The sequence below is a fragment of the Trichomycterus rosablanca genome, chromosome 6, assembly GCF_030014385.1.
Source record: "Trichomycterus rosablanca isolate fTriRos1 chromosome 6, fTriRos1.hap1, whole genome shotgun sequence".
In the NCBI taxonomy this organism is placed as follows: Eukaryota; Metazoa; Chordata; class Actinopteri; order Siluriformes; family Trichomycteridae; genus Trichomycterus; species Trichomycterus rosablanca.
The window spans coordinates 31,646,594-31,768,489 of record NC_085993.1 but is presented as its reverse complement, the minus strand read 5'-3'; the positions used below and the strand labels follow the sequence as shown (position 1 = coordinate 31,768,489).

Sequence of the window (121,896 nt, the reverse complement as noted above, 5' to 3'; positions counted from 1 at the left end):
TCATAATTGGTGCCTGATCGGTGTACAGACCATTTAGTTAGTTACTGTCATATCTGCTTAAAGGTAAGGAACGTTATAAAAAGGCAATCACTTTTTCAAAAGGGTGATAAGCATTTTATAATTTTATTTATTAAAAAGACAAAGTTATGCTCTACAAAAGTTCCTAGTGTAATGTTTTGTGTAATAATTATTAAAAAAAAAAAGTAACAATAATACAATAACTGAGGCAGTCAGAGTCAGAGAGTCAGAGAGGGCAATACCTTTTCCAGTGCATTGTAGTACAATTAGCTCTGTGGTTACTGTATTCAGCACATAAGACATTTAGCACATGCGATTTTTAATATTTTCCTCTACCTGTAACACATGTTTTAAAAATTGGAGCAGGGCAAATTAATATAAGGAACAATATGAAATGTGAAACAAACAGGTCATGCTGTCATGACTGAGTATAAACAGAGCATTATTGAATTACATACAATCATGTCTCAAAGTTTGCCACTTTATGGACTATATGCCATCTACAATACATAATATTATTAAAATTTGTACTAATTCCTAAATTATTACAAATGTACCATCTACAATACATAACATTATTAAAAGGTTAAAATAGAGAAAACAAGAAAATAAGACAAAAAAAACAATAAAGAATTCCTATGATCTTTGCTTCAACTGAATGTGCAGCCATCAAACAAAAGACAAATTACACAATTAAAATAACAAAGTTGACTAGTTTTCATACTGTTTCAATGTTCCAATGTAATTGAGGTTGTAAATTTATGAAGTGTGCTGTCTTCATGACAAATAATGATGACTGCCAAAATGTCACCACACTCAAACTGTTGTGCTTTATGTTTATGGCATTATTTTCCGCTTTAATACCCTAGACTAAAGCACAAACAAAAGGAAAACAAGTTCTACCAAAACCACGGTAAGCAAATTACTGCTAAAAAACAACACAATGCTGAGAACCAGTGAGAACTAACCTTGGCAGTGCATGAACTTTGAATACATTGAGTTGTTTGCTTAAGTAACTGTTAACTTAGTTCTGAGAAGTAATCAGATACTGCTGCAGAAAAATAATAACAACAAATTATCTTTATTGAGGAAGAAATAAAACTGCACATTTAATCAATTATGAACCAGTTATGTTTATGATGCTCTGAAAATGCCAGGATCAAAGGCCAGAATCTTCTATTCTAATGCATCACCACTGTGGTGGAGAAACATTAGTGCAGCATCATTGAATTAAGAGAAAGCCTAGCTCTTTTAAAAAACAAACACAATTAGATGATAAAAAGCATCATTTGCACTGGTGTGGTTTCACCCGGAACAAAATGATCAGTTTAGTTCATTTAGACAGAAGCTGTTATGTGCACTATATGGCCAAAAGTATGTGAACACTTGACCATAAGCATGGTGGACATACAGTATCATTCCAAAAGCAATGGTAAATACAGTGGTACCTTGTAACCCAACATCCCCTAAACTCAAAATCTTTGAAACTCAGCGCCCTTCATCATTTGTACCCTTAAACTCAACGTTTCGCTTAAACTCAACGTGTTCAGTTTGTTTTTAAAAAATGTATTTATTTAATTGTAAATTAACAATGAACAGTCGCTTTGTTCAGTGCTTGGCTTGAGCGGTGCGGTAATGCGTTATCAAAGTGTGCATATGAGACGAAACTGCTCAACGTCAATTTGTGTGGAATAACCATCAGATTCACTCTGAAAGCATCCACATGTATCTGTGTTTAGCTGGATTTTCCTCCCGTTTCACTTTTAAACTTGTGTTACAACTCGGGGTGCTGAGACATTGTAAGAATCAGCTTTTTATTTCAGTGTTTTTATATTATATTTGTGTTATTTTCAGTATATGAATGTCAAAAACAACCCCCTAATTTTACATAAGCCTAAAATATATGCAATTCCACGGGACCATGACACACATTAACAGGTTTTCCATACATCCTTATAGGAAGAAATACCTTGAAACTCAACGCCTTTTAAACTCAACGCCACTCCCAGAAGGTACCACTGTATTGGAGTTTTATATAATTCAGTATGTATGACTGAAATGTCTATAATTCATGTTAGAAGAGGTGTCAATGTATTCTTGGCCATACATAGCATCAGGTTTCCCTTTACTCTACCACCCATTTGTACCTTTGTTTTTAATAATGATATAAAAAAGAAAATATTATTTGAGGGATCTTCAAAAAGTTTCCGCACTTTTATATTTTCGTTGGAAACAGTGAGTGTGGGAGGAGTAGTAATTTGTCGTGTCCGAGAGACTGAGAGAGAGCTTATAGTCCAGATTTAGCGCCATCTGATTTCCACCTTTTTGGACTGCTCAAAGAAGCTTTAAGAGGAAGAAGATTTTCATGTGATGATGATGTGAAAGCAGCAGTTTATCAGTGACTACATGCTCAACCAAAAAAATTTTTTGCTGATGGCATTAAAAAGTTGGTATGATGAGGCGGCAGGATATTCCGCTAGCACACCAGTGCCAAGATTCTGAACTCCTCGGTTCAAAACTCGGCGTTGCCACCAGCCACACGGTTCTGCTAGGGAGGAATGACCGGACTATGTGGGTGGGGTTGTGTAAGAACCCTGACTGGCAGATAGAGAGGTGCCTGTGCAGAGTGCATGGGTGAAAGGGGTTCCGCTAAGGGCTGCGTGCGGGTCGGAGGAGGCGTGAGCAGCAATATACCCACCTCGACTGCCATTAGGGATCCCCCAGCAGCGGAAGACAAATTGACTATGCTAAATTGGGAGAAAATGCATAAATAAAATAGAAAAAAAAGTGACGCTGGGAAAAATGCTTTGAAAAGTGACGTAATTTGTTTTTGAAATTCTTAATAAATACTGTTAATAAAAGTGCAGAAACTTTTGAAAAACCCTCATAATATTAATATTCTGTAAAACTACCCAAAAGCAGCTAATCTGCTGTGTGGGCTTTGCTTTAGAACATGTTACATTTACATGAACACATACTACAATAATACGAGTGTATATAACTTCCATCTGATTTAATTATCCATACAAGTCTGGGGATCATGGCAGTGATGAGGTGAGAATGGTGCCCGGGGCTGCATATGCATAGATACGTTCATATGGATTTTAGCTAAGACACCAGATGACAGCGAGTGCAGCCACAATGCCGTTGAGTATAGCCATGCTGTAGCCCAGATGAAAGGAGTGGCCTGTCTTTTGCCTGCAAACCACACACACACACACACACACACACACACAGGATTAATCTAGCACTACACAATAACCTTGCACTTGTGCATTTGTGTACATGCTTTAACCATATAGAAAACCAACCAAACTCATTATAGGAATCATGACTCTTTACGTAGACTGATGAATTGAGCGCATCAGTGAGCGCATAAGTGCTCCATAGTCTCATGAGTAGAAGCCCATAAAAACCATTACAGGCCATCCTGGTGTCTTATGATACCACAGCGAGGCTCAATAATGGACAATTTGTCTAATGTTTTACAGGGATCAGCCTTCTCTCTCAGGAGCAGTCTATAAGATCTTTAAACTTCTAAAGCTTTTGATAAGGATCTTTTTTTGGCCCCTATTAAGCTGATTACATTTTCCAACCATATGGGAGGGATGAAAAGGCACAAAACATTTGATCAATAACCTTCTGACATTTTTAGCCATTTAACCCAATTAAAGGGAAGAAAGGTTTTGCAAGCCATACACTTTTTCTTCCTGTGGGTTAAATTTCCTATGCACTATGATCAGTGTATACACCGATCAGCCATAACATTACAACCACCTCTGTGTTTCTACACTCACTGTCCATTTTATCAGCTCCACTTACCATAGAAGCACTTTGTAGTTCTACATTTACTGACTGTAGTCCATCTGTTTCTTGACATACTTTTTTTACCCTGCTTTCACCCTGTTCTTCAATGGTCAGGACCCCCACAGGACCACCACAGAGTAGGTATTATTTAGGTGGTGGATCATTCTCAGCACTGCAGTGACAATGACATGGTGGTAATGTGTTAGTGTGTGTTGTGCTGGTATTAATGGATCAGACACAGCAGCACTGCTAGAGTTTTTAAATACCGTGTCCACTCACTGTCTACTCTACCTAGTTGGTCCACCTTGTAGATTTAAAGTCAGAGACGATCACTCAGCTATTGCGGTTGTTTGAGTTGGTCATCTTCTAGACCTTCATCAGTGGTCACAGGACGCTGCTTATGGGGTGCTGTTGGCTGTATATATTTTTGATTGGTGGACTATTCTCAGTCCAGCAGTGACAGTGAGGTGTTTAAAAACTCCATCAGCGCTGCTGTGTCTGATCCACTCATACCAGCACAACACACACTAACACACCACCACCATGTCAGTGTCACTGCAGTGCTGAGAATGATCCACCACCCAAATAATACCTACTCTGTAGTGGTCCTGGGAGAGTCCTGACCATTGAAGAACAGCATGAAACAGGGCTAACAAAGCATGCAGAGAAACAGATGGACTACGGTCAGTAATTGTAGAACTACAAAGTGCTTCTATATGGTAAGTGGAGCTGATAAAATGGACAGTGAGTGTAGAAACCAGTAGGTGGTTTTAATGTTATGGCTGATTGGCGTAAATTGCTGCTATAACAACAACACTAGCACAGATATATTTATAAACACAGTGTAGCATTTGCAGTCTGTACACAAAAGTTTCCTGTTTATACTAAATTGTAAAAAGCTCCATGGCAGGGCTCCTAAGGGTTAAAAAAAACACAATGGCTAATGGCCAGTCGCTTTTGGCAAGGCATTTGTGGCAATGTATGTCGATGGCATGCAGCATGGGGTCTGCTGATCAATATGTTTTGTGGTATTGCTTGTAGGTTATGTAAAGGCTGAATGTACAGCCGTGTGAGAGAGGATACAGACATGGTAACCTCTGTGTTAATCCATGCCCAAGGTCAATCAATAGAGAGCCAGTGGTCATTGGATTGTTACTGGAGCGAGCTATTTCTGTGGGCTCGTCTGGGCCAGATATGGGTGGAGCAGTGGTGTGTGATTAGGTAACTCTCTCACATTTAACCCTGCAGATTGTCACCATACACAGACATGATCGTGCTGTATCCCACTAACCAATCACATGCTTAAAGCAAAGCATTGTACAGAACACATTTCACCTCACATTGAGCACAGGTTCATTTTTGTTTGTACTACTGTATAGCCACTAGCCACAAGGCATGATGATGCCATGCTGACTAACATGCACATTTATTAATCAGTAGAAGAACTAGTCGATAAATCCTTTACCACATGTATTTACAAATGCAATCAGGAATAGCAGCAATCTGCAATACCAGCCTCCACTCCTCTGGAAAGGTGTCCATTAAGCCCATTTAGTAAAAAATGCATGTGTGAGGTCAGGCACTGATGTTCCACAAGAAGGCCTGGTAGGTGCAGTCATCATTCCAACTCATGTCAAATGTGTTCAGTTGGGTTGGGGCTGAATTTTGTCCACATTAAACTTGTCAAACCATGTGTTAATGGACCACTATAAAAGTTGGATGAATATACTTCATTCTATACAACCAATTGTTTACACTTGTTAGTACTACATATATTTGGTCATATAGTACCTAAAATAACTATAGTCACATCAAGCCACACTTTTTTTTTCCCCTCATGTGCTGTTTGGTATTTGAATCCTGGCCACTTGTGGTGTTTTTTACACCACTAAAAATATTTAATTTATTTAACAAGACACCCGGACTGTGCGTGGCATCTTTACCAGACACAGACGTTTCCAAGGCCACTAAATGAGAAACAAACGTTTTAGTTGTGTGACTGAGGCGTGAGGGGGAACAGAAGGCCTCATTTAACATGCATTAAGCATCACGCCTGACTAAGCTCCAGCCTTGCCATTCAACAGCTTCATCAAACCCACGACATCCGAACAGAAACTGATATGTGTTTCTGTTTACTGGCTAAATGATTAATGAAGAGGGCTGGGATTGAATGGGACAGGGTTGGAAAACTATGGAAGAAAAGACTGCAAACTGCATGGCTGGATTAGGACAGAGAATGGCAGTGGGTACACCATGTCCTGTATCACTATTACAATCCCTATTTCAGAAAATACTGGAACACTGCATTAAAAACCGAAATCTGTAATCTGTTAATTCACTTGAAGCTTTATTTAACAGAAAAAAAGTAAAAAAAAAAAAAAAAAAAAGGTTTCAGTTGTTAATAAACTCTTTTATTATAAAATTCTTTTCATAATGCACCATACACTGATCAGCCATAACATTAAAACCACCTCCTTGTTTCTACACTCACTGTTCTTTTTATCAGCTCTACTAACCATATAGAAGCACTTTGTAATTCTACAATTACTGACTGTAGTCCATCTGTTTCTCTACATACTTTTTTAGCCTGCTCTCACCCTGTTCTTCAATGGTCAGGACCACCACCCTGTTCTTCAATGGTCAGGACCACCACAGAGCAGGTATTATTTAGGTGGTGGATCATTCTCAGCACTGCAGTGACACTGACATGGTGGTGGTGTGTTAGTGTGTGTTGTGCTGGTATGAGTGGATCGGACACAGCAGCACGTCCACTCTATTAGACACTCCTACCTAGTTGGTCCACCTTGTAGATGTAAAGTCAGAGACGATCACTCATCTATTGCTGCTGTTTGAGTTGGTCATCTTCTAGACCTTCATCAGTGGTCACAGGAAACTGCCCACGGGGCGCTGTTGGCTGGATATATTTTTGGTTGGTGGACTATTGTCAATCCAGCAGTGACAGTGAGGTGTTTAAAAACTCCAGCAGTGATGCTGTGTCTTATCCACTCAAACCAGCACAACACACACTAACACACCACCACCATGTCAGTGTCACTGCAGTGCTGAGAATGATCCACCACCCAAATAATACCTGCTCTGTGGTGGTACTGGGAGAGTCCTGACCATTGAAGAACAGCATGAAAGGAGGCTAACAATGCATGCAGAGAAACAGATGGACTACAGTCAGTAATTGTAGAACTACAAAGTGCTTTTATATGGTAAGTGGAGCTGATAAAATGGACAGTAAGTGTAGAAATGTTTAATGTTATGGCTGAGCGGTGTAAATTGTCAATAGGAGACAGATCTGTACTACAGACTGACCGGTCAAACACACGCACTCTATGCCTACAAAGTCACGCTGTTGTAACTCATGCAAAATGAAGCCTGGCATTGTCCTGTTAAAATAGACATGGAGTTCCAGGTAGAAGTCGTCTTAATGGCAGCATATGTTTCTCTAAAATACCAGTTTAAGCCTCCGCTTTAATGGTACCTTTACATATATGCAGATCACCCATACCGTGGGCACTGATGCACCCTTATGCCATCACAGATGCTGGTTTTTGCACCTTTCATTGCTAACAGTTTGAATGTTTTTATATATTTGGCTCATAGTATATGCAAAATTAACATATGGCATATAGTTTCAGGTTGCTTTTTTTGATGCAGCGGTGGACTGTGTTAAATGACAATGATTTTGCAAAGTACTCTTGAGCCCATGTGGCTATGTCCATTACAAGAGCGTAATAGCAGCCGTTTCTGCCCTTGGCCTCCTGACTCCTTGGATCTTTTTATGATATTATGAACTGTATTGTGAAAGACCTAAAATGCACTCTTGCACTGAGAAACATTGTGCCAAACTTTGTAAGAGAATTTTCAGTCAGTTCAAAGACAAAGTGATGAACCACAACCCATCCTCTCTTGCAAAGACTAAGCCTTTGGTGGGCTTGTTACCAGTTAAACTTCTAATTTTGTAACCTTCCAGGTTTTTAGTCTGATTTTGCCTTTATCCCAGAGGTCATTTTTTGAGTGTGTTGCTGGTGTCACATTATAATTTTTTTATATTTACAAAATACAATTAGGTTTGTCAGTAAAAGCACTGAAAATTTGACATTACATTTACATTCTCAGCATTTAGCAGACGCTCTTATCCAAAGCGTCTTACAGTAGCGTGACAGTATATATTATCCAAGCAACTGAAGGTTAAAGGCCTTGCTGAAGGGCCCAACAGTGGCAACCTGGGAGTGGTGGGGCTTGAACCAGCGACCTTTCGATTAATAGTCCGACCGATACCTTAACCCCTAGGCTACAACTGCCCTATGTTCTCTTTGTAGTTTTTATTGTATTTTTAGAAAGTGTTCCAACTTTTCTGTAAATGGGATTTGTACTATACTCTAATACTTTAACTTACATAATTATGTCCTACTCACATTAAAGGTCAGGCATTAAAAAAGGCCACAATAACACAAACTAGAGTCTGCACATGATAAGAGATATGCACTTGGTTCACCGCAAGGCTGGGCGCATATTGCCTCTTACCACAACGTTTAGGCCTTTCACATAATATGTAGCAAAACCACTTTCAGCTGGCTGTACCACTGAGCAGTGAGCTTAAAAGCAATCCACAATATTGCCTGACAGTATAGACAGTTTATTTACATGGAGTTAGTATGACATGTTTTGTCTGTTTGAGTTTAAAGCCATCTTTGCATATATTTGTGATTCATGGCAGGACATGTGTTTTAGATCGCTGTTCTTGTTAGTAGTTCTTTTCTGGTGTTAGTCTTACATATATGTAAGGTTTTTTTGTTTGTTTGTTTATTAGGATTTTAACATCATGTTTTACACTTTGGTTACATTCATGACAGGAAGGGTAGTTACTCATTACACAAGATTAATCACTTCACAAGGTTATATCGAACAGTCATGGATAATTTTGTATCTCCAATAAACCTCACTTGGATGTCTTTGGACTGTGGGAGGAAATCGGAGCACCCGGAGTAAACCCACGCAGGAACGGGGAGAACATGCAAACTCCACACAGAAAGGACCCGGACCGCCCAACCTGGGGATCGAACCCAGGACCTTCTTGCTATATGTAAGGTACTTAAGGACTGTCGCTGTACTGTCTAGTGAGAGGATTTATTTTATTGTCTTTGGTAAGCATAGTCGGTACCACTAGACAAGCTGTAGCGTAGTGGTTAAGGTACTGGACTAGTAATCAGAAAATCGCTGGTTCAAGCCCCACCACTGCCAGATTGCTGCTGGGCCCTTGAGCAAGGACCTTAATCCTTAATTGCTCAGACTGTATACTGTAATGTAAGTCGCTTTGGATAAAGGCGTCTACTAAATGTTATCATTTCTTTTTGTATTTAGGACATTCAATCAGGATATATTTTACTGTGATAGATGTTTGGCAAGTTTCGCAAGTTGGGGAATTCTCTACTCTTATTAAGTGCTGGTGTGTTATCCTTATGAGGATTACTTGATCTATAAGTTTTATAGTTCTAGTTGTATCTATGGTTTGCTGTTTACTTTAGGGTGTATTTGTTGTTGATTTGTGTGCTTCATTCAGTTTGCAATTTATTTTTGATACAGGTGTTCACCGTTGGTGGAGTTTTAAAGTTTATGATCCATTTTACCCCTTGCCAGTTGGTCTACTCTTTCGTTTCCCACTGTTCCACTTTTATTTAGTAAAAGTTCTTGGATTTCCCTTTGTGTTAGAACATCAAGAGATCTTAAAGAAATCTTGATGCTCAGATCTTCTACTCTAGTATAATTTGCTGAGTCTGAGAGAGAAAGCCCTGCAAAACCTTGAGTGTGCACGAGACACTCCAAGTCACCAAGTTAATGGTTAGGGGTGTTGGGGTTGTTAACATTCGTAGTGGGAATAAAACCTGTTTAAACAGGTACTGTTGTTAGCTGTTGCTGAAATGAGCACCTCTGTTGAAACACAGAGGCCAGGGGAGAGGGACAAGTCATTGTCAGTGTGAGCATTTCTAGTGCTTGAAGACAGGACTTGGAATCCGTGCATATTGTTTTGTGTGGATTCAGTAAAGTTCAGGGCCATAAATAATACATGAAATTCTGCTGTATAAATAAAGCTTTTACTTTACTTTTAGTTATTATTGCTGGAGTTAATTGATTTGTTGTTTTAGTTCTATCTGTGTATATGGGTGAGTGGGAGGGTTTTTTGAGAAAACTGGTATCTGGTCTTCTAAGTTCCAAGGGTGGTCTGGTGTTGAGTGGCGTTTGAACTATTGCATTTACATCCATTTACATATAGAGCTTTTAGAGAGACAACAGTACTCAATAACAAATCATCAGAAATGTTAGTAGAAGGTTCTATTCTATTGTCCAATTAATCAAACACAATCTTGAATCCATACATTTGATCACAATCAATCACAAACAGTATTTAGGAAAAATAACATTGACATGGCAGGATTTTTAGGCATTTTGAAACAATCCTTGTAATTAATGTTAGTGTTTGGCTGACTGACATTACCTGAACCTGGCTGGAGAAAGTGGGGTGGGGGGGAACATGCCAGGTTCAAATGAGTCGAAGTATGTTAAAGTCCAGGAGAAACTGCAACACAGCACTCCAGCCACGGAGGAAAGGACCAGCATAGTCCAAAAACCTGCACATAAACAAAAAGGTTGATATGTTAATACGTGCTAATAAGTTACTATTACATAATTAGCTAAACATGCTGGTTAATTACACTACATCTGAACAACCATACTAATCACTGAGTTCAGGTGTTTAAGCCACCTCCACTAGTAACAGATGAATGAAATTTATTATATAAAATAAAAAATATGCTTTCAACGTTGAGGCAACAGTTTGGGGAGATCCCTTAACTGTTTCACCAGGTTTGTGCTATACATCTCACTTAAAGACACACATTAATAGCCTTGTCTAAAGCAAAGTAAAAAAAAAAAAAATAGAGAATAATAATAATAATAATTAAATAAACTTGTATGTGAATGCTCCCCTTGTGGAGGTTTTATGTTACATCTTGTAAATCACAGTGAGACCAGATTTTACAGAGAGAGTAAATGCATTGTTTGTGTTGCCTGGGTCACATAAAAAATCATGGGTCGCTTGAAAAAAAGTTTGAAATCCTTGATCTAAAGTGAACGTATGCCACTTTCCCCCTGGTACTAGCTAAATGCTTTCATAAGTGATCCCTGAAGAAATCCTAATGTAAGTGAAAAGGGTCATTTTTCACTTGGGAGTTTTACTTGTGTTCAGATCACCTGAGACACATCTTTTGGCCAGGTGTATACAAGACCTCACATATGCACACTTGACAATAAATGTTTAGTGCTAAATATTTGGCATTATGCGTTGTGATACTGTTAAGTCAGAATTTAGCACAACACCGTTTTTATGTTGCTGAGTTTGATATCTGCAGTCTGAACATCACTCTTTACAAAAAGTCAACTGTTAGTTGTTGGAAATGCAATGACCATTTATAAATGACAGCACTGATCAATTTATGTATTTGTTGAATATCATTTAATCAGTAATGCATAAAAATCCCTAGGATTCTGCTTCCGTAAAACATGTAATTTGGACCTACCTAGAAGTCCTACTTCTGCTCCATCATCTGTGGTAATTCTCTCAGCTCTAAGATCTAAAGGAGAAAAATAATCAAATTTAATCTTGTGCATATTCTTTAAAGTATCACAAAATATAAATATACTTTAGTAAGGACAAAACAGCATGTTTGTAGATACAGTCAGTGAGACATCATGCAGTGAATTAAAACACACTGTCTAACCCCTGCTTAATTAAACGTATAAAAGCATTACATTGCACGAGCAATTTAAAGTACACAGGTAAAGAAACATTTACACAGTCTGCATTTGAAGTTGGCCATAGTTTATGCATGTCTAACCTCCTTTATGAGTGTGTTTCAACTGAGGGCAACATAGTACCTAAGGACCATGCTTCACCATGCTCTAAATTTGGGTACTACTAGCTAACCAGACTTTTTAGTACAGTGGTACCTTAAAACTTTATGTCAACTGGTTCTGGGACTGGCATTGAGTTTTAAAGGCATTTTTTTTCTCATAAGGATGTATGGGAAACCTGTTACTGCATTCCGTGGTCCTGTGGAACTGTATACATTTTAGGCTAATGTAAAATAATAGGGTTGTTTTTGACACTTATACACTGGAAATAACAAAAATATAGTATAAAATACACTGAAATACCATTGAAAAACCAATCAATATCAAAATAGATGATACTGATACAAAAATCAATATAAAAATACAATAAAACCTACACTTTACCTTTACTTCTTTATTGTTTGTTTATGCTTCTTAATCGTGGAGATACCGTATTCCGTAATACTGCATTCTTTAGCAAGCTCAGTAATTTACATGAGAAGCGGTTAAACTGTTATTGCGCTGGCTGTGGCGTTATTTCCTATATAGTATGCCGGTGCACAAAACTTAACGTGACTTATTGTACTAAAACAATGAGCAAGAAATTTCATTAGTGGAGAGAACTTATGAGCAGTAATAATTAAGAGAGGTTTAGTGTTTCTATGTTGTTCTTTAAATACATTAAGTCACATTAAGCATTTTTTCCTATAAACGTTAAGACTCTCTTGGAAAAGCTGATTCTTACAATTTCAAGTTTAAAAGTGAAACAGGAGGAAAATCCAGCTAAACACAGATACATGTGGACGCTTTCAGAGTGGATTTGACGGTTATTCCACACAAATGCAGATTTGTCTCATATTCGTACTTTGATGATGTTTTACCGCACCGTTTAAGCCGAGCGCTGAACAAAGCGGCTATTCTTTGTTAATTTGGAATTGCGTTGAAAACGTCGAGTTTAGGGGAAATGTCTAGTTTAAGGGTACAAAGGGGACTTTGAGTTACAAGGTACCACTGTATCTCCAAATAACCTGATAGCATGTCTTTGGACTGTGGGAGGAAACCGGAGCACCCAGAGGAAACCCACGCAAACACGGGGAGAACATGCAAACTCCACACAAAAAGTACCCTGAACGCTTCACCTGGGAATATAACCCAGAACCTTCTTGCTGTGAGGCAACAGTGCTACCCACCGAGCCACCGGGAATGCTCCACCTGGGAATCGAACCCAGAACCTTCGTGGTGTGAGGCAACAGTGCTACCCACCGAGCCACCGGGAATGCTCCACCTGGGAATCGAACCCAGGATCTTCTTGCTGTGAGGCAACTGTGCTACCCACCGAGCCAACATGTTAATTATCTTATTTAATTTTTACGAATTTCATATATTGTCAATAAAAAACAAGAAATTTTACATCTGTTGCAATTGAGATTTAGTTGCTTTAAAGTCAAGCTCCTTTATCATGTGCTTTTATTCTTAAATAACAGTTTATAGTGTAATACACGTGTGTGTGTGTGTGTGTGTGTGTGTAAATGAGTTCCTACCTTTTAGGATCATGTAAAGTAAGGAGACGAGTACAGCAATAACTGACAGGATTATTAAACAGCAGAGCATGGAACAGATCTGCGCTACCCACTGCCTCCTCTGCACACATCTGGCCTGCTGTGGTGTGGATATAACCCGGTTTAAACTGCTCTCATCTGCACCAGGGTTTAATCTGGATTTATTTACTCCATCATTCGTATCATTCAGGTCCTCTTCATCTTCTGAAAACAGGTCCACAGGCATTGTTACTATAGTTACTGTACCTCTAACCTGCGTTTATCCTCTTCTAGTTTTCATTACGAGCACTTGAGCTTCTCGTTTAAATGTTTTCAATCAATGAAATAAGTTTAGTCGAAATAAATAAACAATATCGCTCTTAAATCTGTCCAAGATGAAAAAGAGTCGAACTTTCGCAGCGTTCAAAACATCGCGGTTTATACTTCCGCATTCGTAAAGTTACTGAAGTCCCGCCTATTTCCAAATCAGGCCAATCCACACGTGGCGTCTTCGCTCTTTCATAGTATGACTGGATAAACGGAATGTCAATCAAACTGGTTACGAAACTGAAGCTCATCTCGTTAGAGTGTTGCGTGATGAACACAGACGCACGTTCAGACTTGTTTGTTCCTGTTTGATGAATGTATCCAGGATGTGATAAACACAGTTCTTAGTAATGATCTAAACTAGTCTTTTACTTAGGATCATGCTCACCGGGAGTGCCGGGTACATCTTTGTTAAGTAGAGCCAATTAAACATAAAATAACTATTTATTTTAATTCAAGGCACAACAACTTACTATTTACTAGTCAATATTTTGTGTGGCCACCATTATTTCCCAGAACTGCCTTAACTCTCCTGGGCATGGAGTTTACCAGAGCTTCACAGGTTGCCACTGGAATGCTTTTCCAGTCCTCCATGACGACATCACGGAGCTGGCGGATATTCGAGACTTTGCGCTCCTCCACCTTCCGCTTGAGGATGCCCCAAAGATGTTCTATTGGGTTTAGGTCTGGAGACATGCTTGGCCAGTCCATCACCTTTACCCTCAGCCTATTCAATAAAGCAGTGGTCGTCTTAGAGGTGTGTTTGGGGTCATTATCATGCTGGAACACTGCCCTGCGACCCAGTTTCCGGAGGGAGGGGATCATGCTCTGCTTCAGTATTTCACAGTACATATTGGAGTTCATGTGTTCCTTAATGAAATGTAACTCCCCAACACCTGCTGCACTCATGCAGCCCCAGACCATGGCATTCCCACCATAATGCTTGACTGTAGGCATGACACACTTATCTTTGTACTCCTCACCTGATTGCCGCCACACATGCTTGATACCATCTGAACCAAACAAATTAATCTTGGTCTCATCAGACCATAGGACATGGTTCCAGTAATCCATGTCCTTTGTTGACATGTCTTCAGCAAACTGTTTGCGGGCTTTCTTGTGTAGAGACTTCAGAAGAAGCTTCCTTCTGGGGTGACAGCCATGCAGACCAATTTGATGTAGTGTGCGGCGTATGGTCTGAGCACTGACAGGCTGACCCCCCACCTTTTCAATCTCTGCAGCAATGCTGACAGCACTCCTGCGCCTATCTTTCAAAGACAGCAGTTGGATGTGACGCTGAGCACGTGCACTCAGCTTCTTTGGACGACCAACGCGAGGTCTGTTCTGAGTGGACCCTGCTCTTTTAAAACGCTGGATGATCTTGGCCACTGTGCTGCAGCTCAGTTTCAGGGTGTTGGCAATCTTCTTGTAGCCTTGGCCATCTTCATGTAGCGCAACAATTCGTCTTTTAAGATCCTCAGAGAGTTCTTTGCCATGAGGTGCCATGTTGGAACTTTCAGTGACCAGTATGAGAGAGTGTGAGAGCTGTACAACTAAATTGAACACACCTGCTCCCTATGCACACCTGAGACCTAGTAACACTAACAAATCACATGACATTTTGGAGGGAAAATGACAAGAAGTGCTCAATTTGGACATTTAGGGGTGTAGTCTCTTAGGGGTGTACTCACTTTTTTTGCCGGTGGTTTAGACATTAATGGCTGTATATTGAGTTATTTTGAGGGAAGAATAAATTTACACTGTTATATAAGCTGCACACAGACTACTTTTCATTGTGTCAAAGTGTCATTTTGTCAGTGTTGTCCCATGAAAAGATATACTTAAATATCTGCAGAAATGTGAGGGGTGTACTCACTTTTGTGATACACTGTAACTTACAATTTATTGCTGTTTTATTTTGTAGAAACGAGTAAAATGTAGTGGAGTAAAAGTAAAAGTTGATGGAAATTTAAATACTCAAGTAAAGTACAGATTCTCCCAAAAAATACTTAAGTACTGTAACAAAGTATTATTACATCGTTACTATACACCACTGCATGACAGTGGGTAGTCAAGATAGTGGATAGTGTCTACATCACATAAAATTTAAACCTTAATTGATATAATTGTGATGCAACCAAATAAATTTGAAAATGGTCACATTAATGAATGTTCTCCTCACCACATTTACAGTCTGCTTGTGATACTTTAGTACAAGGGTGGTACGGTGGCTCATTGGGTAACAGCAAGAAGGCCCTGGGTTTGATTCTCAGGTGGAGCGGTTTGGCTCCTTTCTGTGTGGAGTTTGCATGTTCTCCCCGTCTGTATGGGTTTTCTCAGGGAGCTCTGGTTTCCTCCCACAGTCCAAAAACATGCAAGTGCGGTAAATTGGAGATACAAAATTATCCATGACTGTGTGTGTTTGACATTAAAAACTTAAACTGATAAATCTTATGTAACCAGTAAATACCTGTCCTGTCATGAATGTAAACAAAGTATGTTAAACATGATGTTATAATCACAATAAATAAACTTTAGTACAACAACTCAGAGCTGTACAGGCATTGCACCGGACTGTGAACAGGTAGATGAAAAACCAGTCCGTCCACCCTAAAACCGGATGTATGGACACCCTAGGTTTAAGTGATGTAAGTGAATGTGTGTTACCCTTTGATGGAATGATGACCTGTTCTGCCTTGGGCCCGGTGTTACTGAGTGCACCATCTGACCATGATGAAGTTTTTATAACCAAAAACACAAAAAAGCACTGACCTGGTGATTTGCCAAGGTCTACTTGTCTCACTAAGTAAATATTTTAGCATTTTCTGTTTGTTCAGCTCCCAAACTGTACAAAACTGGCACTCCATATAGTGTATCTGCCAAAAGGTGTATCAGATTGAGTAAATAAGTGTGTTGCCCTTTGATGGATTGGTGCCCACTGGCACAGGGCCTACCGCAGCCCTGACCAGAACGACATGCATAGCAAAAATGAACGTAAATGAATAAACCTTTTTTATTAATTTGTATGCAAAGGTCAACATGTCTCTACTGTCTAACTAAAAATGCTACACATTTATCTCGAAGTATGATCCTAGAAGAAATGTTTGCCTCTCTTTACATAGTCCTCACCCTTATGGATTGCACAGTGGCTTAGCTGGTGGAGAGTGCCACGACATTTTTCCTGACCTTGCTGTGTTTGTGGGGGTTATTAGGTACACCGTTATCCTCCCATCTCCTAAAACATGTAGAAGGTGGACTGTCTACTCCTAATTGTCTTCATGAGTAAGTGAGTGTGAGTCAGTAAATGTGTGTGTTGTAATGTTTGTGTTTTCTCTGTTTGGACAGCGATAGCTCAGCAGTAAAAATACTGGACTAGTAATCAGAAGGTTGCCGGTTTAAGCCTTACCATTACCAAGCTGCCACTGTAGGGCCTTTGTGCAAGGCCCTTAACTATCAATTGCTTTAAATAAAAAGCATCTGGTAAATGACACAAATGTAGATGTAAATTATGCTATGGACTAGCATCATGTCCAGGGTCTGTTCCGGCCTTGTGCCCAGTGACTCCTGGTGAAACGGGACCCATCGCGACCTTGAACAGTATAAAGCAGTTGGTTGAAATAATTTACTTCAATATTACTTTACACCATATTTGAATGTCATAATTCTGTGATTTTCGGTTTGTTACTTACTAAAAAAAAATAAAAAAAATAAAAATAAATAAAATATACAGTATATATACATATATATATATATACCGTATATATATATATATATATATATATATATAAATATTTACTTATTTTTAAAGAATGTATGCGCTTCTTTCTCGTTACGTTGCTGCCATCTTGTGGTAAAGCTTTGTTACTGCTACTAATTTTTACCTACAATATACTGTACATACTTAAGACTAACATGTAAATGAAATCACTTATATTAAATTATATACTATATTATTATATTTATATTATAAATTATTATTCTTTGACCTCACTTTCATTAAGCCTCTCTAGACTCTAGAAAGAGCAAAAATCCCAACAGACACACCCCAAAATCTTAGGAAAGACCATTGTTAAAATAATTTCCAGTAAAGTAGGGGCTGTTATAGTCACAATAAGAGGGCTAGATCAATATTAACATCAATAGTTTTTGAATGGGTTGTCCAACGAGCTCATGTCAGATGTTCAAATACATGGACAAAAAATCTATTTATAGGCCAGTGCAATCCTTAGTTTTTATTCATTCTTTGTTACTAAAATTACAAATGAGACTGAACTGAGGAACCTCTAAATCAGATATTTCTTTTCCATGGTCTTACCCTGCTCAGCTGTGATGTTCTTCATATGAGATTTGTTCTTTCTGATGTCCCCAGGCTCTCATATGGCTGTACTTGTAAGTCGCTTCACAATTCATCAGGTATCTAGGATACACATCTGCTGAGGGTATGTGTATAGAGTGTATGTGATGCTGTGATATTTCTACTTTGTACAGAACCACATCAGGTATAAATATACATTAGGACCTTGGGTTTCTGCAGGCTGGATATAATATAGGCTGCAGACTCAGAAACGTTGTCATTTGTTTTTCTGCATCTGTGAGGTTAACAGGCACACAGTGCACTAAAAGTAAAAAATGGATTCACAACATGCTGGGAATAAGAATAAAATTTGCTGCTGTAATAATAATAAATGAAAGTGTTTCATTTACTTGTTTAATGATCATACTTGTTGCAGCACTGATGACTTTCATTAAAAGAAAGTGTATTTATGTTTTATTTAATATATTTGTGTTATTTTTAGTGTATAAATGTCAAAAACAACCCTATTATTTCACATAAGCCTTAAATATATGCAATTCCACAGGACCATGGAACGCATTAACAGGTTTCCCATACATTCCTATACCTTGAAACTCAATGCCTTTTAAACTCAATGCCACTCCCAGAACCAATTGACGTCGAATTTCAAGGTACCACTGTATTAAAAAAGGGAATAAATAGACATAGAACAGCCTATTTTAAATAACTCTGATCGGGACTGGGGCGGCACGAAGGCTAAGTGGGTAGCACTCTCGCCTCAAAGCAAGAAGGTCCTGGGTTCGATCCCCAGATGGGGCGTTCCGGGTCCTTTCTGTGCAGAGTTTGCATGTTGTCCCTGTGTCTACGTGGGTTTCCTCCGGTTTCCTCCCACAGTCCAAATACATGCTGTGAGGTTAATTGGAGACACTGAATTGCCCTATAGGTGAATCTGTGTGTATCCAAGGTGTTACTGTGTGCCTTGCACCCATTGAAAAGCTGGGATAGGCTCCACACCCAAAGTTAACCCTGATTGGATAAGCGGTTAAGAATAAGTAAGTGATCAGGACTGCACAGACAACAAGAGATGCACGTTCCATTTTCTGGCGTTGCTTTATTTGCATACAACCATTGACTCCAGTTTTTTTTTTTTAAGAACAAAAAACTGTCATATGTGTCACTAACATCTGTCCAAGCTTTCGAGTGTAATGTGCAACCACAGACTATAACTGTTACAGAGTAAATGTGAAAAGTGAGAGCTATTAAGAACAGAGTGACCTGTTCCCCTGACCTTCTTTACCACTGATCATAACATTAAAACAATATCAGAACAAGTAACAATATATACAGTATCACAATGGACAGGTAATGTAAAAAATAAGGGGTTCAACTTTGTAGCAAAATATCTGTACATTTAAAAAGGTTTTATCCCAATGCAGTGTTTTTTTTTTTTCTTTAAAAAATGAGAAAATTCCTTTCCACAGTTCACAAACATCGTAAGAGAAGCTGAGCGGGAGAAAAAGTGTGTTCACATACATTTTTAAACTGAGCCTGGTGAATTATAAAGTGAATCATTAAGAAGGAGATTGTCCTCCATAGCACCAGTTGTCTCCGTCTCCAGTTTACCCAGTTCTCTTTGCATGAAAATTCAAAGAGATTAAAATGACAATGTTAAAAAGCAAAGTGCACTATGGGTTGTGTCCCATATCAGACAAACACTGCTTAGAGTCCGAACAATAAAACTGCTATTAATCAATGTGCCAACCATTGTAGTCTACACTGTCACGATCGCCATCTGCTAATCATTTAAATAGCTCTTAAAACCGCCAAGTGACGGACAATCCAACCAAGCATGTTCTCTCTTCTGTGTAGTCTGCTCTAGGTCGAATTTTCCAGTTCCAGTTTTGTTTTGGGCACTGATCTTCATAGCACCGTGCGTCAAAGGTAAGTCCATTACAAGTGCAAATCATTTAAAATCACGGAATGGTGATTCACCTCCTGTATAAATTTGAGGCTCCACATGACCTTATTATGATTGGAGATGCTCTTTTAGCACATGGTAGCCTCTACTTGGATCAAATGAAGGTGCTGTAGGTCGAAACTTTGCCTTCCACTTCTTCTGCTGGCATCCACCCGGCGGAAAGGATGACTGCGCAGGCCTATTAAAGAAAAAGTTAGTTAGAATTTAATAAGAACAGGTTCAGTGGGTACAGACTATTGTTAGACCAAACAAGTATTCAACCACTTTTGTTTTGTTATTTAATATACACTATATGGCCGAAAGTATGAGGACACCCCTTAAAATGATTTAGTTCAGGTATTTTATTTATTATTATTATTACTTTTTAAAATATTTTTTTCCCCTATTTTTTCCCCCAGTCTAGTCGTGTCCAATTACCCTGATTGCATCCTCTATACTGATTCGACCCTTCACCGCTGACTGAGAACGCCTCTCAACTGACATACGCCCCCTCCGGTACGTACAGTCAGTACAGACTGCATTTTTCACCTGCACGAGTCAAGTTCATACACTTGACGGGCACTGTGTATGGAGGGCCACACCCCCATCAGCATTATTCCTCAGCCCTGTTCAGGCGCCATCAGTCAGCCAGCAGGGCCGCAGTCGCACCAGTTATGAGGACCTATGATCCGACTTTCTTACCCTCTAACCCTGAACAACAGCCAATCGTTGTTCATGCAGCCGCCCAGCCTAGTCGGAAAGGCAGAGCTGATATTCGATACGATGTATTCGAAACCCCAACTCTGGTGAGCTAGCGTACTTTACCGCTGCGCCACCTGAGCGGCGTTTTATTTATTATTATTTTTGTTTATGCATTTTCTCCCATTTTTCCTCCCGACTGAGTGTGTCCAATTGCCTGATTGCATCATGCTTCCTCTTTGCTAATACCGACCCAAACTCTGATTGAGGAGAACGAAGCTAACCCACACCCCCTCCGACACGTGGGTAGCAGCCGTATGCATTTTTTTCACCTGCACTTTGGCGAGTGCGCATGCAAATCAGCACTGTGTATGGAGAGACACACCCTGATCAATGCATTTTTTTCCTCATCTCTGTACAGGCGCCATCAATCAGCCAGCAGAGGTCGTAACTGCATTAGTTATGAGAGAGAGACCCTGTCCGGCTTCAATCCCGCCCCTATATGAACAACAGGACAATCGCCGTTCATGTGGCCGCTCAGCCAAGCCAGCAGGCGGAGCTGAGACTCGATACGATGTATTCGAGATCCCAGCTCTGGTGTTCAGCGTGTGTTTTACCGCTGCGCCACATTAGTTCAGTTGTTTTACCCACATCCTTCACTTACAGACGTATACAATTTTTTGCTGTCAATGTGGTGGAAAAAGTTTTGGCTGTTTTAGCATGAATATGCCCTGTGCTCAAAGCGAGGTGTGTAAATACATGGTTTGACAAGTTTGTTGTGAACTGTTAGACCTGTCCAACAGTTTCTGACCTCACAAATGCCCTTTTGTCTGAACTAGTTCAGGCTGTTATGGCTGTAAAAATGTTGTGCAACTTCATATTAATGTCTCTGCTTTTGAAATGGGATGTACAGTCAGTGTTTGCTCATGGTTAGGTCTTCACATACTTCACTTGGCCATATAGTGTATAAATATAAAAAGGTATATAATAAAAAGTTCGTACATGATGGCATAAGTAACTTGTTGCAAGCAAAAACAAGACAATATAAAACAGACAAAATGAACACTGAATGCATGAAAGGGAACATTTCAAAACAAGCTGATCTCCAGACCTTCTTAGGATAATGTTCTTTGTACAGGCTAATCAAATGTTTGAAGAGTTTCATTACATATTAATTAAGCAAATACAATGCTCTACCAGCAGAACAGAGGACCTTTTTATTCATCTTTCTGGTAAGGGATCTTTTTATGTAAGGACTAAGAAAACTTGTAATTATTATGGACTTGTTTTATTTAAAAATCTAAAGTAAAATATGCAATAACAGATTTTAAATTCTCAACAGGCCCGGGTGTCGCGGCGGGATATTCCGCTAGCACATCAGCGCCGAGATTCTGAACTTCACTGTTTGAAACTCGGCTCTGCTACCGGTTGTCTGGGCGCCATCTAGCGGGCACAATTGGCAGTGCCTACAGCAGACAAAAATTGGCCACCGTGTCTGCTGAGTGGGAAAATGACTGGACTAGGGAGGTTCAAACGCTGTGCAAGGAACCGGGTTAGCAGACCGAGGCGCCTATGCCTGTAAAAGTGGATAAGCCTCATGTGCGAATTCATTGAAGCACGGGCATAAAAAAAAGAGGTCCGCAAGGAATGTGCACGAATCGAAGGGGGGCGTGAGCAAGCAAATATACCCTCCTCAAACACAATTGGGTTCCCCAGCAGCGGAAGACAAATTGACTATGCTAAATTGGGGAAAAAAGGAAAAAAAATGCATTAATAAATACAAAAAACGTGTACGTCTTTACATGAGAAAACCACACAACTCTGTGGAGTCCTTTGTGGAGTCCATACCAGCCCGGGTGTATGCTGTCATTACAGCAAAAGAAAAAAATACCAAATAATAAAATCTGAGATTCCTGTAAATTTGTCCACTGATATTATGTTGATATGATTTGTAATATAACACTGTATTGGTGCAGAGGTGGCGCAGTGGTCTATTACTCTAGCCCACCACTATTGGCTGGCCTGGCGTCTACACAGATGGATTGCTGCCTTGTCCAGGGTAATCCTGTCTTGTGCCAAGTGTTTTCTGGGAGAAACCAATAAAGACCCTGTTCAACCCTCCCCACATCAAACACAGCCAGGTGGGTTTGTGTAGTCCAGGATATTCTATTCATGACAGAAACAGTAGTTACTCGTTACACAAGATTAATCAGTTCACAAGTTTCATATCAAACACAGTCATGGACAATTTTGTATCTCCAATTCACCTCGCTTGCATGTTTTTGGTCTGTGGGAGGAAATTCCTGGGGGAAACCCACGCAGACACGGGGAGAACATGCAAACTCCACAAAGAAAGGACCCGGGCCCCTGGGAATCAAACCCAGGACCTTCTTGCTGTGAGGTGACAGTGCTACCCACCGAGCCACCATGCTGCCCTGTATAACCAGTAAAACCTGTCCTGTCATGAATATAATCAAAGTATGTACAACATGACATTAAAATCCTAAGTAATAAATAAATAAATAAATATAAATAAAAAATGTTGGCTGTCGGTTATTATTTAAACATCAACATCCCTTGCTTGCTCCACATTTAATTATGCAAAAACATACTGTACATTAAGCACTTTTTCAGTTATAAATATATCTGGTTTATAATAACTCCTGAGATCTATACAATTCATGTTACCTGTCAGATTCAGAAGCCTCCTGTACATAAAAAATATTCAATTGTACAATTCAACAACTTGCAATCAATTCATGCATTATGTGATGATAAGTAATAAAACATTTGGTGCAATGTGAATAAATGGTGCAGTAACATAAACCCGTTACCACTGTATGTTCTTGTTCATGCAGATGGAGTGCATGCACATGAAGAAAACATGCCCAAAAAAAAAAAGAGTGAAGATGAGTGGAGGCATGAACAAAAGAACGGCGAGACATGCAACAAAGAGACAGACGTAAAGCCACCTTTCTGAAGAAGGGAACAGAATTTAGTAATGGAAGTCCTCGGAGTGGGTGGGATCACAGAAGAACCGTGAGCCACGTTTGGCTGATCGCGCGGTAAAGGGGACGGTCTTCAGAACTGTGGCAAAACAACAGCCAATCACAACACAGGAATACTAGCCTCGGTCATCAATGCTAGAAAACATGTCTAGGTAGAGGTTTGCTGGAACCTTGCCTATGTTATCTCACGCTATGCGCCAAAAGTATGTGGACACCTGATTTTGAGCCTGTTGGCAGAAGTATGAAGTTGTTCACCCCCCTCCCAAATATAACAGTACAATTCTCAGAACTGTCTATTCTCAGCTGTTGTCAGAAAGGTAAAGATATTTCATTTATTTTATAGAGTTGCAATCACTTAAACACCTGACTCAATACATAAAGGGGGTATCCACATACTTTTGGCCAGAAAGCATAACACTATGCATTTTCTATAGGTAAAAGCAGAGACAAAAGCAGGACAGATCCACTTCACACAATCTCTGGTCTGACTTTGACATACCTGTAATAATGTCCTCAATGGCACCGTCTTTGCCCTCGTAGACAAGGCGGCTGTCTTTAACCTGCCTCTTCCTCAGCTCGGAGATCAGCTCCTGCTGCTGCCTCTTACCCTTATGTGATGGGGACTAAGATATAGACAGAAATAAAAAATATAGAGACCTTCATTTACTCACACTCAAAATACTTTCAAACTTCACTGAATCAGTGTCCTGCATATTGATCTATTTGCAAATTTAGGATATACTGTATAATTTCAAGCGTTAATAAAAACTCTCTATAACACTAAAAAATAGTATTTTTTCATGTCCCCACTCTCTATAATAAGTAAAATCTTTCAGAAATACTTTTTTCCTTGCATTGTTTGTTGATATTACCACGGCGTATTAGCGCTAGTGCTGGGCGATTTTCACGATTAATTCGGTTAATTCGCATGAACGTTTTCACCCGATGTTAGAAATGTGACAATCGCGATTGTTTACATACTTTATATTTTAATTAAAATACCAACATGTCAGAAACTGACCACACGCTCGCGGAATATAAATCAGGGAAAGTTTAATATAAAAAGGGCGAAAACAGAGTACAAAATCAGGTAGAGTCCAAAACCAGCGAAACCCAAAACAGTAAACGGAAGACAACAAGGATTATACACGGTAACGGTTCGATTCAGTAATAAGGAGCGCAAACACGATCGGCAAAACGAGACACAAACAGAAGAGTTTAATTAAGATTCACTGAATCAAACACCGCTGAACTGAATCAAAATACGGAGCCGATGACCGCGATCAGGATTGGCTGGAAGGTAACGAATTACATTTACTCGCGTTACTGTAATTGAGTCGTTTTTTTGTGAACTTGTACTTTTTAAAGTAGATTTTACAGCCTGTAATTTTACTTTTACTTAAGTAAGTTTTGTACTAAGAATTGTAATTCGCTACATTTTAAATCACATCCGTTACTGAGTAAAAAAATCGCGTCTGGGAAACTGCTGCAGTGAATTCTGCGATAGGGGGTCGGATCTTTTGTCTCGGTTCCTTTTAAAGAGCCATATGTATGTAACGACTCCCAAATGCGCGAATCGGTTCCTTTATTTTGGCTTAAAGGGCCATTCAATAGAATCGAATCATTCTACGACACATAATAGTGGTTAATACAGTTTGAAAGTTTTATGGGACTAAAATGACACATTACACATCCGTAAATGTTTAAAATGTTGTACCCACCCCCCAAATCACAAGAGGACAAAATCAAAGCTGAGCTGAGTGATCACTTGATGCCACCCCCCAGTGTAGATACTGATACAGACTCACTCAGTGGTGGAAACAGCACAGTACAGGCTCGTGTTCCTTTTAAGAAACCTGTAAAGAACTTTTTGTAGTTTTTTTCCTAATGTAAGGAGATTCTGCTGAACATTATTTAAAATAAAAGTTGTTTGTGAGCTATTCTTAGATATAGATAAGGATATAGATAATTTAGATCTATATTGTTTTAATTATTGTTAATTATTGTGATATCGTTATTGTTATAACGTTTGAGTCCCTTAAAAGGATAATTATAGGTGGTGCTGTTACTATTTTTGCACTTCTGCAGCCTGTAATTACAATGCAAAAAAAAAAAAAATTTGAGTCTTATTTTAATTGCATTATACAAGAACAAAAAAAAAAAAATCGAAATCGTAATCGACAATCGGGTATAATTTTTAAATAATCGAGATTTTTTTTTTTTTTGCTAAAATCGCCCAGCTTTAATTAGCGCCACTGTAAAAAAAAATATTTGTAAGTTTTGATTTCGAGAATAAAGTCATATAAGTTTCGATTTCAAGATTAAAAAAAAAAATATTATGAGAATAAAGTCGAAATATTATGAGAATAAAGTAGAAATATTATGAGAATAAAGTCGAAATATTATGAGAATAAAGTCGAAATATTATGGCCAAAGAGTGTGCAGCCATCGGAGGCTTGTCAGTTCAGAGAAGCACGGGTCTCAGTACCTGGATCGGCATGCATACGCCGAGGGCAGCTTATAACGATTGTTATTGTGGTTATCCAATAACCCGCGATTATTTTTGGGTGGCTGTTTGTATTGTACGCTTCCATCCACATGACATGACGACTATACTTGTAAATGCAACCATTTATAGCGATGCCATACGGCTTTAGTTTAACGTACGAGTCCATAAGGCTCGGTTGAAGTACTGGCGACGGCGCAGACGCAGAGCACACCGGTGGCGCACGTTCTTCTAAATAAACCCAGTTTATTGCAAAGCCATTTCACTGTCCTTATACTAATAACAAACTGGTGCTGATGTGCAGGAGCTTGGGGATTTCGATGCCATATGGCTTTAGTTTATCGTACAAGTCCATAAGGCTCGATTGAAGTACTGGCGACGACGCAGACGCCAAGCGCACCGATTGCGCATGTTCTTCTAAATAAACCCAGTTTATTGCAAAGCCGTTTCAGCGTCCTTATACTAATAACACGCTGGTGCTGATGTGCAGGAGATTGGGGATTTCTTTATTTGTGAAACCGATATAAAAGTATAACAAATCATGAACATCCCTCATTTTAACACGAGGAGGTTGCTATGGCCATAATATTTCTTTAATCTCGTAATTATTTTGACTTTAATCTTGTAATTATTTCGACTTTAATCTCGTAATTATTTCGACTTTAATCTCGTAATTATTTTGACTTTAATCTCGTAATTATTTCAACTTTAATCTCGTAATATTTTGACTTTAATCTTGAAATCGAAACTTAAAAAAATATTTTTCTTTAAAGCGGCACTAATACGCCATCGTATCATATCCCATCTATGTTTTTATTATTTATTTTCCATAAGAAATATATAATAATGTGGTTAAAATACATGTTTTAGTGTAGTCCCCAGGTTTTCACTCAGTCCTGTTACCCTAATATCATCCTTTAGAAAAATATGGAAATATTCACATTAAGTCACATTTGTTCTATGTATTATTTATGCATTTTCTCTCCATTTGTCTCCTGATTTAGCGTAGTTAATTTTTCCTCCTGGGGATGCTGCTGGGGATCCCTGATTGCATTCTGCTCATGCGTTCTCCGACTCATGTGCAGTCCTTAGTGGATTCCTTGCAGCACAGGCGCCTCTATCTGATAATCAGGGTCCTTGCACAGCGTTTAAAGACCCCACCCACAAAGTCCGGTCAACCCGCCCTAGCAGACACGGTGGCCAGTTAGTGTCTGCTGCAGGCACTGCCTATTGTGCCAGCTAGATGGTGCCCAGCCGACCGGTGGCAAGGGCGAGTTTCGAACCGAGGAGTTCAGAATCTTGGCACTGGTGTGCCAGCGGAATATCCCTAATACTATGTTAAAAACTCAGTCCTGTTACTCATATACAGCCATCTTCCACTTAGATACCTTGTTAAGAGATTGACCAATACACATTCTAAGTAGTTGAGTATGTGTTACTAGATTCAGTGTTAAACAAAGATAAAAAAAATTTAGTTTAATTTCATCGCGTTACTATACGCAAATGGCACCCATTTGGTGGAATGGCCCATATATTGTATATTTTGCCACATACCTGCTGACTCTGCTGCTCCTCCATCATGGCCTCTTGTTCCAACAGTTTTTCCATCATCAGCTGTTCCTGCCTCTTTTTCTGCTCGTTCTCCTCATCTGCTTGCTGAAAATAATATACAGATAACAATACAGACACGAACAGGGAATATATACCAGAACTGAACTGTCACGTTGGATTGGAATAGCAGGAAGTCCAGCTTACCCTGTAGGATTTGACAAAGCGCACAAACACCGGGAAGAAGACAGAAGGTGGCATGGTTTTGGGGCTTTCTCCAAAATACTTCACAACTTCATCATAAGCATCCTGTGAAAACACATAGGAGAGCTTTATGAATGCTTTTCCATATCCTTGACCCTGGATCAGACGTGTCCACTGAAAGATTTCAAGTGTCCTGCTGATTCTCTCGAATTGGGCATCAGTAGTATTTTTTTGCACATCTCTGATAAATAGAGTGTAATTTTTCAAACAAGACATAATAAGTATGAGTAAGATGCTTGATTGGCTATACAAACCCTATATCCAGAAAAGTTGGGCTGTTAACGTTATAAATGTTATAAAATGAATATTTGATTTGTTAATTCTCTTGAATCTTTATTCAACTAATGAAATTAGAAAGAAATTATTTCCATGTTTTCACTGATACATTGTATTTTGTAAATATAAAGACATTTAAAATTTGTTTTCTGCAACAAACTCAAAAAAGTTGGGGCAGAGGTGTGTTTACCCGTGTCCCATCACCTTTCAAAAAATGTGTCAACACACTGGTTGCATTCATGGCAGGATCATTAAATATTTTCTAGCTTTATTTTAAAGATCAAGTCATAGCCTTTCTTGTTCTGTTTTTTTTGTCTATCTTTATATGACTTTTCCTATAAATAAGACTTTTTAATGGTTTGGGAACTGAGGACACTAACTGTGGCAGTTTTAAAACTGGATTTTTTGCCTATTCTTGCTTCAGTTACTCAACAGTATGTGGTCACTGTCATCTGATTCTTTTCTTTATGTTGCACCATTAGGGATGTAACGATACACTCTACCCACGATGCGATACGATTCACAATACTGGGTTCACGATACGAATTTTTTCTGATTTTTTAAACAAAATGAAATTGAAGACAAATGATGACAAAGTTTCCTCTAATTATTTATCTTTAAAATCAAATAAAATACTGTATTTGTGCTTATCTTTTATTTATCTAAATAATGAATGCCCTTTTATTTCTGAGGTAGGTGCAAACTACGCAAAACAATGCTGGTTTCACGCTTTGTGTAAAAAAAAAATAGAGCCAGTGCCCTCTGATGTTTAAAGTGAATATCGATTCATGTTAATTAAATAACCGATTCAAATCGTGGTACATTTGCACCGATTTTTTACTGTCTTTTGGTGCATCGTTACATCCCTATGCACCATACATATATGCACTGCAAAGAGACCAGTCAAGCACACATGTTTTAACCCCATCTAATTACTGAGTTAAGGTATTCCAGCCACACCCAAAGCATACAATTAATAAAGAGAAACAAATTATGTGTTTACAACTTTGTGCACAGGTGCATAGTCATGCTAGAGGGTCTGCACTGACATGAGTTCGTGAAGGTCCGTACTGTTTTATGACAGGACAGTAGTTACTTGTTACACAAAATTCATCAGTTCTAATTTTTAATGTCAAACACAGTCAGGAATCTCCAATTCACCTCACTTGCATGTCTTCGGACAGTGGGAGGAAACCGGAGCTCCCGAAGGAAACCCACGCAGACACTGGAAGAACATGCAAACTCCTCACAAAAAGGACCCAGACCGCTCCACCTGGGAACCGAACACAGGACCTTCTTGCTTTGAGGCGACAGTGCTACCCACCGAGTCACCGTGCCACCCGAATTTAGCTGGATAAAACACCTGACTAAAGAGTGAGACATAGGTTCCGAACCAGGCCGTCATATTCATGATCAGTGCCCAACCATCCAAACAGATCGAATGAGTAAATTAGAGGGAACCAACTTTATAATAATGTCCATGGTTTTGACCTAAGAGGTCCTTCAAGCTCATAGAAAAGTGGCCGCATACCTTTGGCCATATAATGTAAAACAAAAAAACTGATAATGCAAAAAGTTTGAATGCCCCAGTCGCAGATTATACTTGAGCTCAGTCTGTACCAGAAATGTTTACAAGTCACAAAATACGAGTCCGAGTCGAGTCACGAGTCATTAGGCTAGAGTCCGAGTCAAGTCACGAGTCATTAGACTAGAGTCCGAGTCAAGTCACGAGTCAATATAATAAACACAAAACATATATTGGAAATGTAGCGTAGAAACAAATAATATGTACATTCAGATAATAAAAAGCAACAGATTAGCGACTGTATTTTGCCATTTTACTTCGTGACTTTACTTTCCTAGGTACCAGTTAAAAGCTTAGACTGACATTTTGTTTTCATTGCAAATTAAGGCACAGCGGCCAAAATCCCAAACACAGCAAAAAATCCATAACCACTGCTTACCTTAGCTTATGTTGTTCCAGATGCTATTAAATTTATAACCGTGTGTCCCATTAGGAATATAATCCGTTATTTTGTAAATGTGCTTATAATTAAAAACCTCCAAACTTTTCCCGGTTGTGAAATAAAACACTAACTTGTTAGAAAGCCAATCAAGTGTTTCACTGACAATCATCTGTGAGACCCTGCAAATTACAGCATTTCTTACTAAAAATTACAATCAGAAGGTCTGATTGGTTCAGAAAGCAGTTCTTACAGTCATTAGCTCGAATTCTGTAGGAGCGTTTCATTCACATTATTTGTTACTGTGAAGTGCACCATTCCACTATTTTAAGTAGGGAGTGACGCTTCATCACTAAGCCGGAAGCTGAAACCGCTCAAAGGTTTGGGATCACTGTGAAATTTTCTTGTTTCAATGAAAACACACATGAGATTAGGAAATATAGCTAATAAACAGGACATGCAGACATTGTCTGAGTTAAAAAAAATTATTTTGATGGAAATGATGACTGTGTACTTCAAATTTAGCCTTTATCAACAAAAGCCACCTTTTGCAGCAATTACAGCCTGGCAGACCTTAGGCATTCTAGCTGTCAATTTTCGAGGTAATCTGATGTGATTTCACCCCATACTTCCTGGTGCATCTCCCATGACATGGATTGGCTTGATGCAGTCTTCCTCCGTACCATACAGTCCAGCTGCTCCCACAACAGCTCAATAGGGTTCAGATCCGGAGACTGTGCTGGCCACTCCATTACAGTCAAAATTCTGGCTGACTTCTTATTTCTTAAATATTGCTGACACATTTTGGAGGTGTGTTTGGGGTAATTATCCTGTTGTAGGATGAAATTGGCCCCAATCAAGTGCTGTCCACAGGGTATGGCATGGCGTTGCAATGTCTTGTGGTAGCCTTCCTTCTTCAAAATCCCATTCACTCTATATAAATCTCCTATTTTACCACCTTCAAAGCATCCCCAGACCATCACGCTGCCTCCACCATGCTTGACAGCTGGCATTAAGCATTGGTCTTGCATCTTTTCATTGTTCCTGTGCCTCACAAATGTTATTCTGTTTGATCCAAAGACCTCAAACTTGGACTCATCTGTCCACAACACCTTCTTCCAATCTTCCAGTGTCCAATGTCTTTTCTCTTTGGCCCATCGCAGTCTTTTCTTTTTATTGGCCAGTGTAAGGTATGGCTTTTTCTTGCCAATTCTGCCATGAAGTCCAGCATCCTGAAGTCACCTCTTCACCGTTGATGCTGACACTGGTGTTTGACGGGCTCCATTTAGTGCAGCTGTCAGTTGACAACCTGTGAGGCGTCTTTGTCTCAAACTGCACAGTCTAAGACGTTTATTTTCTTGTACAGCTGTGCATCGGAGCCTCCCACTCTTTTTTCTGTCCTTATTAGAGCCAGTTTGTGCTACTCTCTGAAGGGAGTAGTTAACAGCATGGTAAGATATTTTAAGTTTCTTTGCAATATCTCGCATTGAGTAGCCTTCCATTCTTAACACAACAATAGACTGACGAGTCTCTAAAGAAAATTGTTTCTTTCTGGCCATTTTGAGCCAGTAAGCAAGCCAACAACTGCTGATGCTTCAGATACTAAACTAACCTAGAATGTTGTGCTCCCTTTTATGCTCCCTTATTAGTATAATGTTTTTCAGCTGTGCAACAAAATTAAAAAAGGGTTTCCTAACAATCAATTAGCCTAATAACATTCTTAACTTGGATTGGCAGCCAAACCAGGAGATTGAGGCAGAGGACTAAGAATGGCTGATAATAGGACTATATGCAAAATAGGCCTCTATACAAAAATAGGCTTTAATGCAAACATTTTCATTCTTCAAAAATCATCTGATACATTTAAAATAATTGTGTAATGGACTAAATTGTTTGTGAATTGCATGAAAATGTGTTTTTCTTTGGAAAAGAGGGAAATTTGCAAGTGATCCCAAACTTTTGAGCGGTAGTGTATATATATACACAGTAATCCCTCGCTATATCGCGCTTCGACTTTCGCGGCTTCACTCTATCGCGGATTTTATATGCGAGCATATCTAAATATAAATCGCGGATTTCTGCGGACAAGGAGTCTTTTTATTTCTGATACATGCTTCCTCAGTTGGTTTGCCCAGTTGATTTCATACACGGGACGCTATTGGCGGATGGCTGAGAAGCTACCCAATCAGAGCACGCGGTTAAGTGTCCTGGGTGCTGATTGGCGCAGCGAAGGAGAGAAGCATTAGATTCCGCTCTATGCTGTATAACTGTGCGGGAAATGTTTATAAGACTGTGGGAGGGTTTATAAGGGCTTAAAATATATAAAAATAACTATATAAACACATGGTTTTTACTTTGCGGATTTAGTTACGACATTAGTTACGTGTGACAATTATATATATATATATATACATATAATTGTCACACGTAACTAATGTTGCTGACTTTTGTTGTCCACAAGTCATTTTTTGCGAGTCACGAGTCATTTGAATCATTTGAAACGAGTCCAAGTCGAGTCTGAAGTCGCTGTCTGTACCCAACAATAGACACACTCATTTATTTTTTCTGGTACCTGTGAGATCCTGGCATCGTCCTGCAGCTTTTTCAGCCTGGTTTCGTTGTGATGAATAAAATCCTTGAGCAGCGAGTTGTGACCGTGCATGCTGTACTCACGGCGGGTCAGATCCATTCCCCTCTGCAGCTCCTTCACATCTAGCAGAACATTCTCCAGAGACACTACAAAGCCAAAATTCCAAAATCAGCACATTCTACATTCATTTACTTATTCTTTTCACTGTCTGCTTCATCATGGTCAAGGTCACATTGGCTTTCATGCCACCCAGGAACACCAGGCTCAAGGCAAGAACACACCTGGACAGAGCATCAATCCATCACAAGGCTATTAAACTCTCATTCACTTACACCTAGGAGACATTCAGACAAGCCAATTTACCCTCTAAAGAGTACCTTTTACAGAGGCTAGCATCGAACCCAAGTTGCTGTGCTGTTCGCACTGCATGTTCTATTTTCATTACTGTTCTACAACCAGTAGGTGGGAGCAGATGCAAGCATTTATAAACTCACTGAGCACTTTATTAGGTACACCTATCTGATCCGCATTCATTGACAATCTCAGAAGCTACACCTACCATAGAGATAAAGTGTGTATGCAAGTACTGACTGTAGCCCAGCTATTGCCACTTTGTGCCAAACATCGCAAGAGATTTGTCAGTCAGTTCAATAAACGTACTGAATGGAGCTTTAGAGCTCAATCACGTGATTTCAGCAACGTGATACCAGCAAATGTGGACCACTTCAAAAACAAGCTTCCATCAATAATAAATTTCCCCAATGTCTAAGTGAGGGGGTGAGTAAACAGATAAGTACTAGCTGTGTTTCCCTGTGATGAACAGGTACCCAGTCCAGGGTGTATTTCAGCCTGGCAACTGATGTTGCCAAGGCCAGCATAACCCAGATCAGGATGAAGCTGCTGGTGAAAATGACTGAATGAATAATAGAGTCCTACCAGCAGCAGCCTTTTCAATGTAATGGAGTTCATTGTGGAACGTGGTCACAACGGGGTATTTCTCCCTCACCACATTAGCAATGTAGTGCAGAAGGGTCTGCTTTCTGTCTGTGGACTTGGTTTCCAGCAGCTGCAATCAAAAAGCATGATTAAATATGACTGAAGAGAGAAGATAACATACAAAACACAACATATTTGGAGATCTAGTAAACTTTTATAAATGTGCATTAAAAGTAAATAACATACCTGTATTATGTAATAAAATATAAAAATAAATAATAGCTAGATATTAATGCTGCAACAAAAAAATCTAATATTTCCACTGAAATATTGCAATATCGCAACAAGTAGCAAGGTGAACAGAAGAGAAGGTGAACTTAAGAGCAAAACTATTTGCAGGATTACCTGAAAACAGCAGGAACAGCTACACCTAACAATAAGCAATAAACTGCTCAGCAATTATCTTGTCCCCCCCCCCCCCCCCCCCCCAAAAAAAAAGAAGATCTGCCTGTAAGCATTTAGATACATAAAAAAATAATGAAATCAATGCTACAGTGTTTAGACAAAATACAAAATAGAAGTCACCTGAATTCTATTCATATTTGGAGAAAGGGGAAAAATGCTTTTGTGAATCATCTCAAAACACTATACCAACAGTAAAGTATGAAGGTAGGACATGCTGTGATGTTATGCAAGTTTTGAGTTCCAGAGTTTGGAAGCCATAACCACAAAAGGACCTACACCCGGCTGATGAAAGGTAACATTTTGTTAAAAACTGAAGGCCATGGCTTGAGAAAAAGAGTACGTCCAGGAGCGTAGGGATGAAGTCATTCAGACAAGTTTGTTTGTTTGTTAGGATTTTAATGTCATGTTTTACACCTTGGCCACATTCATGACAGGAACGGTAGATACTCATTACACAAGGTTCATCAGTTCACAAGGTTATATCGCACACAGTCATGATCAATTTTGTATCTCCAATTGACCTCACTAGCATGTCTGTGGACTGTGGGAGGAAACTTGAGCACCAGGAGGAAACCCACGCGGACACAGGGAGAACATGCAAACTCCACACAGAAAGGACCCGGACCGCCCCACCTGGGGATTGAACCCAGGACCTTCTTGCTGTGAGACGACAGTGCTACCCACTTAGCCGCCGTGCCGCCCCCTTCAGACAAGTAATGAGAGGCAACATTACGACGAGCTTTGTAGAGAAGTGAGAAGTAGAATTTTGTATTGAATGCAGGCTGTGATGAATACTCAATAAATCGTAATGATGATAGGAACATTATAGTACTCTAGCTCCTGAGGTTTGAATGTACTGTAGTCTAGCAGTGATTTTTCATAAAAGACCAATGAACAGGGCAGTGCAATAGTCCAGATTTCAAGTTATAAAGGCATAAATTCCAGTCTCTGCATCTTTTATGCAGAGATATGTAGATAAAAAAGGCAGTTTTAATAAGAGCTATTGATATGGACTCCCAAACTAAACAGTGGGTCTAGTAGCATTCCATTAATATCAATATTAAACTCTGACAAAACAGAGATCCTATTAGTCAGCTGTAAAAGTCAAATACAGATGTGCTCAGAGTTTGGCTTAAGCATCTCAGTCCAATCAAAATGTCATGCTTAAGTACCTTTAAAGAAGTGTATGTACACAAGTTACTGTATACTTACCAGATCTAAACTCTGGAGCTTAAAGCCATACACAGCTCCTCTCTTACTGCTGTTCATATAGTTCCCCAGTGCCAAAATGATCTAGGAAATAAGATAGAGAACTATACAGCAACTCAGAAATGGTAATAATGTGTAATAGTGCTGTAAACACAGAAGTCAACTTACTTCCAGAATCTTTTTCAACTTCTGTGATGATTTAATGGACACTGATGCTGCAATGATGGCATGAAGTTGCTGGAAAAAAATATAGACAGTGATTTATATTAATTCTCATTTTTCTATTCATCCAGTCCTTCCCTGTTTTTGTACTATACACCGACCAGGCATAACATTATGACCACTGACAGGTGAAGTGAATAACACTGATTAATCTCATCATCATGGCACCTGTTAGTGGGTGGGATATATTAGGCAGCAAGTGAACATTTTATCCACAAAGTTGATGTGTTAGAAGCAGGAAAAATGGGCAAGTGTGAGGATTTGAGCGAGTTTGACAAGGGCCAAATTCTAATGGCTAGATGACTGGGTCAGAGCATCTCCAAAACTGCAGCTCTTGTGGGGTGTTCCTGGTCTGCAGTGGTCAGTATTTATCAAAAGTGGTCCAAGGAAAAAACAGTGGTAAACCGGCGACAGGGTCATGGGTGGCCAAGGCTCATTGACACACGTGGGGAGTGTAGGCTTTTCTTTATATGCATGTCAAAATGATATTAGTCTTATTCATAATTTAAACTTCTTTCCTCCCCATTTCCTAACCACCCTATTTCACACCAACGTTTCTCACCGGTGTGAGCATCTGGAGGCTGTCAGTGATGTTGCCCATAAAGGCCATGATGGTCATCCTCTGAGGCAGTCGCTCGATCTTGCTAAACATCATCATGAAGCGATCCTCGTCCGTGAGTTCAGCCACGGGCCGCCGCTCTCTCTCGTACTGACGAAGAGTCTTTACCTCTGCTTCAGTGGGTAAGAAGCGCATCAGACATTCGGCAAAGTCCACAGGCACCGTGCGCAGGTCAAACCTGAGGGGCAGAAAGTATCAATTAATTAGGTTCTGAACTGTTACCTTTTCTAAAGCCTGAGCCTGGTAAAAAGAAATAATAAAGAATACACATAATGGATCTTCAAAGGCAATTCTTTTTTGAGCCGCATGCATGAGGACGCTCTTAGCCCCCATGCTAATCCCAAATCAGAAAAAGTTGGGACAGTACAGAAAATGCAAATAAAATAAAAATGCAGTGTTCCTCACATTTACTCTGACTTTTATTTGATTGCAGACAGTTTGAACCCGAGATATTTCATGTTTTGTCTGCTCAACTTCATTTCATTTATTAATAAACATCCATTCCTGTATTTCAGGCCTGCAACACATTCCAAAAAAAGTTGGGACGGGGGCAATTTAGGGCTATTAATGAGGTGAAAAAACTAAATAACAATGTGATTCCAAACAGGTGATGTCAACAGGTGATTGTAATCATGGTTTGGTACAAAAGCAGGAAAGGCTGAGTGTTTGATGAGCAAAGATGATCAGAGGATCTCCAGTTTGTCAACAAATGCGAGAGAAGATTATTGAAATGTTTAAAAACAAAGAAAGATTGGAAGGAATTTGCATATTTCTCCCTCTACAGTGCATAATATCCTTGTAGTGACAGATTAAAATGCTTGGTGATGCAACCTGTGTTAATTTGAGGTACATTAGCCCTTAGTCCAACTCAGAACCATCACTTTTGGAACTACTGCATTTCAATATGAAAATCAGCACAGCAATAAAATACTACTATGTCATCAATGATGCAAATTTGTTTGTTTAAATAAAAGTAAACCATCTTGGAGGTAACTTGCAGTGAAAACAGTATACGTACGTCTGAATGGCTTTGCAGATCTCCTCTGGGCTCTTTCCTGCTTTACGAAGTGTGATGGCCAGGTTTTTAGCTCGATTTGCTTCCAGTAGTGACACCTTACTGGGACCCTTCTGTGGGGCCTTCTGCTTGCTCATTGTCATATCCACTGAGGGACCCTGTGCCTTGGTCTTAAACATGTCCTCAAACGCATCCACATTTATATCCTGCATTGACGAACAAAGCAAAACATAAAAAATCTTATATAATATGATCCACTCTGCATATTAATGACCACTGTTTTGAAATGGAATGTGTGAACATGTAAAATTGTGGGATGGTATGATAGAATGCAAATTCATGTTGGGGGTGTTTTCGATTAGCTTTCAGTAAATGTATGTTAATTGTTTGGGTTTAATTTAAAAGTCTGAAACTATATACCACTTGTAAACTTCACTCCTTTATTTGACAGCTTTTAAATGTACAGTGGTACGTTAAAACTCAACGTCAATTAGTTCTAGGAGTGGCGTCAGGTTTCAAGGTATTTTTTCCCATAAGGATGTATAACCTGTTAATGTGTCCCATGGTCCTGTAGAACTGCATATATTTTAGGCTAAAGTAAAATAATGGGGTTGTTTTTGACACTTATACACTGAAAATGACACAAATATAAAATATTTATTGTTAAGTGTTGCGGGGCACAAAGCTTAACATGACTTATTGTACTAAAACAACGAACGAGGAATTTCATTAGTGGAGAGAACTTATGAGAAAGCATTTTAGACCCTCTCAGAAAAGCTGATTGCTAAAATTTTCCGATTCTCACCTTTTCTTAGAACCCTGAGCTATAACACAAGTTTAAAAGTGAAACAGGAGGAAAATCCAGCTAAACACAGACACATGTGGAGCTTTCAGAGTGAATTTGATGGTTGTTCCACACAGATTCAGATTAGTCTCGTATGCACACTTGGATGACGTTTTACTGCACCGCTCAAGCCAAACGCTGAACAAAGTGGCAGTCGCACACACATCGAGTTTAAGAGAAAAAACTCAAAGGGCGTCGAGTTTCAAAGATTTTGAAATTAGGGGACGTCAAATTACAAGGTACCACTGTATTATTACATATTACACATTATTTGGTAAATTTCCTACAATCCTGAATATCCTGGTTAAATTTATCTGCAAATATATGTTAACTTCTTTAAGTAATTTAAATGCTTGCTGCCTAAACTCACAACTGTTTCAGACAGGATGCAATGTAAAACCAAGGTACTTCCATGATTTTAACAATTAGTATAGCTTCTAGTTTTTTGCTGCTGTTTTCATTTTTTTTTTTTTTTAATTATGTAAAAATGATGGGTGGATGTTAAAACAAAATACACTGGTGCCTATTTCAGTTTTTTGGGGTTTTCTTTAAAAACAGGAAAATACATCTTTACTACTATTAAAAGTAAAAGTGAAGTATAGTGAAAAATACACCAAATATGGTTTGTTTGCTTAATTATTTTTTTCTCCTAATCTAGTCGTCTCCAATTACCTGATTGCATTACGCTTCCTCTACTGATACTGATCTCCACTTCTGATTGAGGAAAGCGAGACTGACATGTGTAGCAGCCGACTGTATCTTTTCACCTGCACAAAGTGAGTTCTTGTGCGGATCAGCGTTATGTACAGAGAGCCTCACCCTGATCAACGCATTATACCTTGACTCTGTGCAGGTGGCATTAATCAGCCAGCAGAGGTTGTAATTGCATCAGTTATGAGCTCCCGATCTGGCTCCCCCACCCTGTATGAACAACAAGCCAAACGTTGTTCATGTAGCCGCCCAGCCCAGCTGGATGGCAGAGCTGAGTTTTGAACCGATGGGTTCGAAATGTCAGCTCTGGTTTGCTAGCGTGCTTTACCACTGCGTCACATGAGCGGCTGCTGAATTCCTAACACCCTGTAACTTTATAAAGTCGAAGTGGGGGTCAATAAGTGTCATTATAGGAAATCATAAAAAGACTTTAGGGCCGCTCAAGTGGTACAGCGGTAAAAACACACGCTGGGACACCAGAGCTGGGATCTCGAATACATCGTATCGAGTCTCAGCTCTACCTGCCAGCTGGGCTGAGCAGCCACATTAACAACAATTGGCCTGTTGTTCAGATAGGGGTGGGATATTAAAAACCAGATAGGGACTGTCTCATAACTAACGCAATTACGACCTCTACTGGCTGATTGATGGATCCTGCACAGAGAAGGGAAAAGAGTGCTGTCAGGGTGTGTCTCTCCGTACACAGTGCTGATCCACTCTGCACTCGCCAAAGTGTAGGTAAAGACTTTAGAGATTAGGGTGGTTGAGTAACTGTGAGGGTGTAGAATTTAATTATTTTGTTTATTTCTTATGTGGAGTTTTTAAGTCTTTTATTGCTTTTAAAAATTTTAGCAGTCTTTTTTTTGGGGGGGCGAGGTAAAGATTTCATTGTAGATGTTTGTATGGTAAAATTTTGTTTTAGTGTTATTCATCTTTTAGATTCATGTTTAACAGAAGATTGAAGGGGCAAGTGGGGCCTGGTCTCGCTTTAGCAGGTAGTTATGAGTGAGTTTGGTGTGTACCAGAGGTGGTATTTATCAGAATGTGAGTGGGGGTAAAATGCTAACTCAAAAAAACACGCTAACAATTTAAACCCTGACAACCAACTCCGACCAACTAGCTTTTTTATGTACTGTGCAGGTAGATGGAACAGAGTAATCACCTCCAGAATCTTTTCATCATCAATCTCATTAAAGACAGTGCCATTAATCTGATTAGGCTTCAGAGCCACCCAGTTGAAGACTGGCATCCTGAATTTGGTCTTGATTGGCTTTTTAATCTTCACAGCTGGAAAGGACAAAGGCACAGTTTCAGTATCATGACAAATTTGATTAAAATAAAATGAATGAATTATAATCAGTGTGACACACTGCAGGGTTTATTAAGCAGCACAAACTGACAAATATATTACGTTCATGCCAATAAATTATTTATCCCCAAAAAAAGCACAGCACAGCAGAAAGAGGAAACCTACAGAAGAGCTTGATTGGTCCGTCTTGGAGGGCAGGAAGAAAAAGAAAGTGGAAAAAAAGCAAAAAGATTTAGAGAGTAAAACAAACATAATATCAGCAAACAAAAAGAGAAAAAAGTTCTAACCTGCAGTAATAAAGCAGTAACAGAAATAAGCCAAAGATTAGAACCAAGTCAGCAGGAATAGATAAAGCTTGGACATTTACAGACACATACAAAAATAGATGCATACATACCTGTCAGACCAGAGTTGAATATGACTGTGGGTATGCCACAGCCAGGGAGGGGAGGGGCTACAGGAGGAGGAGGTGGGGGGAGTGGGGTGGACATATCATTGGACCGCCCGAGAGTTAGGGGTGGAGGAGGAGGGGGAGGAGGAGGAGGAGGGGCTGGAGCATCCGACAGTTCGCTGGGTTCTGTATGAAAAAGCAAAAAATGATATTAGTGACAATAAATTATTACATTATTGTACATTAGTATTACCAGTCAGGTGTGATTTGCAAATAAAGCAGTGGAATTGCATGTCCTTCACTGACAAACACTGGTTTGAATATTTAACACATTTCAGTCTGCTTCCAATTCCAACAGTTAATAGTTAAAAATAATAATAAAAAATAGAAAAGGACATTCCGGGCATGCACGATGTGTGTCTGACATAACTTTTGCAATTTATTTATTTTGATGCTACAGTATTGTGAAGTAAGCCACATGCCAAATGGTTTAGACCCTACAAAAGTATCTTATGACTAAGGCCCTACCTAATTCCCAGCTGAGAAAACCGCATTACGGACCATGAAATGAGCCTTTTCCTGTGCAATATGCAATTTGCTGTGAACTTTAAACTTTAAAGGTTTGTGTTTAGCGATTTAACGTTTTTCATTCGCGTAGCGTTAAAGTGTCTCACATTTACTGGTTATTTTGCAGTATGGGGCGGTCCTAGCAATCCTACGGCAATTCAGTTAACAATCGGTTAGTCAAAATGCCCAAGATCTGGAGGTGTAAAGCAGCTAAAAACACTACTCAGTTTGGAAAACTCTCAACCAATTCTCTGGACGTGGGGGTCGGAGGGGTGAAACATGGATGAGTATATTCGTATATATACAGTGGGGCCAAAAAGTATTTAGTCAGCCACTGATTGTGCAGGTTCTCCTACTTAGAAAGATGAGAGAGGTCTGTAATTTTCATCATAGGTACACTTCAACTATGAGAGACAAAATGAGAAAAAACCAGGAAATCACATTGTAGGATTTTTAAAGAATTTATTTGTAAATTATGGTGGAAAATAAGTATTTGGTCAATAACAAAAGTTCAACTCAATACTTTGTAACATAACATAAGCTTTGTTGGCAATGACAGAGGTCAAACGTTTTCTGTAAGTCTTCACCAGGTTTACACACACTGTAGCTGGTATTTTGGCCCATTCCTCCATGCAGATCTCCTCTAGAGCAGTGATGTTTTGGGGCTGTCGCTGGGCAACACGGACTTTCAACTCCCTCCACACATTTTCTATGGGGTTGAGGCCTGGAGACTGGCTAGGCCACTCCAGGACCTTGAAATGCTTTTTACGGAGCCACTCCTTCGTTGCCCGAACGGTGTGTTTGGGATCATTGTCATGCTGGAAGACCCAGCCACGTTTCATCTTCAATGCTCTCACTGCTGGAAGGAGGTTTTGGCTTAAAATCTCACGATACATGGCCCCGTTCATTCTTCCCTTAACACGGATCAGTCGTCCTGTCCCCTTTGCAGAAAAACAGCCCCACAGCATGATGTTTCCACCCCCATGCTTCACAGTAGGTATGGTGTTCTTGGGATGCAACTCAGCATTCTTCTCCCTCCAAACACGACAAGTTGAGTTTTTACCAAAAAGTTCCATTTTGGTTTCATCTGACCACATGATATTCTCCCAATCCTCTTCTGGATCATCCATATGCTCTCTGGCAAACTTCAGATGGGCCTGGACATGTACTGGCTTAAGCAGGGGGACACGCCTGGCACTGCAGCCTTTGTTACTTTGGTCCCAGCTCTCTGCAGGTCATTCATCAGGTCCCTCCGTGTAGTTCTGGGATTTTTGCTCACCGTTCTCATGATCATTTTGACCCCACGGGATGAGATCTTGACCCCAAGGGAGATTATCAATGGTCTTGTATGTCTTCCATTTTCTTACAATTGTCTTCCAATTTCTTACAATTCTTGCCTATTGTAGATTCACTCTTCCCAGCCTGGTGCAGGTCTACAATTTTCTTCCTGGTGTCCTTCGACAGCTCTTTGGTCTTGGCCATGGTTGAGTTTGGAGTCTGACTGTTTGAGGCTGTGGACAGGTGTCTTTTATACAGATAACGAGGACAAACAGGTGCCATTAATACAGGTAACGAGTGGAGGACAGAAGAGCTTCTTAAAGAAGAAGTTACAGGTCTGTGAGAGCCAGAAATCTTGCTTGTTTGTGGGTGACCAAATACTTATTTTCCACCATAATTTACAAATAAATGTAAAAATCCTACAATCTCATAGTTGAAGTGTACCTATGATGAAAATTACAGACCTCTCTCATCTTTTTAAGTAGGAGAACCTGCACAATCAGTGGTTGACTAAATACTTTTTGGCCCCACTGTATATATATATATATATATATATATATATATATATATATATATATATATATATATATAAATTTTTTTAAAAATATTTTTTCCCCAATTACCCTGATTGCATCCTCTATACTGATTCGACCCTTCACCGCTGACTGAGGACGCCTCTCAACTGACATACGCCCCTCAGCTGACGCACGGTCAGTACAGATAGTGCATTTTTCACCTGCACGAGTCGAGTTCATACACTTGATGGGCACTGTGTACGGAGGGTCAGACCCCCATCAGCATTATTCCTCAGCCCTGTGCAGGCGCCATCAGTCAGCCAGCAGGGGCCGCAGTCGCACCAGTTATGAGGACCTATGATCCGACTTTCTTACCCTCTAACCCTGAACAACAGCCAATCGTTGTTCATGCAGCCGGCCAGAGCTGAGATTTGATACGATGTATTCAAAACCCCAACTCTGGTGAGCTAGCGTACTTTACTGCTGTACCACCTGAGCGGCCCAAGTATATTCGTATTTAAGACAGAACTGACTGTTGCTGGATGTACTAGATTTACATTGGACTGTTAAGGTATTAAGGCTGTGCTGTGTATTAAGGTTTCCATTCATTCTATTATTCAATTTATTAAAAACGTAGTAGGGGACTATAGCAGTGAAGTAAAGACACAGCTATAGTAAGTGGATATGACTAGATAAGGAGTTGTTTTAAGAATGCATTTTCAATTTTATCTTTGAGATTGTAGACTAGACCTTAGTCCTTGGTCTGTGAATTAAAAAAAATATACATTAATTGAAATAATATTTTAGCTATAATGACCATTATCGCATTTTGATATATAGGAATTTAAAGCAACATTAAAACTCTGTTTGTTGTTTTAAGAGGCGGGTTTGTTAGTCCTGGTCAGGGTTGCAGTGGATGCGGTATACCCAAAATAACTAGATGCAATGCTGTATCGCACCCAGAAGAGGATGCAATTTATTTTGGGGTCTTGGACATCCGCCCTCAAACACAACCAATCATGTCTGTATGTAGACGGCAGACTGACTGATAGCACCAGTGGTGATTTGACCCCTGGATTCCAGCAGTTTACTGCTGTGCCACACAAGTGCAGGTCTAAAAAATGAATGAAAATAAAATAAAAATGCTTTTTTTTTTTCAGGCAACACCTGCCTGTTCCAGCATGACAGTGCCTCTTTGCACATAGTAAGATTTGACGAGCTTGGTGTGGACAAAATGTGAAGTGGTCAGCACCCTGACATCTACCCTACTGAAGTAGTTAATTAAAATGACGATTGTGAGCTAGATAACCTTGTCCAAAATCAGTGCCTGATCTCACAATATCAATCCTCTTTTAATAGAATGGGACCACATGTTCACAATCCAAAATCTTGTGGAAAGCCCTCCTTGAAGAGTGGAGGCTGTTATAGTGACAAATCTGGGGTAAAACTATACCAATGACCATGGCTTTCAAATGGGTAGCCAAACAAGCTCATAGTCGAGAGTCCACATACTTGTGTCCATAGAGTAAGAGTTAAAGAACCAAATGTACTAAGTTAATTAGTAGTGTTTCTCACCTGAGGAGCCTTGCATGGGTGGTGGTGGTGGTGGAGGAGGTGGAGGAGGGGGAGGAGGCGGCGTACCAATCCTTCTCAGAGTTCCAGTTTGTGAGGTGGCGGGATACGAGCTGCTTGGTCCAGCCTGAGCCAAGGCATCCGGGCATGGAGAGAGGGGCATGGGCTCGGGAGGAGAGGGCAGCGGGGAGGTTTCTCCCTCGCCATCTCCCTCTCCCCGTACCTGGATGTGCAGGCTACCACGCCGCTCAAGCTCGTGGATCTTCTTCTCTAGCTTGCAGTGCCTCTGGATGGTCTCGTCCTTTTCCCGCACTATACGACGGAGTGAGTGCACCTGTGAGCTGGCATCCCTGTATATAGCCTGTATCACAACCATACACAAGCATGTTGTATTATCATTATATAGACACGTGTCAGTTCACAAGGCTGTGGCTGGTCACAAGTTAGTGTGGCTAGTTGATTTAAACAATTTGTTTAACTTGTTAATTCCAACAATCTGACATGCCAGAATACAACAGTATAATAACAGTATAACATTTTGCATATGTAACAGACGATAATTCATTTAGTTTAACCCTCACCCGTATTGAGTCCAGTTCCTTGTTCTTCTGCATCAGCTGCTTCTCCAGCTCTACGAGCTTGGACATGGCCTCGTTCTCCGTGTCCAGCAGCTTATCTGTCATCTAGCATAAGAGAGGAAACAGATAATAATAACAGGGTCAGTTCAGAAACGTCTGTTATCAATGTGAGATTTCATTTAGATATAAATGACTAATACTATTATATTTCCAGATCATATGGCACTCGTAATGCCATCTGGTATAATGGTCTAATCTAAATGTTATCTTAATAATTATCTGACAATGTTCTGTTCAATACGAGCAGTCATTATATTCAATATTCCAATATACAGTGGATTCAGAGAGCATTCGGACCCCTTGACATTTTTATTGCATTGTGGATTTGAATTTCCTACATTTAATCATCCACAATGACAAAATCAAAACAAAAAACCTAGTACTCTTGTTTCACAGCAAGAAGGTCCTGGGTTTGATTCCCAGGTAAAGCAGTGCAGTTCTATTCTGTGTGGAGTTTGCACATTCTACCCATATCTATGTTTGCTTGTTTGTTCTTAACGGCTGTTGTTCAAGGGCAGGGTGCTGGAAAGGAAACCTCATAACTGATGCAATTACGACCTCTGCTGGCTGATTGATGGCACCTGCACAGAGACGAGAGATAATGTGTTGATCAGGGTGTGTCTCTCTGTACACAAAGCTGGTCCACATGTGAACTCGCATTGTGCAGGTGAAAAGATGCAGTCGGCTACTGCACGTGTCGGAGGGGGCATGTTTCAGTCTCGGCTCTCCTCAACCAGGGTGGAGATCAACATCAGTAGAGAGGAAGCGTAATGCAACTGGGTGATTGGATATGACTCGATTGGGAGGAAAATTGGGGGAAATGCAAAAAAAGTCAAAGTGGGGGGTTGATTTGTTTCTTTACTTGTGTACATAGGAAATAGGGAGTTTGTGTGACCTTGAGGGTGTAGAAATTAAGTGGTTTTTTCATATCTTATAAGAAGATATCCCTTATTTGTCATATATACATACACAGCTGTACAGTACAATGAAATTCTTTCTTCGTATATCCCAGCTTGTTTGAAAGCTGGGGTCAGAGCACAGGGTCAGCCATCTTACGGCGCCCCTGGAGCAGACAGGGTTAAGGGTCTTGCTCAAGGACCCAACAGTGGCTGCATAGCAGAGCCTGGTTTTGAACCGCCAATCTTCTGGTTGATAGCCCAAAGCTCTACCCACTAGGCCACCACTGTCACTGTTATATGGCACCCTGTGTCCGTGTGGTAGTTCCGGTTTCTTCCCACACTCCCAAGACATGCCGTCAGGTTAACTGGAGCTACTAAATTTGCTCTAGGTGTAAATGTGTATGTGTGTTTTCCCTGTGTTGGTCTGGCAACCTGTCCAGAGTGTTTTCTATCTTTTGCCAGGGAAATTGTACCCACTGCGACCCTGAATAGGATAAAGCGATGGCAAAATAGACAATAAATGAATGAATGAAAACAAAAAACCCTTCTAAAAACGTATTCACAAAAGTATTCTAAGCCGCTTGGCAGCAGTTACAGCTGCATGCCTTTGCATATACATACACCTGGATTTGAGCAGTTTATGCCATACTTCATGGCAGAAGCTCTGTCAGACTGGTTGATGAGGGTCTGTGAACTGCCGTCTTAAGGATCCAGTAAAGAGGTAAGACGGGTTTTAAGTCTGGGCCAGTCAAGGACATTCAAATTCAAACTCAAATTCACTCCAGTGTTGTTGTGTCTGTTTAAATGTGAACTGTTTGCATGCACTCTGAAAATGGTTTTATTAAAGGATTATCCTGTATTTGGCTGCACGCATCCATTATTCAATGCTGGTGCTGAGAAATAGTGGTCGGCTATGGCAACTTTGAAATCGGATGCTATCCAGCACCCGTCTCATCTCAGAACTAGCAAAATTGAACTGCATTCAAAATGAATGCCCCCCTCACAGCTGAGAAGTACAGGGTTCTTATCTATCATCTATCAGTTCCATTATGGATAAGACTGATTGGTCCCAGTGTCATTCTAAAGCATGACAACAAGCCCAAGCACTTTATACGTGCATCATTTAGCAATTTATATACAATTATGACTGCACTTGATTTGCACACCCGAAAAGTAAGGGTCTTTCTCAGGTCCCCAACAGTGGCAACTGTGTGTGTGTGTGTGTGTGTGCATGCATGTAATTATAAGCCCTGTGTAATCTGTATCTCTTCAAAATGAATGGGATGTGAAATGAGGACTGTAAAATAATGTGAGTTCTTTATACATGGGACAGACTCTCCTCCAGCTCCTCCACACGTTCCAGTGCAGCATTTTTGGTCTCAGCATCCTCCAAAAGTGTTCCTACGTCAAACAGGTTATCCAGGTAAGCCTGGATCTGCACCTGCAGCTTATCACTCTCTGTGTGCTTTAGTCTCTGCGCACATACAGGAAAGAGAAAATGAGTATAAATGTGTGGCTGTGTGTACAGTTGCAAAAAAGTGAGTGAACCCTTTGGACCAGTAAATCAAATATGAGACCTAGTAAAAATTAGAGATGTAATGATACACTCTACCCGCGATGCGATTCACGATACTGGGTTCTCGATACATTTTTTTCCCGATTTTTTTAAGAAGACAAATTATGACAAGGTTTCCTTTTATTATTTCTCTTAAAAATTAAGTAAAATATTGTATTTGTGCTTATCTTTTATTTATCTAAATTATCAATGTCCTTTAATTTCTGAAGTAGGTAAAGAAAGTATCCTCACATAAATAAATTTGGCTGGAAAATTCCAAACCTGGCAACACTGTAGTGACGTCAACCAGGTGAGGTGAATAGCGCCAAGGCCCTCCACTGTTTAAAGTGAATATCGATTCATTATACATGTAAACCGATTTGAATAGTTACACATGTGAATCGATTTTTAATTGTCTTGTGGTGCATCGTTACATCCCTAGTAAAAATACATCAATTGATAAACACTGTATGCCTGAACTAATACCACTATCAGATTAATACCACTATCAGGCCACATGGGATCCTTCTGGACCAAATATCTTATTTGGCTCAGTTTTTATGCTGGATGTCCTTCTTGATGGAACCTCATTTTACACTGACAAGTGCACCTTTCAATGGCTAAGCTGTCTGACCAGTATAACAACATGGCTAATCATGTCTGTGTGGATGCATGTCCGGCTGATAGTGGCTGATATTTGGAGATAAAAATGACTGTCTATAGCAAATAAAACAATTGCTGACACATATTTCCAAAGGGTTCACAAACATATTCTTTCAACTGTATGTACTTTGTTAGAAGTAATTAATTCTAAAATAAATATTAACATTTTACCTCCAGATACTCATCCAGTGCAAGCTTGGTAAAGTCGTACTGTAGGTGAACTCGGAAATTCATGTCTTCCACTGAGTGCACCACGATGTTAATGAACTGCATGCAAGCCACCTACAGCACAAATCCCCAGAAACGGTAAGAAAAATGGTTTTTAGCAGCACAAATGCACACAGGAAGCTATTAGGATGAGTGCGCTCTCACATTAACCCACCATAAAATCAATATTGCTGTCCTCATTTTTAAAATCTTCCATTAGTTTCTCAAACCTCTGGGACTCGGCGCAGACCTGCAAGAACAAAAACGAGCTCATGTTATAGCAACAACGTTATGCAGCTCCTTTATTTACACAGAATACTGTCATTATCACAAGCAGTTTGCTAAACTGACGGCAAATTACAAACAAAGGCTGCATAATCATACATCTCTCACAATTATAAGTAATGATTATTTAAAAACTAAACATTTATGTATTTTATAAATGTTAATTTTCACTTGTTATTATTGCAAGCTTACAGTTTAAACCAAATGTGCACTTGAACGTGACAAGTTCAATTTCTATTCTTTCTACCTGACTAAATAATTAAAAATAATTGGTTTCCTTTGTGACCTTGGCAAAAGACCACTGTTTCATGTACTTCTCAACTGGTAGAGTCAAACTAACCCTATTTATATGACACAAAGAACTATAGTAAATCGACTATAGTAAGTCACAATAACAAGAAATTAGGGGGCCATAATTAATAGACAGCTACACCACTCACATGCCAAGTAAGTCCCTGTTATTTAGGATTCACTTCTCAAATTTAGATGCACTCCAAAAAATGGCCAATGGGCAGTGGCCATGCCACTTTTAAAACCCTGCCTCAGTCCTGGTACTGGGGGGTATTACTGCCAATGGCATCGAAAACTTGAGAATCTGGTAGAGTCAAAGTATCTTTTTACAGGTATCTTTTTTTCTATTTCATTTTATGCATTTTCTCCCAATTTAGTGTAGTCAGTTTGTCTTCCGCTGCTGGGGGATCCCTGATTGCAGTCGAGGTGGGTATATTGCTGCTCACTCTTCCTCCAATCAACGCGCAGCTCTTAGCGGAACCCTTTTTCACCCATGCATTCTGCACAGGCGCCTCAAACTCAACTCAAACTCAAAAGAAGCTTTATTGGCATGACAAATAAGGACATTCGTATTGCCAAAGCGAGTTACAGAGAAATAATAAAAATAACAATAAGAAAGAACAAATATATACAAAACAGTTACATGTGCAAAAATATAAAATAGAATAAAATATTAATAAAAACAGTGCAAAATAATAACAATAAAAATTATAATATTTACAGTAACGAGGTAATAATAACGATCAGTTTGTGTGTGTGTGTGTGTGTGTGTGTGTGTGTGTGTGTGTGTGTATGGGACATGGTCACCCGCTGTCCCTCACCTGGTGGCAGGTGTGTGTATAGAGTGCTGCTAGTGTGCAGCTCTCTCTGTGCTCCCCCAGTAGGTGGGGCAGTTTTTCGGGGTCTGGGAGGGAGGTAAAGTTGTGGATGACGGTGTTAAATTTAGGGAAGAATTGGGAGTGGATGTGGTGGTACTTGGTACACTGGGTGAGGAAGTGCAGCTCCGTCTCTACTGTACTGAGAGTGCAGTGCTGGCACCTCTCCTCCCGGGGCAGCCAGGACCGAGTGTGTCGCCCCGTCTCCACGACCAGGTCGTGTGCACTCAGTCTGTACCTCGTCAAGGTGTTTCTTAATTTAGGGTCGGATACTTTGCTCAGATAATCTGCTGTACTGTAGTGTCTGTTTAGGGCCAAATAACACTGCATTTTACTCTGAGCTTTAGTTTCAGTTTCCCAATAATTTAGATATTTAATTCTGAGTTTTTGTGTAATTTGGTTTATTCTAATTGGGTTTGCAGATTTCTCCTGTTCCTGAGTCTTTATTGTGTTAGTGTGTGTTAGTGGTGTATCTGTTTATGTTATTAGAGTGTCTGTGTGTGTTAGTGGTGTATCGGTGCAGTGACTCAGGACCAGTTGGATGAGGGGACTGGTATGTTTGCTCAGCTCTTGGTGTTTCAGGGCTTTATAATGATAAGATTGGGGGTCGCTCTCGTTTAGATCACCTCTCTATCTGTTAATCAGGGTCATTATACAGCGTTTGAAGACCCCACCCACATAGTCCGGTCATCCCGCCCTAGCAGAAACGTGTCTGCTGCAGGCACTGCCAATTATGCCGGCTAGTTGGCGCCCAGCATACTGGTGGCAACGTATCTTTAAATCAGAAATTTCTTGGACCAGAAAGTGAAGCGGGGATATGGGGATAAGCACATTAAACTACTAATTAAAGCATATTCATCTAATGATAAAACCCTTATTACCATGAATATACACACTCAACAGATGATGTCAAACAAAAATGGGAAAGGGAAGGAGCAATGATAATTAGACAGGGAATGGACAAACATTTGGATATTTCAATGGAAAAGCCTATTAAATAAGGAATTTTGCTAGAAAAATATCAAAGGCTACTCTACAGAGATGGACAACCATCTCTGTAGCACCTCACAAATCAGAACTACATGAAAGAGTTGCCAGATAGTCTGACAACATGAGGAAAAAGATACAGTATGTGTGCATGGATGAGTAGATGGATGGGTGGATGGATAGATAAACAAACAGTACTGTTCTTTACCTCTTTAAAATGGTCGAAGGCTGCCAAGATGATCTCATGCCCTCCTCTCACAAGACAAACAGCTGCCAGCAGCTCCAGTACCAAAGCTTTAGTCCTGATACACATAAGAAAAAAGAGACGATGAACACCAATCTCTGGTGATCTTGCTGTTGTCTGTTTTTAACCAATTAAACAGCCTCGTTCTTCATAGCAGATATAATTATTGGCTGTTTCACAGACTGTTGATGACCTGCCTACATTGGCATCCATTGGTCCATCCATCCTAAAGATTTCACACTACCAGGGTAAATGCATTATTGTTTTTTCACCTCGGAGGCTTAGTAAGCAGAAGAAGCCTTCAGTCACTGATTTCATCAGCAGGATTATAATATTCAACTACTCAGAGCTGTGAGTGTATTAACGGCAGAGGCCATCAATGAGGGTTTTGATCAATGATGAGAGCTAAAAGCAAATTGAAAGCTCAGAATGATACTCATCCACCAAGACAAAGAGTCAATTAGAAAAGCCATTTTTAAAAGCCACGAGCAGAGGAAGTTAGACATTTGCATTTATAATCCTCTTTCATCAACTTGGTGCCAGTAATTGTATTGGAGAAGTAATGGTTTTGTTTAGGGTAAATGTGAATTGTAGAAATCATTTCCACTGGCAGGCCAAACTAAATAAAATCATTCTAATTTTTACACTGTGTAAATACTTAGGATACTGAAGCCAGGAGAGCTTGAGAGCCAAAAATATGGGTCACAGAGAAAAATAGTATTTAAAAAAAAAAACTTTTCCACGTACACCCCCATGTGAAGGCTTTACATTACATCTTGTAAACCATAGTGGGACCAGATTACCACCATTTTCATTCATTAACTATATTTAATTTTGTGTTTCGTTTTGATGCATTGTTTGTAATGCCTGGGTCGTGGTAAAAATCATGAATAAAATGTGGGTAGCTTAGAAAAAGTTAAAAAAACCCTGAAACAGACATTGCAAAGTAATTATCATCATTAATGTTGCTGTTGTTAATTTAATCAACACAGCGCATATTTTATTAGGGCCTAATGGCTTGCACATGATGAACTGTTCAGGTGAAGCCAAAGCTGTGCTCTTACATCCAAAAATACTATGTAACAGTCAGGTGGTTCAGCAGTCTAATATGCTAGTCCAAGCCCCTGGAGTTCAAGCTCAAGAGTCAATGGTGCTACCAGCCTGGTAGAGGTGCTGGCTCAATTAGTGGAGGATGCACACGGGTCAGAGAGTGACTCCTCATGGTACAGATTGATAAAATACACTGCTGGCGACTTTACACATGTCCGAGGAGACGGGTGTTCATCTGTGACCCTCCTCTGTCAGAGTGGGGATGATGCCAGGAGTAGAGGAATTGTAACAGAAATTTGGAAATAGCCAAAAAAGGGAGAACAAGATGTACATTATATCTTTTTTAAGCTCCTGAGACCCGAGCTTTGATTTTTTTCAATGCATTTTTAACCTTATTAGTTGGGTTGCACGGTGGCTCAGTGGGTAGCACTGTCGTACACTGTCACAGCAAGAAGGTCCTGGGTTCGATTCCCAGATGGGGCGGTCCGCGTCCTTTCTCTGTGGAGTTTGCATGTTGTCGTGTGGGTTTCCCCCGGGTGCTCTGGTTTCCTCCCACAGTCCAAAGACATGCAAGTGAGGTAAAATGGAGACACTGAATTGTCCATGACTGTGTTTGATATAACCTGAACCTTGTGTAATGAGTAACTACCGTTTCTGTCATGAATGTAACCAAAGTGTAAAACATAATGTTAAAATCTTAATAAAGAAACAAACAAACTTTATTAGTTTTCTAGTACTTTTGCTACCACTAGATGTCAGACAAAAGTGTCCACTAATGGGGACAATCGGTCTAAGTTTAGCAGGTCAAGGAATTAGGCATAACAAAGCCAAAATGTTATGTCCTCATATGTGACCGCAGGGTCTCAAGAGGTTAAGTTGGATACTGACTGCATCTCTGCTGTAATTAGCATGTTTAGATTTATTGGGTGGCATGGTGGCTTGGTAGGTAGCACTGTCGTCTCACAGCAACAATGCAACCACTGTTGGGCCTTTGAGCAAGGCCTTTTACCCTCTCTGCTCCAGGGGCACCGTACAATGGCTGACCCTGCGCTCTGACCTGAGCTTCCAAACAAACTGGGCAGGGGCGGCTCGTTCATTAGGGTGATCGGGTGACGCACCACCAAAGGGCGAAAGGGAAGGAATTTTTCTATCACATTCAACCAGTGTTAAACTAGCTGTGACTGTTCTGGAGTCCGGTCTTGCCTCGGAATATCGTAGTCCAATCAGCGTCGAGCTGTGTTCCGTACAGTACCGCCCCTTTTGGGGCGATCAGGCTCTGATTCAGAATCGCCCCAGATTGCTCTCATAGACTCTCATGTTAAAGCTCTTTTTTTCGTATTGCACGAGCTGTAATGCATTTTGAACGACTTCCGGGGGGGCACGCACTTACGTGCCTGCGTCACATGTAATCGTTCCTTATTTGGAAACTAAACATGGTGCTCCGCATTTTTATCAATGGGAGAGAAACGCTGCAGATTAGACTGAGACGGGGCGATATGTATGAAACAGAAGGAAACTGCTGCTACCGTGGGAATTAAAAGGGGTTCGGTTATTATTTTAAGTAGTATTCACTTTTAGTCTTAGTAACACCGTGTGTAGGGAGAAAGTAAAGTAACACAAGCAGGGCCGGCACTTCTCTCACTGCCCCCTAAGCAACGCAGTCCAGAACCGGGGCTGAATGTGTGAAGATGGATTATGTAAAAATATTGTTTACACTATTAAGAAAAAATGTTACATGATGTTCTTTATGTTGTTTTGCCTAAAATATGGTTCTGATTTATTATTATAAAGAATGAAAATAATAAATGTTAAACAGCCTAAATAAAACTGTGTATGACCCGTTATATCGTTTATAGATGCAACCCTAACCGCCTACCCCTTGGCCATCATCGCAACAATTGCCCCCCCGTGAGATTTGGCAGGAGCCGCCACTGAAACTGGGATACGTGAAGAAAGAATTTTGTTGTACTCTACACCTGTATACATGACAAATAAAGGAGTTCTTCTTCTTCCTCTAAGAAGGTCCTGGGTTTCATTCCCAGGTGAAGCGGTCTGGGTCCTTTTTGTGTAAAATTTGCATGTTCTCCCCGTGTCTGTGTGGGTTTCCTCTGGGAGTTCTGGTTTCCTCCCACAATCCAAAGACATGCAGTCAGGTAAATTGGAGATACTAAAATTGCCCTTGTGTGTATGTGTGCGTGTGTGTTAAGGTGCCAATGTGTTTCTGTGTCTGCCCTGCGATGGACTGGCGCCCTTTCCAGGGTGTTTCTGTATCGAGCTGGGATAAACTCCAACACCCCCCCCCACCACCACCACCACCACCCTGATTAAAATAAGCGGCTTATAAATGAATTGAGTGAGTGTTCAGATTTTAAGCTACTGCTTTTAATTACCTGTTTACTGCCAACTTTGTTTAAATCTATATTCTGAATGCTGAACTAATTGTCCTCCTGGTGCTTACTTTTGATTGTTAGTGCCAAGCTCACTACATTATGCTGTTTTTTTTATCAATAAAGCAAGAAGGACCCAGCCAATTTGTAAATTAGGCATCAGCTTTGGAAGTGTAACTGGCACCGTGGTGAAAGTGATGAGAACAAAGGGAGTTAGAATGAAAATGTGATTACTTACCTGGGGTTTTTAATGTTGAGACTCAGGGCAATTTCATTCACAGCATGTGGATGAGACATGACCATGTTGAAGCCATACTACATGTGGAGAGAATGAATTGAAATAAGTTTTAATACTGGCTGTTCATACCATGTATCCAAAAATTACACAGTATTTCCAAAAATATGTGGACACCCCTATTAATGAGTGAGTTGCAGCCACACCCATTGCTAACAGAAGTATGAACTCACTTATAAATCCACTATATAAACTCTATACAGAGTTTGTAAAATGTACTTTCTGGTTCCAGCATGACTGGACCCTGTAAACACAAGTCAAAGTCCATGAAGACATGGCTTTAAGAGTTTGGTTGAGGAACAGCTTCTTCCCCAGAGCTGTGACCTCCATCACTCCCTCTGTACACCCCTGCCCAAACCCTTAAGAACTCACACATTTTTGCACCTTATTTTTGCCACTTGGCACCTCAAATCTTATCTTGACTGCATGTTTTATGTCTGCGTGTTGTCGTATGTTTTTTTTTGCTGTTGTTTTTTTTGTTGCTTTTTTTTTAAATATGATTCATTTATGTTGAGAAGTACCACACAGTATTTTGTTGTACTGTGTACAATGGCAAAAAAAGTTTCTATTCTATTTTATTCCATTCCATTATATTCTATTGGTGTGGAGAAACTCCAAAGGCTTGCAAGCTTAAAGCACAATAAACACCTTTGGGATAAAAAAAAGGCCTGGCTGTTGATTTACATTTTTAAAGTAACATTATTACCTGACCTCACAAATGCTTTTTTTGGTGGAATGGGTTCAAATTCACATAGACAAACTTGTGGAAAATCTTGTGGAAACCGTTTCCAGAGGAGTGGAGGCTGCTATAGTTGCAAAGTTGGGGCTTCATATTAATTCCCATGGATTTGAAAGAACTCAAATAAGTTGTTGTTCAGGTGCCTATATACTTTTAGCCATACAGTATATCAAGTTAAAAAACAACAACTAAAAAAACACTAAAAAAAATGTGAATTTACCTGATAGTTCATGATGGCTCGAAGACACATGACGCACACATGCACGTCATCCTTCTTACACACCAAGCGTGAGTTCTTCAGGGTCCTACGGCTGGGAAGAGTATTGGACCTACAAAAACATACCACAACATATTTATTTATTAGGATTTCAATGTCATGTTTTACACTCTTTGTTTACATTCATGAGATGACAGGTAGTTACTGGTTACACAAGATTCATCAGTTCAAGTTTAATGTCAAACACAGTCATGGACAATTTAGTATCTCCAATTCACTTCACTTGCATGTCTTTGGACTGCGGGAGGAAACCGGGGCTCCCGGAGAACCCAGGGCATTCTAGCTATGAGGCGACAGTGCTACCCACTGAGCCACCGTGCCACCCAACCACAACATATAGAAACTAGCCATTGGGAGCGGGACAGTTTGCCCTCTTAGGTGTGTTTAAAGTCTAAAAAGCTATGTATAGACTTCAAACAGCAGATTTTTTTTTTATATTAGGAAGTCTGAATGTCATTTGGAACCAACCAATTGGCTGATACTCTACAAGTACATGAAACAGTGCTCTATTTGAAAGGAAAAAGAAAATTAACAGACGAGTTGTCAAGCTTCGTCTGGAAACAATTAATGCCTTAGACATTGTGCCTTGATCTGTTTTTGGCCACAATTTGATCAGTTTCTTGGACCTTTGGTATTTTTAGGCAATAATGGATTGTATTGGATGAAAGATTCAGTGTTTGGCTCAATACAAAGTGGTGATATCATGCAATTTCCTCTGATTTTGTTGTAAACAAAGGTCTGGTGCCTTTTGAGAGAAGAATGTAGATCAGCGTACATACAAGCTCCACTCTTAATTTAGAGCTCTATAAATATGTGGACACCAAATTAAGAGGTTGTTGAACTTCTTTCTATTAAAAACGTTCTATTCAAAAACATTATTATGACGATGATCCTCACTGCTATAACATATTTTGTAGAATGTCTGTGTGGATTCTTGCTTGTTCAGTATTTGTTTATTTGTTTATTAGGATTTTAACTTCATGTTTTACACTTTGGTTACATTCATGACAGGAACGGTAGTTATTACACAAGGTTTTTCAGTTCACAAGGTTATATCGAACACAGTCCTGGACAATTTCTGTATCTCCAATTCACCTCACTTGCATGTCTTTGGACTGTGGAAGGTAACCGGAGCCCCCGGAGGAAACCCACACAGACACTGGGAGAACATGCAAACTCCACACAGAAAGGACCCGGACCGTCCCACCTGAGGATCGAACCCAGGACCTTCTTGCTGTGAGGCAACAGTGCTACCCACCGAGCCATTGTGCCGCCCCTGCTTGTTCAGTAAAAAGGACATTTGTGGGGTCTCAAAGTTGTTCAAAAGGCTTGAGATCAGCACCCACTGGATTTCTTTCACATCAACCTTGTCAAACCATGTTTTAATAGAACTGGCTTTGTACTTAAGGGCGTGACATCTTCCCTAATAATTAGAAGGGTGTTTCAAACAGTGCCAACAGGCTTAGCATTTTAGGGGTGTTCGCATACTTTGGGCCAGTGTATTTCTCAGCAATTTACTACACATTTCGTTTTAACAGTGTAAACTGCGTGAACATTTACACAGACTTGTTTACCTTATGGAATGTCGGGTGGAGCGCTGAATACTGCTACTGCTGACCGGTGACGGCAGATTGCTTTCGCCATGTAGATCCTCAATGGATCTGCTCCACGGAGTCTCCACAGACGTCTCTCCACTAGCATTCTCCGCTGCATCTCCATCAAAACTGTGCACAATCGAGACAGAAAGAAATAGGAACAAGTGGCTATGCATTCAGAATAAACCAAAGCAACAAATCAACTCAAATGATTGTAGGTACAGCATGATAGACGAGTCTGAAAGATAGAAGATCGACACTTACGTGACAGCATATTGGGCGAAGGACAGGTACTCAACCAGTACATCCAAACCCTGGTTCTCTTCATTCAGAAACTCTCTCACCCACCTAAGAATAATAAGAATGAATAAGAATAAGTTTCATTAGCATGTTAATTAATTGCAGGTGAAGTTTACATACACTCACTCAACTGTCATCACTTGCTTTAATCACATTGATTATACAACTGTTTTACTGTGCTCTTTCAATATTTCGACTTTATTTGTGATTGTACAGACAAGGAATATTGGCCCGTGCCCTTTTAATAGACCACAATACACTGAAATACTGTACTGATGAGCAAGGTAATTCTATGCATATTTTAAAAAGGAACTGTAAGTCCTATCTAAGCTGACTAATTAAAGCTGTAACTCACCCAATGTGATTGGTCCGAAGTGAAATTTCCAGCTCACGGAGTATCTGGGTGGACTCCTGCACTCGCCTCCTAAATTTCTGCAGGAAAAAGATCAATACTTGCAGGATTAAAATATGCAGACCAACACATATTTAATTTAAAGATAGGATAATGAGGTTAAGGCCACATTTCCACTTCTATTGGTAGTGCAAGTTAAATTAACTGAACAATGTAGGGCAGGGATGTCCAAACTTTTCCTGTTGGGGGCCAGATGTAGTAAAAATATGCAAACACGGACCACAGACTCTTTGTAATAAAACAAAACAGTTCAAGTAGTTTTTAAAAAACTGCCTTTCTAAAATACCTGCTGTTTCAAAAATGGTCCGCAGGTTGTAGTTTGGACGCCACTTACGTAGGAAATGAGTTTTTTTTCCTGGCACTCTGCCCTATGCAGTTGCTTCTCCACCAAGGATGTTTCCATACATAACCATGTCATATTTACTATATAACAAAAAGTTCTTCTGAACTCAGAACTCAGGCAAACGCATCAATCACTATGATGAATAATGTCCCATTCAAGCATGTCTGGTTCCTGTTTTTTAATAAATAAGGCTCAGGACAGTTCAGTTTCTAATATTCTGCCAAATTCTTTTAATCAATCTAAAATTATTTAAATTGTTTATACACTGATCAGCCATAACATTAAAACCACCTCCTTGTTTCTACACTCACTGTCCATATTATCAGCTCCACTCACTTTTCTAATTAATTACACTTTTTAATATTTTGAGTGAGGATACTAATTTTTAATAATGGGTACAGTGTAAGTCTTGCTGGGTACAAAACTTTAGCTGCTCAACAGTCCGTGGCCGGCTTTATCTGATTCTTGTCTTCATGATGCACCATACATTTTCGATAAAAGACTTATCTGGACTGCAGAGAGGCCATTCTAACACAAGCATTCTGTCTATACCATGCTGTAGCACATGCAGAATGAGGCCTGCTATTGTCTTGCTAAAATTACTGTGGACTACTGTGGAGATGTTGTCTTGATAGCACCAAATGTTTCTCTAATTTCCCAATATATACCTCTGTGTCGATGGAACCATCAAACATATGCAAATCATCCATACCATGATAGATGTTGGTTTTTAATAAAACTTTAATAAAAGCCTGGATTGTCATTTTCATATTCATCTGGCCATCTAAAAAAAAAAAGCTAAAACGTAGACTCATCTGACCACAGCACATGTTTCCACTGTCATTTAGTTTATCTAAGATTGGACCCATTCTGGAGTTCTTTACAGAATGAATGAATGGCTTTCTCTTGGTATAATGGAGTTGGCGTTATTGATCAGGTTTCATTTCCTGAGGCAATGGCAAATTGTGATAAGTGACAACACTTTTTCAAAGTATTCCCAAGCCCTTGTTGCCATATTTATTACAGTAGCATGGTAGTTACTTATGCAGTGCTGCATAAAGGCACGAAGGTCCTGCATATTTAAAAGTATTACCCAGACTATTGAGGCATTGAGTAACGTTTTATTCAATGTGTTTGGCAATTCTCTCATGAAGTTTGGCACAAAGTGGTGAGACATGACCCATCACTGCTTGAGAAGGCTGAGCCTTTGGTGGATCCTCCTTTCATACCCAATTATAATACCCTACCTGTTAACATTTACATTTTCAGCATTTGGCAGACGCTTTTCTCCAAAGCGACTTACAGTACTGACAGTTTATTGTCTAAGCAATTGAGGGTTAAGTGCCTTGCTTAAGGGCCCAACAGTGGCAACCTGGCAGAGGTGGGGCTTGAACCAGTGACCTTTTGGTTACTAGTCCAGTACCTTAACCACTAGGCTACAACTGCCCTGTTAACAATTCACCTGTTGATTGTGCAGTGTTTTAAAATGGTGTAACTTAAATGTTTTATGAACTTTTACTCTTATTTTGCCCTGTCCCAACTTTTTTCCATTGTGTTGTAAACATTGATTTTCTAAAACCTTTATTTAGCACAAAGAATTTACAGATTTGTTGTTTTTATTGCATTTCACAAAATGCCTTAGCTTTTCCAGATATGGGGTATGTACCTGCTAAGATTCATCCTTTAGTGTAGTAAGACTCTTTAGCACAAGACCATGACAAGAAGAAAAAAAGAAACAAAAGTGCACCTCAGAAAATGTTAAATAAAATGCATCATATTTTTCCCCCATTTGACTTAACTGATTTAAAACACTGTTCTGAAAGGCAGGGGTGCAGAGTGGGGCACAACACCAGTGAAGTTGTAAACATGTATTGTCATAGTCAGATTACACAATACAGGCTTTCTCTACATGGCCCTGATGTGTGTTGTAACTTAGCTCTTGATACAACTATCAACCATCAGTGATTTCAGCATTTACTGGCTTATCTGTCAGTTTGAAACAATAATAAAACCCACCTTTCTTGTGACTGCTGGGTCCAGGTATCCTCTTAGCTTTTGGATGTATGTGTGCGGTGGGTTCTTCACCTGGAAACGTTCCTGTTAAATATACACGGAGATCAATTTTACAAACGTCACATATTACAATACTAATCAATTATCATGGATCATAATCATTGGATTCAAATCTAAACCATGATATGTCCAGCCCGCAAAATGAATGACCCTAACGATTATAATTTGTAACTTAGACAGCACTGTAATGCAGCAGGTAGAGTAGGAGGCAGATAGATCTTTTGCTTACTGTCTCTTAAGAATTTCTCTAAGCAGTTCACTTTTCCCCTACTTTCCAAAAACAAGCACAAATGTGCTGGCTACTCTGAACTGCTGCCTCGATATGAGTAATACAAGATATCTGAGGGTGTGTCCCCCTCAATATATCTGCCTTGGGCCTAGTGTTATGTTAAATGTTAACAGTTTATAATAAATCAAAATTATTTATTGATGCATTTGTTTATTTTCAATAACTCCATAAACCTGATTAGTGCCAAGGTGGAACTTATCTATGGAAAAACAGCCACAGGCAGATAGGGCAACTATTACACAGTTACAATTATTTTTAATTAAACATCAGTTCCACAACAATTTCATAGATTAGTATTAATCTAATATACACCAGGTTTATCATCATTAATGATTAAAAATTGAAATAACTCAGGATATTTAATAATTATTAATCACAACTTAAAACTATAAACAATATATAAGTGAACTATATGTACTTTAATGTTAATTGAAGTGCATATATACGTTGTTTATGTGTGTTTATGTATGTGTTTTTGCAATATGAATATAATATAATGTAGGCACTCTGATGGCACAGTGATAAATTGTGCTACCCTGCTATTGCTGGGATCCATGGTTTGAATCCACAGCAGTGCTATCGACGATCAAGCGTCTGCCTACAGACATGACCGGCAATGTCTGAGAGAAGAAACGGTGGGGGATAGTCGAGGCCCCCCGTAATGGATTGCCATCCTGTCCAAGATGTGTTACTGTACTGCGCCCAGTGATTCCGGGAAAACCAGACCACAACGACGGTGGAAAAAATGAAAATGAAATAAATATGAGTGATATAGTCATAGTCTTTTACAGTGAAGGGTTAATGGAAATGGACAGCTACATTATATTGAATAGTAAAAGAACAGCTACATCATCTGCTAAAGTTTCAGACTTGTCACAAGACTAGAAGGGACATTGATTCATTGGTGCATTAGGCTTGACAATCATTTATTCATGCTGATGTTGGAGGGGTGAATTAGATTTGATGTTTGGTGACTGGAGTACCAGAAGAAAACCCACACTACTGTAAGAGCATAGCAAAAATCCACACAGACAGTAACCAGAGCTCAGAACCAAACAGCTGATGAGATAAAAACAGAACAATTCCACAATTCTTTATTGATGTAATATATATATATATATATACACTGTGTATATATTTAACTGAATTCAGAAGCAATAATAAAGCATAATATATCAATTCATCTGGACACAAGTTTGTTGCTTCAGACTGAAGAAGTCATTCGGATTGAGTGACGAAACGTATCTCTACAACAAACTTGTGTCCAGATGAACTGATTCAACTTTGTGGATTTGTGTACCTGGATTATTGAGCATGCATCAACAGACATAATATATCAAGTACCAAACTAACTACATTAACAGGGTGCTAAGACTTTGGAAGATACAGCGCTTTGTTGAAGGCCATTAAAGTATTTTCATATAAATTAATAAATTTTACAAAATCTTCTCATCTGCTTTATCCTGGTCATGGTCACGGTGCATGCAGTTGCCCAGGAATCACTGGACAGGATGACAATCCGTCGTGGGGCCTCATCCATCCCCTACCGCACCCAGAGACAGCCAATTATGTCTGTATGTAGACACCCTAATGGCCAATAGTACTGTTGGGGATTCGAACTCTGATTCCAAGCTGTAGCGGGCTTGGATCATAATTTACCTCTGCGCCACCTGAGTGCTTGCACAATCTTTTGAAATAAGAATGTCTAGGGACAACAACAGCTCAGTGACAGAGCAGTGGATTAAGAGTATGACATTTTTACAGCATGATAGCATTACCAATAACAGTATAGAGCAAGGGTCTTTCAGCCACATCTATTGCTAACAGGTGTATAAAAGCAATATATTGTTCTAACTTTGTGGAAACCCTTTTAAACCCTTTTAGGTTTCCTGTTCCAGCCTGACTGTGGCCAGTGCACAAAGCAAGGTCCAAAAAAAGCCTGGTTTGACAAGCTTGGTGTGGAGGAACACCACTGGGATCATTTTAAATGTTTATCAGTGTTATCAGCACATACAAATCAAATCAAAGTTTATTTGTCACACAAGGGTCTTACATGGTATATTTATTCATTAAGATTTTAACATCGTGTTCTACACACTTTGGTTACATTCATGACAGAACTTAATGTCAAACTTTAATCTTTAATGTTAAACACAGTCATGGACAATTTTGTATCTCAAATTCACCTCACTTGCATGTCTTTGTACAGTTGGAGGAAACTGGAGCTCCCGCAGGAAACCCACACAGACACGGGGAGAACATGCGACCTCCTCACAGAAAGGACCCAGACCGATCCACCCGGGAATCGAACCCAGGACGTTCTTGCTGTGAGGCAACAGTGCTACCCACTGATCCACCAGCCGGGAATAACTAGCAGTAAAATGCTTTTTTATAAAACGGGTAGTTCCGGTCCTAAAATCTGATTGGATGAGCCGCGTTCGAAGCCGTTGTAAAATCCCCGATAAACGCACACCTATGACCACCTCACATCATTCCATATTAATACACCACTGAAAAGAAAAAGTGAATGTTATGTTCGCCCTCATGTTGCCTAGCAACGCTGTTAACGGACTACGTGATTTCGCGGAAGAATGCTTTTTGTAAGTGTTTTTGTAAATAAAAACATTTATTTATTGAATGTTGTATTTTATTATATTTTATGTTGACCGCCGTTTTATAAAAGCAATAAGCCACTCGAGACCGTGCGTTACTGCTATGATTTTATCACGGGGAAAGACGTTTTGGGGAAAACGACCTTCCCCGTGATAAAATCGCAGTAACGCACGGCCTCTCGTGGCTTATTGCTTTATTATAACATTTATTTATTTATTAGGATTTTAACGTCATGTTTTACACTTTTTGGTTTCTTTAAGTCTTTAATGTCAAACACAGTCATGGACAATTTTGTACCTCCAATTCACCTCACTTGCATGTTTCTGAACTGTGGGGGGAAACTGGAGCTCCCGGAGGAAACCCACACAGACACGGGAATCAAACCCAGGACCTTCTTGCTGTGATGTGACAGTGCTACCCACCGAGCCACCAGTCGCCCCCATACATGGTATAATTAGCAGTAAAATGCTTTTTTATAACTGCCTGGTCACATAAGTACTAAATAACAAAAGAAAAACCTTCAAAAATGCTCTTTTGTCTAAATGGGCACAAACGACCAGACGTAGATGCTGTTAAAGCTGCAAAAAAAGTGGGGGTGTATATCTATATCAATTGCCATATTTTTGGAATTGACTATACAACAAGCTCACGATCAAGTGTCCACATACTCTTGGCCGTGTAATATTTACACCTCTTGTGCAGCTGAAATTGATTTGCCTCCGTTTTCAGATGTATTGAGAAAGATCAGGTATCATTAGAACACAAGTTAGATTAGATTTGATAGTAGGAGAAACAGTTCTTGCTGGTGTACTCAGATTGTCGGATCCTGCCGGGCATTACTCGCCCATCTCACCGTCTAATCTCATTACAGACATCAACCGTCAGCCAGCGTGTGCCTCCTGAGAGAAATCTGATCATTTATTATTAATACCTCATTCACTCAGTCACCTCACCAAACGCATCCACCAAAGTCGACCGTGCTCTCCACGGCGCACGTCAGCGTAACCATGGCAACACGGTTAGGGACGTATTACCATTAAAATCTATGTTTACTTAGCAATGGAAGTTAGTGTGAGGAAGTGTAAAGACTTATAGGGAAGTGCAAACACAAAGAGACAATTAAAACATATTATAAAGATTTTATACTTCCTACTGCAAATTATTAGGCACTTCCCTAAAATCACAAATCTGAGTTGAAATTACCTAACAATTTCAGTAGATTACTATACATGAAATACTGCAGGATCAACCAATCATTAAATCCACCTGCAGTCAACGTTTATATACACTTTCAAAATACTTGTACACTATATGACCAAATGTATGTGGACACTTAACCATAAGCTTGTTGCACATCTCATTGCAATACCATAGTAAATCATTTGGGCATTAAAATACAACACCAAATCAGAAAAAGTTGGGACAGTATGGAAAATGTAAATAAAATAAAAATGCAGTGTTCCTTACATTTACTTTGACTTTTATTTGGTTACAGACAGTTTGAACACAAGATATTTCATGTTTTGTCTGTTTAACTTCACTTCATTTATTAAAAAACATCTATTCCTGCATTTCAGGCCTGCAACACATTCCAAAAAAAGTTGGCACGAAGGCAGTTTAGGGCTAGTAATGAGGTGAAAAAACTTATTAATGATGTGATTCTAAACAGGTGATGTCAACAGGTGATTCATAGTTTGGTACAAAAGCAGCATCCAGGAAAGGCTGAGTCTTTGATGAGCAAAGATGATCAGAGGATCTCCAGTTGTATCTCCAATGAACCTCAAAGAAAGATTGGAAGGGATTTGCATATTTCTCCCTCTACAGTGCATAATATCATTAAACGATTCAAGGAATCAGGAAGAATTTCAGTGTGTAAAGGCCAAGGGTGCAAGCTTAAGCTGAACGCCTGTGATCTTCGATCCCTCAGACGGCACCGCATCAAGAACCGCCACTCAACAATAGCTGATATAACCACATGGGTGAGGGATTACTTTGGCAAACCTTTGTCAAGCTCTACAATACAGAGTTACATGCACAAATGCCACTTAAAACTTTACTGTGCAAAAAAGAAGCCTTATGTTAACCATGTCAAAAAGTGGCGTCGACTTCTCTGGGTTTGGAGGCATCTAGGATGGACCATCACACAGTGGAAACGTGTATTGTGGTCAGATGAATCAGCATTCCAGGTCTTTTTTGAGAAAAAATGGAAGCCGTGTCCAGACCAAAGACGAAAAGAACCATCCAGACTGTTATCAGCAACAAGTCCAAAAGCCAGGGTCTGTCATGGTATGGGGCTGTGTCAGTGCCCTTGGCAAAGGTCATTAACACTTCTGTGATGGCAGCATTAATGCAGAAAAGTTCATTGAGATCTTAGAGCAACAAATGCTGCCTTCAAGACGTCATCTTTTCCAGGGACGTCCAGCATTTTTCAACAAGGCAATGCAAAACCACATGCTGCACATATTACAAAGGCATGGCTGCAGAAGAAGAGGGTACGGGTACTGGACCGGCCTGCCTGCAGTCCTGACCTGTCCCCAATAGAGAATGTGTGGAGAATTTTGAAACAAAAAATGTAACAACGACAACCCCGTACTGTTGTACATCTTAAGACGTGTTTGTTTGTATCCTCGGTGCCAAAACGTCTAGTGTGGCGAAAAGGAATGACAACATTACAAAGTGGTAAATGCTGTACTGTCCCAAATTTTTTTGGAATGTGTTGCAGGCCTGAAATGCAGGAATGGATGTTTATTAATAAATGAAATTAAGTTGAGCAGATAAAACCTGAAATATCTCAGGTTCAAACTGTCTGCAATCAAATAAAAGTCAAATGTAAGAAACTCTGTGTTTTATTATTTGCTTTTTCCATACAGTCTCAACTTTTTCTGATTTGGGGTTGTACGAAGGCGTTAATAAATTTAGCAGTTAATAAGAAAGGGGTTTCACATGTGTCTGTGTGAATTAGTGCCCATTTAGTAAACTTCTGTAAAACAATCAACAAGGTCACTAGAGTTCCAACCACACCAAGCACATCAAACCCTATCATGATAGACCTTGCTTGGTGCACATGGGTCAGTCATGCCATTAAAATAATAGCCATTCCCTAAGCTGTCACCTTAAAATTTCAGATTTTTTCAGATCAATTGCAGATTCGGAAACACTGGGTGCAAGGTAGGAATACCCAAGACATGATGGCAGTCCCATCACAGGGGTTAAACCAACCCCCTTCTTCAGGCGTAGTCATTCATAAGTGCAAAAGTTTTCAGCTCATTGAGGTTTGATGGCTTTCATGCTGCAACTGCTTTCTTTCAATCCCACCAAAAATTGTCTATGGGATTTAAATCTGGAGACTGAAAAAGTCACTACAGGATATTCCAGGATTGAATCCACAACCATCAAGCAGCTGAGCAGTTCCCTTTTTGATTTGTCACCCTATAGAACTGTGTTCCAGCACTCAGCAGGCCTATCCAAATTCCTCCTAGTGTATTCCAGTCAACCATTCCTGTGCTTTTTGGTCAAGAAGGCGTGCACTATGGAGTCCAACCACAAAGTCCTTGGTTGTTAGGTGATACTCTAATGGTTGCCACTGACATCTGTCCCAGTCTTCATCAGGTCATTGTACAAGTCTTCTGCAGTAACACTGTTTTTTTCTTTGTTTGTCCTTACAGAATTGCTAAGGCCCCTGGGTGGAATGTTGCAGTTTTTCCCACGGCCAGAAAGTTTTGCTGCTGTACTATAAATTTGGAACTTCTAAACAATACTCCCAATGGTGTCTCTAGGAATGTTCAAGGTCTTGGAAATCTTCTCATACCCATTGCCCTTTTGGTGCAGTGACATGAACTCCTCTCTGAGCTTTTGTGACTATTTCTTAGTTTTTTACCATGGTCAGAAAACACTATCAAAGCAAATTAAGTCTCAATGGTTTAATCATGTTGTAACCCAACTTTAGATCATACAGACTAGCAGTAGGTTTAAGATTTTTAAGGTTTTTAACAAAATATTCTGCTACTTTAAAATACCACATCAATTATTGTTTATTATAAAAAATTGTTAATTGTTAATTTGCAGCATTATTTAACTGATGAAGATTTCATTTAAAGCAAAATCTAGCTTTTAAGCTTAATAGGGTTCACAACTCTAAAATAGTTGAACATTTCAGGATTTATTTTATTATTTCCAATTTCAGTTGTGTGAGTTGAGCAGCTTTTTAAAAAATTCCATTTTTGCATTTCTCCCTGGATACTTTCTAGTCTGGGGAACTGGATACTTCCTTTCTCCCTGGATACTTCCTAGTCGTATCCAGTTCCCCAACTGTGACTTCAGACACCCACTCTGACTGAGGAGAGCCACAGACTATCACGACATACACACAGTTGCCAACTGCTACGCATATAGAGAGTCATAAATGCATATAGAGAGTCACACACTGCTATCTGTGAAATTTCCCACCTCTCTTGCAAGCACCTTAACTGGCCATCAAAGACTGCAACTGCAAAAGCAATGAGGAACCCTTCAACCCCCACCACCCCACTTTATCATACAAGGCCAATTGTGTTTCGTGTAGGCAACCAGTCTTGTGTTTGAGCAGCTTTTTCAGGCCTGATTCCAGTAATTAATAAGTAATAAAAAAATACATCTCCCATTTAGCCAAATGTCTCCTCAGCATAAGGTGACAGTTTGGGTTTTCTTTCCAACTTTGGCAAACAGACTTCTGTTCAAAGTACTTTCTACTAAACATTTACATTCGCAGCATTTAGCAGACACTTTTATCCAAAGCTGCTTACAATTATCACTGAATACAATTTAAGCAATTCAGGGTTAAGGGGCTCAGGGGCCCAACAGTGGCAACTTGGTGATGGTGCGGCTTAAACCAGCAACCTTCTCATTACTAGTCCAGTACCTTAACCGCATAGCTACCACTAAAGGTCAACTGTTTGCACAGATAATTTCCTGATGACATTTTAAGTCGAGATTTTAAGTTGATGGAGCCACAGGTAACCACAGGTAAAAATTCTTAGATTTTGTATGTTTTTTCTAATTGATTACAATGTTTAATTACAAATCATATAAACAGCAAAATAATTTGAGGGAAAACTTACATTCTTAACTATTTTCATGAATTCCAGATTTTTGTAGTATGTATGTCTCCCTTTTGTTGCAATGAAAGCATTCACTCGAGCTGGAATGTAATCCAATTTGTGCAAAATCTCACAATCCATGTTATCCCAGCATAAATTTACAATATTCCACAGAGCATCTTGAGATGTTACTAAATTCCTGACTTTTTCTGACTTTAAGTAGCCAGAGAAATGCCCAGATGACATTTCTTTGTCTTCTTTGGTTTTCAAGTTGCTGTTGCTTTAAGGTCTAAACTATGTAATGAATACTATTTTTGTTAGTCTAAGACTTTTGGACCCTCATAATGACTACAAGTGTAATAGAGTTATTTAACCACTGAAAAACAGTTGCAAAAGCCATTAAAAACACAAGATTACCATGATCTGCATGTCTCTAAAAGTGTATGTACTATAACTGTAAGCCATCAGTTGTATAACAAATTAATTAATTTATTTTATCTTGTGAAAACCACAAGCCTAGTTATATGATGCTTCTAATGCTTTTCCTGTAGAGCCTAATGCAGCATTTCAAACAAGCCTGATGATTAGTTATTAGTGGTTTAGCAGTAGTGTTAGCGGATTTCAGATTACAGGAAATCCATGACACTTACCTGATCACAGATGAGCTCCCACTTCTTCTCATTGTCGTACTGGCGCAGAAGCCTCACTTTATCCGGAGGAAGGTTCATAGAGTTCTGCAAGATACAGAGAGCATCACCCATTAATCCACATATTCTATATAAAGGCACAATTTGGACCAGAGTTTTATTGTGAATATTACAAATCACAACTTCTGTGCAGCTTATAAATGCATTGAAAAGCTTAATGTTAGATCTCATGTGTACACTGAAAACTGTATGTTCAGATATTTAAAAAAAGTGTATCCCAATGTTATTGTACGGCAACATTGATAGATTGTCATGTTGCCAAACCATTTAACCAGTTAATTGATAATTGACCAAAAAAGTCAATATTCTTGTCATGCTGCCGGTTAAAAATCATTTAAATTCATTTCCAACAGCTGATGATTGATTAAAACTGAGATTCTCACACAGCACAGAGTTCAGACTGCTGATTTAAGACGCACCCTCACCCACCCTCAGAGTGCATGTACCAGTACTGTGTACAAACTTATTCTAAGAAACAGCGCTGCAGTTCTAATTCAAACCATAAATCCATCCATAGAAAATCTGTACATTTTCATATAACTTATAATAAATATAGAAATTTCGTTTCATTTTCATGTTTTACCACTGCTTTATCTTGATCAGGGTCACATTAGGTCCAGTTTTCCCTGACACACTGAGTGCAATGCACTTACGCACCCTGGACAGGACTCCCTCAGACATAGCCAATCATGTCTGTATGTAGACGCCCGACCAGCCAATAGCACCACTGTGGATTCAAAGCCTGGATACCAGTGGTAGTGGGCTACCATAATTTACCACTGTGTGACCTGAGCACCCCAAATATCTATTTATATTATGTAATTATTGTACGACAGAACCATCACACATCAAAATCACAAACAGCTGTTTTGCTTTAGCATTGATTCTGCATTCAGTATTAACTGCATGTGGACCCATGTCTATTTGTTTTTTTTTTTTACTAAAATGATATGGATATTTGGCATCATGTTATCTGTGTAAAGGTAAAACTTGGCTTATCTCTCTGCAGTAATGATGTTGGGAGGAGCTTTAACATACCAACTGCATCTCTGTTGTTTGAATAGCATGTTTAGTTAACACTTGTTGAACCACAATTAACCATTGGCTACTAGCTTTAAAATCTACATTCAAAGTGTTGAACTAGTAGAACAGTGTTTATGTACATCTAACTGTTCTACATTACTGCAGCACTCACTGTTATAATGAATAAAGTATAAGGTCTTGTTATTATGAAACTTGTTGGTGTGTTTTAGATTGTAATGAGAAGCTGGACGCTTGTTGCCTAATGACATTAAATCCAGTTAAAAGAAACTGGCACAATTTCCAGAGATTTGCTATATGGCCAAAGGTATGTGAACTACTTATTGAGTTTAGGGTCTCTGCTGCACCCACTGCTAACAGGTGAATAAAATACAACTATAAATTATGCTTCCAACTTTGTGGCAACAGTTTGGGAAGGGTATTTTCCTGTATTTTTGTCTGATCTATCATGACTATACCCCTGTGCACAAAGCAAATGCCACACACAGAGCTTACTAAGCTTACTTCCCTGCTGAACATCATTGGTATGAATCAGGACACTGGTTGAAATAATTGCTGACCTTAGAAATGCTCTTTTGACAACTTCCTATTATTGCCCATGGTTTGGAACTGAACTTCCAACAAGCCTGTAATCAGGTTTCTACACTAACTATGTAGACATGAAGAACTGGACATATGACCATAAGCTTGTTGGACATACCATTTCAAAAACAAACGGTATTAAAATTAAATTTGAGAGAGCTTCTTACAAGACTTTTATATATGTCTGTGGGAATTTGTGCCTATTCAGTCAAATGACTGTTATAAGACTGGGCAATGATGTTGGTCAGGAAAGCCTCAACTGATGTTCCTATTCATTACAAAGCTGTTCAGTCAGGGTTCTGTGCAGATCTTCTTTAAACCAGGCTTTTTATGTCTTTATGGACCTTGCTTTGTGCACTTCTTTAAACTGTTGCTGCAAATTAAGAAGCAAAGATGTGACTAAAACACATAAATTCAAGAATTAGAATGGGTCTCCCAATATTTCTCTCTATATATAGTGTACTTTCGGCCGTATAGTGTCCTGAAGCAGAGTTTAGATCACAACTGCCTTTCATATATTGGGTGTACAGCTAAATCAAAAGTAGCTTTGTCTCTGGACACTCAAAATGACCCTAAAGTTGATCAACAAATGTTAAGTTTAGGGGCAGTGGATTTCCTCATTTGGTGATTGTGCCTTTATGAGCCTCCCAAAGAGCACAGCGGCACAGTCATAGTGGGAACAGTAACGAGCCTTTTGTGAAATTTGCCACAAATCTTAACATCATTGTTTTTAATTTAACTGATAGTGTATTAATCTAACTGATTATTGTATTAATCTAACTGATTATTGTATTAATCTAACTGATACAGTTACCAAGGTAAGCTAAGGAATTGAAATAGTAGTCAGAAGGTTTCTGGTTCAAGCACCACCACTGCCAGGTTTCTGCTGTTGGACCCTTGAGCAAGGCCCTTAACCCTCAATTGCTCAGACTCTATACTGTCATAGTACTGTAAGTCACTTTGGATAAAGGTGTCTGCTAAATGCCAAAAATGTAAATGATATTATACACCTGTTAGCAATGTGTATCACCAAAACACCTGGGTTGCATAATTAGAAAGAGGTGTCCACAAACTTTTAGCCATATATTTGGCCATGTTGTCCAAAAGAACAGACACAATTTACTACAGAATGTAGAACTTTGCTGTGTTGAAAAATATACAAATAATTTGATTAAATGTCCCTTTGTTTGCCAAGATTCTGTAACAACTCTACCTACGTTGTTTGAATTCAATCTGACAAATATTAGATTTGTTCCAAGCCCTTAAAAAGACCGTTCTAAAAATAATCATGATTTCACTATTCCAAAACCAGTTTGGTGCATGTTCTGTATAATTCTACAGCTGGAAAATCCAGCTTAGGCCAGGTTTCAAGAATTTTCCGCTCTCTGCAATACACCAGTTTCACTAATCCACAAAATCAATACTCACTGTACTTGTACGTACAAGGATGAGCCAATATGCTGTCAGAACAGCTCTGACCCACTAAGACAGTGGTCATCGAACTACGGCCCGATGCTTTCATTTGACCGGCCCCTTTAACTACAGCAGCAATACATGTTGTCTGGCCACTGTTCATCTTCAAGCTCACAGTATTATAGCGGAAATAAATAGCAGTGAACAAAAATTGAGCCAGGCTCACATTTCACACTGATAATGGATAATGGAAATTATTAAAATAAATAACAGGTCCGCCATATCACTATGATTATATACTACAATTATAAATAGCACAGACAATACATCTATTATAAATTGTAAATAGTGTTTGTGTGTGTGTGTGTGTGTGTGTGTTTACTATTCCACCTGCGGTCTGGCCCCCCTAAAGACTGAAGAACAGTAATCTGGCCCTTTGGTTAAAAAGTTTGAGGACCTCTGCACTAAGACATGGACATCAAAGAGAGTCCTGTGGTATATGGTACTAGGATATTACCAGCAGGTCATTTAAACTTTGCACACTGTGAGATGGATGGTCCTACTGTGCATCCTGGTGCCATTTCTACCAAGGGTATACAATGCACACCTATCCTTGCTCAGATGTCCAGTTCATATGCCTGTGAAGGTTGACATTATCACACAAGTCTCATAAGTGTAACCATTACTGATGCTTCTTCAACCATTGAGTTGTGCTACAGACTGTACGGACAATACAAACAACAGTAGCCACGCATGGCAAACCTATTGTACAGCACTGGGGTTACAGATTGGTTTTGATTGTGCTATAAACGAGACAGGGATACGCTAAATGAACACACGTTGGCTGGATCAATGATTGAGTAGCAGGCACGATGCCAAAACAGACAGTGTAATAGGCGATCGAGGAGATAATTAGCTGCTATCAGTATCAGTAGCCACATACATCACACGGTCAGCCAGCAAAACTACTGCACACAATAGACGCGTGTGTGCGATCTCGCTATCAAAGGGATCTACTACATCTACAGATCCAGATCGTACAAATGTGTAAATGTAAATTACCAGAGCGATGGAGAACCTCTCTTCGAGCTCGACCGGGTCGGGCATGGGTAGTTTGGGCGGCTTGTTTCTCGCCCTGAAGTCGGTGAGCTGCGCGTCCACGCTCTCTGCGTTACCCATGTTTTTGTTTGGACTGCCTGGGTGACGATGAGGATGGTGATGCCTCTCGACGATGTTAAACCTTTAGTCTTAAACCAGACGTTTTCCCACTCGGTACTGATCCAGAGCCCCGGGGATCGGTGCTGGGAACGATGCTGAAGATGCGACGCAGATTTATAAACGCAGAACTACACATACATTTCCACGGCTGGATCAGACAGGCGCTGCGCCCGCTACATCGTTAATCCCGTGTGCTCTGTGTATTAGCGCTGTATCACAGCTCGGCCTGGCAGCGCATCTTCAGCATTAGAGCATCGTTTACAGGCGACAGCAGCTGGTCAGCATGGTATCAGTAACCGTACCCAGCACCAGTCCTGTACCAGTCTCAGTTAAACCCTCTAACGCGCGCATGGCCCTGCCTCCATGTAACTTATCGCCCGTTAATCCTGCCGTGCGCCCAAAACACATACAGTCCGAATTCAGATCCCGACACAATGAACCCTTTCAGCAGAAGAAACCCCGCTGGGGCGTGACGAGAGCTGAGGGGGGGGTGAAAGGGGGAGAGATAATGTTTTGTTCCGTTGCATCCTGGGAAATGGAGTTTACTGAAGAATCGCTAGGCGCACTCAGCATCAGCAAATACAATGACTGGCCAAAAAAAAAAAGGTCACCACCTGGATTTAACTAAGCAAATAGGTAAGAGCCTCCCATTGGATAAGTACTGCATGGGTGATTATGTTTCAGCTGGCAACAAGTTATTTAACCCTAACTGATGCAGTGAGTAGCTTCTCATTTGTTAAACAACCGTGTCGAAAGACACATCCTGTGGTCGTGGAAAAGATGTTAATCTGTTTCAGAAGGGTCAAATTATTGGCATGCATTAAGCCACAAAAAAAATCTAAGGAAATTGCTGAAACTACTAAAATCGGGTTAAGAACTGTCCAGCTCATTATTAAAAAGTGGAAGGACAGTGGGGAAACATCATCTTCGAGGAAGGAATGTGGTCGGAAAAAAATCTTGAATGATCGTGATCGGCGATCACTTAAACGTTTGGTGAAATCAGATCGTAGAAAAACTACAGTAGAACTCAGGGATATGTTTAATAGTGAAAGTAAGAGCATTTCCACACGCACAATGCGAAGGGAACTCAAGGGATTGGGACTAAACAGCTGTGTAGCCTTAAGAAAACCACTTGTCAGTGAGGCTAATCGGCTTCAATTTGCTAGAGAGCATAAAGATTGTACTCTGGAGCAATGGAAGAAGGTCATGTGGTCTGATGAGTCCAGATTTACCCTGTTTCAGAGTGATGGGCGCATCAGGGTAAGAAGAGAGGCGACTGAAGTGATGCACCCATCATGCCTAGTGCCTACCGAACAAGCGTGTGGGGGCAGTGCTATGATCTGGGGTTGCTGCAGTTGGTCAGGTCTAGGTTCAGCAACGTTATGTGCCCAAAGAATGAGGTCAGCTACCTGAATATACTGAACGACCAGGTTATTCCATCAATGGATTTTTTCTTCACTGATGGCACGGACATATTCCAAGATGACAATGCCAGGATTCATCTGGCTCAAATTGTGAAAGAGTGGTTTAGGGAGCATGAGACATCATTTTCACACATGGATTGGCCACCACAGAGTCCAGACCTGAACCCCATTGAGAATCTTTGGGATGTGCTGGAGAAGACTTTGCGCAGTGGTCCAAATCTCCCATCATCAATACAAGATCTTGGGGAAAAATTAATGCAACTCTGGACAGAATTAAATGTTGTGACATTGCAGAAGCTTGTGGAAACGATGCCCCAGCGAATGCGTGCCGTAATAAATATTAGAGTGTGTGACCTTTTTTTTGGCCAGGCAGTGTATAACTAGACTACATGGTGATGGCGTTGTTACAGCTACTGATTTAGTACTTTATTCAGTGGCTTCTGTTAATACTGCAATTAATATGTACCATATACAATTAAAGGACGTCTAGTACAGTTAAAACCATAGAACTTTTTCCAAACATTTATACCTTTTATCTATGTAACACAAGATTTTTGTAAGGAAATTTGCAGGCCTATAATGCAGGTCAGAGCAAACAAACTACAGATGTTAAAATGCCCTTCGAATAGGGTGTCCATATGTCCGGTTTTATTGTGTAACAGCTAATAGAGGTGGCCTGCAAAAAGTATATTATTAAATATAAAATACAGGCCGCTTAGATGGAGCAGCGGTAAAAACACACGCTGTTCACCAGAGCTGAGATCTCGAATACATCGTATCGAATCTCGGCTCTGCCTGCCGGCTGAGACTGAGCGACCACATGAAAAACTATTGGCCTGTTGTTCAGATAGGGGTGGGATTAAGCCGGATGGGGACTCTCTCTCAGACTAGTGTGATTATGACCTCTGCTGGCTGGTTGGTGGCGCCTGCACGGAGATGGGAAAGGAGTGTGGTAGAGGGTGTAGCTGTCCTTACACAGCGCTGCACTTCACTGCACTGGTCAAGAGTAGGTGATAAGATGTTCGATTGCTGTGCGCGTGTCGGAGGGGGCGTGGAGCAGCCTCGTCCTCCCCAATCAGGAGCAGGGACCAGCATTAGTGAGAGGATGATTGACGGGCAGAAATTGGATGCGCTAAAGTGGGAGAAAAAGGGGAATATATATACAGTGTATCACAAAAGTGAGTACACCCTTCACATTTCTGCAAATATTTTATTATATCTTTTCATGGGACAACACTATAGAACTAAAACTTGGATATAACTTAGAGTAGTCAGTGTACAACTTGTATAGCAGTGTAGATTTACTGTCTTCTGAAAATAACTCAACACACAGCCATTAATGTCTAAATGGCTAGCAACATAAGTGAGTACACCCCACAGTGAACATGTCCAAATTGTGCCCAAAGTGTCAATATTTTGTGTGACCACCATTATTATCCAGCACTGCCTTAACCCTCCTGGGCATGGAATTCACCAGAGCTGCACAGGTTGCTACTGGAATCCTCTTCCACTCCTCCATGATGACATCACGGAGCTGGTGGATGTTAGACACCTTGAACTCCTCCACCTTCCACTTGAGGATGCGCCACAGGTGCTCAATTGGGTTTAGTCCATCACCTTTACCTTCAGCTTCCTCAGCAAGGCAGTTGTCATCTTGGAGGTTGTGTTTGGGGTCGTTATCCTGTTGGAAAACTGCCATGAGGCCCAGTTTTAGAAGGGAGGGGATCATGCTCTGTTTCAGAATGTCACAGTACATGTTGGAATTCATGTTTCCCTCAATGAACTGCAGCTCCCCAGTGCCAGCAACACTCATGCAGCCCAAGACCATGATGCTACCACCACCATGCTTGACTGTAGGCAAGATACAGTTGTCTTGGTACTTCTCACCAGGGCGCCGCCACACATGCTGGACACCATCTGAGCCAAACAAGTTTATCTTGGTCTCGTCAGACCACAGGGCATTCCAGTAATCCATGTTCTTGGACTGCTTGTCTTCAGCAAACTGTTTGCGGGCTTTCTTATGCGTCAGCTTCCTTCTGGGATGACGACCATGCAGACCGAGTTGATGCAGTGTGCGGCGTATGGTCTGAGCACTGACAGGCTGACCTCCCACGTCTTCAACCTCTGCAGCAATGCTGGCAGCACTCATGTGTCTATTTTTTAAAGCCAACCTCTGGATATGACGCCGAACACGTGGACTCAACTTCTTTGGTCGACCCTGGCGAAGCCTGTTCCGAGTGGAACCTGTCCTGGAAAACCGCTGTATGACCTTGGCCACCATGCTGTAGCTCAGTTTCAGGGTGTTAGCAATCTTCTTATAGCCTAGGCCATCTTTGTGGAGAGCAACAATTCTATTTCTCACATCCTCAGAGAGTTATTTGCCATGAGGTGCCATGTTGAATATCCAGTGGCCAGTATGAGAGAATTGTACCCAAAACACCAAATTTAACAGCCCTGCTCCCCATTTACACCTGGGACCTTGACACATGACACCAGGGAGGGACAACGACACATTTGGGCACAATTTGGACATGTTCACTGTGGGGTGTACTCACTTATGTTGCCAGCCATTTAGACATTAATGGCTGTGTGTTGAGTTATTTTCAGAAGACAGTAAATCTACACTGCTATACAAGCTGTACACTGACTACTCTAAGTTATATCCAAGTTTCATGTCTATAGTGTTGTCCCATGAAAAGATATAATGAAATATTTGCAGAAATGTGAGGGGTGTACTCACTTTTGTGATACACTGTATATACAGTATATACATATATATATACGGTATATATATATACAGTGTATCACAAAAGTGAGTACACCCCTCACATTTCTGCAGATATTTAAGTTTATCTTTTCATGGGACAACACTGACAAAATGACACTTTGACACAATGAAAAGTAGTCTGTGTGCAGCTTATATAACAGTGTAAATTTATTCTTCCCTCAAAATAACTCAATATACAGCCATTAATGTCTAAACCACCGGCAACAAAAGTGAGTACACCCCTTAGTGAAAGTTCCTGAAGTGTCAATATTTTGTGTGGCCACCATTATTTTCCAGAACTGCCTTAACTCTCCTGGGCATGGAGTTTACCAGAGCTTCACAGGTTGCCACTGGAATGCTTTTCCACTCCTCCATGATGACATCACGGAGCTGGCGGATATTCGAGACTTTGCGCTCCTCCACCTTCCGCTTGAGGATGCCCCAAAGATGTTCTATTGGGTTTAGGTCTGGAGACATGCTTGGCCAGTCCATCACCTTTACCCTCAGCCTCTTCAATAAAGCAGTGGTCGTCTTAGAGGTGTGTTTGGGGTCATTATCATGCTGGAACACTGCCCTGCGACCCAGTTTCCGGAGGGAGGGGATCATGCTCTGCTTCAGTATTTCACAGTACATATTGGAGTTCATGTGTCCCTCAATGAAATGTAACTCCCCAACACCTGCTGCACTCATGCAGCCCCAGACCATGGCATTCCCACCACCATGCTTGACTGTAGGCATGACACACTTATCTTTGTACTCCTCACCTGATTGCCGCCACACATGCTTGAGACCATCTGAACCAAACAAATTAAACTTGGTCTCATCAGACCATAGGACATGGTTCCAGTAACCCATGTCTTCAGCAAACTGTTTGCGGGCTTTCTTGTGTAGAGACTTCAGAAGAGGCTTCCTTCTGGGGTGACAGCCATGCAGACCAATTTGATGTAGTGTGCGGCGTATGGTCTGAGCACTGACAGGCTGACCCCCCACCTTTTCAATCTCTGCAGCAATGCTGACAGCACTCCTGCGCCTATCTTTCAAAGACAGCGGTTGGATGTGATGCTGAGCACGTGCACTCAGCTTCTTTGGACGACCAACGCGAGGTCTGTTCTGAGTGGACCCTGCTCTTTTAAAACGCTGGATGATCTTGGCCACTGTGCTGCAGCTCAGTTTCAGGGTGTTGGCAATCTTCTTGTAGCCTTGGCCATCTTCATATAGCGCAACAATTCGTCTTTTAAGATCCTCAGAGAGTTCTTTGCCATGAGGTGCCATGTTGGAACTTTCAGTGACCAGTATGAGAGAGTGTGAGAGCTGTACTACTAAATTGAACACACCTGCTCCCTATGCACACCTGAGACCTAGTAACACTAACAAATCACATGACATTTTGGAGGGAAAATGACAAGCAGTGCTCAATTTGGACATTTAGGGGTGTAGTCTCTTAGGGGTGTACTCACTTTTGTTGCCGGTTGTTTAGACATTAATGGCTGTATATTGAGTTATTTTGAGGGAAGAATAAATTTACGCTGTTATATAAGCTGCACACAGACTACTTTTCATTGTGTCAAAGTGTCATTTTGTCAGTGTTGTCCCATGAAAAGATATACTTAAATATCTGCAGAAATGTGAGGGGTGTACTCACTTTTGTGATACACTGTATATATATATATATATATATATATATATATATATATATATACATATATATATATATATATATATATATATATATATATATATATATATATATATATATATATATATATATATATATATATATATATATATACACACAGTATATACAGTATATATTATATATATATACAGTGTATCACAAAAGTGAGTACACCCCTCACATTTCTGCAAATATTTCATTATATCTTTTCATGGGACAACACTATAGACATGAAACTTGGATATAACTTAGAGTAGTCAGTGTACAGCTTGTATAGCAGTGTAGATTTACTGTCTTCTGAAAATAACTCAACACAGAGCCATTAATGTCTAAATAGCTGGCAACATAAGTGAGTACACCCCACAGTCAACATGTCCAAATTGTGCCCAAATGTGTCGTTGTCCCTCCCTGGTGTCATGTGTCAAGGTCCCAGGTGTGAATGGGGAGCAGGGCTGTTAAATTTTGTGTTTTGGGTACAATTCTCTCATACTGGCCACTGGATATTCAACATGGCACCTCATGGCAAAGAACCCTCTGAGGATGTGAGAAATAGAATTGTTGCTCTCCACAAAGATGGCCTGGGCTATAAGAAGATTGCTAACACCCTGAAACTGAGCAACAGCATGGTGGCCAAGGTCATACAGCGGTTTTCCAGGACAGGTTCCACTCGGAACAGGCTTCGCCAGGGTCGACCAAAGAAGTTAAGTCCACGTGTTCGGCGTCATATCCAGAGGTTGGCTTTAAAAAATAGACACATGAGTGCTGCCAGCATTGCTGCAGAGGTTGAAGACGTGGGAGGTCAGCCTGTCAGTGCTCAGACCATACGCCGCACACTGCATCAACTCGGTCTGCATGGTCGTCATCCCAGAAGGAAGCTGACGCACAAGAAAGCCCGCAAACAGTTTGCTGAAAACAAGCAGTCCAAGAACATGGATTACTGGAATGCCCTGTGGTCTGACGAGACCAAGATAAACTTGTTTGGCTCAGATGGTGTCCAGCATGTGTGGTGGCGCCCTGGTGAGAAGTACCAAGACAACTGTATCTTGCCTACAGTCAAGCATGGTGGTGGTAGCATCATGGTCTTGGGCTGCATGAGTGTTGCTGGCACTGGGGAGCTGCAGTTCATTGAGGGAAACATGAATTTCAACATGTACTGTGACATTCTGAAACAGAGCATGATCCCCTCCCTTCGAAAACTGGGCCTCATGGCAGTTTTCCAACAGGATAACGACCCCAAACACAACCTCCAAGATGACAACTGCCTTGCTGAGGAAGCTGAAGGTAAAGGTGATGGACTAAACCAAATTGAGCACCTGTGGCGCATCCTCAAGTGGAAGGTGGAGGAGTTCAAGGTGTCTAACATCCACCAGCTCCGTGATGTCATCATGGAGGAGTGGAAGAGGATTCCAGTAGCAACCTGTGCAGCTCTGGTGAACTCCATGCCCAGGAGGGTTAAGGCAGTGCTGGATAATAATGGTGGTCACACAAAATATTGACACTTTGGGCACAATTTGGACATGTTCACTGTGGGGTGTACTCACTTATGTTGCCAGCCATTTAGACATTAATGGCTGTGTGTTGAGTTATTTTCAGAAGACAGTAAATCTACACTGCTATACAAGTTGTACACTGACTACTCTAAGTTATATCCAAGTTTCATGTCTATAGTGTTGTCCCATGAAAAGATATAATGAAATATTTGCAGAAATGTGAGGGGTGTACTCACTTTTGTGATACACTGTATATATACTGTATATATATATAATATATTATAAATATAATATACATGGTGTCCATAAATAAAGAATTCAGTGCTAAGATTAATATGCTAAAACTACAAAATTACAACCGAAAACTATGGGAATTAATAAAGGAGTTTGATTGGCTTGATTGGCTGTGCAACAATGTTAGGCCTATTTATGAGCTCCATGAGCTTCTCAATAAACCAATTAAACAGACAATGTTTGTTCACAGAGATTTCATGGTTGTATTGTCTTTTTGTATCTGTAAGCAATAAGGGTGGCAGAACAGAGCTGAATTTACTAGGTAAAAAGTATTTTAAGCCATGTTATTTCTGTGTGAAAATTGTATGGTACAATGTGTACTAAAATAATGTAAAACAAAACAGGGTTTTAAAAATACCAACAACATTCTAAACATTAAACTTTGTCATAGAAATTTAGATCCAGGGAACCTTGATTTAAAATTAATTTATTAAAAATAAATCTTCCAAATCACCATACAAATGCTAGCAATCAAGAAATGAATGTACATATTAATTATTAAAAACGATTAAAAACGAATTATGTCTGTTTATAATTAATTTAAAATGTTAAAATACAGTACTTCATAATTATTATAATTCATACAACATATAATAATATAAATTCCTCATGGTCCAAACAAACAACACCCACACTGACACAAGAAAATGTTTAATATTCTGATCTGATTTTAATGAAGCTGAACAAGAAAATAAAGCAAAAAAGGTTAGTGGTTGTTAAATAGGTAATATAATAATGTTATATTTACCTTTGAGAAGATTGGGGCGGCACGGTGGCTAAGTGGGTAGCACTGTCGCCTCACAGCAAGAAGGTCCTGGGTCCTTTCTGTGTTGAGTTTGCATGTTCTCCCCGTGTCTGCGTGGGTTTCCTCCGGGTGCTCCGGTTTCCTCCCACAGTCCAAAGACATGCAAGTGAGGTGAATTGGAGATACTAAATTGTCCATGACTGTGTTTGACCATGACCTTGTGAACTGATGAATCTTGTGTAATGAGAAACTACCGTTCCTGTCATGAATGTAACCAAAGTGTAAAACATGACGTTAAAATCCTAATAAACAAACAATCGATTGAGAAGATTGAGCAACACAAGGGAAAAAGAGAAAAAGTCTGAGGGAAGTGGTACAATGAGGACATTTATTAGAGTAAAGGTCATGTGTAATAATAACCAATACTAAAATGAAAGGAGAGGCATTGTAAAAGACTACGTCTGTTTATGCTGGTAAGATTTAAACTGATTTTACACATACAGTTTCCTTATAACGTTCTACTATAATTGGGTCTATGGGTAATAATCTCGTTTTACATATTAGGAATTTTTATTACCTTTTGGTGGCACGGTGGCTTGGTTGGTAGCACTGCCACCTCACAAGCAAGGTCCTGGGTTTGATTCCCAAGTGGAGCAGTCCGGGTTCTTTCTGTGTGGAGTTTGCATGTTCTCCCAGTGTGTGCGTGAGTTTCCTCTGGGAGTTCTGGTTTCTTCTAACAGTCCAAGGACATGCAAGTGAGGTGAATTCGAGAGACAGAACGGTGTTTGACATTTAACATAAATGAATAATTCATGTGTAACCTGTAAATACGGGTCCTGCCATGAATGTAACCAAAGTGTAAAACATGGTGTTAATATCCTAATAAACCAACAACTTACCATTTAATTCATTTTCAATGATATTAGCATACACCAATATGTTAGTAAAATAATTATAAAGAAATGAATTAGAAAATTGACTTAATACTTAAACCCACTTTTTTCTTAGAAGCTTTTTTAAATGTGCTTCAGTTGCCTATATTAATATTCAACTTTACAGGCCAAGCGACTGAAAAGTCTCACTAACCTTATTCTGATGATTTGCACTGAATGGTGTCAGCCAGGTTTGTGTAGTCTGTAGCTGCTGATGCTAATTCTCAAGCGGGCTTCCAAGTGTTCAGTAAGTGTGGACCGATATTTAGACTTAATTATTTTCATGTGGGAGAAGGCTGTTTCACACAAGTAGGTTGATCCAGAAATGCTGTCAAAAATGTGACACATTTTCTTTTGTTTGGATATTTTTCCTCTGCCAACAAGTTCCAAAATTATCCAGCAGAGGCCCTTGACTTCATATGAATGTCAGATTGTAGGGTTAAAATTTCGTCGTCAGTGTATTACACGCATGAACAAAAAGGCCAGCTCCATAGTGGGGTTTGAACAGGACCCAGTTCAGCAGGTAGCAGAGTTAAGAATGCTCACAAAGCTTAACTCAATAATCAAAAACAATTCACACCCACTTCACGCCCAGGAGGCGTTTCGACAGAGCACCTTCAGTCACAGACTGATTCCTCCCAAATGCAGGACTGAACGCTACAGGAAATCTTTCCTTACAACTGCAATCAGACTGTTCAACAACTCATAATAATTTAAAATAATTAATAATAATTTATAATAAATACCTACTTTTTGTACGCTATGCATGCACCATAAGATCAGTCTTTACATACCTAATAAATACCTATATTGCATGCACCATAAAAGTGTTTACATGTATATAGAATCATACTGTAAAGTTTTATTTTTATTGTTTGTTTTTATACTGCTAGTGAATGTTGTATGTATGCAAGAAACAAAGAAATTTCCTGCAAAGGATCAATAAAGTATCTATCTATCTAAAACAGCCTCTTTGCAGTGGTCTTGCCCGAATAAAAACGTTTTTGGTTTCTTTGTGCTTGGTTGCGCACAGATCTTCACAAACAGTGTAGGTTACAAAAGGAAAATAGCAAAAATTGGCTACTTATTAATGAAAACTTTCTAGATTGGCGGTGCTTTAGGCGGGCTGAGGCATAGCTATGGTAACAAACAGCAAATTAAAGAAACAGTGGCCACATTTCATGTCAATCACAGTGACCTGTTTAAATGAGGCGCGATCTACCAGCGTGCACTGTGTGATTGACGTATTGGGCACCCCTGATCTAGGACAGCAGTCCCCAATCTTTTTTGCACCACAGACCGGTTTCATATAAGATATAATTTCACGGACCGGTGGGGGCTGAGGATTTAAAATAGAATAACTATAGAATGGAAAATCACTGTGAATCCTGAGCTTTTTTCACTGCAACGAGACACTGCTCCCACCTAGTGGTGATTGGGGACAATAACACCCGAAGAGTTTTGGAAATGTAATTGCTCTTGTAGCGATCTCTAATTATTTATTTTTTCTGTGCGGCCCAGTAATAATTGAGTCCGCGGCTCAGTGGTTTGGGACCACTGATCTAGGAGATCCATAAGCATTTAATAAAATGAGAATTCATATATTTTATTTTCATTAAAGTTATTAAATTGCATTTAATACATTCTTTAAAAGTAGATGTCAGCGCCCAGGTGGCGCAGTGAGATATTTTGCTAACACACCAGCGCAAAGATTCTGAACTCCTCGGTTCGAAACTCGGCATTGCCACCGGTCGGCTGGGTGCCATATAGCGGGCATAATTGGCAGTGCCTGCATGCAGGGATGAACGGAATATGTGGGCGGGGTCTTCAAACGCTGTGTAAAGACCCTGATTGGCGGATAGAGGCGCCTGTGCAGAGTGCATGGGTGGAAAAGGGTTCCGTTGAGGGCTCAGTTCATTTCTAAGCAGTTTTGCATTTTCTCTCTCTCCATGTCCCCATCATCTGGGCAATTCTGGGTACTCCACTTTCCTTCTTCCTCCCAAAAACATGCAGAAGATGGACTGGATACATTTTCCAGGTGTAAGTGAATGTGTCAAAGTGTAAAAAAAATGTTTTGCATATACATTTGCTTCAGGATTTGTACAAAGACTTCCATTAAAACCCATTTTAAAAATGCACACATGTAAATGAAAGCCAATACATTACTGGCACAATCTGAGTACAGCTGATTTTAAGAATAAGTAGCATAAAAACACATGCTAAGAGAGGGAAACACTTTATTTCTGTTGCTACAAATAAATTTGAAGTTAAATCAGTAAAAACAAAACAACACAAATAGTATATAAAACATATTTTGCTCACCCAATTAATAGTTTCCTTTATGTCACTTGAGTCAAATTGACAGTCAACTACATGTGGACTCAAATATAAAAGACTGTTTAACATGTTGTACTATGTAAAATGTTACACTAATCAAAACCATGTTCACTTTCTATTAGGTTTAAATATTTCATTCCCAGCGATGACTTAAACACCCCTAACACGACGATAAAAGCCTGTACAAAGACATAAATAAGGGATGAGAATGAGTGCGGTGGAATCTTCTGTGCCATAGTTCACCCATATATGCCAGGCTGCTTTTTCATGTGCTGGCTAAATAACAGGCAGGAATTTGGTTGTTTGGGACATAGAGCACATGTGCTCTAATAATTTAGTCACAGAAAAAGAACTGTTGCAAAAATCAATACACTTCCTTGACATACACTGATCAGCCTTAACATTAAAACCACCTCCTTGTTTCTACACTCACTGTCCATTTTATCAGCTCCACTTACCATATAGAAGCACTTTGTAGTTCTACTGACTGTAGTCCATCTGTTTCTCTACATTCTTTTTTAGCCTGTGTTCACCCTGTTCTTCAATGCTTAGGACCACTACAGAGCAGGTATTATTTGGGTGTTGGATCATTCTCAGCACTGCAGTGACACTGACATGGTGGTGGTGTGTTAGTGTTTGTTGTGCTGGTATGAGTGGATCAGACGCAGCAGCGCTGCTGGAGTCTTTATATACCGTGTCCACACACTGTCCACTCTATTAGACACTCCTACCTAGTTAGTCCTCCTTGTTAATGTAAAGTCAGAGACGATCGCTCATCTATTGCTGCTGTTTAAGTTGGTCATCTTCTAGACCTTCATCAGTGGTCACAGGACACTGCCCACAGCGCTGTTGGCTGGATATATTTTTGGTTGGTGGACTATTCTCAGTCCAGCAGTGACAGTCAGGTGTTTAAAAACTCCATGAGCGCTGATGTGTCTTATTCACCATGTCATTGTCACTGCAGTGCTGAGAATGACCCACCACCACCACCTTAATAATACCTGCTCTGTGGTGGTCCTGGGCGAGTCCTGACCATTGAAGAACAGCATGAAATAAGGGCTAACAAAGCATGCAGAGAAACAGATGGACTACAGTCAGTAATTGTAGAACTACAAAGTGTTCCTATATGGTAAGTGGATGTTGTAAGTTTTAATGTTATGGCTGATCGGTGTATGCTTAATACAATAAGTGTTTAATCTCTTGACATCAGCTGTAGGTCTTTAAAAGCTTTAAATCACTCCAAATAAATTTAAATCACATATTTAAAAATCTGCTGATGTGTCTGATTATCACTACATTTTTACAGTTAGGTCTCCAACAGTGTGTGTCATGCCACATGCAAGAATAATACCTCATGGACATCTACATCTAATATTTTCACCACTTGAGTGTGCTAGAGAGAAAGCAAAACCAGTGAAACATGCACATAAAACATTTTAAGGCTCTGCATGATAACAGGCGATGCTGCTTTGGATAAGATGTTGTTTGGAAGTCCAAATGTGGGCACCCAAGGCACGCAGTTCTGACACAGTCGAGAAGTCCATTTTTAGCCAGCTGAGTAGTTGATGTTTCTCTGAAACCTAACAGATGCTGAAACGTCTTTGGTCTTTGCGAGCACTTATATGAACACTGTTTCACCCTTACACTGTAAAGACAACTGCTAGATATTTGCACTGGTGTAAGAAATGCAGCAGAAAGAATCAAAGCTTTAATGGATTTAAATCTCCTATAATCCACCTGTCTTTAACTTGTCCCTTCTGCTCAGGGTACCTCCTCTACCCACTCACCCCTACTCCTCTTCCTCTTCTTCTTCTTCCTCACCATCTCCTTCTTCCTCCTGCATGAACTCCACCATCAGTTCGGCCGTGCAGCTTGCTTCCCCCAGGCCGTTCACTGCCTTGCAGGTATACTTGGCATCGTCATCTGGGCAAACCTCAGAGATCACTAGACTGCAGTGGCCGTCCTCCTCATAGTCGATCTGGAAGTGACGGGTCTCTTTAATGGGCAGGTCGTCCTTGTACCATATCACCTCGGGATCCGGGTAACCTGAAAAAAATTGTAGCTTATAAACTGAGGAGCCAAAACATTAGGTCCTCCCGTTATTCATTTATTAGGATTTTAACATCATATTTTACACACGTTGGTCACATTCATACAGGTTACACAAGTTTTTAATGTCAAACACAGTCATGGACAGTTTTGTATCTCCAATTCACCTCACTTACATGTTTTTGGACTGTGGGAGAAAACCCATGCAGACGGGGAGAACATGCAAACTCCACATAGAAAGGACCCGAACCATTCCACCCTGTGATCGAACACAGGACCTTCTTGCTGTAAGGCAACAGTGCTATCCACTGAGACACCGTGTCGCCCATGTCTTCTTGCCAAAAAAGTGCATGGCAATGTCTACTTCATAACAATTGTGAATGCCATGGTCAGGGAGATATTAGATATATACTGTGGTTACTGGTTGTTATTGGTGGTTAATGGTGGTCAGGTGGGAAATATCACAGATCATTTAGACATCATACTGCACCCTGTGTGACCTTTTTTCTGGCAGGAAAAAAAAAAAAGCACTTGACGACCTTTGAAGATCATATGATAGCCAGGCAAGTTTATCGTTTACCTGCTGAAGAGATAGCACCAGGATGCACTGTAGGACAAACCACCTTGTAATGTACAAACGTTTAAGGACCTACTAGTAATTTCCTGGTACCAGATACTATAGAACTCCAACACATGTCTTGTGTAGTTCATGTCTCAGAAGGTCAGAGCTGTTTTGAAGGCATATTAGCTGGGTGGTCCTGATGTTTTGGCTTATTTGTGTATTGTATGGTTAAAGACCAAGCACATGACAAAAGTCCATTTTTATGCTGGAGAAAATGTTACTATTAGTAGCCTGGTCCCCTAGTCTATATAGAAGTATGATCTTACCAGTATGATCTTAGATTGTATTAGATTTTACCAACGTTTGACATGGCCATTTAAAATTTTTCCTGTCTTTCAATAAGAAATATGGATTATCTGTCTGGAGGATGAGTTATTAAAAACAGGACTGATTTATTAAATGAATCACTTAGTATTTCCTTAGTATGTACAGTGGTGCAGCTGAAGTGCCAGAGAAAGTTTTCTCCCACCATCCAAAAACAGTAGCTGGGTTGGCTGTACAGCACTGATTCTAAATATACACCGATCAGGCATAACATTATGACCACCTCTCTGTTTCTACACTCATTGTCAATTTTTTCAGCTCCACTTACCATATAGAAGCACTTTGTAGTTCTACAATTACTGAGTGTAGTCCATCTATTTCTCTACATATTTTTTTTAGCCTGCTTTCACCCTGTTCTTCAATGGTCAGGACCCCCACAGGACCACTACAGAGCAGGTATTTGGGTGGTGGATAATTCTCAGCACGGCAATGAAACTGACATGGTGGTGGTGTGTTAGTGTGTGTTGTGCTAGTATGAGTGGATCAGACACAGCAATGCTGATGGAGTTTTAAACACGTCACTGCTGGACTGAGAATAGTCCACCAACCAAAAATATCCAGCTAACAGCGCCCCGTGGGCAGCGTCCTGTGACCACTGATGAAGGTCTAGAAGATGACCAACTCAAACAGCAGCAATAGATGAGCGACCGTCTTTGACTTTACATCTACAAGGTGGATCAACTAGGTAGGAGTGTCTAATAGAGTGGACACAGCATTTAAAAACTCCAGCAGCGCTGCTGTGTCTACTCATACCAGCACAACACACACTAACACACCACCACCATGTCAGTGTCACTGCAGTGCTGAGAATGACCCACCACCTAAATAATACCTGCTCTGTGGGGGTGCTGTGGTGGTCCTGACTATTGAAGGCTAAAAAAGTATTTAGAGAAACAGATGGACTACAGTCAGTAATTGTAGAACTACAAAGTGCTTCTATATGGTAAGTGGAGCTGATAAAATGAACAGTGTGTGTAGAAACCAGAAGATGGTTTTAATGTTATGGCTGATCGGTGTAAGTGGGTGGGTAATTGATGAATTGGTGTCCTATGCAGGGTAATCAAAAATCAGATGCTTTGTTGAACTGGGCTTTACTTTTTTGCTGTTGCACTAGCAACTTCAACTGTTGGCACGAGGCGCCACTTAATGGTGCAAAAAAAGCAGCTGCACATCTGCTGCCAGCGTGAGTGTTGAGCATATGGCAGGAGTTGCAAGATCAGTGAAATTGGATTTTAGGAGCCAAAAGACAGAAACTAAAAAGTCAATTGTTTTGGTACTTGATGCCTTAAATGTTATTGTTTAAACCAATGTTGATACTTTCAGTCAGAGATTTTGGGATGGGTCCTAGTTACCTTCAATCTTGCAGTCAAAGCGGGCAGCACTGCCCTCCACCACCTCTACATCCTGGATGACTAAGGTGAAGGTCGGAGGAGCAGGGGTGTGGTTTTCTTCTTCTGTAGTCTCAAGGAATGGTGCAGGTGGTGCTTCTGTTTCACATGTTCAGACACATATATGCAAGGCTGATGTCAGATACTTAAACATACTTATTACAATAATATTCTACAAACCCCATTTTCAGAAAAGTTGGGGTGTTTTGTAAAACAGTAAAAAGAAGAATCTATGATTTGTTAATGTTCTTGAATCTTTGTTTAACTGATAAAAGTAGAAATAAAAGATTTCCAATGTTTTCATTGATGAACATTGTATTTTGTAAATACAAACACATTTAGAAGTTGATGCCTGTAACACACTTAAAAAAGGGACAGCTGTAGCCTAGTGGTTAAGGTACAGGACTAGTAATCAGAGGGTTGCCGGTTCAAGCCCCACCTCTGCCAGGTTGTCACTGTTGGGCCCTTGAGCAAGGCCCTTAACCCTCAATTGCTTAGACTGTATACTGTCACAAATGTAAGTCGCTCTGTATAAAAGCATCTGCTAAATGCCGAAAATGTAAATGTAAAAACACTTGGGACAGGGGCATGTTTAACCATGTGTACCTTTACTATTAATAAGACTTTTAATGGTTTGGAAACTGAGGACACTAACAGTTGCACAAACATTCTGTGACTATAAAGCCACACTGTTGTAGTGGGTACAGAATGAGGTCTGGCATTGTCTTGCTGCAATACTCATGAACCGGAAAAGACATTGCCTGATGACGTTATGTGACTCCAAAATCCCAACATACGCCACTGAGTACTTTCACAATTATAAAAGTGACCCATGCCATGGAAACTGATGCACCATCATACAATGACTTTGATTTTGACTTCTCCACCTTTCAGCTTGCACTCTGGATGGTCAACTTTGGATGGTCAGAGAACATGACATCAATTTGTTTTCCCAAGAACAAGCTGAACTGTGGACTCATCTGACCACAGCACATGTTTCCACTGTCTTTCAGACCATTTGAGATTAGCTTGGGCCCAGAGAACTCTGGAGGCATTTTTTGCATAAAATGAACGTATGCTTTTCTCTTTGAGGTTCAGGTTGTATTTCTTGATGTAGTGAGAGATTGTGTTAAGTGGCCAAGGTTTTTTGAAGTACTCCGTAGCCCATGTGGCTATATTTATCCCGGCAGGATGATGGTTTTTCACACAGAGCTGAAAGGTCACACACATTTAACAGTAATTTCTGGCTTTGCTCTACACAAACTGAGATCTCTCCATATTCACTGAATCTTTTCACAATATTATGAACAGAAGATGGTGAAAAACTAAATTATTTGCAATCTTGCAATCTTTGCAATCAGCCATGACACATTATTGCTTGTAAAGACTAATCCTTCTTTTATACCCAATCATGATTCCCTCACCTGTTACCAAATCACCTGCTTATTGTGAAACAGTGTAACTTGAATATTCTATAAACTTTTTATTCCTATTTTGCCTCGGTCCCAACTTTTTTCGAGTGTAATATATTTTATAAATATATAAAATATTTTAATAGAAATCTTTTCTTTCATCTTTTTTCAGTCAAATAAGAATTCAAGATGGTCAACAAATCACAGCTTCTACTTTTTACTGCTTTGTACATAATGCTCCAACTTGTTTGGAATTTTCTGGGCATCTTTCCTTACTTAGAATCTATTGCTACAGACAGCTTTAACATATGGGGAAATATGCTATGCTCTCTTTACTCATCAACCAAGACGGATGTGAACCCCCCTTCCTTCAGACATGGCTAATTGTGTTTTCTGAAGCCAGTGGAACACCTCAGATTTGAACTTGCATCTTCATGGTTGTGAACCAGCGTATAAGAATTCTGTTCCACCTGAGCACCCTTTGATTAGTCTATTTTAATAATTACATTTACAGTGTATAAATAAATAGCAAGATTACTATTAGCTGTACTATCTCGGTCTGTTACCTTCTGTGGGTGAGCTTTTCTTTAGACCAATCCCTCCTAACATTCCCATGGAGCTGAATCTGGAGATGGCTCGCACTGCGTTCCCTGTTTTCTAAGATAAAATACACAAAAAGACACAATCAACAAATTATAAACAAAGTGTCTATCCTACTTGATTAAGTGGTGTCCTGATTTGTATTTTTGTATACCACCATGATACCTAGATATCACAGACAGTGTTAATTCTGTCGTATACTTCTTTCTATATACTTGCAAATGATGTTTTTTAAACAAATGCTAGAATTGATCATATTTAATAAGAAATGAAGTTGATCAGGTGAAATGTGGACAGGCAAGTTATACATCAATATTAGAACAGATGCCAATACATAAAAGCATAAAATATAACAAAGTGTACAAAATCAATTCCAGCAAAGTTTGGACATGCTTAAATGCAGGGGCGGCTCGTTCATTAGGGTGATCGGGTGACGCACCACCAAAGGGCGAAAGGGAAGACATTTTTCTATCACATTCAACCAGTGTTAAACTAGCTGTGACTGTTCTGGAGTCTGTCTTGTCTCGGAATATCGTAGTCCAATCAGTGTCGAGTTGTGCTCCGTACAGTACCGCCCCTTTTGGGGCGAATTCACTCTAACTGAAATTCGCCCCAGATCGCTCTCATAGACTCTCATATTAAAGCTCTTTTTTTCAAACTGCAGGCACTGCAATGCATTTTGAATGAGTTCCGGGAGGGCTCGCACTTACGTGCTTGCATCACACGTAATCGTTCCTTATTTGGAAACTAAATGTGGTGTTCCGTATTTTTATTAATGGGAGAGAAATGCTGCAGATTAGACTGAGACCGGGCGATATGTATGAAACAGAAGGAAACTGCTGCTACCGTGGGAATTAGAAAGTGTTTGGTTATTATTTTAAATAGTATTCACTTTTAGTCTTAGTAACGCCATGTGTGTGCAGGCATATCAGCATAACAACCTGCTATTACTTCAATGTTCGAGTAGCGCAGTGGGCAGAGCGCGTCGCGCATATTTTTCTGCCCTAGGTTCGAATCCGGCTTAGGGCGAAAATAAAGTAACACAAGCAGGGCCGGCACTTTTCTCACTGCCCCCTAAGCAACGCAGTCCATCACCGGGGCTGCATGTCAGTGTGAAGATGGATTATGTAAAAATATTGTTTGCACTATTGAGAAAAAATGTTACATGATGTTCTTTATGTTGTTTTATCTAAAATATGGTTCTGATTTATTATAATAAAGAATGAAAATAATAAATGTTAAACAGCCTAAATAAAACATTTTGATAATGTTCCTATGACTGTGTAAGACCCGTTATATTTTTTATAGGTGCAACTCTAACCTACCCCCCTAGGGGTGCCTACCCCCCGCTCCCGCTCAGGTAAACACCCACCATACCACCCCCCACCCTATGCCTTCCGCCAACCCGTCAGCCCAGGGTGTTCCTTATTTCCAGTTCTGAAAGTTGGCAACCCTAATTGGAGGGAATTAAATTGTTAGTGTGAAGGTTTTACTTAATTTTATGATTAATGGTAAAGCTGGTCTCTCTCCATGTTCAAAGTTATTTGTGAGGGCAAACTGACAGATGACTTAAGATGTTAATTATTTAAGCTTTAATTTACCCATTGAACGGGTCACCTTGGCCATCATCGCAACAATTGCCCCCCCTGAGAGGTTTGGCAGGAGCCGCCACTGCTCCAAAGCACACTAGCAGTCCACCTTTGAATGGTTCAAAAGCAAACAGAATTAATGTTTTGGTGTGACTCAAAGTCCTGATATGATTGATCCTGTGAGATGCTGTAACAACACCTTAAATAGGCAGTTCATGTTTGGAAACTCTTGAATATAGCTAAATGAACCAGTTATTAGGTTTAGGTGGCAATTACTTTTTCACATGGGTTCTATAGGTTTTGAATAAATCCATGATCATTTAAAGCTGCATTTTGTGTTAACATATGCTGTCTTCATTAAAATTAGTTGGTATATCTGAAGCATTTACACATGACAAAAATAGAAGAAATCGGGGGAGGGGCAAATAATTTTTTACAGTACTGTATATTAAGATTCCAGAGAGAGACATATGCTGCCATCAAGGTGATATCTTTTTCCAGTAATTACTTTAGCAAGACAATGGCAGGCCTTATTCTTCATGTGCTAAAACAGGATGGCCTAAAAGGCAATGGGTGCTTGACTGGCCTGCCTGCAGTCTAGATCTGTTTCCTAATGTACGGCTGTTGCAAGTGTAGAATGACAACGACAGACTGTTGTGCAACAAGTCTTGTATCAAACAAGAATGGGCAAAAATTCCACTTGCAAACATGTAGTGTCCCTGGGTTCCAAACCATTAAATTAATAAATAGGAAACATGTTGAAGCATGAAACCTGTCTCAACTGTGTGTTGCATAGAATTCTAAATTTGTTTATATTTGTAAAATACAATTAAGTTGGTCAGTGAAAACATTGGGAATCTTTTTGTTTTACTTTTGTCAGTTAAAAAAGGTTAAAAAAAGAATTAACAACTTACTGATCTGCAGTTAGTAAGTTTTAAAACTGTATGGTGGATGTTTGTGCTGCATTAAAACTAACCTGCCATCGACGTCTGAGGATGTACTTCTTCATGCGTTCCTTGGAGAGCTGCTTGGCCTCCATGTTTTTGGTGTCTTGCTTAAGCCATTCGTGCTCCAGGCACAGTGCACAGGTCAGTCTAGTCCTGCAGCACAAAATACACAGCACATTGAGCTGCCTTCTTTTATGTCTGCATTTGCCTTTCAAAAAAAGGCAAAGGATATTTTTTGAAGATATTTGGTTTTTGTCAGTATACCAGTTATACTTGGTGTGACCTTCTGATCTCACTACAATAATCTTATCCAGAATATGTACCAATTTAAATCATGTCAGATTCCTACCCACCTTATTCTATTCAAATACCATGGGCATTACTTTGGGGTTCTCGTCAATTTGTGGCTACTACACCCACTACTCTTATGTGAATTTAAATGTGCCCATTTAGTCAAAAGAGAATTTGTGAGGTCAGATATTAAAATCATATTATTTATTAATAATAAATTGATTTTATCCATCTTTTTTCAGTAAGTGTGGCTGAAACAACTGAACTCTAATAACTGGGTGTCCACATACCTTTGGTCATGTAGTGTTTGGTCATTTTAGGACAGTTAATTAGGTACAATGGTAAGGGGTGCCATGCCAGCCACAGCCTCTTTCTAAACTGCAACTCATGCAGCATCATTCTGAAGATCTCCTCAAATGACCAAAGGAATTCTGATCAAAGGCATACACTAATCAGCCATACCATTATGACCACCTCCTTGTTTCTACACTCACTGTCCATTTTATCAGCTCCACTTACCATATAGAAGCACTTTGTAGTTCTACAATTACTGACTGTAGTCCATCTGTTTCTCTACATACTTTTTAGCCTGCTTTCAACCTGTTCTTCAATGGTCAGGACCACCACAGAACAGGTATTATTTATGTGGTGAATCATTATCAGCACTGCAGTTACAATGACATGGTGGTGGTGTGTTAGTGTGTGTTGTGCTGGTATGAGTGGATCAGACACAGCAGCGCTGATGGAGTTTTTAAATACCGTGTCCACTCACTGTCCACTCTATTAGACACTCCTACCTAGTTGGTCCACCTTGTAGATGTAAAGTTTCACAGCATGAAAGGGGGCCAACAAAGCATGCAAAGAAACAGATTCTATATGGTCAGTGAAGCCGATAAAATGGACAATGTGTGTAGAAACGAGGTGGTTTTAATGTTAAGGCTGATCGGTAAATAGAACTATTATATAATTATCCAAAGACCTTTAAACTCACTTCTTGTTTTTCTTCAGCAGGTTACTGATAAAGTCCTTGGCCTGCTCAGAGATCTCATCAAAAGCCTCATCCTCAAAGTCCCAGGTTGCTGAGGTAACATTAGCAAGAGTTTCATTGTCGTTGTCCCCCATGAATGGAGAAAGACCACTCAGGCTTAAGATGAAAAACAAAAAAAAATATATAAGTACACATGGAATAATCTAAACCATAATAAACAGTACAGAATCTCTGAAACCACAGCAAAGTCAAGGTTATATACTCTAAACATTTTAATGAGGTCAAAGACTTGTGAAAGTGCTGTAAGAAAAGTAATTGCCACCTTTCTGATTTCCTCTGTTATTGAATATTTGTCACACCGAATGGTTTCACATCATTAAATAAAACATATATGAAAAAACTTGAGTAAAAACACAGCATGTTTTGTAAAATATAAGTTCACTTATTAAGGGGACAAAGTGGACAAAGGAGACAAATCAAACAATCATATCCCCCAAGTAATTGCCCTGAACTAAATCCTTTAATTTAATAATGGGTTACAGTGATTTAAGTATCAATTACTGCAGTTAAACTGTGTATAACATGATTTTAGTTTTTCACAGCAGAATTTATCCCACTCCTGCAGACACACTGTTAGGTTTTTGAGAAGGAATTCTCATTTGTCAGGTTTTGCAAATACCAAATCACTCCAAATGTGTAGCTTTGTTTGGCTTAATTAATTAATAAACCAAGAGAAAAATTACATTTCCACAAGTATGATACCATATTGATTTGTAAATATATTATTTCACAATTTTCTAAACCTGTGGGGCGGCACAGTGGCTCAGTGGGTAGCACTGTCTCACAGAAACAAGGTCCTGGGTTTGACCCCCAGGTGGGGCGGTCTGGGTCCTTTCTGTGTAGAGTTTGCATGTTCTCCCCATGTCTGCATGGGTTTCCCCTGGGAGCTCCGGTTTCCTCCCACAGTAAAAAAGACATGCAAGTGAGGTGAATCGGAGATACAAAATTGTCAATGACTGTGTTTGACATTGAACTTGTGAACTTATGAATCTTGTGTAACGAGTGTAACCAAAGTGTGTAAAACATGACGTTAAAATTCTAATAAATTAATAAATAAACCTATGTGTTTTAATCTACCTATATATGTTAGCATTGAAATAATTAAAACTTGAAATAAAAAGTTTGTGTTCAGAGGAAAGGTTTATAACATACAGGATATAGCAGATCACACCAATGCTCCACATATCAGTTGCATAGCCAATCTCCTCATAGTTGATCACCTCAGGAGCCACAAACTCAGGTGTTCCAAAGAGAACCTTCAGAGAACCAGAATCTACTAAAAAAGAATAAAAAACCATGAGGTGTCTTTTCACATTAGTACTGCATATTTATCTCAATTATTTTTGATCATTAAACAAAACATTATATTACACAGTAGGAACGTAAGTACTACTTAACTACAATGTAAACCCACAAACTGTTTGTTACATAAAATGTCACTTATTTAAGAAACAAAGTTATTTATCACGTATATCACACTAATGATGAAGTAATTAAATCAGCCATTAAACAAAATTCAATTGATAAGCCAGTGTATCTAATTGTACACAGCCAGACTTAATTCCAGAAACAACCTTAAACTGTACATTTTACTCATCTTACTTTATATTACGTTCTAAACCTTACTATTAATCTGAGTCCACTAAACCACACTAAGAGCCATTATCCCCAAATGAAGTACAATTAGAAGAGTCTAACAGAAGTGGGCATCCTGTTAAAGTTGGATTAGTGGGTTGAAATTTCTTCACAGCAATGTGATTGACTAGTAGTAAAGTATAGAGAGTGTTTGGTTGCATTAAGTTGCAATCATGGCTGTTAATAGGTGGCATAGGTGTTGGATAACTTACACACTGACACACGCCCCCTCCGACACGTGTGCAGTACCGACTGCATCTTTTCACCTGCACGAGACGAGTTTATATGCGGATCAGCTTTGTGTATGGAGAGCCACACCCTGATCAACGCATTATTCCCTGACTCTGTGCAGACGCCATCAATCAGCCAGTAGAGGTCATAATTGCATCAGTTATGAGGAGTCCCTGGTCTAGCTTTCCACCCTGCATGAATATGTTATTCAAATGTGTTTTATATGCTGACTAAAAAACAAATCCTGCTTATTATATTCATGGATATTTCATTTGATAATGAAACAAAGTTAGTTTTGTAATGGTTAAACTTTTTGAGTTTTTAAGGTCTTTAAGTACCTAGTCTTCGTGCAAGGCCAAAGTCAATGAGTTTAATCTTGCTGCCCATTTTGTTGACGCACATGATGTTCTCCGGCTTAAGGTCTAGGTGCACGATTCCCTGTTTATGGATGAAGTGAACGCCATCAATAATCTGGAGCATATATTTGATGACCTCACGTTCAGACAGCTCGAAATCTTCATCAACAATCCGCTCAAACAACTCGCCGCCAGAGATCCTGCAACAAGTAAAAAAAGATTGCGAAACTTTAAAAATTTAACCTACTTAAAAAAAAAAACTCCTAAATTAGCACCTTAAAGTTTGTTGCCGGTCACACAGACAATTTATTTATTAGGATTTTTTAATGCATTTTCTCCCGATTTTAACGTGTCCAATCTTTACCCAATTGCGTTATGCTTCATCTCTGCGAGTCACACGCCCCCTCCGACACGTGCACAGTAGCCGACTGCATCTTTTTACCTGCACGAGGCGAGTTCATATGCCGATCAGCTTCCTCGACTCTGTGCAGGCGCCATCAACCAGCCAGCAGAGGTCGTAATTCGCTCAGTCATGAGGAGTCCCTATCTGGCTCATCCTACCCTATGAACAACAGCCAATTGTTGTTCATGCAGCTGCCCAGTCCAGCCGGATGTCAGAGCTGAGATTCAATATGATGTATTCGAAATCCCGGCTCTGGTGTGCTAGCGTGTTTTTACTGCTGCACCACCTGAGCGGCATTTATTAGGATTTTAACGTCATGTTTTACACACTTTGGTTACATTCATGACAGGAACGGTAGTTACTCATTACACAAGATTCATCAGTTCACAAGTTTAATGTAATACACAGTCATGGACAATTTTGTATCTCCAGTTGCACAACTTGCACGACTGTGAGAGGAAACCTGGAGGAAACCCACACAGACATTGTGTACTTGCACCCCTGCACTGTGTATACTGTATTGTCTTGCACTTTTTATTTTCTATGTTGCACCCTGGTCCTGGAGAAACGTTGTTTCATTTCAATATGTACTTGTATATAGCTGAAATGACAATAAAGCCTCTTTTGAACTCTTGAACTCTCTATAATGAGTGTAGTGAAACAGAGAAGTAATCACCCTAAGTATTATTATAGAATTATTAAAGAATTATAGAGCAACCCTATCAAATGAATAATCAAAGCTGACATATGTACTGTATATTATTGAGACTTTCGATAACTTAATATATAATATAAAAAGTAATACATTTATAAAGATAATACAAATATTTAAAAAAATAAGAACTTTGTGTGAAATTTATATATATATATATATATATATATATATTTGACCAAGACATGTCCCTTGTAGGTGTATGTAAACTTTTGATTTGTATGCCTTCTGTGAAATGTGCTCATACTGTAACATGTATTGTTGAAAGAAGGTACAGTTTTACAGGGGTGTATAGAAATTTGTCTTTGAAGCTCTGCGAATACCTCTGGTGTAATTTGACTACAGTGGGTTTTGAACACAGTGGCCAGTAATAAAAAGTCCTGGGACAGAAAGTGCGAGAGACAGGACTTAATCAACGTAATGCATTTTATCAGCATTTTCCATTAAACAATCAAGACGTGTTCCTGCTTCTGGTACAGTAAACAAATCTCATACTAGATTCAAATCTGCACCTTTTTCCATCATGGCTGCCAAGCTAAGTTTGAGCAATCTCGCTTTCGCTCCTTCCTCTCTCTTGTTCACTAACACCATATAAGGACAAGTGACAAGCGCTTCTCCGCTCATACATCACTGTCTCTGCACACTGCTCTCACCATAAAAAGCCATAAAAGGTTTCGACCCTTCGATATATCAAGCATCTTAATGTGTTTAGAGGAAATGAGAACACAGATAGAGAACATCTCACAAATGAGTATACAGTTTCATTCATCATTTTTTTTTTAATTAAATGTACTAAATTAAGAAATATTTACATGTACAGCAATTAGCAGGTGCTTTTATCCAAGTCACTTAAAATTGTGACAGTATACATTTTAAGCAATTGAGGGTTAAGGGCCTTGCTCAAGGGCTCAATATTGGCAACTGTATTTGGCAGGCTTGAACCAGAGATCCTCCCATTACTAGTCCATTACCTTAACCAGTAGCCTACCACTGCCCTAGTGGTAAAATTCCCCCAAAAAATGTATACAAAGGAGTATTACATGACGAGAGCATGCCGGTTCCTCCTCCACAACATCAGGAAGATTTGGCCATTTCTCTCCATGGAAGCCCATCAGATTCTTGTCCAGTCACTTGTAATCTCACGACTGGACTACTGCAACTCCCTCCTGGCAGGTGCTCCTATGTCCAAAATGCAGCTGCTCGCCTGGTTTTTAACCAGTCTAAACACTGCCACATCACTCCACTGCTGCGTTCTCTTCACTGGCTTCCTGTAGCTGCACTCATTCAGTTTAAAACACTCGCCTACAAAGCCAAAAATGGACCAGCCCCAAGCTACCTTGAGGTCTAATCAAAGCCCGCTCTGTACCACGCAACCTCTGTGCCACTAGTCTCGCTTGACTTGATCCTCCACCCAGGACTCAAGGTAGACACGCATCAAAGTTTTTCTCTGTACTGTAGTGGAACGAACTTCCCTTGTCTGTCCAAACATCTGAGTCTCTCTCTGTCTTTAAAATACGATTAAAAACCCACCTCTTTACTAATCATTTAAGCTGACATGTACTTACTTACTAACACTCATTCATTTCCTGCAAAAAAAAAAAAAAAAAAAAAAAAAAAAAAATATATATATATATATATATATATACAGTATATATATATATATATATATATATAGCAGATGTGTACTCTTGAACTATTGTCTACTTAAACTAAAGTAAGGTAATGTTCACTATGGAAGCACTTCTGTAAGTCACACTGGATAAGGGCGTCTGCCAAATGCAGAAAATGTAAATGTATTAATTTTTTCAATCATTGGTCCAAATAAAAAAAGGAATTAAAAGACCATTTTTAATCTCATGCAAAACCCTGTTAGTGACCCTGTATGTGAGAATTTGTGAACCAGCTGCTTTTAATAACTTTAAAAGTATAATAATACTGTCTTTTCTGAGGTCTATCAGAGACTGTCCAAAGATCAAAATAACTGATGTCAAAGGAGCAGCTGAAACGATGCAGGGACCCAATTTTCATTAATCAAGAGTCTGGGTCGCCCAGTTCCAATAGTAAACATTGGGCGCAAGGCAGGAAAAACCAGGACAGGGTGCCAGTCCAGTGGAAAAACACTCAACCCTTTATGAGTTTGAATCTTAGCTCTGCTATCGGCTGGGCGCCTACACAGACGTCATAGGATATATCTGAGGGAGGATGTATCAAAGTGATTCCACATTGCTGCTGCAGTTGCGGCTTCTGCTGGCTGGTCGATGACGCCTGCATGGAGATGGAGATTAATGGAGACTTTCCGTCTCCATTGCGTGGCTCTAGAATAATGTAGACTGTCCATATGTGATCCCTGTGTGAACCCTCCTTGTGCAGGTGAAAACAGCGGTTGGCTACTGCACACGTCAGACGAGGTTTTATGACCCTAATCAGTGTGTTATGCCAAAAGCGAGACCTTAAGAGACCTTAATATTAATGTACACCACCAAGCCCCAGGGTGTTTGATTTTATTGTATCCATTTTTGTTCAAACATGAGTAGACCCAGTATTTAGACTGGAATTGTACTATGTCTATAAGAATTGTACTAGAAAATGAGGCACTCAGGTGGCAACACGTGTTTGAATCTCAGCTCTGCTACCGGCAGGCTGGGCGCCTACATGAACAATGATTGGCTCTTTGCTCGGGGAGAGTGGGTGCCTGAGGAAGGGGGGATTCCTGCTAACTGATTCAATTACAACCTCTGCTGGCTGACTGATGGCGCCTGCATAGGGACAAGGGATAATGTGCGATCAGGGTGTGTCTCTCCGTACACAAGGCTGATCCACATATGAACTCGCCTTGTGCAGGTGAAAAGATGCAGTCAGCTACTGCACACGTTTCGAAGGGGACGTGAGTTAGTCATTGCTGTCACGGTCAGGAGTGGAAGTCAGTGTTAGTAGAGAGAAAGCATAATGCAATCGGGTAATTGGATATGACTAGATTTGGAGGAAAATTGGGTCTGCTTGGCATTTTGACTCAGGTGCAAAAAACAGGGATTGAGTTTTAGTTAACTCCTATTTAATCACCCTGCCTCACTCACCTGCTGCTCCTTGTTCAACATACTTTATGTTTTCTCTAAATCAACATACCTGCAAACCTGTAATCATAAATGTGGTGGACTTACATTTCCAGGACCATCACTATGTCTGATTTGCCCTCAAAGGCATCCACACACTGCACAAGTTTAGGGTGGTGGAGGCTGTTCATGGTACCAATCTCCTGTCGCACGTTCTCCTTCTCCTTCTGTGAGAAAGCTTTGATGAACTTTCCCGCCCACACCTTTCCGTTTGACTTTTCAACCAGTTTGAAGACCTGGCCAAATTTGCCTCTATAAGACACGGGTTAAAAGAAACAATTAAACTTTGTACTGTACATTGTACTCTATATTTATCTTTACCCTAAGTATTTAACGCCTTTTGGTATTGTCTACTGTTCCAGTGCATATAGTCATACATTTACACACAATGTCTTAAGGCTTTTTACTTACAAACTGCCTGTCAGTAATTGTATACCTGTAAATTCATCTATATCAGGGGTGTCAAACTCATTTTCACCAAGGGCCATATCTGCATTATGGTGGCCCTCAAAGGGCAGATTGTAAGGTATCCTGCTGTGATTGCAGTCTGCCTTTTAAGTCTTGGACAATTTGTTGTTTTTCTTGAAGGCTAAATTCTGTGTTTGGTGTCAAAATGCCAAATTTATTCTGTATATTTATAATGTATATCTAAATTTATATTGTACTACTTTACCACAGACACGGCCTCATAACACAAGCGATGCACCGGTTTTTCTTTTTTAAAGCACAAACTTGTATTCTGTATTCACTTTCCCATCTTTCATTAAATTTCCTCTTTCTGCTTTAATTTTCTCTTCTTGTACATTTTGGGATTATTTGTGAATATTTCAATACATCACTTGTTGGAAAACCGCCTCAGTTAAATGCTGATGTGGAAACACTGCCATCTAGTGGCGGTCACTTTGCGGGTCACAAAATCGGCACGCATTGTGGGAGATGCAGTTTATGTACGATTTTACAGTGTATTTTAAAGACAATCATACGTCTTTTAAGCTCTCACCGCATAAAATGACGTGGCGGGCCGGATTTGGCCCGTGGGCCTTGAGTTTGACACGTGATCTATATGGTAAGAATAGCTTATAAAATAATCAATGAATGTGTTTAATGGACAAGTGTACCTAATAAACTGCTCAGTTAGTGCATATACATTTAATATATTGGTAATACTCCTCCTCTCCCACCCCCCTTCTATTAATTTTATTATATCCAAATACATAGGGTGTTTAGATTTGAAGTGGACAGATGCACTGGAAAAATATATCCTAAATGGCCAAAAATATGTGGACAACCCTCCAGCACCATCACCTACACTGCCGCTATACACCAATCAGCCATAACATTAAAACCAGCTCCACTTACCATATAGGAGCACTTTGTAGTTCTACAATTACTGACTGTAGTCCATCTGTTTCTCTGCATGCTTTGTTAGCCCCCGTTCATGCTGTTCTTCAATGGTCAGGACTCAGGCCCAGTACCACTACAGAGCAGGTATCATTTGGGTGGTGGATCATTCTCAGCACTGCAGTGACACTGACATGGTGGTGGTGTGTTAGTGTGTGTTATATTGGTATGAGTGGATAAGACACAGTAGCACTGATGGAGTTTTTTAACACCTCACTGTCACTGCTGGATTGAGAATAGTCCACCAACCAAAAACATCCAGCCAACAGCTAAAGAGTCTAGTTTCCAGTTTTATGTATTTCTGCAGTAATCCTTGAGAGTTCTTTCTGGCTTTTCATTTGTTTGTTGTAAATTAACGGGATACTATTCAAGATATTTCACAATTTATGAAGGAAATTGTTGAATAAAGTCTTTTTTTCTTATACAGAAAAAAAAGAAGAGGAAACTGAGGCTGCAGCTTCTGACGATGGTGCGTTTTATTTATTTTTACATTTTTAATTTCTTTTCCATTGTCTGCATGGATCCGTTTGTGCTACTTCAACATGCTGAAGGTGGATTGTCTGCTTTCACCCTGTTCTTCAATGGTCAGGACCCCCACAGGACCACCACAGAGTAGGTATTATTTAGGTGTTGGATCATTCTCAGCACTGCAGTGACACTGACATGGTGGTGGTGTGTTAGTGTGTGTTATACTGGTATGAGTGGATAAGACACAGTAGCACTGATGGAGTTTTTTAACACCTCACTGTCACTGCTGGATTGAGAATAGTCCACCAACCAAAAACATCCAGCCAACAGCGCCCTGTGGGCGGCATCCTGTGACCACTGATGAAGGTCTAGAAGATGACAGCAACAATAGATGAGCGATCGTCTCTGACTTTACATCTACAAGGTGGACCAACTAGGTAGGAGAGTCTAATAGAGTGGACAGTGAGTGGACACGGTATTTAAAAACTCCAGCAGCCCTGCTGTGTCCGATCCACTCATACCAGCACAACACACACTAACACACCACCACCATGCCAGTGTCACTGCAGTGCTGAGAATGATCCAACACCTAAATAATACCTACTCTGTGGTGGTCCTGTGGGGGTCCTGACCATTGAAGAACAGGGTGAAAGCAGGCTAAAACGTATTTAGAGAAATATATGCACTACAGTCAGTAATTGTAGAACTACAAAGTGCTTCTATATGGTAAGTGGAGCTGATAAAGTGGACAGTGAGTGTAGAAACAAGGAGGTGGTTTTAATGTTATGGCTGATCGGGGAACAGCCTACATAATTTTGAAGTGTGTATGTGGAACATTGTGCCCATTCAATCGATGTTACAATTTTTCCCAACTGTGTTCACTGGGGGGTGACGTCACAGCTCTGTGTACACTGTGTAAGTTTCTTTACACCAAATCCCTCAAACTATTTCTTTATGAACTCGCACAAGGAGTTAACACTGAGCAAGGCTAAAACACCTGGGTTTAATAATAAGAGGGGTGTCCATGTACTTTTGGCCATATAGTATATTACATAACAGAAACAAAAGTGATTTAACACATAATTCCTTCTTTGTATGTCTTACGTGCCCAAGCGATCCTCCACATTATAGAAATCCTTCACAGTGCAGTCTTTCTTTATGGCCACGTCTCTGTACTCAGGCTCTTTATCGGAATCTAAACAGATGTTGACAAAAAGAGAAATAAAAGCTTTGTTAAGTGTCCAAATTAAATATATAAATTTTTTCATTTATCCTTTTTTGTCACCAGTCAGTTTGTCCCAGGTCCCCAGGATCATGTTGTTATGTGACAATCAATCTAACAGCGGCACCACCATGACATTCTACAGTAGTAAAACATACAGTAGTATTCATTCATGTATTTTTACTAATTGTTTGATCTTGGTAAGGGTCACAGTGTGCATTCCTGCATTACACCCAGTGTTACTGCGTAGAACTGGGCAGCTCTGGACATGACAGCTCTGGACATGACACCAATCCATTATAGAGCAACAAACTTGCTTTATGCCTAGTTCACACTACACGATTTTTGTGGCACCTCGGGAGCAACTCGGCGTTCGCTCGGCGATCGAATCTCGCTCTCAATCGCTATGTGTGAACTACTCAACAACTCGATCCGAGCGACTGAAGGGAGATATCTAGCATGTTGAATATCTGGATCAGTCGGTTGCGACTGGCAATGAGTGTGGTGAGGGGGATAATTTAGTTTCTATCAGAATACATCGGCACACACATAAGCTTACAGTATTCGTGAAATTATCGTCCACTCCAAACCATAATATCAACACTGCATTACAAAAAAAATATTTATTAACCTCCAGCTCACTACAGAACAAAACAATCCCTGCTGGTCACATTGCCAAATCCACTCGGATTCATTTATTTTTTCTCTTTGATTTTACACTGCACATCAGCGCACAAACAACGGCATTTGTTTCGCCGATCAGTCGTGTGGTGTAAAAGCCACACCGTCTTTAAAGACTCCCGATTACTAGAGATCCGGTTGTGTAGCGTGAACTGTACACCGACCTGACGACTTGGAAAGTCGTGTAGTGTGAACTTGGCATTACTCATTCTCATCTTAATATGATTTAAAGCAGACAATCCACCTTCAGCATGTTGAAGTAGCACAAACGGATCCATGCAGACAATGGAAAAGAAATTAAAAATGTAAAAATAAATAAAACGCACCATCGTCAGAAGCTGCAGCCTCAGTTTCCTCTTCTTTTTTTTCTGTATAAGAAAAAAAGACTTTATTCAACAATTTCCTTCATAAATTGTGAAATATCTTGAATAGTATCCCGTTAATTTACAACAAACAAATGAAAAGCCAGAAAGAACTCTCAAGGATTAGTGCAGAAATACATAAAACTGGAAACTAGACTCTTTAGCATTAAGACAGTTTGGAAAACATCATTATCATTCTTTCATTTTTACTAACCACTTCATTTTGGTCAGGGTGGGACTGGTGCCTAAAAAAGTAAAGACACTGGGCCAAAGGGAGAAATACACTCAGGATATTGTGCAAGTTAGTGCATATAGTCTACATTCTTTATATTTTTGGGAGAAGGGAGCAAAATAGCGTACCACACTAAAAAAGTGAGAACAAATTAAAACTTCACACTGCCAGTTTTTTGGACAGCATCTGTGGGAATTTGTGTTCTTTTCCCCGACACACCCCCCCCCCCCCCCAATTTTCTTCCCTAATCTAGTGATATTCAATTACCGTTATGATTCACCTCTACCGATATAACCCTCCACTTCTGACTGAGGAGCTTTGCAACTGACACACGCCCCCTCCGACACGTGCAGTACCGACTGCCTCTTTTCACCTGCACGAGGCGAGTTCATATGCAGACCAGCCTTGTGCATGGAGAGCCACACCCTGATCATCATTATTCAGCCAGCAGAGGTCGTAATTGCACCAGTTATGAGAAACCCTGGTCCGGCTTTTCCATCCCTGAACAACAGCCAATCGTTGTTCATGTGGCCCAGCCCAGCTGGATGGCAGAGCTGAGATTTGATACAATGTATTCGAGATCCCAGCTCTGGTGCGCTAGCGTATTTTACCGCTGCACCACCTGAGCAGCCCTGTGTTCTTTTTCTGATGTTATATAAAAAGGCCTGAAGAGCAATCTGTCTTTCAATCTGTCCCAAAAGTGTTCCGTAGGCATCTGGAGTTCATCCATACCAAACTGGTAAAACTGGTTAAAGTCTACATAGACCTGATTTTGTTCATGGGTCACAGTCCTGCTGGAACAGTAAATGGTTTTACACAAAGTGGTAAGTTTATCATTTTATATAATTAAATTTATAATTATAATTTTATATCTATAATTAAGACGGGTGTCCCTATACTTTTAGCCATATTGTGTATGTAGAACATTTTTGACCCAGCCCTTAAGCTGGTGAGCTGGTGAACAACAGAATGCCTTGTGTTTGCGTGGCTGTGCTAATAAATGCTAACAGCTATCAGGAGCCTGGTTGATTTACAAAGCTTAACAGCTTAACATTTGTATTAAGTCAGTGTTTCTTTTTATCAGTGACACTACTGTTATGATGCAATATTTTATGGTGTGGAGATTTTTTTTTATATATAAGATGAAGCAGCTTTAGCATTAATACCAACAGTTATAATAATACATTAACAAAGCTTGACTCAAACTGACCCCTTGACACAAACTGAACTGGTATTAAATAATCCTTAATTAGCAGGCCATGCTGTTGTCCATAAACAATGACAGTAATTTCTGTTGTACATGATCAAATTTTAATCAAAACTATGTGGACTCATCTCACAAAATCACTATTACACTATTTGTGTTCAATAATTTAGTATCTATCTGTCTGTCTGTCCGTCCGTCCGTCCGTCCATAATGTGAACAAACTCCAATAACTAAGATTGAATTCTGATCCTCAGAGATTTCTAGCTGACGCACACCTATCTCATCATTACCAACAAAATGATCTGCTCATTATAGCAGTGTTCTCACACTTCTCCCAAAACAGTCCCTGGATTCCATCGAAAATATGATTACCACTTAAAAGACGCGAAGCCACTGCATCAGATACCATTGAGAGACTTGGATTAAAAACAAACATCTGTAAAGATTCAAAGATATGACATTTATGAAGGAATGTTATAATACTAGCCTATTCTAAACCGTTTATTATAATTGTTAAAAATTCTCATGTAATTTATCTAAATTATCATGGCATATTAATGTTATTTATTTGGGCAAGAGTTTAACTTCTTGGATTGTGTTTAAAAGTGCTCACATAAGCAGTAGCCTCAACAAATCACTCACATAAATGTTTAAATATTTCAAAATTTTCTTAACATTCTTGTTTGCATGCTTTGTATAAATGGTTGGAGGCTTTAAGTTTTTTTTCCATCTATGCTCTTAAAAGTGGTGGCAATGCCGAGTTTTGAACCAAGGAGTTCAGAAACTCGGCACTGGTGTGCTAGCGGAATATCCCGCTGCGCCACCTGGGCACCATATTGTTTTATATTATATTATAAACTTCACTCTGTTACCTTATTTGTCTTTGCTTCATTCTCTGTGTCTATCCTTGAAACCCAACACTTAAATCTCAATCAATTTGTCTCAGTGATGCTTTTTCATTGTTGGTAAATTTTCTTTCTGTCATTTGTGGTGTCCATGTTACTTGCTTGGACTGGGGTGTTTCCAGCCATTCACTCAGTAAATCGAACCCACCGCAAGCCTAACAAGGGTAAAACGTAGTAAAACAGACAATAAATAAATGTTCCTCGCTCTTACCTTGCACTTCTGGTTTTCCCACAGTGACGGGTTCTGACTCGGCGCTAGGTTCTCCAATGCCATACATGTTAACTGCACGCACACGGAACTTGTACTGGCGGTCGGGAAGCAGCTGCTGGACATAATACGATGTACTGTTACAGGAAGCAAGCTCACTCCACTTGTCATCGATGGAATTCCAGATCTCCAAATTATATGACTTGACGATGCTACCACCATCATAGGTTGGTCCATACCAGGACAGGGTAAGTGAGGCAAGGCGGATATCTGAGGCAGCAGGGATGCCCGCTGGTGGATCAGGCTTGTCTAGGGCGCAAATATGCATTGTTAAAGCACACTAGAAAAACTTAATTGTTATTCAATTACAATTGTGTTTAAAGCTATGAAATGTATTTTTTTCTGGAGAAATATCACACAGGTTACCAAATAGTGTTGGAAATAACAATACTGTGACAAAAATCTATTTAGTAAACAAGCCAATAGACAAATAGCCACTACTGTGTATTTATGTTTTAGTTATGCACAAGGTCCATAAAAATGGTTTGCTAAGATGGTTGAGAAAGACCTTTACCAGCCCAAAGCTCACATTTTATAAACATGGTATATTTTAAACATGGTATATTCAAAATAAAACATAACTGTGGTAAATAGTAAAAAATCTAGTCAAAGCCATTTTTACATACTGTATTTATGTGACGTTCATGTTCAAATCCCTACATTTGGCTTTGTATTGTTGGCTATTTGCCACACTGAATGGTTTCTGATCTTGAAACAAAACATGGTATTACACAAAGTAAACGTGAGGTCAAATATGACACATTTAGTAAAAAAAAAATGCTTTACAAATTCTTCTTTACATGGAATGGCCTAAAGTATGTAGACACTTATCCAATCAACTGAGTTCTGGAAGAACATGTAACTCACAAAGATTGACCTATGGAACAAGATTAACCCCCAGGTCTTTAGGTCCCTCATTGCTCTTCATATAGACTCTACCAGCTGACCCATTATTCCGTCTATTATCCTGATTAGCCTACCAACTACAGTATATTTGGTTGGACTGTAACTATTCCAGTTTTATTTATTTAATATCATGTTCTCTTTAATAACATGCATTAACAGTGGCAATCATCAAATAGGGGCAATTACAATATTTACATCCATGTGTATGGACTATAAATCCAAATGACCATGCTGTTACTGTATACTGTATTTTAAATGATTTAAAACACATTGAAACGGCATATTTAGTGCACTATACAGGTCAGAGGGGATATAATTTTTTTCTCTTTCCTTTATCCTCTACCTTCTGTTTGACTAACTTTTTCTCACTCATTAACTAAATATATTGGCCAAATTATGGTTTAAATTTCCGATGTTACGCAGACAACACTTTGATCTAAGTCAGCATTAGCCCTACCCTGCCTCCTCTTTATCTGATTGAGCTTCTTCATCAGTATGTCCCATCTAGTACCTTACCAACCCAAATCTTAGGCTACCACTATGGTTTTTGTTTGTTTATTAGGATTTTAACATCATGTTTTACACTTTGGTTACATTTATGACAGGAACGGTGGTTACTCATTACACAAGGTTCATCAGTTCACAAGGTTATATCAAACTCAGTCTTGGACAATTCAGTGTCTCCAATTTACCTGACTGCATGTCTTTGGACTGAGGGAGGAAACCGGAGCACCCGGAGGAAACCCATGATCGTTTAGAGTGGTAGCTCCCAAATTGTGGAATACTTTTCCCAAATTTATCCATGATGCCTCTTTTTGTGCGTCATTAAAATCTCGGTTAAAGACTTACTTTTCACTATGTTTTCATGGTTCCAATAGTACTTAAATGTATTACCTGTGATGTACTTGTTTTACTGTACTTGTTGATGTACCTGTTGTTCTTTTGTTTCATATGTTCATGTTGGAGCGTTCTTGAGCTTGGGAAAGGCACTATATAAATAAAAGTCCCCTGTATAGATGAAGTGTCATACCTACAACAGTAAGGTTGAGTGAGACCTGCTTGGTGCCATATTTATTCTGCAGCTCCAGTGTGTAGCAACCACAATGATCCTGATCACTTGCTGCAATAGTTAACTGACTGCTGTTTTCTGTGGTCTCTATGGTAATGCCTCCACTTCCTGTCTGGATCTAGAGTGGAGAAAATGTAGCCAGATGTCAGAATGTCATGTACCGAGGGATTAAACAACATTGCACAAGAGTATGTTTGAACTCTCTGTAGGTCACCACAGTCACCACAGTATAACTGGTTGTACAATATAACAGTATACAAAGGGGATGTCAAACTCCTTTATCCTGACAGGCTGCATTACTAAATTGAAAATCTGCTGGAGCCGAGGCATAAAATAACTTTATATTTACAGACCTGCATTAAACCGACCAACTAACAATACAACTACAACAATTATATAACAGAAGTGCAGTAATCAAGCTAAACAACAAATGCAAGGGAATTTTCTAAAATTTGAGGTGTGCATTAAGCAGAAAGATTTCCATTCTAAAACAAATTTATTCATCCAGTTTACTTTAAATATCTTACAGTCTTCATCAACTTTTTATACTTTCATGTATCAAACAAGAGTAAATGCCTGGAGCAGAGTTGCCACTTGCAACAAACAGCTGATGGAGACTATTCGACACACTGCTAGACGTACAAACTGCATTTCATTTTCCATCAATTTTTATATACAGCATATAGATGGAGTCTCTAATAAGGATATTATGAAAAAAAAACATGCTATTTATATTAGCAGTGGAGATCAATCAAATATCAGCAAAATTGTTTTTTGATGAATGCCTAAAATAACATAGGTAATTATGCTATCCTTGTCCTCCCTGTCTTCCTAATTAGAGCACAGCTATCCAAAAATGAGAATTAATGCTCTCCTCCAAGTATGTTTAGCTCTTATGAACAATATTTAAAAAATATATACTGAGTGCCTTCATATGGCTTAAATGAGGGGTCACTCATCACTACAGTGCTTTATTCAAAGAAACAAAAAACAGTGCAGAATGAGTCTAAAGATTAGTTGTTTTAATATTTTGTGAAGATTTATAGTGGGTAAATAATTGTTTATTAACAAAATAAACACATAATAAACATACAGTATATTTGCACTGTTGCCAGTCATACAAATGTAAAATCATTGATTCTCCCACACCTTAAATATGCATAGACCCAAAAATGTAACCCTTGTGTAGTCTTAAAATTCTGTACACGCCCCTTTTTGATCCATAAGATAACACAGGGGTTAAGATATCGACCCTAGAGTTTCAAGAGCTATGTCTGATTATTTTAGGATATGTCACAAAATAGCAAACAGAAAATGGCTAGTGTCCAAGGCATTTAATTCTAAGAAGAAAAAGATAATGGGCAAAATATAAGTCTTTACACGCTTAAAGTTCTTACTGGTTTTTTAAACTTGAGCCAGTTGCAGGTAATAGGTGCAGTTCCTCCAAAGTTACACAACAGCTCCACCTTCTCTCCAGCTCTGATCTTGAGGTCTCCAGGAAACTGCTGAATTTGGGGTGGAGAACCTGCACAACGGGTGGGGGAGGGGGGGGGGGGGGGGGATGAAATATGCTATGAATATAATCAGCCTCTGCACTTTAAGCCAGACAGTAGGTGTCAACTATACAGCAGCAATAAGGTGACTCTCAATCCAACCATTTATTACCCTCCATTGACTTTAAATAAAAATATACTATATGTCATGAAATGAATAGACATTTTTACCTTGTTTGACAGGGGACTTTGGTGCTGGTTTTTTCTTTATTCTGGCTTCATCTAGATAACACACATATCATCAAAGGATTAATCTGATACAAACGATCTCTTGTTTTATTTTTAAGTCTGTCACAAGTTGAATTCGCAGACATAAAAATAATTCATTAGTAGATGGCAAAATCCCAACATACAAACATTAAAACATCCAAAAGAAACACCTGAGGCTTGCTTTTGAATATTTAATAGACAACACCTTTAATGTTCTTTGTCATATTATTTAATTTGACGTTTTTAGAATAAAATTATACAGTGCTTTAAAGCAGTCCTTACATCTATATTTTATATGTTCTACAAACATATATTTATTCTCTTTATGCATTTTTCCATTTTTTCCAAGACTTCACAGCAAAGTAGCAGATGGCTTGGATTCTAAGCAGTACATGTGTCTTAAATCTAACAATTCAAATAAGCCAGGAAACACCATCAACTTAAGCACCATATCAATTTATGGTGGTAAGAAGCATTTTAGCATCATAAATTAGCAGTCTGGTCAGGATTAACAAAGGACCCAGGCACATTTGTTGCAAAGATTTGTAGCATGACCTTAAAAATGCTTCATACCACTGCTACACTGTATAAGAACTTAACTATAAGAAGAAATGGTCCTAAATTAATGGGATGTCACTTTGATGGTAAGATTTATCCTTTTAAAATCCCTATATACACCTTTGCATCAATGGTAGCTTCACACATATGCAAGTTACCCATAGACACCACCATACCAAAACTGATGTTTTTTTTTTTTTCATTGATAACAGTCTGGATGGTCATTTTCATCCTCGGCACACAGAACACAATGTCCATTTTTCCCAAAAAACAAGCTAAACTGTGGACTCATCTGACCACAGCACGTTTCCACAGTCTCAAACCATTAAACATGAGCTCTGAAAATGCCCAAAGAACTCTGAGAGCTCAAAAGTCAGACACATATAACAAGTTTGTCCAGTTTTGCCCTATATGAACCGAGATTTTCTAAATCTTTTCACAATATTGTGAACAATAGCTGGTGAAAGACAAAAAAAAATTGCAATCTTGCATTAAAAAATTGTTTTTAAACCGAGTGTCAATTCGCTCCTGAAGTTTGGCACAAAGAGATGAGCCATGACCCATTATTGCTTGTAAAGACTTATCTTTGTTACCAAATCATCTGCTTATTGTGAAATGCTGTAACTTGAATATATATTAACTATAACTTTTGCTTCTCTCCCAACTTTCTTTGGAATGTGTTGCAGGCATCAAATTTTCAATGTGTTTCTATTAACAAAATACAATAAAGTTGTCAATAAAAACATTGGAAATCTGTTCCTGCCTTTTTTGTCAGTTAAATAAAGATTTAAGGGAATTAACAAATCAGATTCGTTTTACTGCATTTTACACACTATCCCAATGTTTCAGAAATAGGGTTAGTAATAAAAAAAATACTAGGTTGTGACAAAAATGTTGAAGGGTAAATACTTTTTAATGCACATTTATGTATTGAGATTTCAAAGAAGATTTGCCTCTCTGGCTCAGCATCTAAGGTAGAAAGCCTTGCCTTGAGAATACCGCCAGATGGAATTCTCCTTTTAAGGACATGCTAAAAATAGGAGCCCAATGATCCAGGAAATTGTGTTGGCTTATTTTCCAATATTTCTTCTTGCTTTGATAGCAGTCAAGAATCAATTTAACATACAAACCTTGCTAATGTTTAGGCCCTGCTTACAGACAGCACTTAAAAAGCAGTAAAAAAAAAGAAAGCTAATTTATTTCAGGTGATTTTTTAGCCTGTGCATTTATTTCCATGTGATCAGGTTTTTTGTTGTGACAGACAGTGCAAGCTCAGCTTGTGAAATTCTAGATTTCTATGGGGCACCTTTGTAAAGCATAGTCCAAACTTCCAATATCATATAGCTCTGAGGTCCTGAACTAAAAATGCAAATAGTTTATTTAAATTTTTAAGATAATAGCTTTACTATTGTGTATTAAAATGAGTCACAAAGATCAAATCACCTCAATATCTCCAGCCTTTAAACAATTTAAAATATTTACCAACAGGTGAAGCAGACTATCCTTTAATTCACCCTATAACACTAGACATGTACAGTATATTGGCCTGCACTGACAATCTATGTTTAAAGTTTTTAAATAACAAATTTTTAAAAGAGTAAATTATCATTCTATTCACTTCCATTCTGCTTTAGATTCCATTCTGCCATTTGGTTTCAAAGTATGTAAAGCCAAAGAAGGCAGTGACATTGTGATCATGGAATTGATGAACTTTCCATGTTTGGATCTAAATTCAGACTAATACTTGACTAAATAATAAGATAGAAAATAAAAATAAATAATCTTAAAAACTTACTCTCTGTTGTAGGTGTTGAAGATAAACTTTTCTTGTCTTTTTTTCCCACTGACGGATCTGAATTATCTGTAAAATAAACACATTTACCATCCACCAATAGTTCATCATACTAGAAATAACAATTGTCCAGATTGCTATTTAATTTGACTAATGGTTGTCTAAATTACTGATTGAAAGCAGAGGTTGTTAAGATGATGGATTGCGACACTGACCATCCACAAGGACCATACAGGAGCATTCGGCTTTTCCATCTGCATTCTCCGCTTTGCAGGTGTAGCGCCCCTCGTCCTCTGGAAGGGCCTTATCTATGGTGAGCGAGCACTTGCCCCCTGAGTTCAAAGACACATGAAGCAATAGCATTAGAACAGATTGGAGTGTGAGGTAGGTCTGTATCAGCTATGGAAAAACTGTATATATTCTACTACCACTTCTTACTGGTAAGTCTAGCCAAACATGTTATCTGTTCAATAAACATTATATCCAGCCAAAGCTTTAGCAAAATGCAGGGTTGCCTCAAAAGTGGTGCTGTGACCCAGAGGAAATCCAGAACTTTCCAGAATTCCATCAGTAACTAAACACATAGACAGTTCTCATATTGGATTACTTAAAAAAAGTCCATCCTTTTTAGATAATCCAATATGAGAACTGTTCAAAAATATGGCAGTAAGCCCTGAAATAACTTACTAGGAAGTGCAGTGATCCATGTAAACGCTAGGCTTTACTTTATGAGCTTTAGCTTTGCTCAGTGATCAATGGCCTGTTAAGAGCAGTGAAGTGAGGTGTGTTTGAAAGGACAGTTTAAGCTTGACAGACCTACTCTGTGACTTCTCAGATCTTTAAACAGGAGGTGGAAATGTAGAATGCATATGTGGGCAGCAAGGAGACAGCTTAGATTGCTTAGAAAGTGTAGAAGATTACAAAAAGCATTTTTGTGCAAAAAATAATGATAAAATTTGACTTGCAATTAATGGAATTAATAATTAAGTACTGTACACAAACAAAAAAATTGTCTAACCTTCCTGGGATAAGACAATAAACTTGGATGACTTTATAACTTTCCCATCGAGTGTCCAGGTGATGAGAGTCTGAGGGTCATAGGTCACTATGCACTCCAACCTCAACCTTTCCCCATCCAGAACAGTAACATCACTTAGAGTCTGAGTGAAAACCGGTGCCTTGCCAGTGTCCTTCTTCCTTTCGTCATGTCCATCCGTTGAATTGGGTATGATCTCCTTTTCGTTTGAATTCCTGACCACTTCTGTACCATTTTTCTGATTGACACTACCATGTTTGTTTTTTGGTTCTACTATCTCACCATCAGTCTTTTTCTCAGGTCTCAGAATGCTCTTCTTCTCCATCAGCGCATTATTCTTTTGCTCAATCCCAGCTTTCTCCTCTAAGCTGTTATTTTTATTACCTGTATCTACAGTCACACCATTTATGCCACGCTGTTTCTCTTTGGCAGTTGGAGTTGGAGCTGGATCATTTGTTGTTGTCTTCTCTGATTCTGCATTATTTTTCTTATTAAGGACGGTCCTGAAGTCTGCAGTTGTGCTGCTGGCATTCGGCTCTGATGAAGGAACTTTCGGTGAGCCTCCTTCCTTTTTCCCCAAAACTGACCTGAAGTCCACCTTGGTTGGGGTGTTTGTCTTGATCTCTGACCCCAACTTAGGCCCCGTACGGGGCTTGAGGGTCGCCCTGAAGTCCATATGTAATCCTTAGATACTTTTTCCTTAAGAAATCACAACCTTCAGTTGTCACAACAGTCCTCCGAGTATCCTCTTTTTTCCTCTGTGGGAAGCTTCTGTGTAGATCCTGGGTAATAAATAACTATGAGGAGGTCCTGCTCTGTCTGTGGCTCCCAGCCTCTCTGTTCAAGCCACTCCTGACGCTAGAGTAGAGAAGGAGGGAGAGGAAGGACGAGAGAAAACGATAACAAGTCATGGGGGATATACAGAGGGAGGGTTTTGTTTGAGATGGGGGAAGAAGAGGAATTGTTTAAAAGCTTAGTCTCCATTCTATAATAGGTTAACTGGAGACACTGACACGTATTTATGTCTGCACGGCATAACTGGGGACCTCCGTTGCCATATTTGGGAAACACTTCCAGTGCATGGGTACCCACGCAACACGACTTTGGCAAGGGATATGATGAACATGACAGACTAAAAGCCACTGACTTTAGATCAGTATCTATGAGATACAGGGGAGAGATATGGCCTGAGAACTGACCAAAGATCAGAGGCCAACTCAGATTTTCAAAAAGGGAGGAGACTAGGCAAGGTCAAGGGCTCTTAAGAAGAAGTGAGTAAAAGTTATGGGAATTACTATGATCCTGCAGCAGAAATCGAGGTATGGACATTTGTTATAGACATTCTTGTGTGGGCCAAGCACTGGAAAAACAGCACTTGATGTTTGAAAAAGAAATAAAACACAACTTTTTATCTGATACTCTGATATCTTTGTTCTCGGATGAAATACCTTCCATTTATGTTTGCTTGGATGTACCAAACCTGATAACCTGTCCATAAACGGAAGCCCCTCATTGTGCTACTCTGAGAGACATTCCACCAATCAGCACTGCGTCACATGTCTTCCACAGTTTATATTAATCTGTTACACTGGCTGCCTTATATGGTCATAAACATCTCTATTAAACTCCCTCTGTGTGTATGTGTGCATGAGTGTGTGTACTCAAATGTTGGCTTGGGAGGACACTAAAAGAACATTTGCTAGGGTTAATGCACTGAGTCATTGCTGCTTTTACTTTGATTTGTTAGTAAATTTGCACTATTGCAGCCATGAACAGGAATGCTTTACTAATCAGACTTTATATTCAAAATACATAAAATTGTCTAATATGCACTAGAACATAATCTCATATTCTTTGTAATTTGATTAAGAGATAGTGATACACTATGTTGACTAAAGTATTGGGACACCCCTTCTAATTATGGAAATCATGTGTTTCAGCCACAACAATTACTAACAGGTGTAATAAATAATAATATAAATAATAAAGTTATATATAGACAATTATATGCTTCCAACCATTTACATTTTACATTTTACATTTTCAGCATTTAGTAGACGCTTTTATCCAAAGCGACTTACAATTATGACTAAACACGATTTTGAGCAATTGAGGGTTAAGGGCCTTGTTCAGGGGCCCAACAGTGGCAACTTGGTGGTGGTGGGGCTTGAACCAGCAACCTTCTGATTACTAGTCCAGTACCTTAACCACTGAGCTACCATTGCCCATTGTCCAAGTCGCACACACAGCGACCTCAGACTCGGACTCGTTTCAAATGACTCGGACTCATGACTCGCAATAAAATGACTCGTAAACAACAAGAGTCCCTAGCCACATGGTCCCTACTGAGTGCCCTTGTGTTCCCTACACACTGATCACGTGATCTTGTCTCTGGGACCTTATCAGGTTACCAAAATTTCTTTAAGCGCTTGAGCTCAGCCGTCTATCATATTGTGATGTAATCTGGGAATAAACCTGATTTTATCATCGTATACAGCCGCTTTGTGATGTCATCACGTGGTGTTTTATTGTTTGTGATTAACGATGTAAAAGTTAATGAGCTACATTTGTGTTTTTGATGGATTGTGCAGCGTTTCTGGACGTTCACTGGTTATTCTCACATTACTGCTAGTTTTTATTAAAGATGAATCAGACATCAATAAACGTCAATCAGACGTCAATCATTCTGATCGTGTCATTTTCTGCTCTCTAATAACGCTCCGGCCGTCTTAACCTGCAACGCACGCAATGGGTAAATGTTCCAGCCAGCTTCCGGCATAGTGATGAAGCGTCGCTCCCTACTCCCTATACAGTTTGAAGTTCACTTCATTTGAACATTTTCACTACCTTTGTATTGGAATCTCACTTAAAATGGTGGAATACCCTACATAGTGCACTTCACAGGAACAACTGGGGTAAATAAAAAACGCTCCTACAGAATTGATGCTACTGGTTGAAAGACCGCTTTTTAAACCAATCAGACCTTCTGATTTTAATTTTTAGTGATAAATGCTGTTATTAGCATTTATTCAGTTTAAGTCACACAGATGATTGTCAATGAAACTCTTGATTGGCTAATGAGTTCGTGTTTTACTTCACAACTGGGAAAAGGGAGGTTTTTAATTATAAGCACACATTTACAAAATAACGGATTCTATTCCTAATGGGGCACACAGTTATAAATTTAATAGCATCTGGAAGAACATAAGCTAAGGTAAGCAGTGGTTATGATTTTTTTTTTGCTGTGTTTTGGATTCTGGCCACTGTGCCGTGATTTATCGCGCGCTTTTGTTTTGCAATGAAAACAAAACGTATCAGTTTAAGCTTTTAACTGGTACCCTCTTGTTACGGAAATGACATTCATTTGCACAATGACTAGGAAAGTAAAGGCACGAAGTAAACCAACAAAATACAGTTGCTAATCTGTTGTTGTTTTTAATCTGAACTTACATATTATTTTTTATTTCTATGCTACATTTCCAATATATGTTTTGTGTATATTATATTGACTTGTGACTTGACTCGGACTCTAGTCTAAAGACTTGTGACTTGACTCAGACTCTAGTCTAAAGACTTGTGACTTGACTTGGACTCTAGCCTAAAGACTTATGACTTCACTTGGACTCTAGTCTAAAGACTTGTGACTTCACTTGGACTCTAGCCTAAAGACTCGTGACTTGACTCGGACTCGTATTTTGTGACTTGTGAACATCTCTGCTTCCAACTTTGCAGCAACAAGTTAAGTCAAGTCAAATTTACTTGTAAAGCGCTTTTTACAATGGACATTGTCTCAAAGCAACTTTACAGAATCCAGGACCAACAGACCAAAAACCCCTGTTGAGCAAGCCGAGGGCAACAATGGCAAGGAAAAACTCCCTTAAAATTATTGGACAAACCTGGAGAGGAACCAGACTCAGCAGGGATCCCCATCCTCCTTGGGTGGTCTGGAGAATAATTTAAATAAATAGAATTTACACAAATCATACAAACACAAAATTAGGTTGAACTACAAGTTATAACTAGCAAAAAAAAGAATTGGAGTTCTTCATTATTCAGTCCAGTCTGTGATAAAGTCCATAGTAAGTTCTTGACATTTTTGGTGCAATCATGCCAGGTTCCTGTCATATCTAGCAGGAGAAGCATTGTTGGCACGACAGTCTTGACTTGCAGTCTTCAACCTCGGGTGGGTAAACAGGTTTCCGTCTGAACCACCTCGGGGTAAAACAACTGAAAATGTAGTTAAAATGTGAAATTGTTAAGAGTAAAATGTCAGTTTTGCAGAGAGTAGCATTAGACTCCGACACCCCTAGTTATTACAGCATAACTAAAAGGCAGAGCAAGCAGGTAACTAAGTCATGAAGGCTTAAAGATGGCCCTTTCCTGTTCCAGTATGACTGTGCTCCTGTGCACAAAGTAAGGTCTATAAAAATATGAAGACAAACTTGGTTTAAGGAAACTCCAGTATCCAGCAGAGCCCTGACCTCAGCCTAACTGAGCAGCTTTGGAATGAACTAGAACATTAATTACAGCTTTCTTGACCAAAATCAGTGCCCAGCCATACAACTGCTCTTTTGACCGAATGGGCACAAACTCCCACAGACATACTTACATTTTTTGTGAGAAGCCTCCTCAGAAAAGTGGCTGTTGTTACAGCTGAAAAGATCACATATAGGTCACTCTGCTTTAATATCAGTTTTTTAATAGGATGTCCAACAAGCTCATGGTCAGAGATCCAGGGTTCAAATCCCTCTAATCAAATCTACATACAGACATGATTGACTGTGTCTTGGGGAAGGTTGGAGGGAGAAGACCCAGCGGTTGGTTGGCATCCTGTCCAGGGTGTGTTATTGCATTGCATTGTGGCCATTGAATTTTGGGAAACTGAACCCACCTCAAACCTGACAAGGAGAAAATGGTAGTAATTCATCAGAATTAAGTACAATAATTATACACGTGTATTATACGAGGGATCTTCAAAAAGTTTCCGCACTTTTATATTTTGGTTAGAAACGGTGAGGGTGGGAGGAGTAGTTATTGGTCGTGTCTAAAAGACATTATAGTCCAGATTTAGTGCCATCTGATTTCCACCTTTTTGGACCTTAAAGAAGCCTTAAGGGGAAGAAGATTTTCATGTGATAATCATGTGAAAGCAGAGGTGAATCAGTGGCTATGCGCTCAACCAAAAACATTTTTTGCTGATGGCGTTAAAAAGTTGGTACAGTTGGTATAAGTGGATCAGACACAGCAGCGCTGCTGGAGTTTTTAAATACCGTGTCCACTCACTGTCCACTCTATTAGACACTCCTACCTAGTTGGTCCACCTTGTAGATGTAAAGTCAGAGACAATTGCTCATCTGTTGCTGCTGTTTGAGATGGTCATCTTCTAGACCTTCATCCGTGGTCACAGGGCGCTGTTGGCTGGATATTTTTGGTTGGTGGACTATTCCCAGTCCAGCAGTGACAGTGAGGTGTTTAAAAACTCCAGCATCATTGCTGTGTCTTATCCACTCATACCAGCAAAACACACACTAACACACCACCACCATGTCAGTGTCACTGCTGTGCTGAGAATGATCCACCATCCAAATAATACCTACTCTGTAGTGATCCTGGGAAAGTCCGGACCATTGAACAACAGCATTAAAGGGGGCTAACAGAGTATGCAGAGAAACAGATGGACTACAGTCAGTAATTGTAGAACTACAAAGTGCTTTTATATGGAAGCTCCTAAGTGGAACTGATAAAATGGACAATGTGTGTAGAAACAGGGAGGTAGTTTTAATGTTATGGCTGATCGGTGTACAGCCTTCATGTAAGTGAATGTGTGTGTTTGTTGCTCAGTGTTGGATTGGCACCTTGTTAAGAATGAATTCTAAATGTCACCTTATTCACTGTGATCCTGAACAGGATTAAACACTTGGCATTTTTATTAATTTGTATTTTATTACAGAATTTATCGACAACTGTCTGAGCCAGGCATTGTTAGATAAATCTATAGTAAAGCCAGGTTATCTAAAATTCCGTGAGAATAATAAATAATAAAGAGCCGTGTAGAATAATACTCCCAGTTCAGCTGTTTTGGAGAATTTTTTATCCTAGTGCAGAACATTAACCAGACATGTTGGGAGCAAATATACTGCAAGTGTCTCATTTTTCACTGTCAGATTGTACAACTTTTCCTGTGCTATTATACAAATCCTCTTGTGTTTGCCCTCTCTTTGGCCAGTCATCTGATCACATAAGT

General features: G+C 39.6%; 3 protein-coding genes across 4 annotated transcripts; all 3 read right to left on the bottom strand.

Moving 5' to 3' along the window:
* Positions 1–3,012: 3,012 nt before the first annotated feature.
* arl6ip6 (ADP-ribosylation factor-like 6 interacting protein 6) lies at positions 3,013–13,525 on the bottom strand. The gene is made up of 4 exons (XM_062996834.1): positions 13,266–13,525; positions 11,412–11,465; positions 10,331–10,463; positions 3,013–3,216 (listed from the first exon to the last, which is right to left on the bottom strand). Exons 1-4 carry the CDS (start codon positions 13,507–13,509, stop codon positions 3,123–3,125), a joined length of 525 nt encoding a protein of 174 aa, XP_062852904.1. The 5' UTR covers positions 13,510–13,525; the 3' UTR covers positions 3,013–3,122.
* A 5,449-nt stretch (positions 13,526–18,974) lies between these two features.
* fmnl2b (formin-like 2b) lies at positions 18,975–73,835 on the bottom strand. 2 transcript variants are annotated; one of them, XM_062997671.1, is made up of 27 exons: positions 73,246–73,835; positions 69,091–69,174; positions 60,407–60,487; positions 57,991–58,067; positions 57,600–57,683; positions 57,315–57,464; positions 55,684–55,792; positions 54,668–54,744; positions 50,957–51,050; positions 48,486–48,560; positions 48,275–48,385; positions 47,210–47,359; positions 44,930–45,031; positions 44,352–44,709; positions 40,423–40,602; positions 39,879–40,003; positions 37,165–37,367; positions 36,090–36,324; positions 35,474–35,542; positions 35,309–35,389; positions 33,632–33,761; positions 32,678–32,841; positions 27,809–27,910; positions 27,608–27,709; positions 24,047–24,170; positions 23,512–23,626; positions 19,965–20,039 (listed from the first exon to the last, which is right to left on the bottom strand). In XM_062997671.1, exons 1-26 carry the CDS (start codon positions 73,360–73,362, stop codon positions 23,535–23,537), a joined length of 3,276 nt encoding a protein of 1,091 aa, XP_062853741.1. In that variant the 5' UTR covers positions 73,363–73,835; the 3' UTR covers positions 19,965–20,039; positions 23,512–23,534. The 2 variants fall into 2 exon arrangements, with proteins under 2 accessions (XP_062853740.1, XP_062853741.1); XM_062997670.1 differs by lacking the exon at positions 23,512–23,626 and having other exon boundaries at positions 18,975–20,039.
* An 11,132-nt stretch (positions 73,836–84,967) lies between these two features.
* On the bottom strand, positions 84,968–116,356 carry mylkb (myosin light chain kinase b). Its single transcript, XM_062998101.1, has 17 exons — positions 115,635–116,356; positions 114,832–114,948; positions 114,620–114,685; positions 112,228–112,278; positions 111,901–112,028; positions 110,465–110,621; positions 108,472–108,777; positions 105,881–105,922; positions 104,756–104,846; positions 101,831–102,034; positions 97,540–97,757; positions 96,488–96,611; positions 95,279–95,431; positions 94,026–94,149; positions 91,427–91,517; positions 89,413–89,547; positions 84,968–87,111 (listed from the first exon to the last, which is right to left on the bottom strand). The coding sequence occupies exons 1-17, from the start codon at positions 116,326–116,328 to the stop codon at positions 86,855–86,857; spliced, it is 2,958 nt and encodes a 985-aa protein (XP_062854171.1). The 5' UTR covers positions 116,329–116,356; the 3' UTR covers positions 84,968–86,854.
* Positions 116,357–121,896: the final 5,540 nt, after the last annotated feature.

Coding starts and splice junctions, on each gene's coding strand:
- arl6ip6 (XM_062996834.1), bottom strand. CDS start 13,509: ATGCCTGTGGACCTGTTTTCAGAAGATGAAGAGGACCTGAATGATACG. Junction 11,466..13,265: donor ACTTTACATGATCCTAAAAG/GTAGGAACTCAT, acceptor TTTCTCCTTTAG/ATCTTAGAGCTGAGAGAATT. Junction 3,217..10,330: donor CTTTCTCCAGCCAGGTTCAG/GTAATGTCAGTC, acceptor TGTGGTTTGCAG/GCAAAAGACAGGCCACTCCT.
- fmnl2b (XM_062997670.1), bottom strand. CDS start 73,362: ATGGGTAACGCAGAGAGCGTGGACGCGCAGCTCACCGACTTCAGGGCG. Junction 69,175..73,245: donor AGAGGTTCTCCATCGCTCTG/GTAATTTACATT, acceptor TGTATCTTGCAG/AACTCTATGAACCTTCCTCC. Junction 45,032..47,209: donor TGGAGGAGAGTCTGTCCCAT/GTATAAAGAACT, acceptor CTCTTATGCTAG/ATGACAGATAAGCTGCTGGA.
- mylkb (XM_062998101.1), bottom strand. CDS start 116,328: ATGGACTTCAGGGCGACCCTCAAGCCCCGTACGGGGCCTAAGTTGGGG. Junction 108,778..110,464: donor ACTCAACCTTACTGTTGTAG/GTATGACACTTC, acceptor TTTGCGCCCTAG/ACAAGCCTGATCCACCAGCG. Junction 91,518..94,025: donor TCCTCAGACGTCGATGGCAG/GTTAGTTTTAAT, acceptor ATTTTATCTTAG/AAAACAGGGAACGCAGTGCG.